Here is a 144,179-nt window from a genome sequence, read left to right on the forward strand (position 1 = left end):
CCTTTACCATCAGGATCCAACATCACTACCTTCCACCTGCCACTAGACCTAGCATCTCCTTTCTCCATCCAGAGCTCAATGTAAACCACTACATTGCATCGTGGCTCAGTGGTTAACATTGCTGCCTCAGAGCTCCAGGGACCAGTGTTTGATTCCACCCTATGGTGACTGTCTGTGTGGAGTTTGTACATTCTCCTCATGTCTGTGTGGGTTTCCTCTGGGTGCTCCAGTTTCCTCGCACAGCCCAAAGATGTGCAGGTTCGGTGGATTGGCCATTGGAAATGCAGTGTTACCGGGATGGGGTAGGTCTGGGTAGGATGTTCTTCGGAAGGACGGTGTGGACAAAATGAGCTGAATGGCCTAATTACAAACTGTAGAAATTCTATGATACATCTGGCACCCAATAAAACTGCTCCCTTCTCCCAGTTCCTCGACCCAATAGCTCCAGTCAGGCCATGACACCCAACACTGATCTACCCCACCAGATCTGATATCTCCTGGGTACACTGATCTAATTGAACCATTCCATCATTCCTTGCCATCTAACCTAACACCCTTAACCTTTTGCGTTTACTTTTTCACAAGTGCTGTCAAAGTGTTTATGATGCTAGGCATTTAACTCATAGAATATCGACTCTGACTGCTGTGAAAAAGTGGGCATAGTTTACCTTGCACTGATTAATCTACACTACAAAAGACCTGTCAGATTTAAAACATGATCAACACTTCTGATGGAGTCCCGATCAAAACCTTCCATCAGAAAATCTGGAACTCATGCCTAAACGGATAAAAAAGAGTGTAGTGACAATGTGAGTGGAATTGCCATTCCTCAGCACGTTTAGCCCAATATTTCTGAGACAGCTTTAAGTTTGTTGGCATTTAGACTGAAGCACACAGACTGAATGACACATCAGACTGCAGTTCTTCTGCTATTGTGTGAAGATTACGTTGCTTTGACTGTGCATCAACACAAGAGTGTTCAGGAAATTCCCAGCTCACGAACAAGATTTGAGAGCATTCCAGGAAAAATGTCGGTCTGAGTTTCCAAAGAGTGCAGGATAAGGCCTTCCTTAGAGAGACAGGCTCGTGAAAAATGATAGGAAAATAAAGAAAGAAAGCTTGCCTTTATATCACGCTTTTCACATTCTCAAGACATCTGCAGCTGATGTGCTTTTGAGGTTTAGTTACTGTTACAATGCAGAAATTGTGAGAGAGTTTTTGGACACAGCAGAAACATGCAAAAAAAAGTTAGCACTCACTTTTGTCAAACATAATAGTTCTAAAGGGGGTTAATGTCCATGTTGCGTTGCCTTTACCCATTCTACTGATGTCACACACAATCTGTGGGTTGAGATCAGCGGTTTTACTTAAACTTTCAGAAGGAGTAGATGTAGCTGCATCATCTCCCTAAGGTCCTGGTGAATATACATGTCCAAATGGAGTTGGGTTTATCATTCTCAAAAGGTGCACCCTCTGCAGATGCACTACAATGTCGTATCCTCGAACTTGAATCAATAGCTAGACCCAAAATCACATACAACTGGTCTGATGTTCCACACATGGTATTGTCTTCCAATTCAGGAAGGCAATGTTGGTCACCACCCTCACATTGTGCCGCCAATCAGAAAAGTAGAGGGGATGCTGTTTGTTAGAAGTTGCAAAAACCGTGAGGTGCCAGAGGTGGCCATCTGGGAAAATACTACAACACTAACCAAAAGGCCCAATTCTTAGTGATGCTGGTTGAGGCACAAATATTGGCCAGGCCAGAAACAAACACAAAGCCAGATGGATAGAGATCTGTAGAAAGATGGAAACAATAATAGAATCATTGCACACGCAAGTTCCTTTTAATGTTGCTACTACCGAATGTAATATTATTAATTACAGAAACTTGGACATGAGCTTTAGACAATTGTTTCCCATGGGTGAATTGGGAAATAAACTTCCTTAAAGCCAAGATGGGTTAATAAAGTTGCACTGTTAATTTGACATTTGAATCAAACTCATTTTCCAGAAGCGGTAATGTAAAAGTACATATGCAAGCACCTGTCTACAAATGTAAAGGAATCATTTGACTGAGTGAATTTTAGCTGCGTGATGAATGGATATCAATGACTCATTCAGTATTTGTGAAGGGCAAATGCTTTTACGGTAAAACTTACTCATAGTTTACAGGCACTGAATGAGATTCCACTTGCAACAAGAAATTCCAAATGTCCAATTTTATTTATCCTGCATTGGAATGGAAAAGAACTTTGCAAGATTTGGTCCATTAGAAACAGTGGAAACCATTTCATAGATCAAACAAAGCTTTGATTATCTTCAATCACATCTCAAAGAGAAGTGTTGAATTTTTGAGATGAATAAGAGCAGTTAAGTTGAAATGCCTTTCTCATCCATATTCATCCTGCACCCCTACAATTAAATGAAAATGATATTATATACCCTGGAAGGGTAATTGCTCTTTGAAGAATTAGTTGTTGCGATGACTGCTTAACTTTCCTGAGTAGTAAATGTGTATTAAGACCCACCCATTCCCAAGGGAGTTACTCAGCATTCACTTGCCCACTTGTTTATTGATCTGTCACTGTTTGAATGTAAACATCCTGTAGAACATAATATTATAACAAATAAGACTAGTTAACTCCAGGATCTTGACCTTTAACAATGAACAAACATAGAGTTATAAGGAAAAAATGACAAATGAAATCCAATCAAGGATGAAGTAATGTTTGAGGAAGCGTGAGTTTAATATTTTGGTTAAGCATGAGATTAGGAAATGAATTACAGGGTGGAATAAGTCCAAAAACATGAAAGTGTTGTGGAGAGCAATGCACTGCATAGCATTTTCAGGAATATAGACAGATTGTACATTAATCAGGCTGCTGATTGACTGTGGCTGAGTGACCTTTCTGCAGGAATCACAAAGCCAGAGCAGGAAGTGCCGTCCACCTGAGCAGACCACCATATCCAGAAATTGGCAGCATCATGGCACAGGGCCGCAGTTGCTCCTGAAACATCAGATCCTAAACCTTCAGATCCAAGATCACAGGCAAGAAAGGTGGGTAATGTTTGGGGGATCAGATTTTGGCAAGGTGGTGGGGGCTTGTTGGTTCCTGGAATTGCCGGTCAGAGGAGGGAGCTAAGGGGTTTAGAAGCAAGTGATATGTGTGTGACTCTCAGAAGTCACTGCCTTTCCCTAGGTCCAGGCTATCAGTCTTGCACAAATTAATGCAGACCAGAGAACTGCACTCTGACCTGGTAAGCTTGCAGCGATTAACAGTTAGGTAGGCTGACTCTTTCTGCTCTTGCCAGAACTGAAGTAATAGCAGCCCAGGCAGGACAAAGCCCTTAATTGGTTATTAATTATCCACTAACAGGCTTTAATAAGTCTGAAATGTTAACCTTTGGCCTTCCTGTCGAGAATGTAACTTCTGAGTTGGTGAAAGAGGGCAAATGAATGCACCTGATTTCCTGTCCCTCCTATTACCTTCTGTGTTGCTTCCTTTGGAGGGAAAGCCCTTGATCTGAAAATCTGGCATGGCTAACTCAATAATCTCATATCTCTCACAAGCTGTCTGTAATAGTCTAAGCAGCTTCAATGCAAGCAGAAAACTCCAAACTACTGGAAGCCATAGACCCATTAAATACATCGATAAGAAACCAAAAATATTTTCTCATTTTGGAGTGACTGACAAGAGAGCGGTGAAGCCATTTTTTTGTGCTAGGGTGTCCATAATTGTGAAATGGTTAGATAGTGAAGAGTTGGAGAATCACCTAGCTGGACTTTACCCAGGAAATCTCAAATCTCAGAGAATTCCAAGAACAATACGGCAAATCAAAATGAATTCCTGACAGCTATGAGATACTTTTATTTTGTCCCAGGAGAAACCTCCAAAATCATGTAACAAAAAGAGAACTCTTGGGTATTATCTGTTGCAATTTTTGAATTCATAATGCAAGTGTTTATGAAAAACATAATGTTAAGTTAGAGTTACTTGTTTTATTGTACTCTTGTATACCTTTTTTTGTCTAAAGTGCGAAAGATTGCTGTTTAATTCTTTTTGTAAATAGCGAAGAGTTTAAATTTCTTTCCAAAGATTGCTGCTCTTCCTTGAGGTCATAATAAAAACATTATGCACTAAGCAACTATACAGAAATAAGATTTGACTCAAGATAGTTAGGATACCAATGAATAAATAATGATAACTTTAACCCACATGTTATGTATGACCAATTTATGGCAATTTAGAAATGGAGCATACTCACAGTTTTAGAACTTAAAGAAAAATAATGGAATGATATATTATAGAAGCTATCAGCAGAAAATCTTGCAACAACAGAATTACGCAAGGGCAATAGTCAATTTATGTTGTGTGGAGTTTCAAATCTTCAATGATTCTACCAAGAGCTGATTTCAATAATAAATGAAATACACACTGTAGCTTGTCGAGAGTTAAGATCTGTAAGCTCTGTCAGTCTTCATGAGGGAAAGGATGCAAAGGAGTTTTACCAGTTTGTTGCCTGGGCTGGAGAGTTTCCAGTTACAAAGCGAGATCGGACAGACTGTGCTTGTTTTCCTTTGGAAAAGGTTTTTGGCTTGCTCAGACCCAAAGGGTCTTTATCTGTGCTGTATATCTCTATAACTGTGACTAACCTTTGCAACTTTTTATTTGAGGTATTTTTAATTGAGGCTAAATTCAAACACTTGCCATTATAATAATCAGATAGAGACCATTCAGAAGTTTAGATCTGGCATCTGCCCCATAAAACTGGTAACTCACAATCCAAGCATTTTAACTAATTTGACATTCAGCATTCCCAATCACTGTACATAACTCGAAACAAAATTCTTCAAAAATGCTAACTTCTAGAGCCAAGCGAATAGAGATAAAGTCAGAGAAAGCTGTGGTTAAGGCACATCAATCATAGCATAAGATTGATGTCCAGTTTTGGTCATTGAGAAACTGAAGAGACAGCTAAGCTCTGGAAATGACAAGGAAAAGGGAATAAAAACAGACTGTTCGCTGGTGTCAAAGGCTGAGTTCTGACAACTAGAAAAATTAACCTTCAGCTTGAATAGAGGCAACTGCGCAGTTACTTTACAGAAAAATAGTGAATAAACAGTTTAGAAAATGTAAAATCCATAACACAACAGTAAATTCAACAGTGAAAGGTGTAACTGATTCAAACAAGTAAAAGACAAAGTTTAAGCTAAATTTGGAATGAAAGAAACAACGTGAAGAAAAGAAGCAAATGTCTGTCATCCCCTTTCACAAGCCCAAGTTGTTCCAAAGTGCTTCACAGCAAATTAAGTCACTTTTGAAGTATATGTAAACAATATGTTCCCAAGATGTAAGTTCCCACAAGCAGCAATGGACAGTAAATAATTGGATAATATTTTAGTGATGTTGTGTGAAGGATAATATTTCCCAATACAATTGGACAAACTATATTACATAGAAGCAGAAGAAGGCCATTTGAGTCTGCTCCAACATTCAGTGTGATCATGGCTGATCTCATCATCCCTTCATTGGACCTGACAAGCCAGGTTCCACCCTGGGATCTGACTTGTCCAGTGCTAACATCAGCTAGAATCACCATACTTATAAAATAAAATTAAGTATCTCAGAAATAGCACAAATCACTTTGGGTTTCCTGAGAATTTTGTAATGGCGCTTCCAATTGATCATGCTCTTTCAGATTAATTCACAAGAAGAAAATCTAACTCGGTCTTTGATGGTGATTTTGAGTACTATACTTCTTTTATAATATAACTAATATTCTTAATTGCATGCTTAAACGGATAGGTTGACAATTCAGTTCTACCTCTGTCTCTCAAAGAATATTAATGTTTTTTTTAGATTACTTACAGTGTTGAAACATAGAAAAGAGCTTTCTACCATCTACCTTGATTAATGAAAGAAACCCTGACTTTATGGTATAGACTTTAACCTTTGTACTGCTGCTAAACATTTATAACACTTCCAAATATCACATAATTCAGTTGGGATAGTAAATTGGCAATGAGTTGAAACTGATATACACCAGCAATTTGTTATATCTCATTACATGTGCATTAGAATTTACCACTGAATCAGTTTCTATTTTCTATTGAGTTGGGAAGACATTATAAAAATTTTGAATTCATAAAAGCTGACATTGACAAGAAGACTGAGAAATGAGTCTCTAAGTAGAGATTTTAACTGTCACTTCACTGCAAGGACGAATATGGTGGCTTGGTGGTTAGCACTGCTGCCTCCCAGCGCCAGGAACCTGGGTTTGATTTCAGCCTTGGGTGACTGTCTGTGTGGAGTTTGCACATTCTCCCTGTGTCTGTGTGGGTTTTCTCCGGGTGCTCTGGTTTTATCCCACTATCCAAAAATGTACAGGTTTGCTGAATTGACCATGCTAAATTGCCCCCAATGTTCGGGAATGTGTACGTTAGGTGCATTAGTCGGGGGTAAATGGAGGATAATAAGGTTGGGGAATGTGTCTGGGTGGGTTACTCTTCAGAGGGTTGGTGTGGACTTGTTGGACTGAAGGCCCTCTTTCCACAATGTAGAGATTCTAAGATCAAATGTGATGAAAAATTGGATATGATTTACAATAAGTCTAATTTGAACATTGGTGTTGACTTATTTCACCATCAATAGCTGGGATTTACATATTTTTCCTCCAGCCTTTATTTAAATGAAGTGATGCACGTGATTTAGAGCATAATTTAATTAAACAAATCACAAGCATGAAACTAGATCCATATACAACCAAATTACATTTATGTAACCTTCAATTAAAAATATAAACCCACAATTATTGTTGCTGATGGAAATGAACAAATGCTTAATGCATTCATCCACCTGACTTTACAGGGTAGAATCATTTTCAGCACAGAAGGGATCCATTTTGCCAATTGAATCCACAGCAGCTCCTCACAGAGCAATCCAATCAATCCCACTCCTTTATCTCCAAGTTTAAATCTTTCAGATTTCCTTGAGAAATAGTTGTTCCTGCCTCCAGAATCTTCATGGATAGTAATTTTCAGATCATTCCCACAGACTGCACAAAAAAGTCACATCTTCCCTGCATCTCTTACCTGAAACTTTAAATTTGTGTCCCTTGGTCCTTGTACAGTTAACAAGAACAGTTTTTCTTCCTTTATCTTATTTAAACCCATCCATATCTTGTACCACTCTAACATTCCTTTGTTTCCTTTCAAAGCAGTCATCTATTGATGTCACTAGCTGTAATTTAGAACATAGAACATAGAACATAGAAGAATACAGCGCAGTACAGGCCCTTGGGCCCTCGATGTTGCGCCGATCCAAGCCCACCTAAACTACACTAACCCACTATCCTCCATATACCTATCCAATGCCCTCTTAAATGCCCATAAAGAGGGAGAGTCCACCACTGTTACTGGCAGGGCATTCCATGAACTAACGACTCGCTGAGTGAAGAACCTACCCCTAACATCAGTCCTATATCTACCCCCCCTTAATTTAAAGCTATGCCCCCTTGTAATACCCGACTCAATACGCGGGAAAAGGTTCATACTGTCGACCCTATCTAACCCCCTAATCATCTTGTACACCTCAATCAAGTCACCCCTAAACCTTCTTTTCTCTAGTGAAAACAGCCCCAAGTGCCTCAGTCTTTCCTCATACGATTTTCCTTCCATACCAGGCAACATCCTGGTAAACCTCCTCTGCACCCGTTCCAATGCCTCCACATCCTTCCTATAGTATGGCGACCAAAACTGCACACAATATTCCAGATGCGGCCGTACCAGAGTCTTATACAACTGCATCATGACCTCAGGACTCCGGAACTCAATTCCTCTACCAATAAAAGCCAGTACGCCATATGCCTTCCTCACCGCACTATTTACCTGGGTGGCAACTTTCAGAGATCTGTGTACATGGACACCAAGATCCCTCTGCTCATCCACACTACCAAGTATCCGACCATTAGCCCAGTACCCCATCTTTTTGTTATTCTTCCCAAAGTGAATCACCTCGCACTTAGCTACATTGAATTCCATCTGCCACCTTTCTGCCCAGCTCTGCAGCTTCTCTATATCCTGCTGTAACCTGCCACATGCTTCCTCACTGTCAACAACTCCTCCGACTTTCGTGTCATCCGCAAACTTGCTCACCCAACCTTCTAACCCCTCTTCCAGGTCATTTATAAAAATGACAAACAGCAATGGTCCCAAAACAGATCCTTGCGGAACACCGCTAGTGACGGCACTCCATGAAGAAACTTTGCCATCAACTACTACCCTCTGTCTTCTTCCATCCAGCCAATTCCTAATCCAAACCTCCAACTCACCCTCAATGCCATATCTCCGTATTTTCTGCAGTAGCCTACCATGGGGAACCTTATCAAACGCCTTACTAAAATCCATATATACCACATCTACCGCTTTACCCTCATCAACCTCCTTCGTCACCTTTTCAAAGAATTCAATAAGGTTTGTGAGGCACGACTTGCCCTTCACAAAACCATGCTGACTATCCTTGATCACATTATTCCTATCTAGATGTGCATAAATCCTATCCCTTACAATTCTCTCTAAGACTTTGCCCACAACAGAAGTGAGACTCACCGGCCTATAGTTACTAGGGCTATCCCTACTCCCCTTTTTGAACAAGGGAACCACATTTGCTATCCTCCAGTCTTCTGGGACTACTCCTGTAGACAAAGAGGACATAAAAATCAAGGCCAATGGCTCTGCAATCTCCTCCCTTGCTTCCCAGAGAATCCTAGGATAAATGCCATCAGGCCCAGGGGACTTATCTATTTTCACCTTTTCCAGGATTTCCAACACCTCTTCTCTACATACCTCAAAGCCATCCATTCTACTTATTTGTGCCTCAGTATTCTCATCGACAAGAATGCCCTGTTCCTGAGTGAATACTGAAGAAAAGTATTCATTCAGTGTCTCCCCAATCTCTTCCGCCTCCACACGCAACTTCCCCCTACTATCCTTGACTGGACCTATTCCTACCCTAGTCATTCTTTTATTCCTAACATACCTATAGAAAGCCTTAGGGTTTTCCCTAATCCTATCTACTAAGGACCTTTCATGTCCCCTCCTTGCTGCTTTTAGCTCTCTCTTCAGGTCCTTCCTGGCTACCCTATAACTCTCAATCGCCCCAATTGAACCTTCACGTCTCATCTTGAGATAGGCCGCCCTCTTCCATTTAACAAGGGATTCCAATTCCTTATTAAACCACGGCTCCCTCGCACGACCCTTTCCTACCTGCCTGACAGGTACATAATTATCAAGGACACTCAATAGTTGCCCCTTGAACAAGTTCCACATATCATTTACACTCTTGCCTTGGAGTCTACTTTTCCAAGCCACACATCCTAAATCATGCCTCACCGCATCATAATTTCCCTTACCCCAGCTATAATTCTTGCCCTGTAGTACACACTTATCCCTCTCCATCACGAGTGTAAAAATCACCGAATTATGGTCACTATCCCCAAAGTGCTCACCTACCTCTAATTCTAACACCTGGCCTGGTTCGTTACCCAGAACCAAATCCAGTATGGCCTCACCTCTTGTTGGCCTGTCTACATATTGTGTCAGGAAACTCTCCTGCACACATTGAACAAACACTGACCCATCTAACGAACTTGAGCTACAGCTTTCCCAATCAATATCAGGAAAGTTAAAGTCCCCCATAACAACCACCCTATTACTGTCACTCATCTCCTGAATCACCTTCCCAATCCTTTCTTCAATGATTCTAGGACTATTAGGAGGCCTGTAAAAGACTCCTAACAGGGTGACCTCACCTTTCCTATTCCTAACCTCAGCCCAAACTACCTCAGATGGCAAGTCCTCATCCATCGTCCTTTCCACCACTGTAATACTATCTTTGACAAGCAATGCCACACCTCCCCCTCTTTTACCCCCACCTCTAAACCTACTAAAACATTTAAATCCCGGAACCTGCAACAGCCAATCCTGTCCCTGTTCTAGCCATGTCTCCGTAATAGCCACAACATCGAAGTCCCAGGTACCAACCAACGCTGCAAGTTCACCTACCTTATTTCGTATACTTCTTGCATTGAAGTATACACACTTCAAGCCACTTCCCTGTTTACAGGCACCCTCCTTGGAAATTGATGCCATGTTCCTCACCTCCCTACACTCCAGGCCCTGCACCCTGAAGCTACAATCTGGGTTCCCATGCCCCTGCCGAGTTAGTTTAAACCCCCCCCAAGAGCACTAGCAAACCTCCCCCCAAGGATACTGGTTCCCCTCAGGTTCAGGTGTAGACCATCCTGTTTATAGAGGTCCCACCGTCCCCAGAAAGAACCCCAGTTATCCAAAAACTGGAACCCCTCCCTCCTGCACCATCCCTGAAGCCACGCATTTAATTGTTCTCTCTCCCTATTCCTCGAATCTCTATCACGTGGCACGGGTAACAAACCAGAGACAACAACTCTGTTTGTTCTAACTCCAAGCTTCCAACCTAGCTCCCTGAAAGCCTGTCTAACATCCTCAGCACTCCTCCTACCTATGTCGTTGGTGCCAATGTGGACCACGACTTCGGGTTGCTCCCCCTCCCCCTCCAGGACCCGGAAAACACGATCAGAGACATCACGTACCCTTGCACCTGGGAGGCAACATACCAAACGTGAGTCTCTCTCGTTCCCACAAAACCGCCTATCTGTGCCACGAACTATCGAGTCCCCAATTACTACTGCTCTGCTCTTCTTCACCCTTCCCTTCTGAGTAACGGGGACAGGCTCCGTGCCAGAGACCTGAGCCCCGTTACTTACCCCTTCTTGGCTATAAACTTTATAACAATGTTTAGGTTTTTTTTCGTAAGTTTAGTTCTATTATGATCTACATTGAATATGACATGCACATTTGTTCTAACATGACTTGCCTTCTAAGTCCACTGGAATGTTAATAAATTGAAACAATGAATTACCTCCCCTCATTGTTAACAGTTTGAACACTTGATTGCAGTTGCTTGAAGACCTATTCTTACCTCAGTTCAGTGAAATGATTAATGAAATTTATAAGTACAGAATTGTAAGAAATAGTTGACATGATTATGAACATTTAAGAAACACCTTTCCATTGGACATAATGGTGATGGTGCAAATGGCTGTGTATGATAAGCATGGACAGTGTAAATTGTAGGAATGGTATTACTTTTAAATGTCATGTGCTCATATGCAGTTGTGAACGTATGTTAAAAGATCATGTTTTTTTTGCTGTCTTTCATTGTACTCTGTTTGCAATAGAATGCAAACTGACAATCAAACAGTATCTGACTTTAGCAGTGGTGCTGTCAAATTAGATTTTTAAACTTTTTACTTATTAGAATCTGGAAGCCCGCAAAGTATTGATCTGACCATTAATCGGAAGTTTGTGTCATTGTGGTAGTTTTGAGTTCAGTCATCTTACACAAATGCTGCCAATGTCAGTATCTAAATGTAGCCATGGTATTACAAAAATTCTGATTCATCCAAAGATAAATGATCTCCTGGACATTAATGACAATGACAATTGCAACACTGCAGAAGATGTACCAGTTAATGAGACAGTCTTTTTTTAGTACCAACTCAATATGTCATCATTTTTGCAAAGTTTTGTCGTATTATTTGTTCCTTCAAATTGCGCAGAAACATGGCAATAGATTGTGACCAGCTTGACAAGCACATTAATGCCAAGTATAAAAACAGCTGCCAGTTAATGTAAAAGCCTTGTATGAATCAACATTCATTAATCCAATTTTATTAGGTCATTTTTCTGCAAGTAATGTGTCAAGATGAAAGCAAGTTTCCAAAACAAAATTATTATTGCTGTGGGAGAAAAGTTCTAGCATTGAATTTTGAAAATTACAGTCTACTTAATTCTTACAAATCATTCAGAGAGATAATTCCATCTTCTATTTGATGTGGTACAACAGGCCAGATAAGTTATCCTTCACTTTCTGTCAAAACTAACTGATCTGACCAGTAAGGATTGATAGTTCTTGACCAGTCTTAATCAATAGGGTACTTGAGCTTGATCTTTCCCAAAAGCAAGTTTATGAAACACAAACTTGAGATAAGGAATGACAAAACAAAAACACACTTTATCACAACTTCTCTTTTTTAGCAATAAACCCCTTTAAGCAGTTAAATTCCCACTTCACCAGTACAACTGTCCAAGGTTTGGGGCACCTTGCTGGATGATTAGGACGCTTTGCCAGTTGTTCATTAAACACTGTTCTGACCAAAATGGGGTAAAGTTTGTCACGACAACAACTAAAGCAATTATTTGATTAAATCTGCAGCCATTACAGAATCTGAAGCATGCATGTCGGATTAATGTGTTGTACAGTTATGAGACTGCAAAATCTGGGCCATTGATATGCTTGTAATGATGCAAGGAATTTTCAACCGTTCTAATCCAATATTTAAACAGAGGATTATAGGTTTTCTAGTTTCTGCAGATTAAACTCTTGAAGTACCTGGGACCATTGATAGGAAGGTTAGGTGGAAAAGATTGCTTACTCCTGACAGACTCTGCTCAGTGTCCCTGAACTTTCTGTGCCTCAACACTCCAATACTGTCAGGTGCAGGAATTAGAAACCATACTCCATGTTCCTTTCAATGTGTCAGAAATCAGAGTAAGAACACTGACTGTTTCTTCTTCCTTTCCTCATCTATTGACACTGGTGGACATCCCCTTCTTCTTAGTGGCAATGATAAGAAGATGAGACTGTAGATCTGACCTAAAACGGCCACTTCACCCAATTGTGTTCCAAACTGTAGTTGGCCTAGTGGTATTATTGTGAGGCCATTAATCCAGAGACTCAACTAATATTCTTGGGACTTGGGTTTAAATCCCATCATGGCAGATGGTAGAATTTAAAGTCAATGAAAAATCTGAAATTAAGAATCCAATAATGACCATAAACCTGTTATTGAATGTTGGGAAAAACACATCTGGTTCATCAATGTCTTTAATGGAAGCAAGCTCCCATCCTTACCTGGTCCAGCCTACATATGACTCCAGACCCACAGCAATGTGGTTGACTCTTAAATTTCCTGTAGGCAATAAAGGACAGGCATTAAATGCTGGTCTGGCCAGTGATGCCCACATCTCATGAATGAATTTAAAAAATACTAACTGGGGCATCAGGAAACCAAGACCTGTTTTACCTTAAGGTGCTTAACTTGTACAAAGCAGCAGGATGCCTACTTTGCTATGCCTCTGATGTTATGAATTGATTGCAATGTTGATTTGTTAGCTGTAGTGTAATACATTTGAGATATTTTATCCCCTTCCGTATTCTGAAAATTAAATCCTTGGGGAGAAATAAATATATGGGATACGTCAAGACACAGGTGCTTAATATTTAAAGTGCTAACTCTGAGATTAACTTTATAAATGCCACAAACATCTGAAACTTTCATACATATTTTTAGTGCCTATTCCAAGCTCAGTTAAAGCCAAAGAATGACCACAGACTGAGCACAATGAAGTGGGAATAAAGAGGTGAAGATAGTTATATGTTCTAAAACATGCAGGTGGTATTCGCTGCTCTGAACGTCAGAATCAGCTTTTTCCATAATTGGAAACAATAACTTTGTTTCAAGCTTTTTTTTAATGGGGAGTGGGCAAACAAAGTGGCTTTTTAGAAGTTGCTATCTAGTCTGAAAATCAGATCTGCATAGAAATGCTGACTACAACAAGCAGGTATGATGGTCAGCTAGTTGCAGAGTGGGGATCGGTGTCAAAGTGTCAGGTGACAATAAAGTGCTGAATTACATTATGCTTTTGAAGTGATCCTGTGTTTTTTTTTGTTGTTTTCATCTGTGGATTCTTATACGAGCAAACTTTCCCTTCAATGCAAAAATTTAGTTGGAGGGTCAGCACTTTTGAGGGAATTTTGACTGTAGCTGGAAGCATAAAATGGATGATCCTGAACTCACAGCCTCACTTCTCATTATGTTTTAAAAACTGAAAGAACTGCAGATGCTGTATTCAGAAACCAAAGCAAAAATTGCTGGAAAAGCTCAGAAGGTCTGGCAGCACCTGAGGAGAGAAATCAGAGCTAACGTTTCAGGTCCAAGTGATGCATACTCAGAAGAGGAAATGTCACTGGACCTGAAACATTAACTCTGATTTCTCTCCACAGATGCTGCCAGACCTGCTGACCTTTTCCAGAAATTACTGTTTTTGTGTCGCTTCTGTTTTAGATCCATTAACTTAAAATGTAAAGACAGAGTGACTCTGTTACAGTGAACTAAGTGCAATATGTCTATTGTATCATTGCTTACTGTTTGAATACATAATATAATGATGATATAATGGATAAGGAGAAGTAGCAAAATGATCTAACTAGTTTCCTGTTCTGCTGCGAAACATTGAAAACCTGCCCTGTCCAAAGGTGACAGGAAATGAAAGAAGGCATTGAATGTTGCCTTGTTTATGATACCATTCCTGGTTTCGGCAGAGGCATCAAATATTTGTGTGACATAAATGGAAAAGAAATTGCTAATTTCATTGTTGCTATACTTGCATTCCACCTTCTCTTTTAGTGACACGAACTTAATAATTTCATGAAATGGATGCATATTCTGATAAATTATTCTTTTAGTTGATGGAGCTGGTAAACAAATTGTTCCAAACTTAAATTGCATCAAAGAATTATTTTGCCTACTCTTTGAATTCAAATATTTTCAGAATACACATTGTGTCGTCCCATTCTAGCATTTATCCTGTATTCTGTGAGAAACTAAATGGTCAGACAGTGCATGTGTGCATATTATCATTATCTTTTATATTACAGCATGAGTGGACTTATCATTTATACCTTTATTCATAACAAAAGTGAATAAATTTGGCAGCATTCATCACATGTCCTAATTTTGTTGTTTAATTCACAGCAACGCGTTATTGGGCTAAATTTTACTAGAAATTAGCTAAGTGTCAGTTCTAAGAAGTATCATGGTGCTTTTCTCTCTGTAAGCTCTAGCGTGTTATCTCACATAGTTCTCTACCTGATTATGCAAGCACCAGGTCTCTACTGTACGGTCTTGCTATCCGATGCACAACAATGCCTGCCACTGCCAGTACCTCCAGGGTTTAAGACCATAAGACATAGGAGTGGAAGTAAGGCCATTCGGCCCATCGAGTCCACTCCGCCATTCAATCATGGCTGATGCGCATTTCAGCTCCACTTACCAGCGTTCTCCCCGTAGCCCTTAATTCCTCTAGACAACAAGAATCTATCAATCTCGGCCTTGAAGACATTTAGCGTCCCGGCTTCCACTGCACTCCGTGGCAATGAATTCCACAGGCCCACCACTCTCTGGCTGAAGAAATGTCTCCGCATTTCTGTTCTGAAATGACCCCCTGAAATGACCCCCTGTGTTTGGCAACACAGCACCATATTTAAAGCCCAGCCCTTCACCAAGTCAAATGCTATCAGCCAAGTATAAGGCTTCACAGTGCACCAAATGGGAGTAAAAGATAAAGTAAAGCTTCTGAGGACACATGGGTGACAGAGGAAATAGAACCTCATACTCACTAAGTTATTGCTGTCATAGCAAGGGTATCAATAAGAATAAAGCTACACAAGCTGCCTGTCCTTGGTGCCATACTGTGTTAGAACTCTGAAGTAATGCAAATCATTCATAAACATTTGATGGAGCATGACATCTTGATATCATTTGATGTGGGAGCATCATATATTGGAAAGCCTAAAAACAATTGTTGATGATAGTTTGTATCAAGCAACAGGAAAAGTGAATAAACAAGCAAAGAAAAGCTGTATAGGTCTTCTAGGGACAAACCACTTGCTTTTGAACAACAACAATATTACAGTCAATTAATGATGACTTCATCCAACTCACATCTGTTGGAATCCAGTGTCAATTGCATCCTGTTTGGCTTGTTGTACCTGACATTGCACTGCTGTATTAATCTGATGTTTCTCCTGCTTAATACCATCACCTTCTTCCTTGGAAGACTGAAGCTACTCTTTCAGCTCTTCAGTATTCATTCCATCACCTCTTTGCTACTCCAATTCTGCAGAGCAAGGCATGCAAGTATTTTGTGGCATATTCCATATCGACTGAGCTGTAAGGTATCTCTTGGACTGATCCAAGCATTGGAAGCTCATCTTCAACATTTATCATCTTCTTCACTGGTGAAAGAATGGGCTGCATTGTATCCATGTATCTTGTGTGCAGTTTTAGGCCTCATATCTCAGACCTACTGGCCTTGGATCATGTTCAGATGAGGTTCACAAGAATGTCCCAGGAATGAAAAGCTTAACATATGAGGAACATTTGAGGACACTGGGCCTGTACTTGATGGAGTTTTGAAGGATGAGGGAGGATCTAATGGAAGACTTGGACAGAGTAGATGTTGGCAAGGTGTTTCCATTGGTAGCAGAGACTAGGACCGAGAGCACAGCCTCAGAGTAAATGGAAGACCCTTGAGAACAGAGATAAGGAGAAACATCTTCAACCAGAGAGTGTGAATCTATGGAATTCTTTGCCACAGAAGGTTGTGGAGGCCAGGCCATTGACTATATTTAAGATTGAGTTAGATAAGGTCTTGAGTATCAAAGGAATCAAGGGTTATGAAGAGAAAGAGGGAGAATGGGGTTGAGAAACCTGTCAGCCATGATTGAATAGCAGAGCAGACACGATGGGCTGAATGGCCCAATTTCTGCTCCTATGTCTTATGGTCTGTCTCAGTCAGTGGCTTGTATAAAAGGGTTAGAAGCCATGATAGCAGAAGTAGCCTTAGTTTCCCAGCAGCCATCTTTTTAAGGCATCTAGCTCTTGAACTGAAGCAAGAATATAAACATTCCAAAGGATATAGCCATAATGACCACTTCAAGGATACTTGGCTCAGACATATAAGATGTGGAACTAATGATCTCAGATGGTTTGTACATTGACAGAATGAAAATCTGTTTTGGTGATGAAGTAAGCAGTGCTATGCTGCTCTTAATGCAATCTGTGACTGGTCTAAAGTACCCTGTACTGGGGGATATCAGTTTTTTAAAAAATATTAGATTCCCAACAATATGGAAACAGGCCATTTGGCCCAACAAGTCCATACCAATCCTCTGAAGAGCAACCTACCCTCACCCATCCCCCCCTGACTAAGGCACCTAAGACTTTGGACAATTTAGCATGACCAATTTACCTGACCTGCACATCTTTTGGATTGTGGGAAAAAACCTGAGCAAACCAACACTGAGAGAATGTGCAAATGCCACACGGACAGTCTCCCGAGGAGGGAATTGAACCCAGGTCCCTGGCACTGGAAGGCAATCAGTACTAACCACTGTGCTGCCCACTGCCCAAGCTATAGTACTGATCCTGTCATGGGGAAATGAGATGAAACAATGTAAACTTGTCACAAATTGCATCAGTAATGGCCTTGATACATCTGTGGGCTGAGAATGTGAGATTCTACATCCTCGGAAGCTGCCAGTTGGTTAATAATTTAGTGCAGCTGTCACCTTGAGGTCTACCAGAATATGATTGTCATCCACTTTTTAAAATCACAAGTCTTTCTCCAGAAGATGACACAAAAAACAAAGCACCATCCATAAGGTGGCTGCTGCCTTCTTGGCACCAAATTTTCCCACCATTTTCTGTGTCTGTTTTGAAGAAAATGGAGGGTCTACTCCAATCTCAATGCTAAGACTGGAGTGACTTCAGTAAATGTTAACTGAAAAATGTTTAAAGCCACGCATGCAAAAAAAACAAACTTATTGGGAATTACATGTAACTTTTTTCTCTATCGTCATGAGGCATATCACAAATCTGGACCCTTACTCTGATTCTTGTACCTGTCCCACCTAAAGTGTGACTTAGAATGGCCTGAAGCTTCCCTTTTATAACTGGGACCTAGCATCCAAAAGATTTGTCACATCTTCGTTTGCATATGATTTGAAATGTGTTTTTCTGCTGTTTAACGTTGCATGTGCCTCCCAGAATTCATCATATCAGTCTGTTACTTTCACACAAAAATAATACATCATGTTTATCCCAGGATTTGGGACAAATATTTCTTTTTGCTACAGAACGAAGTGGTCTGCCTGTAAACTTCTGTACTCAAAGTTGAAGTCATTCCCTTCACAACTTATGGCTACTTGAGCAAACTAAGTAAAAATGATCCATCCAATTGAATATATAACAATCTGCATCAAAGGTTAGATACAATTATTGTTGATGCATCTTTTTATACCACAAACAGTAACAGGAAGTAAGCCTTCCCATTGTGATTGCTGTCTTGTTGGTTCATTAGAATTCTTCTGATTCATGAAGAAAACATAGTCAGAGTCAATGGTCTGATTGGAAGGATAATCTCTGTTTTCCCAGTTCAGAGGCTTGCTTTGTTTGCAAAGTTCAGCCTGTCCTGTGCTGCATTTAGTTAAGTAAGATCAATCATTTATTGAAGATTCATGAAAGGTTATGAAAGATTTCCTGTAATAATTTCTTATGTCAAGCTGTGATTCACCTCTGTTTCCACCATATACCTGGAGTAATGTCAGATCTATATCTTGCGTGTGAACATCAAAAGGATTTATTGAACACGACATTGTACAGAGGTTAATAAGAGAAGACATCTTATCTGAAGCCTGAGAGACCCAAGCTTAAATTCACATGATTTAGCATCACTCAGGCATAGCTTCTTTCTACTTTGCTTAGTAGCTATACCAAGAGTAAAGATGGATCAGGCATACCCTAGAACTCTGTGGTGAGTGATTGCTGGGCCCCTTGCTGATGAATCATTCATAGCCACAGGTGAGGTGCAGAAGACTGGAGGTTGGCTAATGTGGTGCCACTATTTAAGAAAGGTGGTAAGGAAAAGTAGGGAACTATAGACCATTGACTTTTCATTGGCAGTAGGCAAGTTATTGGAGAGAATCCTGAAGGACAGGTTTTGCATGTATTTGGAAAGGCAAGGACTGATTAAGGATAGTCAACATGGCTTTGTGGATGGGAAATCATGTATCACTAACTTCATTGAGCTTTTTGAAGAAGTAACGAAGAGGATTAGTGAGGATAGAGCCATGGCCATGATCTATGATGGACTTCAGTAGAGCATTCAACAAGGTTCCTCATGGTAGACTGGTTAACAAGTTTAGATCATGTGGAATACAGGGAGAACTAGCCTTTTGGATACAAAACTGGCTCAAAGATAAGAAACAGAGGGTGGTGGTGGTGGAGGGTTGCTTTTCAGACTGGAGGCCTGTGACCAGTGATGTGCCACAAGGATCGGTGCTGGGCCCACTGCTTTTCATCACTTATAGAAATGATTTGGACGTGAACAGAGGAGGTAAGGTTAGTAAATTTGCAGATGACACCAAAATTGGAGGTGAAGTGGACAGTGAAGAAAGTTACCTCAGAGTATAATGGGACCTTGATTAGATGGGCCAATGGGCTGCGGTGTGGCAGATGGAGTTTGATTTAGGTAAACGTGAGGTGCTGCATTTTGGAAAGGCAAATCAGGGAAGGACTTGTACACTTAATGGTAATGTCTAAGGGAGTGTTGCTGAACAAAACGACCTTGGAGTGCAGCTTCACAATTCCTTGAAAGTGGAATCTCAGATAGATAGGATAGTGAAGAAGGCATTTGGTATGCTTTCTTTTATTGGTCAGAGCATTGAGTACAGAAGTTGGGAGGTCATATTGCAGTTGTACAGGACATTGGTTAGGCCAATTTTGTAATATTATGTGCAATTCTGGTCTCCCTACTATTGGAAGGATGTTGTGAAACTTGAAAGGGTTCAGAAAAGATTTACAAGGATGTTGGCAGAGTTAGAGGGTTTGAGCTATAGGAAGAGGTTGAATAGGCTGAGGCTATCTCACCTGAGCATCAGATGCTGAGAGGTGACCTTATAGAGGTTTATAAAATCATGAGAGGCATGAATAGGGTGAATAGACAAGGTTTTTTCCCCAGAGTAGGTATGTCCAAAACTAGAGGGCATAGGTTTAAGCTAAGATTTTAGATTAGATTACTTATAGTGTGGAAACAGGCCCTTCGGCCCAACAAGTCCACACTGACCCTCCAAAGAGCAACTCACCCAGACCCATTCCCCTCCATTTACCCCTTCATCTAACACTACAGGCAATTTAGCATGGCCAATTCACCTAACCTGCACATCTTTGGACTGTGGGAGGAAACCAGAGCACTTGTAGGAAACCCACGCAGACACAGGGAGAACGTGCAAACTCCACACAGACAGTTGCCCGAGGCGGGAATTGAACTTGGGTCTCTGGTGCTGTGAGGAGGCAGTGCTAACCACTGTGCCACCCCACTGTGCCACCACCTAAGGGCAACTTTTTCACACAGAGGGTGGTGCAGATATAGAATGGGTTGCCAGAGGAAATAATCTGGACCAATTACAACTTTAAAATACATCTGGATGGCTATAAGAATAGGAAAGGTTTAGACAGATATAGGCCATGTGCTGCAAATGGAACTAGATTAATTTGGGTTATCTGGTCAGCACGGATGAGTTGGACTGAAGGGATTGTTTCCATGCTGTCAAGCTCTATGACTCTATGACTGTATATAGTTTGTTTAATGCTTCATGTTGTCTTTGTGGCAGTCCTGTGTGGCACGACTGACCATAAGATCTGTCAGCCTCTGATTGGCCAATAGTTCTCGGCACCTGAGACATCCCCCATGGGATTCTAGTTCTAAGGGATGTCTCACTAGTGGCCTTGCCACTGTCTATTTGACATGTGGTTCTATAAGACATCCCAAAAGAGGCAGTACAAGTTTGTCCTCAGCTCTCTATTCAGCAGGCAGCTGTCACTCACTCATGCCTCAATAATACCTCACGCGAGGCCTCCCTTGAGGCAAGTGCTTAAAATCCTGTAATATGAGATTTAAAAAGCCCAAAGATGATGAAGCAAGGATTTTTTTATACCACTGAAGTCAATGCATTACAGACATGAATGTAAATTATCATTAAATATGGATGACAAATTGCCTACCTGGAATTAAAACTATGGTTTACATCTGGTTGAGGAAATCCTTTGCCTGTCAAATCTTCCTTCTCATGAAAATGCTTAGCCCAAAAGATGTTCTCCAGAAAGGGTCCATTCACTTGTCCTTGCTGCCCTGACCAGTGCCCTCCCTCAGTGTCACTATCTGCAGCTGAAGCCTTTGTTAGATTCTGTTAGCTTTCTTGATTACTATTTTAACGTGTGGACTCCTGATATCATGTGCCATTGGACATCTAAATTATTTTGCTAAATAAAACTGAAATAACTGCAGATGCTGGAAATCAGAAACAAAAACATAAATTGCTGAAAAAGTCAACGGGTCTGTCAGCATCTATGGAGAGAAATCAGATTTAACTTTTCGGGTCCAGTAACCCTTCCTCAGAACTAAATTCTTTTGCTCTTCCATAGCTCCTAGTCTTCTGATTTTATGGAAATATTTGTCTTTCATTTAGAAAAAGTAGATTGACCTCAGCCTCCCAATTATTAATTTCCATTTGCAATAGTTTTGACCACTCATTCAGTCTGCTTATGTCCTTTTGTAACTTTTTGCCCCCATCTGCACAAATTACTGTGCCTCTTAATTTATGTGGTCTTCAAACTCTCTATTACTTCTTCCAAGTCATTAAACGATTACACTCCAACACCAGAGATGATGCATGCAGACAAATTAATTACCAGTGCAGCTCTGAAATTGTGTGATATTATTCTAATGCTATCATGTCATGGTATATGGTAGTAATTTGAAATTTTTTATTCTGTTCACTTAACAGAGCAAATTTGGCACTTGTTTATCATAAACCAAGGCTTCTTCCTTTTGAACTTCTGAAGTCCGTCTGGCGTTTGTTTTCTGAGGTTTCACCAGCATCTTATTGAAACATGTTTTCCAAATTGACATTTTCTGAATTTCTTTGATGCACAAATCCATTCCAGATGCTTTTATTAATAAGAATATAAGCATTACGTCTATATCTTCTTCAGAGAATAGCACTGTGAAAGTGACTTTCATCTGGCAGCACGTTAGCTGATTTATTTTGATATAAGTCTATTATCATCACCACAAAAAGTATTTGGTTCAGTGCCAAAACAAAGACTTTATACTAGCCTTCTTCTATAGTCTAATGTTTCTATCTGAAATATGCTTTGAATTAGACGAAATTGAGTTATTCACCAATTCTGAAAAATGTGGTTGACTAGGGTTTCTCCTTAGAAAATAAAAACACTTTCTAACATTTATCTCAGAAAAATCTCATGATTAAAGTTAACAAGCTTATGAATGTTTTATTGGTATTTTGACACCTGATATTAAAACTGATACCTTGATCTATTGCTCACTCAATGGTTGTTCATGTTTAAGAAATTTTGGGTGAGGTATATGATGCTATATTCTTTTCACACTGTCATTTTGAGCAATTATTTCTTCCTCTGGTGCCTTCCTTTTTCTGAGGGTTGGATGAAGTTTTGTACCAGTCATTTTGTTGGTAAGCAATAGTATTTCAACAACTAGGTTTCATTGCTAAATATGAGATGTTGCCCCAACCTTTTCCAAAGTGATGACTGCAAGCCTGGTTGACCACACGTCTGCTCCATCAAGAGAGTACCCTGAACACATCTTGATGGCTTTTGTCTTTAAAGCCATTTTCATCTCGTGAGGAAAGTAGTACTGTCTTTTTCATCCTTCCGACTTTGTGAAATCTGAAGGGTGATGTTTCCTATCTCCACCAGATGAAGTTAATGGTACCCTCACTTAGTTTAGTTTATCAGTCTTAGATAACGTACCCCCAGTGTGATTTACCAGATACTTGTAAGATAAGCAAGAGGTACAAACACTGATAACTGGTCCCCAACATTCAAAATCAATGGAACTGGCAGCAGCACAAAGGTTCCAGCTGCATCACAGAAACTCCCTGTATATCCCAATACTTCTTACTAATTAAATAATTTGCTTTGAAGGTCTTAAAGAACCTCAATTAATGCATCTTCAACTGGAGAGTCTCAATTGTATCCCAAAGTCAGAATTTGAAAAAAACTTGTGATATGCAAGTGTAGGAATAATTGCTATGATACCTGCTGATATTGCAGGAAAGCTGGAAGTGTTTAGAAATTTTGCTTCTTTCTCCTAAGTTTGCTGATGACTCAATCACCATCCCAAAAAGCAAATGTAATCCTGAATCTTAATCTTATAATCCTCTACTCAGCTTCTTTAATCCTACAAGAACAAAGTACAATAAACCTATGGTTTTCATGAGGTGACCTTATTGAGGTTTATGAAATCTTAAGGAGCATAAATGAGGTGAATGACAAATGTCTTTTCCCCCAGGTGGGGGTGTTCAACACAAGGGTGCATACTTTTAAATGTGTAAGGAAAAGGATTCAAAAATGGCATGAGGGGCAATGGTGGGTTTTTACACAGAGAGTGGTTTGTGTGTGGAATAAACTACCAAAGAAATGCAGGTACAGTTACAACATTTAGAAGACATTTGGATAAGTTCATGAATAGGAAAGGTTTGAAGGAGTATGGGCCAAGTGAAGGCAGTTGGGAGGAATTTAGTTTAGGAATATTGTGAGTGTGGATTTGTTGTATTGAAGCTCTGTTTCTGTGCTGTATATCTCTGTGACTCAACTTTCCACTTTACCCAGCCTAGAAACCTCTTCCAAGCTTCCATCTATTTTATCCCTGAACCTGTGTCATTTTCTTTTTTTTAAAATTTCCCGTCTCATTTCCCCCTATGCATCTTTCAAATTCATCCATTAGACCCATCTATTGTACACGTGGGCGTCATTCTTCATGAACTTTTTACTGCCCAGTCTTTCTTCCAGGCCCCACCGGACCAGATATTGTAAATGGTTCTCATTTCATAGGAAGTTACCCTTGCTCTCTTAATTAATATTATGACTCCCTTCTTAAACATCGGTCTCTCCTTTTAGTAACTGCCCTACTACCAACTGCCCTTTGTTTCAAAGGTATTTGAACAGTTTTTGCTTCCTCAATCCTTACCCAACTTTTCACAGCTTTATGTTTGAATCTGTCCAATCAGGTTGCTTCCCTTGATGGAGCATGGAATCAGAGACATTTTAACAGTACAGAAAGAGGAGCTTCAACTCATCATGTCCAGGCCAGTCATCAAATATTATCTATTCTGATCCTAATTTACGACACTAGGCCCAGGGCTGTTGCATTTCATGTGCTAATCTAAATAGTTCTTCAACGTCTTGAGAATTTCCATCTCTACTACTTTTCAGCAATGATTTCAAAATATACACAAATCTATGGATGCAACATATTTTCTTCAAATCTCCTTTAACCCTCCTGCTCCTAACTCTAAGTCTGTGCCCCTTGGTTATTGGCCCCTGTCCAAAGGGGAAATGTTTCTCCCCTGCTGATCTGTCTGTGCCTCAGGAAAAAAAATCCCACATCTATCTAGTATTTTACTTATCTCAGTCTATCTAGTTTGTCTTCATGGCTGAATTGTTCATGCCAGGCAACATCCCAGTCACTTGTTTCTGTACCCTCCCCAGTGTAATCATATCCTTTCCATGGTATGCCAACCAGAACAGCATGCAGTACTTCAGCTGTGGCCTAACCAACAATATATAGAACTCCATCATAACTTCCCTGCTCTTGTTTTCAATGCCTTGACTAATAGATGCTTAGCCCATGTGTCTTCTTAGCTATCTTTACCTGTCCAACCTTCAGGGATCTGTGGACATGCACACCAAGGTCCTTCTGATCCTTTGTATTGTCCAGGGTCCCATCATTCAACATATACTGTCTTGCCTTGTTAGTTCTTCCAAAATGCATCACCTCACACTTTTCAAATTTAAATTCCAATTGCCAGTTTTCGGCCATGTGACCAATCCATCTATATCATCATGTAGTTTTAGGTTTTCTTCTTCTTTACTTACCAGACCATTATTATTTGTGTCATCTGTGAACTTACTGATCATAGCTCCTACATTCACATCTACTTCATGAATGTACACACCAAACAGGAAGGGACCCAGTACTGAATGTGCAGTATGCCACAGGAAACATTCACTCTCCTTGAGCTAGTTGAACCAGAGTGTTTGCATTCTAGGCGTCCTGTTTTAACCGTAGAGCTGAGTTTTTAACTCCATCTCCATTTCATCAAGAGCCTATTTCCATCTACGAACATCAAACGAGGAGCAAGGTTAGGCAACTCACCCCTTCAAGCATGCTCCACCATTCAATAATATTAAAGCTGAATTTAACTTCAGATCTACATTTCTGCATATCTCTGAAACATTTTCATCCCCATGGCAATCATGTATCCAACTATCTTTGCCTTAAAAACAATGAAAGATTCTCCATCCATTGGCTTTAATGAAGGCAATTCCAAAGACTCATAACCCTTTGAGAGAGAAAAAATGGAATTCTTATCTCTGTTTTAAGTGGATGACCCCTTATGTTTAAACTGTGACCCCAATTCTACACGCTCCCATCCAGAGGAAACATCTTTTAATTATCCATTCAGTCAAGTCCTCTTAGGATCTTATATGCTTCAATTAAGTCACCTCTGATTCTTCTAAACTTCAGCCAATACAGGCCTAGCTTTTCCACATAAATCAATTGCTCACGGCACGGTGGCTCAGTGGTTAGCACTGCTGCTTCACAGCACCAGGGTCCAAGGTTTGATTCCAGCCTTGGGCAACTGTCTGTGTGGAGTTTGCACATTCTCCCTGTGTCGGCGTGGGTTTCCTCCAGGTGCTCTGGTTTCCTCCCACAGTCCAAAGATGTGCAGGTTAGGTGAATTGGCCATGCTAAATTGCCCGTAGTGTTAGGTGCATTAGTCAGAGGGAAATGAGTCTGGGTGGGTTTCTCTTTGGAGGGTCGGGGTCGGGGTTGGGCTGAAGGGCCTGTTTCCACACTGTAGGGAATCTAATCTAATACCAGGTATTAGTCTCGTAAACTTTCACTGAACTGCTTTCAGTGCATTAACACCCTTCCATATGTATTGTGGCCAGTACAATACTCCAGATGTTGTCTCAACAATGTATAACTAAAGCATATCCTCCCTACTCTTATATTCATTTGCCCACACAATAAAATGTAGTAATCCTTTAGCTGTTTTGTTTGTTTGCTTTACCTGTATACTAATCTTCAGCAATCTCAGTAAAATCAGTTATCTCTGGCCTCAAGAAAAGGTTGCTTTTTGACTGTGAAATCTTTAAAACTATACTCTATCTCTTTTCTGTGGTGTGACAGGCATCCGAGCATATTGGATCATTCAGATGCAGCATCCAGGAAACCTGAAGTATGAAATCTTCATCTATACTTCCATCACTTCCGGATAACTGGTTTCCTGCTTCCTGCTTGCCCTCACATCCATGATCCTCCAGAAGCTATACCCCAATCAGAGCCATGCTTTATTCATCTTATTCCAAATCAAGTCCCACTCATATGTCACTGTGCCCAGTTACTTCACTTGCCTTTGGTTCCCCAAAGTTTTCAATTTAAAATTCTTATTCTCCTATTGAAATCCCTTTATGACCTTGTTCCTTTGGATCTGCAATTTCCCCTTCCCTAACTTGCTGAAAACTCTGTATTTCTTCAGCGAAGGATCACTTGTCCAAGATCCTACCTTCAGCTGCCTATAACTGGATTTCCCACTCCACACAAATTTCTCTATCTTCTTCTTCCATGAAAATCAACTTCAAAATCCACCTCTTTAATGAAGCTTTGTGGCACTGTGTTATCTCTTTCTTTAGGCTGCTGATCTTTGTCAAGTTTGAAGTAAATTGACATAATTCTTTATATTCTAATCCCAATAATGATATTATTAATGTTTATAGTCGCAGTAGCAATTGTAGTAACAGTAGCACAGATTCTGTTTTTTTTACCTGTAGTACATACTTGGCTGTATAAATTTATGTAATATAAACCATTATAAAGTCATTTCTCTTCTGTATTCCAACCTGAGATCACTTTTAAAGTAATAAATATCTTAGGTTTTAATTACACTAAGCAAAGATGTTGTCATTTTAGTTTGGGCACTACAATAAAGCTTTAAAAACATTTTGTCAGAACTCACTTAGGTCAGGAAAAAAGAGCAATAAATGGCTAAAACAAATGTAAATGAGAAATCAATAATTGGAAGACATGGGCATTGGAATATTTATTGCTTCATGGAACAATCTTTTTCTCAGCAAAAACTGAATTTGATTGAAAAAAATTCAAGACATTAAAGGATCACTTCTCTATAGTTTCAAAGTTACAGCTTGGTAATTAGTCTGATGTGGGATTTAGAGAAGAAACCAAAGGAGAGATTCATGTGGAGGAAGAATGATGGATCGCCATTCTGCCACATTAAATTTTGTCTAACTGCACACATTCACTTACCCACGTGATTAGTTTTTCTTTATACAGCTCACATATACCAAAAACAGTTTATTGAAAACAATTATGAAGGATTTTGCAAATTCTCTGCACTGATTTTCCTTTGACAAAACATTGACTATCTTCCTCTTAATGAGAAAATGTCCTCAAAACTTAGTCATTGCTGTATCATTCTTTTTAATCTCCTTATTTGTCAAGTTGAACAGAACATGAAAACCTCCAATTCATGACTGCATGGTAACTCTGGTCCTGTTTCAGCAAATCCTGATCTTGTGATGTTCAGTTAGCTCAATTGGTTGGACAGGTGGTTTACAGTTTAGAATAATATCCACAGCATGGGTTCAATTCTGATCTCAGCTGAAGTTGCCAGGAAGGTACCACCTTCTCAATCTCACCCCTTGCCTGAGGCATGGTGAGCCACCACCAATCATCTTTCTCTGATGGGCAAGCAGCCCAATGGCCTGTTTGGACTATGTCAACTTCGCTTTTTAATTCATATAATTCAAATCTGACACCTTGGAAAGAATATGGAACAACAAAGATATTGGCCTCAAGAAAAGCTTGATTTTTGACTGTGAAACCTTTAAAAGCTATAATCCATCTCTTTTCTGTGGTGTGACAGGCATCCGGGCATATCAGATCACTCAGATGCAGCATCCAGGAAAATTGAATGTGACAGAGCACTAATTTTAAATAATATTGACCCAATTTCCTGCTAAAAATAAAAGTTTCTCTTCACACTGTCCCAATTTCCTGCTAAATACTATTCCCATGTGACCTAATATGATGAAGCATAATAACAGGATGATGAGTCCAATTTTTTTTTATCAGCTCTTCATTATCAACAACTATCTATCAATGATCCTGTATCAGAATTTTGGCATGTGTTGTCTATCCTCCAATTACTTCCTGTTGAATTTTGGAATCAGCAATTAGCTCAATAGTTTTATGCAAAATAACCTTGGCGATATACAGAACATCTTGTCAGCTGTTATGTAGAATAAAGGAATTCTTACAATGTAGCTACCTCCTTTCTTTTCTTTCTATTCAAATGCACAATACCATTCAACATATAAAATTTACACTCTCTTGATACTGATGCCAAAAGCAAACAATATTTTAATTTTTGCTTTAAACATTTGGCTACGATTTACATATGTAGTTATAACATTTATATGTGTACATTGCTTTTGTGAGATTTGTCTTTTAAAGACTCCATGAGCTGTGTGTACAGTATGCAATGCTTTGTCTTCACCTACCTGTTTCTCACCTTTGGATTTGCAAGCTGCAGTCATAACTGGTTTTCTGTAATATCTGCTTTCTAACTTATAATGTGTTTTTCAGTTATAAATAAACCAACTCACAGAGTTAATCAATTTCTGACAAGCAATTGTCATGGTTTGCTCAACCTTTATTATTAACAATGCATGGAGAAAAGCAATGAAACATGCTCATAAAGTCTATCATGCTTAAATCATCAGCTAGCAAGTTAATTTACAGGTGAAATACATGATTTCCACTTTTAACTTATGCTCATGTGTTTGAGACAACCCTCAAAATGTTTCAGTGTTGAAAGCACAGCTTGAAGTAAAACAGATCAAATTCTCCTCAAGAACCCAGTTTAACTCACTTGAGAAATACAAGTGATCAGGCTGCTTGCAAGATTGTTAACAAGGGAAGGTGAATGAGATATTGGCAGAATTTCTTTAAAATTCCCTTGTTTAAATTGGGTTTCAGCAGGCCTCCTAAACACATTTAACATGTTTGAATAGTGTTTAGAGTGATAGTTTCTAGATTCTGGAATATCTAATGTAGAAAAACAAGCCACTAAGTCAAGATCATAAGAACATATGTTGTAAGAGAAGAAGTCCATCAAGTCTGCACCACCATTCAATGAGATCATGGCTGATCTGATAATGCTCAATTCCATTTTTCTACCTTGTCCCCATAATCCTTGACACCCTTACTGATTAAACATTTGTCTATCTCAGCCTTGAACGTATGTAACAACACAGCCCTGACAGTCCACTGTGATAAAGAATCTCACAGACTGACTGCAGTCTATGAGAAAATAAAATTGTTCTCATTCCTTATCTTTGTCTTAAATGGGTCTTACTCTGGTATAATGCCTTCTGGTCCTAGACTGTCCACAAGTGGAAACAATTTCTTTGCATCTAACCTTACAAGCACCTTAAGAATCAATGTTTCAATAAGGTCTCCTCCCATTCTTCTATGCTCCAAAGAGTACAAAAACAATTTACTTAATATCTCCTTCTAAGATAATCCTTCCCCACCAAGGATCAACCTAATGAAACATAGATTTTCTTAGCAATTTGCAATGAACGTCTGCACAGACTCAACACTTCAGAATTAACAACTGAAGAGTGAAAAATCGCTAAAAGAAACTTTTCTTACTAGATCAAATCAGAGTCAGATTAAACTTCCATGTTCATTAATTAGTGTTCATGTCATTTAGACAGTAATCTACAGAATCCATAGACAATTTATGCAGAGTTAACAAATAGAATTGTTGAATTGGAGATCATATCCAGCCCCATGCAAGCTTTCCAGAAAGGTTTACTTGAGAAACAAGACATACAGTATTGAAGTGTTACTGAAGAACAGATATAAGGACAAGGCAATCCTTGCAAAGTTCATATGTCCCAAGCACAAACTTAACAGAGACACAAAGACTAAAACATCTGACCAGAGTAGGACATATAGAAGGGTATCCTTCTGCACACAGTAAGGTAATCTCCAGTTTTCAATCAATTTTGGAAGACATGTGACAGTAAAAGCCTTTGGAAGAGGCAATGCACTAGAACAAGGCTTATGCAACTCCAAAGTTCCATGCACCAACTCAAAAAAGACCACGCATTGGTAGTATCCTCAAGCTTCAAAAAAGGTCAACTGGCACCTCCCCAGCTGTTCGGGTGCAAACAATCCACTTGAGCTTTGCAGATGTTCCACAATGTAAAAGGTAGAGTCACCAAAGTCCTGGAGGATGCAGTAGGACTACAGTCTCATTTGAGTCAGAGCTTGTGGTTTAACCTGTAACACTGCTCAACCAGCAATTGTAGCCCTGCCAGCATCCTGCGATCTACTCTGAGTCACAATCCACGGAATTAATCTGGAGTCAGACAGCAAATTAAGCTCAGAAACTTTAACTACCACTTCCATTCATGGCTTAACATTGACGTATCCAGAATAGTTTGATAGAATTGGCAGTTTCAAGAGAGCTACAATGTTGCACTTGCAGGATAAGCTACAAGTTCTGTATTGTTAATACAATGAAACATTTGCCTGATTACAGGAAGATTTGGAATAGCCCAAATATAAAAGCAATCAGGCTTAGCTGGAACAGCAGCTTAAGCTCAAAGTGATGCTAAAGAACATGACAGACTTGCAAAAATAGGTAGACCTGTACACTGTATAAAACAGAGAGTAACAAATCACTTACCAAACAATGCTTTTGGATATAAATTTCAGTAATGGTACTCTAGTGAAAGAAGTCAAAAGGAATACTGAAAAATAAGCCACAGAAGTAGCAACTGGAAGTGGTCCAGACTTCAAAGGAAATAAAAAAAGAGCTGAACACTTATTAGAGGAGGTTATGAAGGAGAGACATTTCCCAGACTAATGGAAAGCCTGAACTTTGATAGATATAGTTGAATCTAGAGTGTAAAACTACATGCTTCAACATGAACTGTAAGCTCTTAATTAACAAAATAGTGAATTTAAACCACCGTAAAACAGATTGAGGAAAGAATTCAGTCAGTGGCTCCTTTGGAGCAAATCTTGACTCTTGTGCCTCAGGAGAACTAAATTCTGAAACAGCTACTGTAGTCCATTAAAAAGAAACTTGACAACCCAAACAAGATGCCAGACAATATCATTGAAGACTGGCAATCAACAACACTGCCAGACGAAACCATTATGGCATCTGGATGCTTCAATAAATGGTACAGACTCATGCCAATCTAAATAATTAAACCTTCATTTGGAAAACAGGGTGATGTTATACATGTACCTTGCCTTTAAGAGAGTTTGCCTTCAAGGACTGCATGGGCAGAAGTGGATACTGCAGATGCTGGAGACCAGAGTCAAAATTAGAGTGCTGGAATAGCACAGCAGGTCAGGCAGCATCCGAGGAGCAGGAAAATCATCATTTCAGGTATAAAAAAAAAGCCCTTCATCAGGAATCTAGGATTGTATGCTGCTTTAAGGACTGTATGTTGAGTGAACACAAATTTTGAGATTTTTGAAATAATTCCACAGAGGTTGGTACCCCATCACCAAGTCATCTTTTATTTACACATGTGCATCCTTGACTTTAGTACTTTAGTTTCATCCAGTCCCTGTACACCTCCATCCCCCATCACGAAGGACTCAAAGCACTCCGCTTCTTCCTTTCCCGCCGTACCACCCAGTACCCTTCCACCGACACCCTCCTTCGACTGACTGAACTGGTCCTCACCCTGAACAACTTTTCTTTCCAATCCTCCCACTTTCTCCAAACAAAAGGAGTAGCCATGGGCACCCGCATGGGCCCCAGCTATGCCTGCCTCTTCGTAGGGTATGTGGAACAATCCATCTTCCGCAACTACACTGGCCCCACCCCCCATCTTTTCCTCCGCTACATTGATGACTGTATCGGCGCTACCTCGTGCTCCCACGAGGAGGTTGAACAGTTCATCCACTACACTAACACCTTCCACCCCGACCTCAAATTCACCTGGACAGTCTCGGACTCCTCCCTCCCCTTCCTAGACCTTTCTGTTTCTATCTCAGACGACCGAATCAACACGGACATCTACTACAAACCGACCGACTCCCACAGCTACCTGGACTACACCTCCTCCCACCCCGCCCCCTGTAAAAACGCCATCCCATTCTCCCAATTCCTTCGTCTCCGCCGCATCTGCTCCCAGGAGGACCAGTTCAAAATACGCACAACACAGACGGCCTCCTTCTTCAAGGACCGCAATTTCCCCCCCGACGTGATCGACGATGCCCTCCACCGCATCTCCTCCACTTCCCGCTCCTCCGCCCTTGAGCCCCGCCCCTCCAACCGCCACCAGGACAGAACCCCACTGGTCCTCACCTACCACCCCACCAATCTCCATGTACAGCGCATCATCCGCCGTCACTTCCGCCACCTCCAAACGGACCCCACCACCAAGGATATATTTCCCTCCCCTCCTCTATCAGCTTTCCGTAGAGACCACTCCCTCCGCGACTCCCTTGTCAGATCCATACCCCCCACCAACCCAACCTCCACTCCCGGCACCTTCCCTTGCAACCGCAGGAGGTGCAACACTTGCGCCCACACCTCCCCCCTCACTTCTCTCCAAGGCCCCAAAGGAAACTTCCATATCCGCCACAGATTCACCTGCACCTCCACCCACATTATCTACTGCATCCGCTGCAGCCGGTGTGGCCTCCTCTATATTGGCGAGACAGGCCGCCTACTTGCGGAGCGATTCAGAGAGCACCTCTGGGCCACCCGGACGAACCAACCCAATCACCCTGTAGCACAGCATTTCAACTCCCCCTCCCACTCCACCGAGGATATGCAGGTCATTGGACTCATCCACCGCCAAATCACAACAACGCGACGGTCGGAGGAGGAGCGTCTTATCTTCCGACTGGGAACCCTCCAACCACAGGGGATGAACTTGGACTTCACCAGTTTCTTCATCCCCCCTCCCCCCACCTTGTCTCAGCCGAATCCCTCCAGCCCGGCACCGCCTTCCTGACCTGCAGTCTTCTTCTTGACCTCTCCGCCTCCACCCTACTCCGACCTATCACCTTCACCTTGACCTCTTTCCACCTATCACATTTCCAACGCCCCTCCTCCAAGTCCCTCCTCCCTACCTTTTATCTTCTCCTGCTGAACACTCTCTGCTCATTCCTGAAGAAGGGCATGTGCCCGAAACGTCGAATCTTCTGTTCCCTAGATGCTGCCTGACCTGCTGTGCTGTTCCAGCAATAAAGTTTCAGCTTTAGTACTGCCTCACCTACCTGTCAGCCAGGGCTCCCGGATTGAATGAGGTTAACAGCCCCAATCAGGAAATTCATATTCAATGATGTCCAGCTGGCTGACCTTGGTACAATCTCTTTAGTTTTCCTTGCCAATTTGTTTGCAAATACATATAGAAATCTGTTGATTAATTGTAATGCTTTATAATGTTACAGTTATTGATTTTTGTATATTTTATAACCCTTATCCACTTTTCCACATATTCAGGTTTTGAGCTTTCCTCTGCATTTGCTCATAGAACATTTCTATTTTTAATTTTAATGAAAAATATAACAAAGTAAAGATGCAATGTGGTTGTCTGCCCCATCTGTGTTTTAAAGGGAACACAAGTGTTTTTCCTACAGGATCCATCAATAGGCAGCTGTTTTGCCTGAGATTTTAGTTAGTCAATCATCACCACTGAAAACCTATCTGTCCTACCATTGGCTACTGTTCTTAACTCTCTGTATGGTACCAGAACGTGGGCATAGGAGTAACTCATAAAAGATTAGGGACAGTCACTCCATTGAGGTTTTATATGATCCTCCATTCTAATGATAACCATATTGGAGGTGACATTACACATAAATCGTGGGTTGCTTTTAAAAAAAACTTTTCACTCTGTACTTCTTTGATGTTGTGCTGCATTAAACATTTGGAAAAGTTGATTCACAGCTGAAGGTACAAGTGAATACCGTTGCTGAATGATATACAACAAGGTAAACAAATGGGACAATCAAGCTGTGGAGTGCACAATATTAATCAGAAATGTATCAAAAATGGTTTATTGATGAGATGTAGCCTTCTATGTGAAGTAGTTGTGGTATCTCTGTTGCAGGAAACAGATATGAAGCCTTGGGTAACTATTGATTCTAATAGACCTCTTTCCATGACCTCAGATTACATTTGCTCTCCTAACATTCACCAACCTGTCTTCTTCACGTGTATCCAACAAAGTCAGGCATGCGCATGTATCATTCTGAGGTATTGACTCAAGCAGCAAAATACTCCCAATATTATCCCCCACTCTGATCTGTATTGAGCTTCTGCACATTGTATGTTACCAAAGTGGCATTTTATCGTGGGTAACTTTGACATGATGTGGCATGGAAGACCAGAATGCACGATGCACATATTCTTTCAGTTTTTGTGTGGATGTCTGCAGGAAAGAATGTAAGGCAGAATATGAGCAGGGCAAAATAGATAAAAACAGGCTTTTGAAACCAGGTCAGAAGATGATATGACAAAGGAAAGGGCGGGGATTATAGAAGATATAAGCACAGTGGGAACCACTCAAATTTGAGGAATATAGGAAAAAGTGTGTCACAAGGTGAAATGTTGGGAAGAGAATGGTTTTATTCCTGATACAGAACATTGTGCAGGAGAGAATATAAGCTCTTGCATGACGAATGAGTTAAAGTTTGTGGCAAATCAATAGCAACTTTAGAGAATCGATTCCTCAATATCTTAATAAACATTAACATTTGATTCCAAGACTCAGCAGAACATTTGGAATTTGGGAAAAATGCTTTAATGTTGTATTAATGCTGAGGCACCAAACTGTTACCCATTAGCTAATATTGACTGCAGACATTAGCTTTAGTCACAGAGTAATTTTAATCTCAACTACATTGACGTACAGATAATGGCTATTTTGTGACATTTGGTCATTTTTCCCCAAATCAAACCTTTGGCTATCTGCCCTAATATTGCCTCATATGGCTCAGTGTCAACTTTTGTTTTATAGTGTTCCTGTTCATTTGGAATATTTTATTATGTTAAAGTTGCAATATAATTATAAGTTTGCGTTGCAGCTATGAAATCATGCAGCATACTCACACTGCAAAGTTTTCCCCATTTATGAGAATTTGGAAAAGTAAACATGGTCTTTTCATCTTCCCGTGTTAAATCACAGTAATGAACAGGGAAATAAATGCACCAAGGGATCATAAAAACAGAAGAAATTAGTGCAGCAGTAGCCTTTTGAGCTTGTTTCATCATTCAATTAAATCATAAACATACACATTTACTCCATGTTCCTGCCCTACCTTGTAGTCCTTGATTCCTTTATTTCCAGCTGAAAGCAAAATACTCTTATGCCATTCAGCCCCCCAGCAGTGAGAAAGATTTAGAGACTACGGTCCACATATTGTGCCAGGCAACAAAGTAACAGCACCAATGTTAACCTCAAACAAAATTGACCAACAGAGTCTGCAGTTTTAGTAGTATGGATATCTCCATGGCCAACAGCAGTTTAAAATGGACACCAATTCAATTGGATGTTTTGGTGTGCAGCAAGAATGATACAGTATGCAGTCAACTGCATTTAAATGTTCTCATTTAAAGCAAGCTCAATATTTTAAAGTTCCGAAGAGTCATGTTTACTTGAAGCATTAACTCTATTTCTCTATCCATAGAGGCTGACAGCCCTGCTGCATTTCCTTTTTTTATTTTAGAAATTTAGAAGTATTGATTAACCTTCACCATTGAAATAAATTTTCGGTCAGCAAAGTAAATGTAAATGATTATAATCAAAGACCTAATTCTTTGTAACTTGGATTAATAAAGGACAGCCAGCATGGATTTGTGGTAAATTGTGACTGCTTAACTCAGTTGAGTCCTTTGACGAAGTAATGGATAGGGTAAATGAGAATAGTGTGGCTGATGTTCTTGTAGAATTTCACAATTTACAATGGGCACAATAGACCTGTTGGCAATGTTGAAGTTCATGAGGTTAAGGATCATTTGTAAAGTGGATGCAGAATTGGCTGACAGAGAGAAAGCAGAGAGTAATGGCTTGTGAATCAATGTATTTTGAGCTGGAGGGAAGGACAGTATTTCCTAGGTGAAGGAACTTCACAGTGGCCAGTATCCTACCACCAAACCACCCTTTAATTACACGTGGAGAGTCCTTGACATAGAACCAGCTCCCTCAGAGCCAACTCTCAGAGTAAACAGAATGTCTGATACTTTTGTTTATATCTATCAGCCAGGACTCCCTGATTGTACCAGATTAACAGCCCCAATCAGGGAACTTATATTCTATGAGGTCCACCTGACCGACCTCATTATAATCACTACACTAGGGTGTATTGCTGATCATATTAAACTCACTGCACTTATTGATATGTATTAATGACTTGAATTTGGATATGTAGAGTAGAATTTCAAAGTTTACAAATGGTCAGAAATTCAGAAACATAATAAACATGAGGGAGATTGTAACAAACTACACATAAAAACATAGATTGGATTAATTCACTTTTACTTCGCAGATAAAATTTAATGCAGTGAAGTGTAAAGTTATAGACTTTTGTCAGAAGAACTAAAAAGACCAATACTATATGAACACAATAATACAATGTTAAGGAGTGCTGGAACAGACAGATCTGGGATGTACTTACATAGATCTTTGAAGGTTCCAAGACAAGTTCAGAACACTTTTAAAACGAAACATCATATATCCTTGGCTGTATAAATGGCTGCATTTCTTTGTGGAGAAGTCAGAAAGGATGAATCAGGAAACTTACCAGTCTGATGGATGGAGTTAGGCCAGTTAGTTCCAGAGACAAGTCTGATACAATAAGAAAAGTGGGCACAAAGGCAAGCTGGCAAACCTGCCTATATTATTACATGATTGACCTAGTAATGAATGGCAGGACCTCAAACTCACATCCATCAACACCCCACCAATCAACTACCATCATATCTCAATGCCAACTCCATTCCCTCAATGTACCCCAGCTTCCTCCATGTCCTAATACATCTAGGTTACCTCAATACCACCATATTTCCATGTCCCTCATGAACCCTGTATAACCACTCTCCCAGTTTCTATGAGAAGCAGATCTCAAAATATCTTCAAATCAAGCAAGAAAAGAATAAGTTTCAAACAAATTAACTGAACTATCATAATCAAAGACACTTTATAGTGAAGCAAAGATCTCATTCATAAAACCATTCAAAAACATGTGATTCCACTTTGATGGTCCAGTTTTTTTAAAAAATCGTTTATTCACTGAAGTAATCAAGAGAGTTAATCCTTTAATAAGTTCTTACAACTGTCAATCAAGATGTTATTGTAACCCATCCTGTTGAGATGGATGGTTCTAGACCTCTTGAAACTCAACCAAACATTTATAATGTCTGTGGCTATCAAATAGAATTCTGAGAAAGGTCATATAGACTTTCTTTTCAAAATAGCAACAATTGCCAAAGCAAATTGCTAATCAATTGAATGAAATAGATTCTTGGATTATTTTAATGTTCGAAAAACAAGGAGTTTTTTTTTCAATGTTTAAGGTTATGAGACATTTAAAAGTCAGCCCAAAACATGACAGAAGAGTTTCCTCATTTTCTTTTCTACAGCTTGAAATATTTATGGTACTTTCTGTATTGGGAAAAGTACCATAATGCATGTCAACACTTCAACAGCAGTCATCAAAGTAATGATCAATTTACCTGTGCCAGACAGAGACTTATTACTATTCACTGTGGTGAAAACCCATCTAATGTACAGCTTTGAAATTTAATGAACATATTAATTATATTTCAAAGGCAGAAATAGAAGTTCTCCATGAGCAGGTGACAGCTTTTGTATTGGATCACTTTTTGGGGGTTGGGATCACCTGTGGTTATCTGAGGTACTCTGAACTATATTTCCTCTCAAAATGGGCCTGATTGCAGGAAAATAGCAAAGGTTCTGAAATGGACAAGGGTGGCATTTCTGAGAATGGATTTGCTATTTACGTCTTTACCCTTATGTCAAAAACTCCACATGTAGCAACATAGGAATTAGGAGCAGGAGTAAGCAATACAACCCTTTGGGCTCACTCCCCCATTCTACATGATCATGGTTAATGTTATCCTGGTCTCAACTCCACTTTCCCAACTGCTCCTCATCGACCTTTATTCCACTTTTCATCAGATACCTATATATTTCTTTCTTGAATCTGTTGATTGATTCTGCCTCCACTGCACTCTGGGGCAGTGAGTTCCACAGATTCACAACCCTCTGAGAGAAGTAGTTTCTCTTCATCTCAATCTGCCCCCTCTCTCTCTTTCTCTCTATTTCTAAGCTTCTTGTTTCAGACTGTCCCAAAAGGGTGAACATCTATTCGACATCCATCTTAACAATCTCCTTCAGCATTTTATATATCAAAATCAGATCCTCCCCTCTTTCTTCTCAACTCCAGCAAGTACAAGTCCAAACTACTCAACCACTCCTCAGATGACATCCATGGAATCAACTTGGTGAACTTCTTCTGAACTGTCTCCAAAGCCATCACAACCTTCCTCAAGTAAGGAGACCAACGCTGGACATAATATTCCATTTGTGTTCACACCAATGCCTTTTGCAATAAATGTCAGGATTCCATTTGCCTTTCTTATTATGTTCTGCACTTGCATATGCACACAATGAGAATGTGGCCCGAAATCGTAGAATCAGGTCCAACCTGTCAGTTTTAAAGCTTTCACTTTCATTCTGATATGGTGCAAACATGAACATCTGGGCCATCGAATACAAAACCTGGCATGAAACAAAAATGTGCAGGCCTCAGATAGAGGCACTACACTTTAGGAACAATGCTGAAAATGTGTTGCTGGAAAAGCGCAGCAGGTCAGGCAGCATCCAAGGAACAGGAGAATCGACGTTTCGGGCATAAGCCCTTCTTCAGGAATGCACCCACTTTAGGAACAATGTCAAGGCCTATAAGACATTACTGAAAAGATTTACGAGAACAGGTCCAAGGATGCAGGATTTACAGTTATGTGCTGAGTTTGGAGACACTGTAGGTTGTTTCTGTTAGATTGAGGGAGGAGAAGGGAAAGTTTAATAGCTACGTTCAAAACCGTGAAGGATGTTGATTGAGTAAATAAGGAAAAACCTTTTCCAATGGTTGGTAACAGAGTAAAATTACTCAGGAAATAACCAGAAACCAAATGCCGAGAATCACTTTTAGACCTGACCACACTGCCTGAAGGGGTGGAAGATGTACATTTAGTAATGACATTCAAAAGGGACTTGGATAATCAATTGAAAAGCTGACAGGTTAGTGGACAGGTGCATGCGCAGTGAAGCAAAACCCTTCCTCCTAGGCTGTATTATTCCATGACTCGACAGTCACAGTTCCATTGATGTTTGAACAATCCAGCTTGATTCTCATTTGACTCAGAAAATCCACTGTCTTGGCTTATTAAGAAAAAAAATGGAATTAAGGAATAAACAAAGCAACAAGACTCTTTAATTGTTCTGCCCTAGATAATTTGCTCACTTTAATCACATTAGTAATCACTTTACCCAGCATCCTGAAATAGCTTGGCACTTGAAATATATAGGCATTAAAGGTGATGAAGTTAAAGACATACTTTATCAATCTGTAAGATCATTTGTAACCTTGTTTGTTCTACTTGTGGCTTTTACGCACACATCTCAGTGTATGAATGTGTGACTCAGTGCAAACTAAACATATGTTTATCGGGCTTAAGCAAAGAGACGACTTTTATTCTATTTCTGCTATGCAGATACAACTTCATTACTAAGAAATGCACCTCAAAACATATGTGATGTATAACATTTAAGATTAAATTTGAAGCCATTTCAAAGCAATTTGGGCTGAATGAAGGACTGTGTGTGAGGCGTCAGACCCATTCCATCATGATTTAGCTTCTGTTGACTCTGCAGGTTTTGAGAATTCTCAAGCCAGCAGGCACAGTTTTAAGTTACTTTGTTGACAAAATGAAAGCAGTGGAAAAGATTGCATTTGATTAGTCTAAGTGCAGTAGCTGTGTGATACCTGTCCCTCAGTTTATTCTCAGTTACTTCATATTTTCCTTCAGCAGCAGACAAAATAAGCATTAACAACTAAACTGATGCGATTTTAACCATTCAAAGGTTAGATTAGCATTGCCTGCATTGATGGTTTTAACACTGTGCCAAAATTGCATTTTACAATTTCAGATAATTCGTGACAGGAGCTAACTTATAGAAAACAGAAAGTATACTTACCCACTCCTGAAGACCTATGTGTCTTAAAAGGATAATTGCGTTATTGTTCATAAATCTGAAAGAATTTTGTAAATCTTTGAAACTTTTCAGAATAATTGTAGTATTGTTCATAAATCTGTAAGAGTGATATATCATTATTTTCTAAGAGACTATGTAAACATAAAATACATTCGATAAACATGCTTATGTGGTATCGATATCATTTTAATGTGTTAGTTAGTCTTAATGTAAGTTATAGTATAACGTCCTCTATGGAGTTGCAAGCAACAATGCTATCAAAACAGCATTCATTTGTTTTTCAACTTGACCTTAAAAAAACATGTCAAACATTTTCAACATTCAGCTCTGACCACTCTCTGTCATAATCTTTGATGATTCTCTCACTCTTTGCGGACAATGCTGTGGTCAGTACACAAATTAGCATCTCACTATGATTCATTTTAAAGCCCAAATATGGCACCCTACATAATATTCCTCTGCATACACCTTCGTGCAGAGCACAGAAGGTCAGGCAGCATCCAAGGAGCAGGAGAATCGACATTTTGGGCCAGAGCTCTTCATCCTCATTCCTGATGAAGGGCTCTGTCCTGAAACATCGATTGTCTACTTTTTCAATCTTTTCTTCTTCCCCTACACTTCCAGCTTTTGAAAACACAATCATGCTATGAACTAAAAACCAATTCAAGGTATGGAGTGTTCAAACAGTGGTCTTGTCAATTCTCTAATCTATTCCATGTTTGTTTCCTAACTTCATCTACCTATCTTAATTACATAACTTTTTAGATCCTTGTCTAAAAATATCTAGTAATCCTAATTTTGAAAATTTCAATTGAAAGCACCACCCTTTATCAACTCTGACTCCCCAGCATCTGCTGTCCTCATTTTCTCCTATTTACTGCCACCCTCAAGCTTTTCTGGAGAAATTGCCAAATTTCCACCAGCTTTGTGTGAAATCTTGCATTCAGATGACACACCTAATGAACAAGGCTCTAAATGTTAGGTTTTGATATTTGGCTTTTTATTTTTATTTACTAGCACATTTACTTAGTATTTAGCTGCAACATTAAGAATAATTCCAATAGACATCAGCCTTCAATTTTGCACTTTTCAAAGTAAGAAATATTTGGCTGCATTTACTGAGAGGTGGCAATCTCACGCAGATATTCCTTTTATTTTTATGAAAGAGGAGAGCTGTGCATTTCTGAGAGGAGATCTACTCAGGGCTACCTCAGACATGCAGGAGCATACTTCCATTCTAACAGTTCTTCCACTGTGCGGAACTGACAGTGGAATGAAGACCATATCCCCTTCTGCAACTATCTGCTGCTGTATTCTGATTAGATTAGATTAGATTCCCTACAGCGAGGAAACAGGCCCTTCGGTCCAACAGGTCCACACCGACCTTCCAAATAGTGACCCACCCAGACCCATTTTCCTCTGACTAATGCACCTAATATTATGGGCAATTTGGCCAATTCACCTGACCTGCACATCTTTGGACTGTGGAAGGAAACCGGAGCAGCCAGAGGAAACCCACACAGACACGGGGAGAATGTGCAAACTCCACACAGACAGTTGCCCAAGGCTGGAATCGAACCTGGATCCCTGGTGCTGTGAGGCAGCAGTGCTAACTGCTGCGCCACCGTGTCGCCCCATTCTAAAATGTAAAGGTCCCGACAGCCACTTTGACAGCTACTGTCAAACAGTAAATGCATAAGATAAATGTTTGGCTACTGGGAGAGTAGTGTGCCAGATAGATAGAGGAATAGTGTGCCAGGTGAGTAGGGTGCCAGTTGGGTTGAATGCAAGCTGGGGAGGGGATATGGTGCCAGAGGTAGGGTACAGATGAATTAGGGTGCTATGTTAGTAGGATGACTGCTGGCTACGGTGCCAGTTTGCACGTTGGCAAGGTAAGTGATGGAGTGTTTATAGTAATTTGGAGTGGATGGACAAAATTTGACCCAGCAGAGTGTTCGGAATGGATCTTGGGAGCTCATGTTGAGTTGCAAGTGGAGTGATCAGGTTGGGTCTGGTTGAATTCAGCGGGGCAGGTGATTGTGTGGAAGCTGATATGAGAGGTGTAGAATGGGGGTTGGTTCTAATGGACTGGGTGGGCTGGTGGTTTAATTAGGCAGCACCATTATTTCTATGCAATGAACAAATTCAAAAAGTTAGGCATTCAGACTCACTCAATTCATTGTTAAAAGCATTGTAAGATGAGAAGTCACCTATTTTTACATTTTGGATGCCACTGTCAACTAATTCTCCTCATACAACATATTGCAATGTCTTTGTTTTTGATAGCAATTAATGAACTTTTGAATGGTTGCTTACTTAGTTAAATTTGACAGGGCTTTGTACGGTGCTGGTTAGCAATTCATTGAGATCATCTCAAACTCACCTGATGTAGAACCCTTAGAGTCAATAAATGACAAAAGCTTCACCATAACTGATAAGGTCAAATTCAGATTTCAGTCCCTGAGCTGAAAGAGCTGTCAGCTACACTGCCACATTTACCCAAAGAATGCAAGAATATCCCTTCTTTCTTTGTAATTTGGGTTTTTTTTTTTGTTGTAGCATAAATTATGCATGATTCAGCAATTAAAGATATCTGAAAGCCTTGAAGTGGACAATGATAATAGTGGCCATGCACTCATGGAAACTTAAAGAGAATGACTTCTGTGTGAACGGTAAATTTCAGATTGCTGCATTATTACATGTGCACAATTTAAAAGCAATATTGTTGGCCTTGACCCTCCAGGATCCATAATCTTTCATTCATCCAAAGTAGTGTCCTATTTCAGATGTCTCACCCATCATCCATTGGCACCCAAGGCCTTGGCACCTGCAGTTTAACATTCTCAATATTATATTCAGAAACTTTTACAGCCTTAGCTTTCCCTCTTTCTGTAACTTCCTCCAAATCAGCAATTCTTCCCACAAATCATCCACCCTTCTACTTTTGGGCTGTTGTGTATACTCCACTCCTTCTCCAACCACAAACTCTTTGCCTACCATTTATTGCTGAGCCTTCAGTGATATAGGTTCATAACTCTGCAATTAATTCTCTAAAGCCTGAGTCCTTCTCCTCCTATTAGAGTCTTCCAAAACCCACCTCTGTGGCCACATTTTTAATGTGAGTTAGGAAGCCAGAGGAAATACGGTCACAACTCACGAGTATGAATTTGGGAGACCACAGTGAATATGGGCTTAGGTTTGGAGTGATGTATGTCTGAAAGCATGAGAGAAAACTTGGGTTAAGGCAGAGAGGGAGGATCATGGGCATGTTTAAACCTGATGCCTGGGATTAAGAGACCCAGAGAAGTGTAAATTTGGTCTGGATGCCAGTCAAGAGGCCAGGCTGGGACAGACTGATTGTGCGGTTATGAATGTTGGAGCCCAAGTGTTTACTAATAGGAAGGGTGAGACGCTAAGTAAATGTTAGCAGTGGGGCCACGAGCAGGGAAATTGTAGTGTGGGAGTCAAGAACTTGTATATCACAGGGCTAAGAGAAGTAAGTCAAAAACAAATTGACAATCCCATCAAAATATCAATACGATCACAATAAAAACAAATAAAGTACTTTATAAGTCTCTCAAAGCAGGATGTAATTAAATCATAAAATGAAAACAAGCAGGAAATCTAGCAGTGATGTATGCAGCACAATCATTTCTACAGTTTTTTTTTGTGTTTAATTCTTTCATGGGATGTGGGAATTGCTAACAATGTCAGTATTGGTTTCCCATCCCTAACTGCCCTGAAACTCAGCAGCCTGCTAGCTCATTTCAGAGTGCCAGTTAATCGGCCAGTACTTCGGTGTGAACCAGAGCAGCAACTCAGTAAGTATAGAGATTGGGGGAGAGCTTGAGACTAAGGCAAATATAAAATCCTATTACTTATAATCCTTTCCAATACTTTACCCACAATTGAAGAAAGGATCACTGGTCTATAATTACCAGAGTTGTCTCTATTTCCCTTTTCAAACAAGGGGACAACATTTGATATCCTCCAGTCTTCTGGCTCTATTCCTGTAGACAATGAAGGTATAAAGATCAAAGCCATAGGCTTTGCAGTCTTCCCAGAGAACCCTAGGATAAATCCCATCTGGCACGGGTGACGTATCTATTTTCACATTTTCCAGAATTGCTAACACCTCTTCCTTATGAACGTCAATAGCCTGAATCTCAGTATTCTCCTCAACAACACTGTCTTTTTCCTGTGTGAATATTGATGAAAAATATTCATTTAGCGCCTTTTCTATCTCCTCGGACTCTACGCAAACTTCCCGCTACTGTCCTTGACTGGCCCTAATCTTCCTCTAGTCATTCTTCTATTCCTGACATAGCTATAGAAAGCTTTAGGTATTCCTTGATCATCTCTGCCAAAGACTTTTCATGTCTCCTGCTAGCTCTTCTTAGCTTTCTGTTTCGGTCCTTCCTGACTAACATGGAACTGTCAAGCACCCTAACTGAGCCTTCATCTTTACACAAGCCTTCTTCTTCCTTTTGACAAGAAATTCAACTTCTTTAGTAAACCACGGTTCCCTCACTCAACAACTTCCTTCCTGCCTGACTGGTACATACTTATCAAGGAAACACAAAAGCTGTTCCTTGAATGAGCTCCACATTTCAATTGTGTCCATCCCCTGCAGTTTCCTTCCTTATCCTATGTATCCTAAGTCTTGCCTAATTGCATCATAAGTGCCTTTCCCTCACCTATAACTCTTGCTGTTGTTGCTGTCACAGAGGTATGGTTAAAAGAGGGACAGGATTGGCAGCTTAACTTTCCAGGATATTGATGTTTCAGACAAAATGAAGGAGGAAGCAAAAGATGAAGGGGAGTTGCTTTATTAGTTAGGGACCATATCCCAGCTGTGTTAAGGGAGGACACACTGGAGGGATCTTGCAGTGAGACATTATGGGTATAGCTCAGGAATAGGGAGGGTACAATCACAATGCTGGGATTGTACTACAGACCTCCCAACTGCCAGTGGGAGTTAGAGGAAGAGATATGTAGTCAGATTCTGGAAAAATGTGAAAATAACACAGTTGTGGTGGTGATTTTAAATACCCCCATATTGACTGGGACTCCCCTAATGCTGGGGATTTGGAAGGAAGGAATTTGTTAGGTGCAATCATGAGGGTTTTTTGTACAATATGTGGATGGGTCAACATACTGGTGCCATACTGGACCTGGCATTGAGAAGTGAGTCTGGTCAAGTGATCAAAATTGCAGTGGGGGAGCATTTTGGAATCATAACCATAATTCCGTAAGGTTTTGGATACTTATGGATAAGGACAAGAGTTGGCCTTGGACGAAGGTACAAATTGTGGGGGTAGGAAGCAAAGTTATAACCAAATAAGGCAAGAATTGGAGAATGTAAACTGGGAGTGGCTATTTGAGGGTGAATCCACATCTGACAAGTGGGATTCTTTTCAAGACCAATTGATTAGTGTGGAGGGCAGGCATGTTCCTGTGAAAGTGAAAGACAGGAATGGCAGGATTGAGAAACCTTGGTTGGCAGGGGCAATTATCAGCTCAGTCGAAAACAAAAATGAAGCATATCTCAGGTCAAGACTACTAAAAAAAAAGTCCTTGAAGAATGTAGAGAAATTAAGAAGGAGCTTAAATGGGGTGGTATGAGTGCTAAAATGGGTTATGAAATATCCCCAGCCAGCAGGAGAATCCCAAGACATTTTATACATATATTAGGGTTAAAAGGGGAGCTGGGAAAAAGTAGGTACACTCAAGGATAAAGGAGGGAGGTTATTTGTGGAGCCAGAGGAAATGGGTGAGATCCTTAATGAGTACTTTACGTCAGGATTCACCAAAGAGAGCGGTGTGAGGGATGTTGAGGTTTGGAAAAGGTGTCTGAATACTCTTGGGCAAATCAACATAATGAAGGCAAAAGTGTTGGATGCCTTGAAATGCCTTAAGGTAGACAAGACCCCTAGGACCAGAAGGGATCTACCTCAGGATACTTTGGGAAGAAAGGAAGGAAATAGCTGGGGCCTTAACAGATATCTTTACATCCTCTTTTGTGTCAGGCAAGGCTCCAGTGGACTGGCAAATAGTCAGCATTCTTCTTTTGTTGAAGAAGGGAATCAGGTCATCCAAGTAATTATACGCTGGTGAGCCTGATGTCAGTGTTGGGAAAGCTGTTGAATTAGTTACTGATTTATTCATATTTGAAAGCAAATGGACTTGTTCGTGATAGGCAGCATGGTGTTGTGTGGGGAAGGTCATGTCTCACCCACTGGATTGAGTGTTTTGAGGAGGTGACAAGAATGATTGATGTGGAAGGACAGTGGATGTTGTCTACATGAACGTTAGTAAGGCATTGGACAAGGCACTTCACAGCAGGCTGGTACAAAAGGCAGAGTTTCATGGGATCTGGGGTAAGCTGGCGAGATGGATACAGAATTAGCTTGGTCATAGAAGACAGAGAGTAGTGGTGGAAGGGTACTTTTCGGAATGAAGATCAGTAACTAGTGGTGTTCCAGAGGAATCAGTGCTGGTACTTCTGTTGTTTGTAGTATATTGTATATAAATGATCTGGAGGAAAATATACTGATTAGTAAGTTTACAGGTGACACCAAAATTGGCAGAGTTGCATATCATGCAGAAGATTTCAAAGGATACAGCAGGATATAGCCAGATTTCCGATTTGGGAAGAGGGAATGGCAGATGGCTTTAATCCAGACAAATGCAAGATGGTGTATTTTAAAAGATCAAATTCTGGTATGAATTATACAACAAATGACAAAACATTTAGGAACATTGACACACAGAGGAATCAGGGTATACAGGTCCACAGATCCCGGAAAGTGGTAAACAGGTGGGTAAGCTGGTCAAGAAAGCATACAATACACTTGCCTTCTTAGGCCAGGGCACTGAATATTAAAGTTGACAAGTTACATTACAGCAGTATAAAACTTTAATTAGACCACATTTGGAATATTGCATGCAGTTCTGGTTGCTGGTTCTGGATGCTTTGCAAAGGATGCAGAGAAGGTTGACTAGGTTGTTGCCTGGTCTGAAGGATTTTAGTTATGAGGAGAGATTGGATAAATTCAGATTGTTTTCATTGGAAAACGAAGGCTGAGAGGTGACCTGGTAGAGGTCTACAAAGTTATGAAAGGCATAGATAGGGTGGATAGTCAGAGACTTTACTCAAAGTAAAAATGTCAACGACAAGAGGACAAAGTTTCAAGGTGAGAGGGGGCAAGTTTAGGAGAGAGGTCCATAGAAAGTTTTTCACACAGAGCATGGGTGCCTGGAATGCACTGCCAGTGGAGCTATTGAAAGCAGGCATGGTAGCAACGTTTATGCCATATCTTGATAGACACATGAACAGGAAATGACCAGAGGGATAGAAGCAGTGTATAGGAGCTAACTAGCAAATCTAAATAAAGAGTAGGAATCAGTGCCGGTTTGGTGGGCTGGACAGTCTGTTCTTATGCTGTATTGTGTATTGTATCGTAAACAATATTGTTGTGGGTCTGGAGTCACATGTAGGCTGGATAATGTAAGGAGAGCAGAGTTCCTTTCCAAATGAATATTAACAAACCTCGTGTGGGCTTTTTATACAATTCTTGATAGTAGTATGGTCACTATTACTGAGACTAAATTTCAGTTCCTGACTTTTATTATGATAGTGCATTTAAATTTTACTAGCTGCTGGGGAGGGCTTTAAACCAATAACTTAGAACATTAGCCTGGGCTTCGAAATGACTGGTGCAGTGAGGTTACCCCATTATAACATCGCCACTGTATCTATGGATGAATTTCAAATAGAAAGACAATTGTTAAAAAAAAAAATATTTTGCATTGATATAGCATCTTCTACAACCAACGCACATCACAAAGTGACATGCACAAAATTATATATTTTTGAGATGCAATACCTGTTTTAATATAGGGATTTGGCCTGCTTTCCTTTATTGTTCAGAGCAATTAATATAGGAGTTGAGTGGTCATATTGCAGCTGTACAGGATGTTGATTAGGCCACTTTTGGAATATTGTGCACAATTCTGCTCTCCTTCCTATCAAAAGGATGTTGTGAAACTTGAAAGGGTTCAGAAAAGATTGACAAAGATGTTGCCAGAGTTGGAGGATTTGAGGTATAGGGAGAGGTCAAATAGGCTAGCGCTGTTTTCCCTGGAGCTTTGGAAGCTGAGGGGCGACCTTATAGACGTTTATACAATCATGAGGGGCATGAATAGGGTAAATAGACAAGGACTTTTCCATGGGTTGGGGGAGTTCAGAACTAGAGGGCATAGGTTTAAGGTGGGAGTGGAAAGACTTAAAAGGGACCCAAAGGACAACTTGGGTGTGTGTATGGAATGAGCTGTCAGAGAGAGTAGTAGTGACTGATGCAATAACAACATTTAAAAGATGTCTGGATGCATATATGAATAAGAAGGTTTTAGAGGGATATGGACCAAGTACTGGCAAATGGGACTAGGGTAATTTAGGATATCTGGTCAGCATGGATGAGTTGGACCAAAGGGTCTGTTTCCATGCTATTTGATCTCATCAGTGTGAGGTCTGTTGGTCTCCCTAAATTGGAGGATCATTTATCTATTGGGTTTCCTACACTGAGGATGTATTTCCTGCTGACATTAGCAATTGCTCACTGTAAAATTTGGAGAACCTTTAATCTCATGGAAAATGCTGCCCCAAGTGTAATAAACACTTTTATTTTGCAACATTCTAGATCTCTAAGCCAACCAATTTCCTTTGAACGCCTGTTGAACTTTTGGACATTGGACATCCTTTCTCAGTGATAGCTTCCTGGGAGTTCTGTGCAGTGCATATTCAAATTGTATCAGCAGACCCCCTCTAAACATTTCAAGAAACTCGCCCACACCCTAATTTTGCTAGTTATTTTAAGCAGGCATAAGGTGGATATATCCAGGAGAGATGTAGCTCGTCAAACCACTTAGTTTTAAATAAAACATTTATTTACAAGATTACTAAATGAAACACAAACAGAAGAGAACAGAATGCTGAATAATTAAACCTATCTGAAAACCCAACAGATTATCCCAACTTAATGATGTGGTTTCAAAATTCCTGCAACAATCCGCATAAACACCCCTTGGCAAAAAAAAGTAAACTCAAACACAGGGTCATACAGGAGAGAGAGAGAGAGAGAAGGAAATGGCAGAGACACTGAGCTACATACCTTCTTGTATGTAGCTGTTTCTTGGACCAGCGGCCTCAAACTGACTGCTTGTTTTCAGTGAACAGCCTGATTGCCAAAACCAACTTAAATCATAAAAAAAGCTGAGCTGGGAGAACTGGTCACTCCCCTTTCATTGAACAAGTGTTTTTTTTTAAACTTGATAGCCTTTTCCCGGGGCAGTATCTGTTAGCTATAATCAAACTGGCACTAAAACCCATCCAAACCAGACCTTTCAGAACTGCTGCTTTTACAACTTCTCTGAAAAAAGGAACCAAGGGCAGCATAACCTTATTAAAGGCGCAGCATCATCACAGTATAATTGCTGAAGAGAGTGGGAGTGGGTGGTGGGAATGGGTGGAGGGGGTGTGCTTGAAGAAAGGACTAAACAACATGTGGAAATGGAGTCCACAGACGGTGAATAGAAGTTGGATAGAGAAAGGAATGGATAAATGGATGGTTGGAAAGAAAGAAAAGCTGCTAATGGGGGCCATTAGTAACTTAGAAAGACTCATGGGAATGCAAGGCCTGGGGTGTGCGGGTGGGGTTGGGGGAGACATGGAAGAAGGTAGAGCTGCCAGTTGCCTGCCACTTTAGCACACCATCATGTTTCTGGCCACCATCTCTGTCTCGGGCTTGCTACATAGTGCTCCAGCGAAGCTCAACGTTAGCTGGAAGAACAGCATCTCATTTTCTACTTATGGATCCTGCAGCCTTCTGGCCTTAATATCAGGTTCAATAATGTGGGACTCGAGTATCTTCTCCCATGTTCTTACCTCAAACCCCACACACCACGTCTTGTCATCACATAGGCTGCTTTCATCACAGCTACCCGATTTACCTCTACTCGTGGTCCCCATTAGCAGCTTCACTTTTCCCTAGCTCACCATTATCCAACTACTGTGCTCTGTCTCTGGGCTTCATCTCCACCAATCATATACTCTTTCCCCACCCCTTTTTACAGCAAATATACATTTCCCAGCTGCAATACGTTCTGAAGAAGGGTCCCTGGACCTGAAACAGTAACTCTGCTTTCTCTCTCCATAGATGCTGCCAGAACTGGTGAGTTTCTCCAGCAATTTCTGTCTTTGTTTCAGATATTCAGCATCCACAGTTCTTTGTTTTATTCTAGTTGCTGACTGTCTAACCTGCTTTATGGTCCCCCTGCCAGTTTAGACTATTCATGGTTCCAATCAGACTATCAACTGTTGTTTACCTCTAACATCACCACCTCTGCAACTCTCTCATCACACCTATCCCCATCTTGGTAACCCCACTGTCCACATCTTTGGTCTCCATAACATACAGGGCCTTCCTTCCTTGTTCTCCTGAAAACAATCTCAACTTATCTATCAGCCAGCTCCTGTTTGGCACTGATATAGTCCCATTAATGGTGACCTCTCCCGGTGGCACTGCTAGGACTAAGGAGCTCCAACCTGATTGGTCAAAATGCCACAGTTCACCTGTAGCCTATTAACATTCCTTCGATCATTAACTGGTTTTGGGCAGATTGACAGTACAAGGATGGCTTTCATGGCAACATTTTAATGAAAGGGAGGGAGATTTACCAACATACAAATCTGTCCCATGTGTTTGTGAGTTCCACATATGTTACAGTTGTAAGATTGGTAATAAAGAACAACTAGAGCATAAGAACAGAAGAACCAGGAACAGGAGTGGGCAATTCAGCCCCTCAAGTCTGCTCCACCAGTTAATACAATCATGGCTCATCTCACATTTATGTCTGCTCCCCTTTGCTGCCTATTTTACATAAACCTTCAACCCATTACAAATGAAACATCTGTCTACCTCATCAAGTTTACTTAATGGTTCGGCAACCATTGCAGTCTGGGGTAGTGAATTCCACAGATTCATGACACTTTGAGGGAAGTAATTTCTCCTCATCTCTGTTTTAAATCTGCTACTTCCTTATCCTATAACTATTATCTCTCAATTTATATAGCCCCACATGAGGATACATCCTTGCTTCATCAATGTATTTGCAACATTGGTGATGATTGACTTGAGAAAGACAGATAGGTTTAAGCTAGGGTAGGCCATCCTGATTGGCTAATGGATCTGTCAATCATGTTTTGTCAACCTCATTGACAATAATTGTTCTGTCTGTCTTCTATGATGTAACAATCTAACTGGCCAAATGAATAATCCACTTAGTTACTTTATGAATCCACTTAGAAACAGTCATCCATCATGACATGAAAAAGTAGCTTTGCCACTATTTAAATTATAATTAAATGCTTTGTGATAAAAAAAAAGTGGGAAAACAAAAATACAATGTCAGCATGACAACATTAATCTTTTTAATATTTGTGCTGGCCTCTGGTAAGTAACTCATTGATTGTGATTGTCTTTTATTCCATTGAACCATCTGAGATTATGGATTTCTTGTGGTTTTGTTCCTTCCAGTGACAACTTTGATTAAGATTCCTTTTGCTGTTAACCCAAATGAGTTGAGACATGATGCTTCCTTTGGGCGAGTGTTCTGTTGACACTCATACATGAAGCACTTACAATCTGATGTGACACTGAAGGCTCCTGAATGATGGAGATAATTAGGGATTCTTTCTGCCTGACGTTTCGGTCCCATGACTACCTGTAAACCTCCAAATAAATGGCAACCTTTGTGTGTATGGTCATCTTTGCGCAAATAATATTAGGTGTCATATTGATGTGGGTATTAGTATGCGTACAGTAAATAGCTTCCAGCAATATGCAGAGGAAACAGATCAAGTCAAGTGCTGATTTGACTGATGCAAACATTTCAGTGATCAATGCTATAATTTTTTTTTAAATCTTGCACAGATGAATTTGTGTCAACAGTAGGAAGGACTCCTGCAGTGCGATTTAAAGAAATCATCAACTGCTAATGGGTTAGTTTGCTAATGGTTTTCTGTTACCCTGTTTCTCCAATTGTATCTATAACTATTGCCTTCAGCAGTTGTTTCAAGTTGGAAGTGTGCGATGTGACAAGGGGTGAAGGATCTTTTGCTGACTTCAAGATTTCTGCACTCACTCAGATACGATTGCATTGAAGTACACGATTACCTGGAGAGTCAATAGATGTCATGCAGAACAGGACAAGCTGCTGGAAGAGAAAGGAGAAAGTGGGGTGAGAACAGCTCTCAGCAGCAATCCACATGTGTCCATGGTAATTAGGCACCAATGCTCCTACCCAAACCTCAATGAGGAAGAATGTATCAATCATTTGCACTTTAGAAATCAGAAACCACAACTCAGAGCCATGCATGGATGGTAGTATGATAAAGGTCACAGCATTGAGTTTTTATGCAGCTAGTTACCTCTGAACTTGACCTGGAGATATTTGCAACATTTCATATTTTGCCATCCACTGTTGTTTATGAGAAGTTACTGAGGTTTTCCATTAATTGAGAGCTAACTGCATTTCACTTTACTGCTCTAAGATCGCAGGTTTCCCTATTCTACAGAATGGCACTAACTGCACAGGAATTGGGTTATAAATGGCATATGCTAATTATACCCTATATTGATGCTGAACAATTTCACTCCTGCAAAGGTGTCTGACTATAAGAAGAGAATCAGGCAGGTCCTTGTCTGGTCACCTGGAAGTAAACATAAAGCCTACTTTCTGCAAAGGTTTAATGTGTCAGTTGCAAAATAAAGTATGGCTACTGGGTGAAAAGGACTGCCCACTCATTGTCGACAGGGCTGATCACTGGGTCACAACCAATAAGCTTTAGGGAAGAAAGCATACAATGTCAACTATGTTGCCTTATGGTTTCTGACAAAGCAGACCATTTGGTGTCATGAAATAGCATGTCTATTACTTCAAATGATCTCAAAGAGCCCAGCTATGCACAACATAACAATGTCAAGATTTGTAGTCATCTACATTATGCTCTTTACAATCTCTTAATGAATCCCTACAACATGGAAACAGGCCATTCATCCCATTGAGTCCACACTAACACCTCTAAAAGATTCCCACCCAGTTCCACCCCCGACTGTTTCCCTGTAACCCTACATTTCCCGTGGTTAATCCACCTAGCCTGCACACTACAGACAATTTATCATGAGCAATCCACCTAACCTGCATATCTTTGAACTGTGGGAGGAAACCACAGCACCGGAGGAGACCGACGCAGACACAGGGAGAATGTACAAACTCACACAGAGAGAATGTACAAAGGTGCCTGAGGGTGGAATCGAGCTCAGGTCCCTGGCACTGTGAGGCAGCACTGCTAGCCATTGAGACATCATGCCTCTTCGTGGTAAAGAGTCAGAACTTGGTATTGATTGTACAACAAGCAGCTAAGAAGCGGGAGGCCTGGAGAGGATGAGGAGGAAATGAAAGAAAATAGACAACCTAATCAACTACTTTTTTGGCCAGCTTCATCTGTGAAGACTTCATCTGCCCATGATAGCAATAATCACAATTAACATCAGCCTCAGCAGTACACCTCTGCTCTTTTTCCTGAATGGTGCTTTCAAATGCTGTTCGAGCTGCACAGATTCACATTAGCGGAGAGTATTCCATCGTGCTCCTGACTTGTCCCTTGGCAATGTTGGACAGGCTCTGGGGAAACAGTTAGTCACTGCAGAATTCCTATCCCCTAACTTGTTCTTGTGGCCATGGTATTTATATGGCTAGTCCAGTTCTGTTTCTGGTCAATGGTAACCCCCAGAATGTTGATCGTGGAGGATTCAATGATGGCAATGCCCAAGAATAGCGAGGGGATCTGGTTACATTGTCTCATAGTCGTCACTGCCTGGCATAAGTGTTATTTATCGCTAATCAGCCAAAGCTTGAATATTGCAAAGGTCTTCCTGTATACAGAATGGAAGGTTTCAGTATCTCAGTAGTCGAGAATGGCACTGATCATCTGTGACCATTCCCACCTTTGAAGTTATGATGGCGAGAAGATCATTGATGAAGCAGCTGAAGGTGGTTTAACCCTGGAAATTATGCTGAAATAATTAATGTCCAGCATCTACAACCACCTTAGACCATAAGACCATTAGATATAGGAGCAGAGTTAGGTGATTGAACCCATTGAGACTGCTCTGCCATTTTATCATGGCTGATGTGTTTCTTATCCCCATTATCCTACTTCTCCCAGTAACCTTTGATTCCTTACTAACCAAGAGCCTATCTATCGCTATCTTATATACACTCAATGATTTGGCATCCATAGCACTCTGTGGCAATGAGTTTCATTGATTCCTCCTCATCTCAGTTCTAAAGGGTCATCCTTTCACCCTGATGCTATGCCCTTGGGTCTTAATCTCTCCTACTTATGGAAATATCTTCTCAGATCTGTTCTATCCAGGCCTCTCAGTTTTCTATAAGTTTCAGTGAGATTCCCCACCCCCCACCCCCCCACCCCCATCCTTCTAAACTGCATTAAATGCAGATTCAGCTGCTCCTTATGTGACAAGCCCATCATCCCCAGGATCATTCTTGTAGATTTCTTCTTGACTCGTCTAACACCAACATATCCTTCCTTGGATACAGGGCTAAAAACTGCTCATAATATTACAAATGTAATCTAATCAGAGTTTTGTACAGTACATCTCTACTCTTTTATCCCAGCCTTTTCAAACTGAATGTAAGCATTGAATTTGTCTTCCTCACAGCCAACTGAACCAAGAATCCTGAACTAGGACTAAGTCCCTTTCTGCTTCAGATTTCCAAAGCCTTAATCCATTCAGAAAATAGTCTATACCTCTATTCTTCCAACCAAAGTGCATAACTTCATACTTTCCCACATTGTGTTCCATCTGCCACTTCTTTGCCCCCTCTCCTAGCCCATCCAACTTCTTCTACAGTCTCCCCTGTCTTCAACTCTACCTGTCCCTCTAACTGTCTTTGTGTCATCTGCAAATTTTGCAACAGTATTTGTTCCAACATGGATCCCTGTGGATCTCTACTCCTCACTGGCTGCCATCCTGAAAAGGACCCTTTTATGTCCACCCTCTGCCTTCTGTCAGTCAGCCAATCATCTATCCATGACAGTATCTTGTCCTGCATACCATAGGCTCTTATCTTATCTTATTTAGCAGCCTCCTGAGCGGCACTTGTCAAAGGCCTTCTGGAAATCCAAATTAACCATGTCTATTGGCTGCCCTTTGTCTAACTTGCTCATTACCTCCACAAAGAATTGTAACTGATTTGTTAGGCATGATCTTCCCTTGACAAAGCCATTCTAAACCAACCCTATTTTACCAAGTACAAATGTCATCCTTAATAACAAACTGTAAAATCTTACCAAAATAAACGGTAGGCTAAATAGCCTAGAGTTTTTTTGTCTTTTGCCCCCCTCCCTTCTTAAACCTGGGTAATACATGAGCCATTTTCCAGTCCTCTGAGACTCTCCCTGACTACAGTGATTCCTGAAAGATCACCATTCATCCCTCCACAATCTCCTCCTCTATCTCCTTCAGAACTCTGGGATGTAGTCCATTTGATCTGGTGATTTATCTAACTTCAGACCTTTCAGCTTCTCCAGTGCCTTCTCCTTCACGATATACTCACCTTGTCCCCTGACTGTGTTGAACTTCTGGTCTGTCGCTGGTCTCTTCCACTGTGAAAACTGATGCAAAGTATGTTTTCAGTTCCTCCACTATTTCTTTGTTCCCCATTAGTACTTCTCCAGCCTCATTTTCCAGTGGTCTAATATTCACTCTACCTCTGTCTTAGATCATAAGGATATAAGAATGTAAGAACTAGGAGCAGGAGTTGGCCATCTGCCTCTTTGAGCCTGCTCCACATTCAGTAAGATCATGGCTGATCTTTTCATGGATTGAGGTCCACTTACCCGCGCTCTCACCATATCCTTTAATTCCTTTATTGTTCAAAAAACATCTACCTTAGCTTTAAAAATGTCTACTGAAGTCAACTACTTCTCTGGGCAAGGAATTCCATAGATTCACAACCCTCTCAATTCAATCCTAATTTTGAGGCTATACCCTCTTGTCCTGGTTTCACCTGCCAGTGGAAACATCCTCTCTACTTCTATCCTATCTATTCCCTTCATAATTTTATATGTTTCTATAAGATTCCCCCTCATTCTTCTAAATTCCAATGAATATAATCCCAGTCCACTAAGTCTCTCCTCATAAGCCAACCCTCTCAAATCCAGAATCAACCTAGTACTCCAGGTGTGGCCTCGCCAGCACCTTGTACATCTGCAACATAACCTCCCTGCTTTTAAACTCACTCTCTTAAGCAACAAAGGACAAAATTCCATTTGCCTTCCTAATTACTTGTTGTTCCTGCAGACCAACCCTCTGAGATTCAATCACCCAGGTCCCTCTGCATAGCAGCATGCTGCAACTTTTTACCATTCAAATATGAATCCTTTTACTGTTACTCCTGCCAAAATGGATGACTTCACATCTATTAACGTTCCATCTGCCAAACCTTTGCCCACTCACTTAAAATATCTATCTTTCTCTGCAAAGTTTCAGTCCTCTGTACACTTTGCTCTGCCATTCATCTTAGTGTCATTAGCTTTCACGTATCTAAAAGTAAACCCTTACACTCTTTTATATTTGAAATAACTCCACACAGGTCAGTATCCCATCACCAAATCATCCTGTAATTTACACATACAGAGTCCCTGTGGATCCAATCCCCTCAGAGCCAGCTCTCAGAGTGAACAGAACCTCTGACACTCCTGTTTATACTTGTCAGCCAGGGATCCCTGATTGGGTAAGGTTAACAGCCCCAATCAGGGAACTCATATTCTATAATATCAACCTGGCTGACCTTGTTACAATCGCATCCCTCCCTTCTGAGTCTGAGGACATCAGCCCATTCATCATTTTGTAGCTCCTCCTGGGGAATTTTAGCATTGGGCATCAGGTTCCTTTAACTCTGCCTGTGATATGGGTGGCATATAATGGACCAGAGCTTGCCTTTTGCGCATGGAGCATCTCGGAAGAAACTCATTCTCTTCTTCAGGTGGCAAAGGCTTCAAGGCAAAGACAACCTGGTGTCCATTTCAGATTCCGAGATATCTTCAACTCTTGATGGACAGGGAGAACCCACTAATTCCAGAACAGTTGTAAAGGTTGGCGAGGAGCCAGGCACGTTTTGCTTCCGCATCATTTGCGAGTTTGCAGCTTTCATATGGTCTGTGTGTTTGTTCAGGACAGTTGCTCCTCCCTGATCTTTATGCATCACAGGACCTGACATTGCATCGACCATGCCTCTCTCCCATGCAGGGCCATTCCCTACACCAAACTTCATCCCCAGAAGTGAACTGTCTGCCTCGCTTAGCTGAATCTTGTGTCTGGCATTGGTGTCCCTGATGACTTTTCACTCTTCCCCCTTTCCCAGGTCTGGGAAGATCAGATTTAACCTGATGGAGGCCCTTCTTCTCATTAGTAACTCTGTTGGAGCAATTCCTGTAGTTGTATGAGGAGTGGTCCTACAGCCATATAGGAACAGGGACAGGTGGAATCTATTAAACGTATAGGCTGCTTCTTTAAGTCTGCCTTCAGTGTTTGGACTGCGCTTTCTGCCAGACCATTGGACAATGGATGGTATGGAGCAGTTGTTATATGATGGATACCATTCGACGTTTGGAAATACACAAATTCTCTGCTGGTAAACAATGGCCTGTTATCTGTGACCAAACCTTCCCGGAGTCTGTATATTGCAAAAGATGTGTGCAGTTTTTTTCTATTGTCATCCCCATATTTGATGAATGAACTCTGTGCATGTCCAGCCACTTTGAGTGGGTATCCACAATAAGCAAGAACGTTGAGCCCATGAAAGGACTTGCACAGTCAACATAAAACAGAGTCCAGAGTTTACCCAGGCATTCACATGAATTCGGGGTGGTGGGGAGCTGCTCATGGTAATTTTTGTCCTTGTTGGCGTTCTGGGCACTGTCTCACCAACATGGCTATGTCTGCATCCAATCATGGCCACGAGACATAACATCTTGCCAATATCTTCATTTTGGAAAGCCCTTGATGGCCCTAGTGGAGTTCAGCCAGTATCTGGTGGCAACCTTTGCTTGGGACAATCACTCTTGCTCCCCATAATAATATGCCATCCTTGACTGCAATCTGGTCTCTCCAGATCCAAAAAGATTTTTGTTCCGGTCGTGATGGCCCTTTGGTTTCCTCTATCACCAATAATTCAAAGTTAGTGAGAAGATTTGTAGCTCGGGTGCTTGTTGCTGTGGTTCTGTTCGCCGAGCTGGAAGTTTTTGTTGCAAACGTTTCATCCCCTGTCTAGGTGACATCCTCAGTGCTTGGGAGCCTCCTATGAAGCGCTTCTGTGGTATTTCCTCCGGTATTTATAGTGGCCTGTCCCTGCCGCTTCCGGTTGTCAGTTTCAGCTGTCCGCAGTAGTGGCCGGTATATTGGGTCCAGGTCGATGTGTTTGTTGATGGAGTTTGTGGATGAGTGCCATGCTTCTAGGAATTCCCTGGCTGTTCTTTGTTTGGCTTGCCCTATAATGGTAGTGTTGTCCCAGTCAAATTCATGTTGCTTGTCGTCTGCGTGTGTGGCTACTAAGGATAGCTGGTCGTAGCGTTTCGTGGCTAGTTGATGTTCGTGGATGCGGATCGTTAGCTGTCTTCCTGTTTGTCCTATATAGTATTTTGTGCAGTCCTTGCATGGGATTTTGTACACTACATTAGTTTTGCTCATGCTGGGTATCGGGTCCTTCGTTCTGGTGAGTTGTTGTCTGAGGGTGGCTGTTGGTTTGTGTGCTGTTATAAGTCCTAGTGGTCGCAGTAGTCTGACTGTCATTTCAGAGATGTTCTTGATATATGGTAGTGTGGCCAGTCCTTTGGGTTGCGGCATGTCCTCGTTCTGTTGTCTTCCCGGAAGTGGCAGGGACAGGCCACTATAAATGCCGGAGGAAACACCACAGAAGCGCTTCACAGGAGGCTCCCAAGCACTGAGGATGTCACCTAGACAGGGGACGAAACGTTTGCAACAAAAACTTCCAGCTCGGCGAACAGAACCACAGCATCACCAATAATAATTGCATTTTAGCAAGAACCAGATCTTTTTGTGCCCACAGTCTAATATTATTAGCTATGACTAGAAGTGTGCCCAGAAAATTTAAAACTGTTACAGAATCTTCCAATGGTGTATTTACTTGTCCTTCCAGATGGCATTCCAACTTGTACTTATACACACTTCGAGCCCACTGCTGAACTTGGCCTGAAGCTATGGGCAGCACTGCCTTATACTCTTCAAGTAGACCTAGCAGGGGTTTGTGGTCCATTATTTTCACAAATTTACATCCGGTGTTACATCTGCAGAAGCTGCAATTAACTTATTCATACAGTTCCTTTCCCATTCAAAGACCAGCCCACACGAGTTTTCTGTGTAGTTCTGAATAGAGCAAAATCTGTACCCGGTATCTTTGGTGAAGTAGACATAAAGTCAATATTTCTGGTGATTTATTGTGCTTTCTAAAATGACTTTTGATTTTATTATTTCTTGTTCAGACCTCTATTTCAAAGACATTTAAAGTTGTTTTATGTTAAAATTGAAGTCCTTCCACAAATGCAATTTCTTTAATAAACTGAGATGTTATTACATATCTCACTTAGCCAACACCACTGTGCTGATGACCTACATTGATTCATGGTCCAGCAATATCACAAACTTAAAACTGCCATGCTAAAGCTCAAATTTCCCAATTCCTATTTCCATAGACTCTTCCAGCCCTGCAATCCCCTGAGATCTCTGGTTTCATGTCTGCTATAGGAAGGATATTATGAAACTTGAAAGGGTTCAGAAAAGATTTATAAGGCTGTTGCCAGGGTTGAAGGGTTTAAGCCATAGGTACAGCTGAATAGGCTGGGGCTTTTTTCCTTGGAGAATTAGAGGTTGAGGGGTGACCTTATAAAAGTTTATAAAATCATGAGGTGCAAGGATAGGGTAAATAGACAAGGTCTTTTCCCTGGGTTGGGGGAATCCAGAACTAGGGGGTATCGGTTTAGGGTGAGAGGGGAAAGATTGTAAAGGGACCTAAGGGCATCTTTTTCATGCAGAGGGTGGTGAATGTATGGAATGTGTTGCCAGAGGAAGTGATGGAGGCTGGTACAATTACAACATTTAAGACGCATCTGGATGGGTATATGAATAGGAAGGGTTTGGAGGAATATGGGCCAAATACTGGCAAATGGGACTAGAACACTTTAGTATATCTGGTCAACATGAATGAGTTGGACTGAAGGGTCCAATTTCTATGTTGTACAGCTCTATGACTCTATGACTCTAAGTTCATTCTGCATGCGAACAATCGTCTGTGTAAAAAAGTTGTCCCTCATGTCTTTTTTAAATGTCTCTTCTCTCAACTTGAAAATGCTCCCCTCAGTCTTGAAATCTCTCAACGTTGGGAAGAAGAACTAGCATGTACTCTATTTATACCCTTCATTGTTTTATAAACCTATAAGGTCACCGCTTAACCTCTTTGCTTGAGGTATTTTTGCAAAAGACCCATAACCAATCACCTTGTTGTTTGAACAGAGGATGAACCACTAGTATGTCTTAACAAGAACAGGCACTTGTCTTATCAAAAGGTTGTTTTTTTTTGTATGATAGATATAGGTGGATGTTTTACTGGCTAGTTACAACATTACTTGTCTGGATCAGTGCATCTCCAACAACACTCAAGAAGCTGACACCATCCAGGATAAGGCAGCCACTTGATTGGCATCACAGCCACAAACCCTCACTCCCTCCACCACTGGCATTCAGTAGCAGCAGTATTTACCATCTACAAGATGCACTGCACAAATCCATGTCCACAATCATCAAGAAGGACAAGGGCAGCAGATACATAGGAACTCCTGCAATTTCTCCTCCAAGGCACACACTATCCTAACGTCAGCAAAGTGTCATTTCTTCTGCGTCATGGGTCAAAATCCTGGAACTCCCATCCTAATGGTAAATAGACAGCCATGGTTCAAAGACACAGCTCATCACCAACTTCTTAAGGGCAACTAGGGCTGGACAATAAATGCTAGCCCAGTAGATGATACCCACCTCAGTTGAATGAATAAGAAAAATAATCAGTAACAAGCGATGACACATTTGACCCCATTGAGATCTTAAGTTGAACGTCTTGATTCTCCAGTAGGACTGTATCAGATTCAGTTGAGCTTAATGCAGTTTCCAACCTTAAGTATTTGAGAAACATTAGCTTAAATTGCAATGTTTCCAAAAACACATTGTTAGGTCCATCTGAGTTAAGTTTTTACTTGGCAAAGAAATTTCACATTTGAAGCTTGAGTTGTCTTCCCTGCTGTGTTTCTCTCCGTGTTTTGTATCAAAAATAAAGCTATGATATTTGATTGTGACAGATAAAAAGTTATTGTAAATGTGTACACTGAATATTTATTAAAAATGTGGTTTAAAATTCCATGTAAAGGTTTGGAATAATATTTTAATAGTTGCATTACAAATATTTAATTGCAGAAATTCAACTCAACATAAGAATGTAAAACTATTTTTGGCAAATTATTTTGATTCAGTTTGTCTTCCACCAATCCAAGAATTTCACCACTCATAGCAAAACAGGAATCTCCTTGTTCAGATAATTAATGAACCATTTAAGCCTCAATCTGTCTCTTTCTAGGTTTATGTTTTATTGTCACATGGACTCAAGAACAGGGGTACAGGAGAGCAGTGAAAAGTCTACAAAGTCACCATTTCTGGCTCTACCTTAGATACCTAGATACAAAATCTTAGGTACAAAAATAGAAAAATAAAAAATTAAGTTAAAATGTTCCACACTACATTTCTTCATTTATCTTATTTTCATTTGGGGATAGTAAAGCCTTCAAGTCCCTACATTGTTTTCAGCCAGAAAAAAACACCCTCTGAAGTGAATTAACTAATGGAAAAATATTTCACGTAATACCTTAATTTTTCAAAATATCAGGCATACAGTTAAACTTTCCTGGGAACATTGCTATTATTTAGAGTTCTGTACAATGAACAATCTCTGTTATATTACAATAATTGCTGTGGAAAATTGGTAGGGGAAGCTAAAAGACTTTTGGGCTAATAGTTAATAGTAGTAACACATTCAAACACAAACACATCCCTTCGAGTTAGTTTGTATAAACTTCAAGACTCACATTTAAAGTAAGTGAGTGAATTATCTTAAGAATTAAACTCACTCATTCAATAATACAAACTGTAAGCTCACGTTTTGTTGACACAAGGATTGTGAGTGCAAATGAACAGAGTCCAAAATGCAAGTGCATATGTGGTTCGGAAAATACAGACTGGTGTTGATCTGATGACAGTGGTCAATGGGAGATGATTGGGAAGAACCAACATTGATCCAATGTATAATATTATTGCAACTGAATGCAATTGAGTACAATTAGTCACCAGACCAGTTACTTCTTCATTAGGTCATGTCTAAATATCTGGCTTAACAGTGAAGAATCTACTGTATGCTTTTTGCTATTTCTTTTAAACAAATGTGAGTTGTTTCCCAATGGTGTTATTTATCAGGAAAATAATTGTACCATTTTCCTGCTGCAATTCTGAGCTACTCATCAATACTAATTTTTGCTGTTTCCTTTCTCCGTTTGAAGTATGGATTAAAATACCTGTCAGTCATTGAACATCCACAGGCATTTTGAAGATAGAAATTAAATTTATTGTTTGCCAGTCATTTTTCCTTTTCAAATGAATTATTTTTTGTTAATACTAATGACTCTTGATACTTTCTCCCTTTAAGTATCTACAAAGCAGGTCTTAGGATCTTAAGGATCTTAGCATCCTTAGAGTCGATTGGTTTATCTAACATCTCCTTGAATTCTTTGTAAACTGCTGTTATACCCCTTTACATTTGTTTCACCAGTTCTATTCTTTCTGCATTAGATATACAGTGAAGTTCAAGGTCAGGGTATCTTCTCTATTCCCATCATTTCTGTCGCATCATTGTGAGGATCCACCTCTCATTGGGGCTCAGTTAGCTCTGTTGCCTGAATGGCTGGTTTTCTGATGCAGAGTAAGGCTGACAGTGTGTGTTCAATTTCCAAACTAGTGAGGTTACCATGAAGGCTCCTTCTTAACTTCACCATTGCCTGAGGCACCACCACCAGTCATCTCTTTCTAATGATAGTTTGGGACTATGGTGACTTTTTTCATTTATTTTATACGACTTTCCCCTGTGAGTAGTCTCATCTTAAGCTTCCTTTTGTTACCTATCTGCATGTAGCAGTGCTTCTCCAATGTTCTCTCACCTTTAATAACCCCTACAAAGCCCATGGGGAAATCACTCAATAATCTCTCTGTGGAGCTTGTTGAGTATGAGTTCCCTTCATATAAGGCAATGGCCTGCCCACGGGAAGTCATCACCTGAACCCTTTATAAAGCAGACCCAGACTGAGCCCTCTTGTGGCACAGTGGTAGTGTCCCTCCCACCTGCAAAAGAGGTGTGTAATTACATCTCTGAACAGGGTTGATTAGAAAAAAAAGGTTAAATGTAAAAGATAAAGCAGACCCAAGGTAGGCCTAAACAGCTGTCTCAGACTCATTATACCAACAGCAGTGGCTTTATTTTGTGTTCAAAAGTACATGACGTTCCATTTCAAAGCTTGAAAAACATGGGGACCTCTCAATGAGAATGGAGTTAGCAGTCTGTGAAAGTGGAGACCTCTTACAGAGGCTGCTCAGCTGTTATAACTTGGCTGAAGCTCCAAGACAGCCATCGTCACCTCAAGGTTGGGAACCCCAAAATGTCACTCAGGTCTCCATTTGGAATCGGGACCTCCCCATTTTGTTACAGGTCTACAGAATACCTTATCACCTTTTTTTAAATTAGCTTTGACATTTTTATTCCCTATTTTCTCCTTGCCTTACTAAGTGTCACTTGAGTGTCTTTCCTAGGTTTATCACATAACCATGCTCAGTCTGTGTTGTTTGGGTGTTCTCTGCCTTATTCCTTTAGATTCAATTTTATTTTCACTTCATTGTTTATATATGGCACTTCACCCTTGGCCAGTTCATACCAAACTTTAGTGTGCTGTGATTCTCCTGAACACTGTTGGTCTCACCCTTAGATATTGTCTGTTGTCATTCTACTGCCTTGTCAATATGTTTCTCTAGTTTTCTTCTGTAGCTCCACCTTTATTCACTCATGATTGGCTTCTTTGCAGACAATTATTTTAGCCTGTACTATCTAAATCTCTGATCGATCATTATTCTAAGCCTCATTATGTTGTGATCAATACTTCCTAAACTACTTCAAATAACTATCACCATCATTCAAAACCTCTCGCTCACTCCTGGGATTTGAACATGCGGTTTAGACTGACACTTCTCGATTTGGTTAAGTTAAAATTTTAAGCTGAGCTCCTTAAAAGTAAACATAAGGAGCGAATGACATTTTCTCAAGATGAGCAGTGGATCTCAATGCTCTGGACAATAATTATCCATCAATCTACAACATTATCAAAAACAGATTAACTGGTTCTTTATTGCATTGCTGCTATTCAGGCCTTGTTATATATAAATCAGGTAGCCTTACAGAGAACTATAAAATCATGAGAGGCATAGATAAGATAGATAGCTGACAGTATTTCCCATGGTAGAGGAGTCTAAACCTAGAAGGTGTAGGTTTCGGGTGAGAGAGGAGAGATACGAAAGAGTTCACAGGGCAATGTTTTCACAGAGGGTGGTGAGTGTATGGAACAGATTGCTAGAGGTAGTGGTAAAAGTTAGTACAATTTTAAGAAACATTTAGACAGGTACATGGATGAGATAGATAAGGAGAGATATGGTCCAAACACACACAAATGGGACTAGTTTAACTGTGTGAACTGGGTGGTATGGGGAGGTTGAGTCAAAAGGCCTGTTTCCATGCTGTAGAGCTCTATGACTGTATGCTTACCTACATTGCAATATTGAGAACTTTCAAAAAGTATGGGTGAGATACTATACAGTGCTGAATGACACAGACTGTGGTGAGATCTGTGGTAAAATTACATAAGATAAGCAAGTCTTATCTCAATGTCAGACGCAACACATTGCACCTTTAACCAGTTCTCAGACATCAAGGTGTGATTCTGGCTAGGCAGTAGCAAATTGCCTGCTGAGAGGATTATTGCTTGTTAAAGATCTTATTAATTGGTCAGTTCACTTCATTAATATGCAGCTTCCTATCCTACCACCATTCACAAGGCTCCCTGTTTATTGGACACCTCCCTGCCTCATACATCGCTGACCACTTCATTCACACCAAAATCTGCCCATGCAGAGGCTGTGGAATGAATCGTGATGTTTGCTTTTGACAGGCAATGGTGCCAACACAACTCGTTGCCTCATATACACTTTGTTCATTTTGCTTCCACACAGCTCGGCAGATTCTCAACACAGCCATTGAACCTGTCACGTTCCGAATGGGCGCAAAATTAGACATCATGCTGATGCAGTTACATTCAGGGCTACAACAAACTCAAACAAACAGGTGTGGTGCTCATTTGTACAAAATGAGATACTTTATCTACAGTGTGCTGTTCCCCTTGTCACCAAAGTGCCCTCAAAAGATTTGTTTTCTTCTTTTCCCTCCCTCGATTTCTTAGTATTGTCCAAGGTTCCCCTCCCTGGCAGTGGAGATTGTTGACTTTGGAGGTTTGAACCCCTGGGGCTGTTCGAGGTTGGACAACATGCAGCCGGTCTCTTTTGCAAAGGCAGTTGGAGTCTTCTGGGCTTGAACATACAAGGATTAAAGGGAAGAGCAGGCAGGACTGAGGTGGTGGCAGAGGATCTGGCCATCTTTAGATTAGATTCCTTACAGTGTGGAAAGAGGCCCTTCAGCCCAACCAATCCACACCGACCTTCCAAAGAGTAACCCACCCAGACCCATTTCCCTCTGACTAATGCACCGAACACAATGGGCAATTTAGCATGACCAGTTCATCTGACCTGCATATCTTTGGATGGATTGTGGGAGGAAACCGGAGCACCCGGAGGAAACCCACGCAGACACACGGAGAATGTGCAAACTCCACACAGTTATCGCCTGAGGCTGAAATTGAACCTGGGACCCTGTTGCTGCGAGGCAGCAGTGCTAACCACTGAGCCACCATGTCAACCCTTTAGAGCTTCCTGAGAGGAGATTTTGTAATTTTCTTTTTCCACCTGTGTAGGTTTTGTCCTTGTGGAACAGCCACCTTGGCATGTGCTCCAAGATCCCCACCCCTGCCCTACCATCATGATGCCTTTGGTCCTGAGGACCAATGGCTGGGGTGTGGTGTGTAGACATTTATACCTCACCAGCAGCCAAGGCTGCTAGGCTTGGCTCTGTGCCAACCTTTTCATGGGCACACCCAGAGATCACATGCTTGAAGCAGCTGGATACCCATGGTGTATCCCCCTTGGTGGAAGGTTGGTGCAGTAGCAGACAAAGAGTTAGTGTCAAGTCATTGAGAGAAGAGTGTGGTACTTAGCCTGATAGAGCAAACATCGTCACTGACCTTCTGGACCCTCTGTATCGTGGATACCGCACTGACCTGGATGGTGACCATGGACCGGCTGCCAGGTTTGGTGTGTTACCGACTCTACTGATACTCTAGGAAGAGGACACCCTCCCTCTGGACCACTCTGTACACTAGGACTTCCAGATCCCTTTCAGTGAATTATGGTGCTATCTTCCCCTTCTCTAACTTTCTCTGAATGAACGTTCATCAGCGAGCACGGCACCCTTAGAATGCAGTGCTCATCTGTACAGTGGCTTCATAAATATGGCACTAGCCCCAGGAATGATGGATATTTGACAGAAATCTGGTGAGTGATGAGTTATTTCCCAAAAAGCACATGGCACAATGGGGCTAGAATCAGAAGAATGTGATGCCACAGTGGTGAGGTAGGTTGCTAATGAGGCAATTTTGATGCAATATGGTAAGAGATCTCACTTGGCCTCAGGTAAGAAACCCTCTGAGAACCTTGACTAAAATTGACAGCCCAATAAAACACAAGATTCAGCTCTTCGTTACTTGTTGATGTGGCATGCTTTGGAATGGTGTGAGTCGAATAAAGATGCTGTAAAAACACAATTCTTTCTTTTCACTTTTCTCTCAACAAACGCTCTCAAAACTTGTCACTGAACTCAGGATGTCACACAGTTGTGTGATCCACTGCTTAAATATCATCTTCACGATTAGATTGATAATTCCTGGAAAATCTTGTCATATTGTTGTTTGTCTAAAGACTAGAGAGTAATTGAAACCAGGTATCTTTCTAGACTTGGACAATACTTTAAAGGTGATGCATAAGAACAAAAGAAATTGAAGCAAGGCATATGTTATGTAAGCCTTCAAGTCTGCAATATCTGTACAAAGTTCAATTAGAGTAATCTTTCAGAGAAGCATGTTGTCAAATCTTTTCATCCTGTACTCATTAGGACAAAATCCCAAGAATACCAAATATATATTTGGAGAATATATTCACACTGAGGGCCCTTTTGTTGTGCAAACATAAAGAACATATCCACTTATTGCTCATTTTACAGGGAAATAAATGCCTGGGAGACAACTATTTGCTTGTGGATTCCCAATGCCAATATTTTAACCAATCAAAGTCAACTCGTCTGGTTTGAATTTAAACTCTTCCTGGCTGCATTCATCATGCCAACACCTTAAGCACTCAGATTTTACTTGGCAACTAATCACATAGCATAGATTGTTGTTCCCTTTGAAATGTGATGTTCTTGCAATTCTGTTGATGTTTAGAAAGCGAAAAGGTTTGACAGTATCTTTCTCTTCTCAACAATGCTCGTATTATGCACTACTAAATGACCAAATGTTTCCTTTGTTTGAAATCTTCCCTCAGTAATTTTTTCTAAGGACCTTGCCAATGCTTTTAGAACGTTGGTGGCAGTGCAGGGGTGGTGGGGGCTTGGGGGGAGAAGAAAATGTGGAAGAGAGCATCAATAAGATACAATACATCCACAAAATACACAATGCTAGGTAGTTTAGAATTGCTTAGTGACAATTCTAGTAACGAAGACTGAACTGGAAATAATCTGTAATCTGGTCATCAGAGTTACATCTTACTACAAGAAGAATACAAGTGGAAACACAGACTAAGTAGCAGTATTTTGAAGGGGGGGGAGCACGATAGCAAGTTAAATTGACAAAACAAACTCTGAAAGTTGTTAAAAATGTGAAACCTTAACATTTTTAAAGACATGTATAGATTATGGGGTTGTAGGTGATTTGGTGGATTGAGGATTGGTTAACAGACAGGAAACAGAAAATAGTTATGAACGTGTCATTTTTGGGTTGGCACATTGTAACTAGTGAGGTACTAATGGGGATCAACGCTTGGACTCTGATTTGTCATCTCGGTCAATGAGTTAGATGAAGATATCAAGTTTACACATGCGAGATTGCTGACAGTACAAAGCCATGGGGGTAAAATTGATGGGGATGATGTAAAGTAACTGTAAGCAGATATGAATAAGTGAAGTAAATGAATGAGAATGAAAAATGGAACGTGACATGAAGAAAAGTATAGTTTGCACTTCGGTGGAAAATCTTTTATGGGTAGATTATCTTTGAAAGGAGGGGAAAACATTGGTATTCAAAGGCAATCTGGATGTCATTGTACACAAATCACTGATAGTTAAAATACAGATATATCAAGCAACTCAGAAGGGAAATGTTACAATTCTCTTTATTACAAAGGGATTGAAGTATAAAAGTAAATAAGTTTCATTGTAATTATTTGGACATGGTGAGACCATATTGGAGCACTGGGTATTTGGTTTCCTAACAGAGAGAAAATGTAACAAATTCCATTCCTGAGAAGAGACAATCTTCTCAGAGAAATTGAGTAAATGAGGACGAGAGAAAGAGTCATCTCATGGCTTGACAAAGGATCTTCCTCTGGCTGAGCAGTTTGGAACAAATTATAGAGTCGGTGTTCATCTCTTTAGAAATGAATTGGAAGAATCATAAGAACATAAGAAATAAGAACAGGAGTATGCTATTTGGCCCCTCAAACCTGCTCTACCATTTAATAGGATTGTGACTAATCCAACTTATGTCATATCCACCTGCCTGCCATTTCCCTATAAGCCTTGATTCCCCGACTTATCAAGAATCTATCTGTCTCAAACTTAAATAAAAACAAAGACTTTGCCTACACAGCTCTCTGTGGCAAAGAGTTCCAATGACTCACTATTCTCCGAGAAAAGAAATTCCTCCTCGTTTCAGTCTTAAATTGGTGACTTGTAATTCTGAGACAATGCCCTCTGGTCCTAGACTCTCCCATGATGGGAAACATCCTCTCAGCATTTACCTGTCAAGCCCTTTGAAAATCATATAGGTTTCAGCGAGATCACCTCTCATTCTTCTAAACTCCACTGAATAGAGTCCTGACCTGTTTAGCCTTTGTTCATCAGTTAATCCGTCCATACCAGGAATCATCCTAGTGAACCCTTTCTGAACTGTCTCCAATGAAATGATATTTTCCCTTAAATAAAGAGATCAAAACTGCTTACCATACTCCAGAAAAGGTCTCACCAGCACCTTTTACAGTTGCAGTGAGGCTTTCCTGTTCTTATACTTCAAACCCTTTGAAATAGGGGCCACTATCCTATTAACCTTCCTGATTACCTGCTGCACTGATGTGCTAGCTTTCTGTTTCTTGCACCATTATCTCCATGCCCCCTTGAGTTGCAGCTTTCTGGAGTTTTTTGCTATTCAAATAATACTCTTATATTTAATTCTCCCTTCCAAAATGAACTTCACATTTTCCGACATAATGTTCCATTTGCCAACATTTTGCCCATTGACTAAACATACCAATATCTCTCTGTAAATTGATTGTATCCCTCTTACACTTTGCCTTTTCACCTATAGTTGTGAAGAAACTAGTCACTCAAAGGGTTGTGAATCTTTGCAATTTTCTACCCAAGAGATCTATCAATGCTCCCTTTCTGCTATATTCAAGACAGATCAATAGATTTCTTAATACTAATTAATACTAATATGATAGCAGACTAAGAAAGCAGTTTGGAGGTAGGAAATCAGCCATGACCTTATTGATTGACAGAGCAAACTGAAAGAATTCAATGACCTATTTCCACTTCCAGTTCCTTTGTTCCTGTGTTATTATTATTGGGATGTAAAACTCCAATGATAAGATGCTATTAAAATGCAAACTTTTTCTTTCTCTTTTCACCTATTGATTCCAATCATACCAGATTAAGATGAGTGCTTTTCTTAGCTGCAACAGTATTTTGCCAGTTTGTAGAAACCTATATTTATGATTGCACTACCATTGTGTTCTCAGTATTTTGCATTGATAAAAATCATCAAGCGGTCAGAAATGAAGTGAACATAGATGCAATCAAAGCACGTAATGACCTGGAAAATATGGAAGAGGCTGTAGATGAACTCATTAACAATATTGAGGTAACGTTTTGATTTCTACTGAAACAAAGTTTCCACATATGCTAAAAATGTCATTATTTGTTTATTCACCTCCACTCTGTCTCATTTTTAGAAACCTACCAGCGAGAAACCAAATTTCCTGGACAAGTTGAAGAAACAGATAGCAAATGGTAAATATTATGCTTGCAGTTCAGAGAATACATTTTGTGATAGTAAAAATGGATTGCAGATTGGATTGTCTTTGCGGAATTGGGTACATTTTTAAGTTATCTTTTGAGTATAACTTTGCCATAGTGATTATATTGTGGCATTTTAACTTAGTATTATAATTTTACTTCTGTATGCACCATTGTAACATCATTGACAAGAATCGTTATTATGTTGTGCTATGATTATATCCTTGAGCCAAAATTCATGTACCCAGTAGAGGAAATGCTACCTTTTAATAAATCAGTAATAAATATAAAAAGGGAGAGGGATTTGAATGTGATCACTGACTATTTTAATTGAAGACAATATCATTCACAAAGTAATCAACCATTGAGAAATATCACCGGGGATACAATTCAGATATTATATTAAACCTTAAACAAAACTTTCAGTGTATCACATGCAGTAAGACAGGGAGACAATTTTTAATATGAACATATTATCAACACTTACTTGTTTTGTTTTATTTGCATAACTTTTAGAAAGGTCCTGGTGTCTGCTAAAAACAGATAGAAACTTCATGTATACGTTGGATAATGCTAATGATGCAATGATTAAATGTTGCAGTGTTAAGGGTGATTTGTAAATAAAATAGCATTCATCAACAGTATGTCATAACAGTGATAATATGTTGGTAATTTAAATGATCTGATTTTAATACCTGGGTTATGGTTAATTATTTTAAAACAGAAAAGCACAGTCTTAAAATGGCTACAGAAATTGACTTAACTGACAAAATTGTCCAAACTGATATTAACAGTTTTACAAAAATACATTAGAACTGCTACACTCCAGTCATGGATGAAGAAAGCCGTTGTCTCCTATTTTCAATTTACAGTGAAATGATTAGTTTCCTACATTGCTGAAGGAAGATATCACCTCCAATTTTCAAACTTGGAAACAATTAACTCAGACATTGAAAGATACAAACAAGATTGTATTTCAAGGAACTGTTTTGGGAGACCACAGAGGTGGATTCATGACTGCAGAACTGAAGTAAGCTTTATGTTCACATATCAAAAGAGAAAGTGACTAGTGGCAACAAAAATTGGAGAGAAACATCCGAACGTTTAGAACCTAAAGAGACTTGCAATAATCGGCATTGCTGAGGATACAAGACATCATTAATGAAAAATAATGCTATTCTGATCCTGGGCAAGATTGTAGGATCAATTGGAAACTGTTGTAATGCTGAATTTTTACTCAAGTGTCATAAAATAAAGAGGAAGCTGGATACAGGAATGAGAATTTTGGTTCTTTCAACCCCAGAATCCTCTTATGACAAGTTCCGTTCCAACTATCAAATATAAAACCCTATTAACCAGAAGGCATACAACCTAAAGACAAGGGACAGAAGACGACTTCACAAAAAAGGAAGGAACTCTTATGCATTTCCCAGAATCAGGATTGTTCACTTTTAAGATTAGGTTCTTCTAAATCACAAAGTAGAAGAATTGGGAAGACATAACAAGGCTAAAGATTTAAGGATCATCCAAAGGCTTTTGGAAGCTGACAACAGCTTGTTGCATTACTTTATGACCAGCTACCAATCCAGTGTATTTGGGGATGGTGAATAAGTGGGAAAGTTATTACCATTTTAGTGTAAATGAGTGAACCACTACGTCAGCATGGCACTGGAGAGAAAGCCAGCAAATCTTGTTTACCAGAAGGACATGTTAGTTTGTTATGAGTCAGAACTGTCTATGATTATTGCTGCAATGGATCAACTGGCTTAGGAATTGTACTTATCCAGATTTGGAAGTAAATGTTGACCAGTGTAATCAGCATCTCTTTCTTTTACTGAAACAAAGTAAAAAGGTACAGTTAATGCAATTATTGGAAAAAGGTAGTAACTGCTTTACTGCACTATTTATGATTCGTCATCATGCCACTTTTTTTGGCAATTATCTCCTCCCCTCCCCTTGCAAAGATAATTGTCTTTGAAGTTGAAGCTTACTTTTAATATATTTACGCTGAGGAAGATTCTTGTTTCCTTTATATGACCACATTAATTGTGATTGAGCTAAAAAAATCCAAAGCATGGAAGAAACTAAAACTGAATTTGCTTAATAAGGGAAACTAAATCATTTGGAAAAACATTCATTCCTTCTTCATCAGCTCTCAATAAGAAGAGAAAGACATTAGATAACAGGTGAGCTGACAACATTGATGTTACCAACTTATCCAGATCAATTGATCCTTATAATCAGCTTTTTATTGCTTTACAAGATGCCTTTGAGTTTCAAGATATTTGTTAAAACTACCAGCATTTATTTTTGAGATGCTTCCTGACTCACCTTATGTCCACACCATCTGTTAGATCAAGATCAAGATTCCGAGCCAATCTAAGGAGAGTAGCGCCTTCAGATGTGCCCAGGTTTCAACAACTGCCTAGGACTGCACCATTTTATGTTGGTCCACAATCCACTTTGCTCTGACATTAAATTTATAGGGCAGGTATGCCCACGAAGGAATTGCATGATGATATCATAGCTAGTCTTTCGCTGCCATGGGATTTAAAAGAAAATTCTCTGAAGACATGTATGAATTTGACATTTTACAAGGTGTATTGAAACTTGGGTACCTGCAAATCATTTTATGTTTGAATTCCCAAACAATTACATCCTCTGGCGAACTTATATGAATTTAAAAGTATGATCTGAGATCTCCCTCTACAGGTGGTTATTATGAAGAAAACATTGATGTGGTTTTTGAATTTTGAAACCCCAAGTACAGCTTAAATTATCCAAAGGGAATGATGAAAAATTGGGCAGTTTTCATTCATTCACAGGGCGCTGGTATTGCTAACAAGGCCAGCTTTAATTACCCATCTTTCATTGCTTGTGAGAAGGTTGGACACATATTGTACTCCTTGCCCAATTTTGTGCTCCAGTAAGCATCAGCAAGAATGAGGTTGAAAGTAAAACAGGATCAGTAAGTAAAAATATACCAAATGGTTACAAAAGAAGTATGATATAAAAACATCAAGGCTGCCTTCGATTATGGAACTATTTTCCCTAGAGAACATTGAAGGCAGGGTAATTTAACATTTTTAAGGCATTTTAAATCATATTTTGGTGGACAAGGGTGTCAAAAGATATAGGGTGTACGCAGGAATGTAGAGTTGAGATCACAATCAGACTCAAGGTGGAAAATGGCCAACTCCTACTCCTACTCCTACTCCTAAACTATGCGCTCATTGGTCTGTTCTCAATTACAAAGACAAACAGGCTGGAAACAAACATGCTTCCACAAATCAGAAGCATTGAGTACTCTGTGAAACAAAATTAAGCAATGAAGAATGATAAAAGAAACTAAATAATATTTATTCGTTCAGTTGAAAGGATATTGGAAATTAAATTCCATGGGAACTGCAGATGTAATTGTAATGAATGGTGCAAGAGGGCTCCAGGACCAAATAGCCTTTATTTTCTTATGTTATTTTGGAGAACTATCAAAGAACGCCCTGGATTTCTAAAACCCCAAGTAAAGATTATTAAAAACTCACTTGGTATCATGGAAATCTGAAATAAATGTTTTGCATTGGTCTTCACTCTTAAAAGCAATGCTCAGTTGTAAAATTAAATGGAAAAAAAAAAATGAAATTTAAAATAAAATTGATGAATATATTGTTTTCAGTGCAGTTTATAACTTGAAAATGGATAGATGATCAAAGTTTGTGAGAAGATTTGTAGCTCGGGTGCTCGTTGTTGTGGATCTGTTCGCCGAGCTGGGAATTTGTGTGGCAGACGTTTCGTCCACTGTCTAGGTGACATCCTCAGTGCTTGGGAGCCTCCTGTGAAGCGCTTCTGTGATGTTTCTGCCAGCATTTATAGTGGTTTGAATCTGCCGCTTCCGGTTGTCAGTTCCAGCTGTCCGTTGCAGAGGCCGGTATATTGGGTCAAGGTCGATGTGCTTATTGATTGAATCTGTGGATGAGTGCCATGCCTCTAGGAATTCCCTGGCTGTTCTCTGTTTGGCTTGTCCTATAATAGTAGTGTTGTCCGAGTCGAATTCATGTTGCTTGTCATCTGCGTGTGTGGCTACTAAGGACAGCTGGTCGTGTCGTTTCGTGGCTAGTTGGTGTTCATGGATGCGGACGAAACAGGGGACGAAACATCAGCAACACAAATTCCCAGCTCGATGAACAGAACCACAGCAATGGATAGATGATATCTACCTAAGGGTCCTCAGTAATTGGGTATTTTTTTTTGTGTGTTGTAAATAGGAGACACAATGTGACCGCTTTTACAAAAATGCTGAGGAATAAAATATAGATATTTTATAATTGACCTCTTCAGAGTTATTATTACAGACTTCTGGCGCAAATAGGACTAGCACCCAGGGACACTAACTCTATATCACAAGTGCCCCAGAATGCAATGTACAATTATTTGGATATATAGGGATCTATCAGCAATGTGCATCGTGGCTTCAAAAAGAGAAAGCAATGTTGATCAAATGAGTTTATATTTTGATGATGTTAGTCCAGCAGACTTTGTTGACTTCCTGAAAACTTTGTTAAAGGTGCAAACAAGGTACAAGATTAAAGCAAGATCAAGCATTTGTTACATCATGTCAATTAAAGTTCTTTTTCATCTGAGCATCAGTGCTATTAAAAACACATTATGTACACATGAATCAATGAATCTGTTTTTGCCATCCTGAACTTGGTGAAATGACAATAAATAAGACAATTGTGAGACCACTTTATTAGTACAATTAAATGGTACTGAGCCAAATAGAAAAGCAAAGGGCAGACTGGAACAATAGTTGTTGACTAATCTTAGACATGCGTGTATGGAAGAGTTTACTGATGCCGTGTAGAATTTGCCAAGTCACTTATTGTTATTTATTCTTTTTGATCTCATTCTTAATTCCCTTAAAGTGGTTCAAAAGTCTGAACTTAATGTTCTTGAATAATCCTCATTAGCAAAATGTCAAATTTGTTTCATGAAGTACTGAAGGACTGAAATAACCCTCCGTTCTGGTACAATGCAATTACAGCTTCTTACTTTTTTTTCTCCACTTTCAATGAATATACTATAGCCAAGAAAATAACTTGATAAACTTTGAAGACTTAGTGTATTATTATTAAGGTAGCATATTTCAACTGCAACCAGCATGACATGAAACACCTATTTGTATTTTCTTCATTGCATGTAATAGAATACAACAAAGTTATATAACTTAGTACTGGTCACAAAATGTGAAAAATTCACTTAACTCCAGTCTTTTCTTTTTCATAGAAATTGAAAAATGTGACTGTGGATATTTAGCCAGAAAAGAGAACCTGAAAGTTGTTATTACAGTTATGACTATTATCTTCATCCTTTTGGTAATAGCAAACGCCATAATCCTTTTCATTCTATTTTCAAAAGCAAAGAAAACATGGTAAGTAATGTTATGGATCTGTTTTATACACAAATGTCTCCACTTTCGAAAAAAGAACAACCAGGGCACAGACATTGAGGGCATTTTTCATCTTTACTTGTTGTCAGAACACCTGCAGGACTGGATCAAACACTGGTTTACATTGTGTCTGGTTAACCATGCCATTGAAGTCAATGCAAAGTTACTCTGTGCATAATGGAAAACTGACATTCTGCACAATCCAATAGATTTCCTGCTGAGCAATTTGTGTTAAAATGACTGCTAATGTTTTAATTCTACAGTTAAACTCCACTTGCCTGAATAACTTACAACTGAGTATTTCTGTTGGATGACTTGAAACTGGACTATGTTGTTTTTCTTGAGGGTAAAGGCACTCCCTATTGTGGTACAGAAGCCCACAAGATCTCTGGTTTATGGGGAAACCACAAATATGCAGTAAAACTTACCACTCTACTTGTTCCATTTGGGTGGAAGTACAATCACTGACTAATCCTGACTTGGTAAACAAGATTCTACGTTAATCATGGGACCTCGATTCTTATACTAAAAGAGCCAACACCTAATTCAGAGTCAGTTGCCCTCAGCTGTCCTGTGATTAGGTGCAGGACAGATTCACTGCAGTCGCAGCATTGGCAAGAGTGGGGCAGTAAGTCTCAACCATTTTCTGCGCAGCATCTCCTTACATTCAGCAGGCAAGAACCCTGAAAGTTTGTCCCCCAGTCTTCCCCAGACCAGGGTGCTGAGTGTGGAACATTGGTAATCTCTATGGCCCAAGTATTTGATATCAGATCGACTGTACAGTCACTCTTTTAAACTGTGTTTAAAGCAGTGATCCAAGATTAACTTTCTGTAAGTTTTGCATAACAGCCCCCTCTCTATCACCAGAGCTATAACAGGGTGGTATGCTGGCTCAGTGGTTATCAGTGCTTCCTCACAGTACCAGAGACTGGGTTTGATTCCAACCTTGGGTGACTGTCTGTGTGGAGTTTGCACATTCTCCCCGTGTCTGCATGGGTTTCTTCCGGGTGCTCCGGTTTCCTTCCTCAGTCCAAAGATGTGCAGGTTAGGTGGATTGGCCATGCTTAAATTTTCTATCATGTCCAGGGATGTGGAAGTTAAGTGGATTAGCCATGAGAAATGCAGGGTTACAGGGATAGGGTAGTGGGCTGCGTCAGGGTGAAATGCTTTTCAGAGGGGTTCTATGAAAGTTCACATTGCAGGCACAAGCACATTTATTAGCAGAGTCAGAAATGTAGTCCATTCACTAAAACTGTGCAAGCAATGTCAAACTTTTGCTGAAGCATTAGTCAAGTATCTCAGTTAATATGATTAGAAATCAAATTCGAGTATCCCATCTTCCAAAGAATATGAACATATTCAAAGAGCGCATAAAAGATAGTTCAGGACTTTAAAAGACTTGGGCTTGAAACTAGTTCATATATTTGAACTGAGTTGACAAAAAATAAATTACGAGGCAATATGTCTGGCTAAAAGATATTTGTTGTTTACATGTAAGCAGGTAGTTTAAGTTTCAAATGCTGCAGCAAAGGGTACAAATACAAACCTAACAAGGAACAGATTACCAGTTGAAGTTGTTAATGCTTTACTTTCGAAAGAGTTGGTTAACTTTATGGTTTGGACAGGAATTCAGATTTGTCAGATTGTCTACATGAGGAATTGAATACATTGGTTCTGAAAGGGTGTAATCAATACAACACCAGTACAGAAAGGCCAGGCAGTCAAGGATGGTTTTCAGAGATAACAATGCTGCCTGATTTACATTTGGGCCAATTAAAAGCTTTACACAAAACATTGTGATAATATTAATGAGAAAGATAATGCAATAGAATGGAAAGGCTCTCTTGTGGTGCAGTGGTAATGTCCCTACCTCTAGACTGAGAAGCCTGGGTTCAAATACCACCTGCTCCAGAGGTGTGTAATGGCATCTTGGAATAAAATGAATAGAAAATACACAGTAGAAGGATTACTGGACAAGATGGACTTTACTTAGTTAGGTGCTCTATGTCCTGTGTAGGATTATTGCTTTTCATGGTAGTGCTATTTAAATGAAATTAAGTCTACATGGTTTCCAGAGCATGGTGTTATGCTGCCTGTTTTACAGAGCAATAGAATGCTTTTGTTGCTTCTACAAACACAAGTGTTACTTTTATATTACTGAACCATATATAATTTCATTAGAAAAAGCATTAGTAAAGAAAAGAAAATACTGGCATTTGAAAACTTTAGAATTAACAATGTTAATGTAGTTCTTCAAGATGAATGCTATTGCATTTCAAATTATATTTTTATTGTTTACAATGAAATTATTCAATAAAGAACAAAATAAAAAAATCTACGTAAATATAAACTGGGGATATAGTCAAGAAGCTTGTGGCATTTATTTACAGATGCCAAAGGAGTCAAAAGTCAAGAGTCTCAATTCAGTCTATTACAAACAATGGATCAGCATTCAAAATTAGGGCCAGCAGTTTTGTCTTTTAAGAAGCTTTAGATTAAGCATTTAAAATCTGCAGCATTTCTCAATGAGAAACTCACTGGCTTAAAGACATTTATAGCACAGAAGGAGGCCATTCAACCCATTGTACCGGTCTAGCGAGAATCTGACTCCACTAAACCTGTTTTCCAGTTTTGCCCCTTAGCCATGGAGGCTAAGGCTTTGCAAATGAATATCTAAATACAGCTTTAACTGATTCAAGTGTGTCTGACTCAACTCACTTTTCAGGCAGTGAGATCCAGAATCCCACCACACTCTGAGAGATTAGATTACTTACAGTGTGGAAACAGGCCCTTCGGCCCAACAAGTCCACACCGACCCTCCAAAGAGCAACCCACCCATACCCCAACACCTAACACTACGGGAAATTTAGCATGGCCAATTCACCTAACCTGCACATTTTTTGGACTGTGAGAGGAAACCAGAGCACCCAGAGGAAACCCACACAGACACAGGGAGAATGTGCAAACTCCACACAGACAGTTGCCTGAGGCAGGAATTGAACCTGGGTCTCTGACGCTGTGAGGCAGCAATGCTAACCACTATGCCACTGTGCCACCGGGCCACCCACAAGAGAAAGTTCTCCTTTTAGCCTAAGTCTGTCTGATCTTGCTAATAATGGGAAAGATATCTTCCTACCTAACTTAGCTGTACTCCATATGATCATAGCTGAAATGTGTTGCTGGAAAAGCGCAGAAGGCCAGGCAGCATCCAAGGAGCAGGAGAATCGACGTTTCAGGCATGAGCCCTTCTTCAGGAGAAGAAGGTCAATGAAATTCTTGATCACGCTGCTACATTTAAGTTCAAATCATGAATGTACGATACGAGCAGAAAGGGCCCCAGTACTGAACCCTGCAGAACGCTACCTGAAATAGACCTCCATTTACTGAAACACCTTCTTGCTGCCTCACAGTCAATTTTGGAACTACCATGCTATTTTGTTTTGGCTTTTTACTTTCTTGACTAGTGTGCACAAGAAATTTTTCAAAAGCCTTGTAACATCCATGTAGACCACATCAAGTGCATTATTACATTCATCAACAAAGGAGAAATTAGTGATCTTGCAAGGAAAGCTTATTGGAAATTCTCATCAACAGTTACAGTACTGAGGGTCCATAAGAATTTATTGAACATGATTAATCAAGTTCATTTGTGAAACAGATCTATAGATTTTTTTGTTCTTCGATTTTCCTCTAATTTATCCTGACTGGCCCTTAGTCATCTCCCATATGTCCTATGTCGAAAAATATTCAAAATATTAGCTTTGTTCAATTTCTAATGGCATTAAGCCACATGATTATATGTTGAACTCAATTGTGGATTTGAATGCAGGGACTACGGTTAATTCTATACAAAGAGGCCTACCAGGGGGAGGTGATCTTATCGCTGGACTGTTAATCTATAGACCACATAATGGTCTGGGAACCAGCACTCAAATCCCACTTGAACTTGAATTCAAGAAAATGAATCTGGAGTTTAGAGTCTAATGGTGACCAATAATCATTGCTGATTGTCAGAAAAAAACCCCATCTGGTTCACTAATGCCCTTTAGAGAGAGAAATCTGCCATCTTTTCCAGGTCTGGCCGACATGTGAGTCCAGACTCATAACAATGTAGTTGACTCTTACCTGCTCTCTGGACAATAAATACTGGCCTAACCAGTGATGCCATCATCCTGTGAAAGAATAAAACAAATCTTTGCCAACTCAGTTATATCTATGAATTTATATGACATTATTTGAAGAAGAGTCAGAAATGTGTTTATTAACCTGACCAAAACTCTATTCTTGAATACCACCACCAAAATCAGATTACCCAGATGTTCTCTTATTGACTGCTAGTAAGACTTTGCTATGTGCAAGAAGTGTCAATACTACAGTGATTGTCTAATCTACTGTTACAAAACACTCTGCCAAATATTTAGGATATGATAAAGCATTGGGTATATATTCAAGTTATGCAGTTTTATGCATCCATACCTCATGTTTTCTGCCCATATTTTTAACTCACTCATGGGACATGGGAGCCACTAGCTAAGGGTAGCATTTCTTGCCCATCCTTGCTGCCTTTGCAAAGGTGATGGTGAACTGCCTTCTTGAAACCACTGCAGTCCATGTGCTGTAGCCTATCATCATCAAATATCATGCAGTGTCAGCATTTATTTATTTTATGGATATAACAATGTCCAATAGCCTATTCTAAACATATTTTGACAGAGTTGGCCTTCAAGATCACTAAATTACACGGAAAAAGAACTGAAAATGAAAGAGAATTGGATGTGATTTTTAAAACAATTAAAGTTCTTAATTTGCAGAATCCCAGTTTATTTTTTTCAAAAACTGCATGAATCCACGTGAAACTCTGTAAAACTATACAGAGGGTTTGTCAGTCTGACATAACATTGGGCACATACAGACTTCACACTTATTGTTTAAAAAGCTGAGCTAACATGAGAATGTAATTTAAAAGAATTTCTAGGATTTACATATCCAATTTTGGTAACCAGCATATCCCATGATAAAAAATGAAAGTTTTAATCTAAGATTGTTTACTGTATCATATCTCCATGACATTGAACTCCTTTGGCTATAAATTCTGTGAGCATGATCTTAACCTCCACAACCACCTGATGAAGGAGCGGTGCTCCAAAAGCTAGTGCTTCCAAATAAACCTGTTGGATTATAACCTGGTGTGTGATTTTTAACTTCGCGCACCCCAGTCCAACATTGGCACCTCCAAGTTTAAGGGTAGATGCTGAGACAATGCTTTCCTGGCTGAGGGAGTTGAGGTTCACAGAATTGGAGCAAGAGGTTATCAATTCAGAAGAGTTGAAATGAAGTTTCTTCACTCACACTGTTGTGAGTCTATGGAATTCACCACCCAGAGAGCTGTGGATGTTCAGTCATTGAGTATGCTCCAACATAAATTGTTAGTTTTTTGGTTCATAAGGGAATTAAGAAACATGATGATAATGTGGGATTGTGGAGTTGGGAGGGATCACTCAGGATCTTACTGAAGAATGGAACAAGCTTGAAGGACAGAACCGTCAATGCCTGTGCCTATTTCTTACGTTCTATGACATTGACTAATTTCCCTCCTATATTTATCATGGAAAATAAATGAATTCCAGAGTGTAATTCCCAAAGCAGCTTTAAAAATCTTGGAATCTCAATGTAATAAAAGTGGAATTTGACTTGTTCCATCACTGTAAATCAGTAACATTGTTAGAATGTCCATTGCATTCAGCATAGCTAAGTGGAAAGGGCTATTTATATAACAGTCATAATCAACTGATGTGAAAAGAGTTGGCGATCACAAAAATGAAGGACGAGGCCTCCTGTTTCTGCTTTGGACACAGTTGTCGATCTGTGTGCAACAGGCACAGGAAATTACATTCATGCCCAGAAGCTTTTTTTTTGGTAGGTTTTCAGTCAAACCCATTTGCACATCATCAAATATAGATTGGTTCTTAATAGGTAAGGGAATCAAGGATTGTGAGAGAAGGCAGGAGAACGGGATTGAGAAACAGATCAGCAATGATTGAATGGCAGAGTAGGAATGGCAGAATGGCCTAATTCTGCCCGTATAGCTTATGGTCGCGTGGCTAAATATAAATTCTGCCATAAGCCAGTAAAAATGGACAATAGGTTAGAAATTAATGATGTTTTTAAAACAATCTCTCAACTGCTTCTTGAGATAAGTGCGAACTCAGTGCAGTTTGATTAATAGAACAGAAAATGGGTTTACAATCATAAAAGACCTATTAAACATAGTGACTAGCCCATAACCTGTAAGCAACTTGATTTCATAAATCAAATTAAAAACAATGCAAACCATTTGCTAGTCACTTTGATGCGTACAATTCTGAGTTTCTCAGAAAGTTAAAATATACATAGTCGAAAGCTTCTAAAACATGCCAATAAATGTTGTGGTTCCAAAAGTAAACCTATTTTTTGAAAGGATAATTCTGGAATGTCTGTGATTAAGTCTAAGTAAGAATAGCAGAAATTCAAAATGATGAATAATTTGATCTGGGGATGTGATCAGTTTTATTGAGAGGGTCAAATTCTAACACAATGTTTTTATACAACCATAAAAGACAATTGAGAATTAAAATGTGTTAAATTTAATTTGTGCTTAGAATTACATAATTCTTTTGTATTAGCTTGGCTAATTTTAAGCAAAGATTAGTGTGGGGCTGGAAAAGCACAGCAGGTCAGGCAGCATCTGAGAAGCAGGAAAATCGACATTTCGGGAAAAGCCCTTTATCAGGAAAGCCATTCCTGATGAAGGGCTTTTGCCTGAAACATTAATTTTCCTGCTCCTCGAATGCTGCCTGACCTGCTGTGCATTTCCAGCACCACTCTAATCTTGACTCTAATCTCCAGCATCTGCAGTTACCACCTCCGCCCAATCTTAAGCAAAGGGCACTAATAAAAACGCAACCGCCATGTTGGACCGACAGGCCGACTACTTTACTTCACAGTATAATGCTGCGTAGTAATTACATTGAAAAAAAATTAGTTTGCTGAGGTGATCCTGCTGTATTAAAGCTGAGTGTGTTCCATTTGACAAAATAACTGCAGAGCAATTATGGCACAGGAAGAGCCTGGGAATGTTGGTGTTACAAACTCTAAGACACAACACATTTGCTTTGTGATTGCAACTTAGATGCCAGCAATTCTTTTCTAATAGGTTATCCATCTTTGTCCAATAAGTGGATTTTACAACTACCTACTTTATTCCTTGAATGAATGATACAGCGGATGTCCGCACAATTATTGTCTAAATTTGATTTTCTAATAGCATACGCGCAGTTTGGACTGTGTAGCATCGGGATAGTATGAAATAGATTGATAGATGTTAAAGTGGACAATCAGTGTATCACCCACTGCTTGGAACCCCACGATGCTTTTCTCTGAGTAGATTCACACAGTTACTTAGTAGGCAAGAATCTGCCTGAACAATGTTGGGCCTCTGATTGAACTAAGACACAACAGAGTGGAAATCCCCACTCTGAGAGATTCCAGGCAATCAGAGGCCGGGAATAGTGCTGAATGCAAGAATAACAGTGGAACATACCTCGAGGATTGTCAACAACTCTCCTAATACAAGTGAGTAAGGACAGGATGGGGAGGAGCTCATTGGTAAAGGGTAAGTTAACTGACATCATGGGAAGGAGTGTAAGTCCATGCAGGGTCCCTCCTTCCCTTGATCAGACAGAGTGCTTTCAAATGAGGGAAGCAAATACACCCCTCCAGAACACTAAAGTCATAACCCAGCAAGGTTTCTCCTTATCCTGCTAGTCAGCTAAAAATAGTCATGGAGGGCAAAATCAAAGGCAAGGCCTTCATCGTGCCACTAAAAATGGCGCTACACAAGCCAATTTCAATTTTGTGAGCCTCCAACATGCTCTATCTAAATCGAACAATTCAAAATTCAGGGCAATGCTGCTTTCAACTTCAAGTTCTATTGGACATTAACCTTTTACATCAATAGATATTTTATTAAACAAGAAGCTTTTACACATCTTTTTATTTTTATTAAACAATTTATATTAGGGAAATATTACAGTAGTAATTATGTCATAATTAGAACAATTTATTTGAAGATTTTAAGTACATTAGACACTGTGTGCAGAAAGAAACACAAATTATTTTCTGCCATTAGTTCTACAGTGAATCTTAATGATACTGAATAATTTGCCAGTGGAGAATTAAACATTCACATAATTTTACCATCTCAATTACATGTAAACAAAAATAAACATTTAAAGCAATAATCTATGGCTATCAAGCTTGTGAAATTATGTGATAAGTTACAGAAATGATTTCCTTATAAAATGCAAGAAAAGTGATGTCAATGGAATTCAGTAAAGCATCAGTTTGATTAATTTAGAATCTAACCTTGTTTGATAATATTAATTGCTGCTAAATGGTAACTACATGGGCTATGTCTGAAATTAGTTGAGCTGATTCAACCAAGTTTGCAGTGTCCATTGGTCTACGGTACAAAACTATCCATAACCTGACATTAAATTCACAGTAATACTGAAGAAAACATATTGGTTGGCTACTTTGGAAATTAAAACATTTATTTGTTCAAGGACAAAAACATATGAGTATAGAAAATATGATTGTACTATTCTAACTACTGGAAATGAAATCTCACAGCCTCTGGCTGTATATTTAAGACAGGGCATTCATCTTCATAATAACTGACTACAGTTATTAGAGCAGCATTCCTGCTAGATAAGTAGATGCTTTGTGACAATTTCAATTTCACTTTCCATTAGTGGAGCGAAAGTGTAAAATCTTAAGTCTACTTTCCAATCAATCTTTCAAATCCACAGAATCCACAGAAATAGTGTGTCATTTTAATAAAAATGCATGTCACTTCATAACAGAAATGAAGAGAAATTCAAGAGCAGTGATTAACTTGTGCAATCCTTGTATGTGCTGCATGCGAGTAGTTGGCACGATGGAATTTCTTTAGGGCTAAGTATAATATCAGGGAACGGTTGGGAGATGCTCAGGATCACTGGAAACAATATAACTGAGAAAAAAAACGCCCTGAACTTAATCACAATGGATCTAAAACCAATTGTCTATTCCCAGAAATGTGTCCAATTCCCCTCGAAGATATTGTATGTCCTATGTCTTTTGCAATTTTTGAATTTCCATTTTATGCATTCGATGTACTTTTTAATAAAGGAACTAAATGTAACATATCCAATTGTCAGTGTTTAAGCTGGAATTCATGCCCTTTGGTTCCAGAGCTTTTGTATGTATTTTGTCCCATTAAAAATCTGCTTCATTACCAATGCAGGTTCCCAACATGGCCACACAAGGCCAGTGCTCTTCTGTTTTTAAAAAAAGAGATATTCTTAAGAAGATTTGAGAATCTGGCAAATCTTATGTGCTGAAATTCCACACTCTGACTTCCTTTAGATGATTTGGAGGAGCCGATGTTGGAATGGAGCACGGGTTTATTTGGAAGCACTAGCTTTCAAAGCGCTACTTCTTCATCAGGTGGGTACGAAGCAGGACCATAAGACACAGAACTTATAGCAAAAGATTACAGTCTCATGCAGCTGAAAAGATTTTTTGAACAAACCTAGATCATTAAGTCTTTCATCTTTTAGAATGGGTTTGCTGGTTTTGGTTCTTCAATATGTAAATACTAGAACGTTTTTTCTAAGTTACATTCTGAAGATAACTTAAGGTTTTATAACATAAGGTGATATCTCAGCTCAGAAAATGCCTTAAAGGTGTGAGGTTAAAGTCTGTCGGTATCCCAATCCCATTCCTTCGGATGAACCATTTTAAGAGTAATATCTTGTGTCTATCATATGACAGGTTAACTTATTGACATGTCAGTTCAATATATCATAGAGATGATCCTGAGGTTCATAGTAGCAGGATTCAACTTTTCATGCCTGCTCTTCCGGGGCTAAGATGACTTGTCTGTTCCTAAACTGCATTTATCCTCCTTGATTCCATACCCCCCCAGTACTCTTAACTGAACAAAAATATCTATATTGATGACTCATTATAAAATTCCACAATTCTAGGTGGTGAAACCTATTATTGATGTACATTTTTCTTTCCCCTGGGAGTCAGGAGTTATTTTTGGGTGAACCAACTAAAATGTAGTTGAATATTTCAAATTCATTTCTCACAGATTCTGTATTTTTGATCCAGCTGAATAAGTCATTGTTTACAGGATGATTCAGTATGTGGTCGAATTTGCTATCCATACAGTTCTGGGTCAGAGGATCAGTATGCTTCTGGTCGGAAAGACTAACAAGTCAAACTGCCAGCACCTTCTCAAGAATATATCTTTTTTTTTAAATAGAACATTTGGCTTTGTCTGTACATGCTGGGAGCCTGCATTGGTAATTAAGCAGATTTTTAAGGGAACATAATTCATTTGAGATTCCCACAAACTCTGGAACCTAGGGACATGGACTCAAGTTTAAAAGCTGGAACTTGCACAAATTAAAATGAATAACTCTTTAAAGAGGTTATTAAATGGATGAAATGGTGGTCCATAGACGACATGAAGCAAAATGGCTCTAATATTTTAAAGGAGGAATTGAGAAGATACTTCTGGGACTGAGAAATTGGTTTTGGGACTAACCCGTTGAGCTATAGGGTCTTAATTTTAATTGTTTACTTTCCACTACTCCTTTATTCGTCAATCAGAAGTCAAAGAAAACCATATTATGTCTGATTAAGTACTTCAAAGTAGCAAGCAACTGCTGCTTTTCATGCCCATACAGTTAAGTTGTATGAGCATAAACGCTCCCTCTCAATTGTACACTGGTGTGGTTGCATCGTCATCCAAAAGATACTGCACAGACTGCGAACAATAACTTTTGCTTCAGATATTAGTGATTACTTTAAATGTAGAACAGACCAAAATGAAGAAGACTCAACAATAAAAAAACAATGTTTGAGGGGAACTATGCAGCCTTGATGCCTGTATTGGAGAGAATTGTGATCCCCAGAATTCACCTTCCCCAATAGCACTTAATCTCCTCAGAAAGATAACAAAATAGGTTCCAATGGAGTCTGTATCAATGAAGATGAGAAGCGGAAAATTCTTATTTTATTTTCAAACAACAAAGGTGATTCAAAGAGCTATGAACCTGCACTCCAAGGTCTCCCCTTCAGAATTTTGTCCAATACTTTCACTCATGTCAGACTACTTGGTCTGTACGCCTGGCCTAACCCTGCTGCCCTTTTTGAGCAAAGAAACAAATTGACCTGTGCTACGTTTTGACTTCTACCTCACTCACCATCTGAGTATCTTTCTTCAAGGTAATTTTTAAAATTCAGTCAAGGGATGTAGGCATCACTGGCTGGTCCAGGATTGAATACCCATCCCCAATTGTTTTTGAGAAGGTGGTGGTGAGCTGCCTTCTTGAATCATTATTCCATGTGCTGGAGGTAGACCCACAATGCTGTTGGGAGGGAGTTCCAGCATTTTGACCCAGCACCACTCTCGGAACAGTGATATATTTCAAAGCCAGGATGGTGAGTGTCTTGAAGGAGAACTTGTAAGTGGTAGAGTTCCCATGTTTACGCCACCCCTGTCTTTCTAGATGGCAGTGGTTTTGGGTTCAGAAGGTACGTCGAAGCAACCTTGATAATATTCTGCAGTTCGTCTTGTTGATATCACACACTGCTGCTTCTTAGTATTGAAGGTGGAGGCAGTGCTGATCAAGTGGCTGCTTTGATTTGGGAATCTTTTTTGGACCGTAATAAATCTGACAGAGGTTCATTAGCAGTTCCAGTAACCATTCTATGTCTTATGAATTCTGACATTAGAGATTCATAGTCATTTTCTTCTTCTAAATGTTTCGTGAAATTATATGGACTTTCCTCGAAATGATTTTTTTTTACTGTCTTGCTTGAATGAATTGCGCTGCCTACAGCTTAGATGAACAGTTTCCACTCCGAGAAAACTTATTGAATGAATCCTTCTGCTTGCAGCTTTAATCATGATTCCAGTTCCCTTTCTGGAATGAGTCCTGCCTTTTCTGAATCTATATGATGAATCCCATTCCTTCAATGGCTTTTTCTAGATTTTTTTCAGCTGTCAGCTTCTCAAAATTAAAATCACAGTTGTTCCATATTTGTTTTCCTGGATTTATCCTGCTGTGTGCAGTTCAAATACATGCTTCCTATCTTTAGCTTGATTACATTAATGGATTTTCTGCCTTTTCTACAGTCTGTGTAAACTCTTAACACTCTCTATTTGTTAGACATTGTCTGCTTTGGTTTATAATGTGACATTTTTATCATTTTACTTCAAGCTTTGTGAAATTTCTGTGTCTGCAACTTTTAAAAAAACAATTACTTCAGTAACCCTTGATCTCCTTACTGGAGCCATGTCTCGTGTAGACTATAATCACTTCAGTAGTGACAAACAACAAAAGCACTTTGACTAATTCTAGTTTTTCAAGTGTGTAAACTGCACCATTTTGTTTTTCAAGTGAAGACTACCTTAACAGAATAGACCACACTTTAACTAGTACTGGGACCGGTACATCAGGAATCAAAACCAATTTCCTTCATACAGATCTTTGAGTCATGCATACTTTCATTTTTCTAATTTTGTTCACCTGATGTCAATTTGCTTGTGGATCATGTAATAATCCACAAATTGACCACTTCCAGATTTTCCTTTTTAATTAAACCCTAGCTTCTCATCTTCTTTTGGCATAGCCTGTTTTCCTAATTTTGCCAATATTACTTGAACCTCCAAGTGGATCCATCCCCTCCACTGCAAATTCCTCTCCAGCCCAGAGCAGATGTTCTGAAGCCTGGTAGGGACATGCAATGCAGTTTTTGGCATTCTCACTCTCAGGGCAGAAAATTGTATCCCTTGCCCTGATTATACCATCCCTGATTACCATCATTCGAATCCTTTGAACCTCCCTCCCCCCCCCCCCCCCCCCCCCCCCCCACAGTATGTACAGCGGTCAGTTTGATCATCTGTCATGCAACCTCCACTTCTATCCACAAAAACTGCAAGAATCTCAAATCTGTGGTACATTTGTTAAGGTTAGGTCTCCTCCATTCATACCTTCTTGATCCCCTTACCAATCACGAAGGCACCATTGTCGAATGTCTGGCTATTGCTCCCAATGAGACCCTTTGTGAACCAAAGATTGCTCAAAGAGAAAACTCTCCTCCTGAGTCAACTGATGACTGTCGGTATTCTGGTGGATATGCTACCCGAAGGAGATACTTGGCTGCTGATAATATGCCACTGGTACTGGGAAGAGCCCTGAATAAACCATTTAAATTGCCTCTAGGCAGGTAAGCACTGTATGCCACCTTCTCCTTGGTTGGCACAATGATATGGCAGTGGGAAAGGAGCAGGTCTCATCTTCCCAAGCCATTATGTGGCATGTTCAATCTCACCATCCCGAGATAGCTGGTAAAATTCAGCCCTTTGTGTTCTAAGTGAATGTAAGGCCAATTGTCCCCAACATCTTTACCCAGATCATTAATATAGGCTGTGAAGAGCAATGGAAGACTCTCAGTATGAAAGCTGATACATGTAAGGTACAGTATTTTGTGTTTTCATTATGAGGCATTAATCAGATTATAGGTCATCCCTTCATTTGCTATTCAGCTATTGACACTTTACTCACATTGTCTGATACTTTTGGTCATCTGCAGAAATTTATTATTCAGCCAGTCGACACTCCATTCACACCATTTGTATGGTCTTTTGATCTCTCTGCCTAAAAATGCTATGCCTCTTTGTTTCTCTTCATTCCACCTGATGAAGGGGCAGCGTTCCAAAAGCTTGTGATTTCAAATAAATCTGTTGGACTATAAACTAGTGTTGTGTGACTTCTGACCTAGTCTGACCACAGATCTAAACAATGCATGTTGTGAGCAACTATGCTTAATGCCGCATTGACAAACATGCAAATTTAGTTAGGATCTATTTAATTCAAATTAGAGTCATAGAGTTATAAAGATGTACAGCATGGAAACAGACCCTTCGGTCCAACCTGTCCATGCCGACCAGATATCCCAACCCAATCTAGTCCCACCTGCCAGCCCATATCCCTCCAAACCCTTCCTATTCATATACCCAACCAAATGCCTCTTAAATGTTGCAATTGTACCAGCCTCCACCACTTCCTCTGGCAGCTCATTCCATACATGTACCACCCTCTGTGTGAAAAAGTTGCTCCTTGGGTCTCTTTTATATCTTTCCCCTCTCACCCTAAACCTATGCTCTCGAGTTCTGGACTCCCTGACCCCAGGGAAAAGACTTTGCCTATTTAAGTAAAAACAATGACTGCAGATGCTGGAAACCAGATTCTGAATTAGTGATGATGGAGGAGCACAGCGGTTCAGGCAGCATCCGAGGAGCAATAAAATCGACGTTTCGGGCAAAAGCCCTTCACTTTTATTCCTGATGAAGGGCTTTTGCCCGAAACGCGATTTTACTGCTCCTCGGATGTTGCCTGAACTGCTGTGCTCTTCCAGCACCACTAATCCAGAATCTGGTTTCCAGCATCTGCAGTCATTGTTTTTACTTAGTTGATTTTAATCCTACTGCGAATCCTCTTGCAAGGATGCCTGCCTTGAAGAAGTTTTCCTCCTCTCTCTGCTTTAATTCCTGATGAAGGGCTTTTGCCCGAAACGTCGATTTTACTGCTCCTCGGATGCTGCCTGAACTGCTGTGCTCTTCCAGCACCACTAATCCAGACTTTGCCTATTTATCCTATCCTTTCCCCTCATAATTTTATAAACCTCTATAAGGTCACCCCTCAGCCTCCGACGCTCCAGGGAAAACAGCTTTAAATTTGCACAATAACATTAAACGTTTGGAGGAGTTGAACATGAAACAGAGATTTGATGTCATTAAATAAAGCCTTTTGCTTAACAAAAACTGAGCATCATAAATCCCCTGCCTGCTTTATATCAAAAGTGACTAAAATCTGAGGGAAGCAACATTCCTGTGGTAATTATCCCCAATAGATACTTAGTGTGAGTGATGTGACTAAGGGTGCTGAGGTTACTTCCTTTTTTAAGCAAAATTATATTATTGGAAGTTATAATTGGTACCCCCATTTTTTTGCCATTATAGCTCATTTATTCCTGATACTGGTTTGTAATTTAAAACATCTTGGATGAAGACATAAGCTATGAATAGCATTTTCATGTGGAAATTATTTCTATATACCTACTTCTGATGCAAACTGTATGACAATATCGCTCACAGTCATATGCACTGCTTTGGGATGTCACGGGAGCAGAACTTCATATCCAGCAGGAGGTCTGGCATGTTTTCAGCCCAGTCCCAATCAATCATTTTACAGTTAAAAACACAAAAGGATACTGATATGGCCAGAAAGTGAACAACTGTCTCTGCTTATAAAATTTAGGAAGAAATATAATTACACAGATGGTTAGAGTTTGCCTCTAACCTCTAGTTTCTATGACATCACTGAGAGTTACCAGTCTTTCTAAATGATAGACACGGGGAGTAAAAAATCACTTGGGGATGTGCTCTGCCTCCTGCCCACCCTTATCCTTAACCAGGTCCCTTTGGAACAGGGTATATCTGGTTCCGCTATGTTTCCTGAAGTTGTCCAGTTTAATTAGCAGATGAAATGAAGGGCTTACTTGTTCAGTCTCAGCACTCAATATCCAAAAGCAAAGGGCTCCAAGGGAAGAAATGAGCTTTGCAAATGCTCGCTAAATGGCATCTAAAACAAAATTCAGAAGACATTCAGTGTAGCATCTTTTCAGGCAGCAATTATCCATTTCTCCAAAAGTCTGCATTTGCTCTTAAGGTTTGCTGTAGCAAGTTGCCATCTCCAGACTTGTGCAGCAACCCAATGTTCAAGTTTGGGTGAAGATTTGTAGCTCGGGTGCTCGTTGTTGTGGTTCTGTTCGCCGAGCTGGAAATTTTTGTTGCAAACGTTTCGTCCCCTGTCTAGGTAACATCCTCAGTGCTTGGGAGCCTCCTGTGAAGCGCTTCTATGGTGTTTCCTCCGGCATTTATTGTGGCCTGTCCCTGCCGCTTCCGGTTGTCAGTTTCAGCTATCCGCTGTAGTGGCCGGTATATTGGGTCCAGGTCGATGTGTTTGTTGATGGAGTTTGTGGATGAGTGCCATGCTTCTAGGAATTCCCTGGCTGTTCTTTGTTTGGCTTGCCCTATAATGGTAGTGTTGTCCCAGTCAAATTCATGTTGCTTGTCGTCTGCGTGTGTGGCTACTAAGGATAGCTGGTCGTGGCGTTTCGTGGCTAGTTGATGTTCATGGACACTAACAGGAATCCGATTCACGAGAGAAGAAGAAAAGGATAACCAACTCCCATTCCTAGACGTGATGGTACAGAGAACACCGAACGGAGAATTCACCACAAAGGTATACAGAAAAGCCACACACACAGACCAAGTCCTGAACTATGAAAGCAACCACCCCAACACACACAAACGAAGTTGCATCAAGACACTATTCAAAAGGGCCACAACCCACTGCAGCACACCAGAACTGCAAAAAGAGGAAGAGGAACACCTGTACAAGGTATTCGCCAAAAATGGATACCCGCGCAATTTCATCAACAGATGCCTAAGAGAAAGACAACGGAACGAGGACATGCTGCAACCCAAAGGACTAGCCACACTACCATACATCAGGAGCATTTCAGAACTGACAGCCAGACTACTGCGACCACTAGGACTTATAACAGCACACAAACCAACAGCCACCCTCAGACAACAACTCACCAGAACGAAGGACCTGATACCCAGCATGAGCAAAACTAATGTAGTGTACAAAATCCCATGCAAGGACTGCACAAAACACTATATAGGACAAACAGGAAGACAGCTAACGATCCGCATCCATGAACATCAACTAGCCACGAAACGCCACGACCAGCTATCCTTAGTAGCCACACACGCAAACGACAAGCAACATGAATTCGACTGGGACAACACGACCATTATAGGGCAAGCCAAACAAAGAACAGCCAGGGAATTCCTAGAAGCATGGCACTCATCCACAAACTCCATCAATAAACACATCGACCTGGACCCAATATACCGGCCACTACAGCGGATAGCTGAAACTGACAACCGGAAGCGGCAGGGACAGGCCACAATAAATGCCGGAGGAAACACCACAGAAGCGCTTCACAGGAGGCTCCCAAGCACTGAGGATGTCTCCTAGACAGGGGACGAAACGTTTGCAACAAAAATTTCCAGCTCGGCGAACAGAACCACAACAGCAACTCAATATGTCTCATGGAGACTAATCACTTCCCAGTGTTTAAACTGGACCAGTTTGTTGTTCAGGTGAAGACTAACTCAACAGTACAGACCCCACTTTACCCAGTACTGGGACCAGTGCATCAGGAATCAAAACCAATTTCCTTCATACAGATCTTTGAGTCATGCATTCATTTCCAAGTACAGTCCCATGTGTAAATTAACCTTGAATGGAAAACATGGAGTCAGAGGCTGACAAAAGTTTCATCTGCCTGAAGACTAACCCCTATCCCAGAAACTGAAAGTCCAGGCAACCATGTTCAAGTATCTCACTATACATGGGACTTAATTTATAATCAGTCTTAATGTTCTTTCTTGATGAAGGTAAAATAAAAATAGTACAGTTAATAGAAACATTTTGCAGTGATTGTCTTCAAATTGCTACTGCCAAGCAAAACTTACAAAATCTTTTGAAAAACAGTGAACTGGATTTAACCTCTTTACTTTCATTTTCAGGTAAAGTAAATGTGCAAAACGTTATCCAGGAGCCACATTTGAACACTGAAAACATGCAGGAATCGATATTTTTCAAAATAAACATAAATTTACATTGGTAACTATTTTTTAGTTCAATGTTCCTATTGCACAACTGCTGCGCACATATAACTAAGGAATGAAATGGACTAACCATCTTTGACTTTCCTATCTCTCACTCTGTTCCATTTTGGGTTCAGTGTGAATTTTCAGAGCTGATTTACCAAGCTTAACATTAACAGAAGGCAGCTTCCATATCTCACTGAATTGCAGCATTCAGCAAAGTATCTAACGTTTTGTTGCACTTTGATCATTTTGATTGTGAAATTATTAGCCACTAACAGTCTCTATTAACAGCTAATCACCCTCCCTACCTGATCACTATCCACTCCTTGGTCCTTCCAACTTTTCTTCTCTCTCTCTTTGGGCTCTATGCCCAGCCATCATCTACTCCTTACCTTCCCCCCCCTTCCATCACCATATCTTCTGCATAAAAACTGACATTTTCTTAGCTACCATCAGTTCTGAGGAAGGGTCACTCAACTCGAAACTTTAACTCTGATTTCTCTTCAGAGGGGCTGCCAGACCGGCTGAGCTTTTCAAGCAACTTCTGTTTGTGTTGTTAGGGAAAATTTGCTGTAAAACATTTTTATTGTTCTTTTCCAAAATCCAGGGTTCAGAGTCACAGTTAAAAATTAGGAAGGAGTAAACATCAGGGGAAGATAATTACTTTCCACTTCACAGTTTGTAGAATTCTGAACTAAATTACCATTGGAACATCCTGTATAAATTATAATAAAAAACTGCATTTCTGGAGAGAGAAAAGTTTGGAGGTATAGTAACAGATTTGAAGAATATGATGGATTCCTGAAGTAAGCTTGGGCTTAATGGCTTTTTGTCTTATTTCTATGATCAGAAGATAATGATTGATAGACCAGATGATCTCACTGAAACTGAATAAAGAGGCAACTATATATTCACTACAATTTTTGCACTAAATTGACAAGTATAAATAATCCTTATCAGAAAGTATTTTAATTTCAACATCCATGAAAAGAATGATTAGATTAAAAAGTCAAAATACCTATTTTGTTATTTCCTTTTTGCAATTTTGTAAAATGAACTTCACCATAATTGAGAGGTGAACTTTATTACACCCTTCACAGATCCAGGCTTTGGAATCTACATAAAAAGTGTTATCACATGGCCTCACTATTACACACTACCATTATTCGCCACTAATACTCCCCATTCGTAGCCATTCATTCTCCTGGGCTGACTGTTATCCACTCCTTTGTCTTTCCAACTGATCCTCTCTCTCTTTGGGCTCTACCTGCACCTATCATTTACGCCTTAGCTCCTACCTCCACCTCTACCTTCAGCATTAAAAATATTTTTTTCCTAACTACCATCAGTTCTGAAGAAGGGTCACTAGATCCAAAACATTAACTCTGCTTGCTCTCCACAGGTGCTGCCAGACCTAATGAGGTTTTCCAGCCATTTCTGCTTTCATTTCTGATTTCCAGCAATCACAGTTAGAGTCATAGAGATGCACAACATAGAAACAGACCCTTCGATCCAACTTGTTCATGTCAACCAGATATCCTAAATTAATCTAGTCCCATTTGCCAGCACTTGGCCCATGTCCCTCTAAACCCTTCCTATTCATATACCCATCCAAGTGCCTTTTAAATGCTGTAATTGTACCAGCCTCCACCACTTCCTCTGGCAGCTCATTCCATATACACACCACCCTCTGTGTGAAAACATTGCCCTTTAGGTCCCTTTTAAATTATTCCTCTCTCACCCAAAAGCTATCCCCTCAAGTCTGGACTCCCCCAACGCAGGGAATAGACCTTGCCTATTTAATCTACTCATGCCCTTCATGATTTTATAAACCTCTATAAAGTCACCCCTCAGCCTCCAAAGCTCCAGAGAAAATAGCCCCAGCCCATTCAGCCTCTCCCTGTAGCTCAAGCCCCCCAACCCTGGCAAAATCCTTGTAAATCTCTTCCGAGTCCCTTCCAGTTCTTCCAGGTCTTTTTTTTTAAAGATGCTAATGTAGGTGTGCTCTCATATAGCTCCTCTTCTAAAATGAAAAATATTGCAGCAACTGCCAACCGAACATGAACAAAGTAAGATTCAGGCAGCTCAAACTGGACGAGTCAAAAGGGAATGGTGCTTCTAGGAAATTCCAAAATCAACATTGTCAATTCATTGTGTTATTGAAGAGCACTCTACTGACATTCCCTGTCTTATGGCACACATAATGATTTAAAAATGAACTGTGTTTGTTAGATTTTTGAGACGATATGGAAAAAGGTCACGGGTCCCTTCCTTCAAAGAGCCTCAATCAACAGGAGGGGTATATGGTTGACATAATCCAGAACATGTTTCTTTGAAACTTGTTGCTTCTCCCTTGCTCATATGTTAAAGCTGAAACCAACATGACCTCACTCAGCATGAAAGTTCAGATCCATCTTCTGAATTATTGCCTAAGGGTGTCTAGACTTGAAACTGACAGACTGCCAAGGAGATGTCTAACCGAGGCAACATAATACAGGAGGTAACATTTTTCCATGGTTCAACTTTGTTAAAAAAAAGTCCATAATAAGACAAGAGATTGGAAATATGTGGAAAAACTGTTCATTCTGCAAAAACTTCCATGTAACAAAATATAAACAAATAGAGACTGGAAGATATCCGTCATTATGATGGAATTAAACCCAAAGATTTTATTCCTATTTAACAGAAAACAAAACGTAGTGAAAATTTTGTTAAAAATATTGAAGATTAAGAATCGGCTTCACAAGATTCTATTGGAGTGAAATTTGTTCCTTCAGGCAGGAGTTTAAGAATAGGATCAGGTGGATTCAATATAGAAAACAGTGGATGTGAAATTGGGTAGCAAATGCCTGGAAACGTTCAGAGCATAACAAAATAAAGGTTGGTTATATTTTTGTATGATTCAAGCAACTGCATTTGTGGCAATTTGCATCAGGTACAGTAGTGACACCCCATCCATAGTGTGAATCAGAACACGCAACAGGGCTGCTCCCTTGCTCCCTCAGTGTGCATTCACTTGGTGCCTACCATCATACCTACGGCATGTAAGTCTTAATCTGCCATGCCCTGTACTGGCAATCAGTGTTGTCACACAGCCGGGCATATGGCCATGCTGTATGACAATGTCCAGTCGAAGGCACACACAATGAGCAACATGAGTCTACTAGCATGGTAGGAGCATTTGGCTCAAACTCAGCAAGCAGTGGGAAATGCTTGAAGGTTTTCATGGACCGATTCCACTCAACTCCAAGGGAACACCCATCAGTCAGGGGTTTCCAGAATGGGCTGTCCAAGGGCAGCCTCCCAAATTCAGTTCAGACGGGCTTCCAGGCAAGGGTGGATGTACATAGTGGCTGGTATGCTCCAGGAAGCAAGTCTTGGTCAGTACTCTATCACTGTAGGTGCCAGGATAGGAGTGAGACTGTTGGGACTGTGGGGTCACCAGTCAGGGCTCTGTGTGAGGTGTCAGCTCATCAGGCCGCACAATGGCTTGTGCTGTGGTCATTCCATTATCATCATTCCTGGAAGTTAAAGAGGATGGAGGAACAGGACTTGGGGGGAGAAGGAGGTAAGGAAGGTGTAAGTGCATTTACGAGGAGAAAGTGAGGTCTGCAGATGCTGGAGATCAAAGTTGAAACTTTATTGCTGGAACAGCACAGCAGGTCAGGCAGCATCCAGGGAACAGGAGATTCGACGTTTCGGTCACAGGCCCTTCTTCAGGAATGAGCAGAGAGTGTTCAGCAGGAGAAGATAAAAGGTAGGGAGGAGGGACTTGGAGGAGGGGCGTTGGAAATGTGATAGGTGGAAAGAGGTCAAGGTGACAGTCTCGGACTCCTCCCTCCCCTTCCTTTTCACCTGGACAGTCTCGGACTCCTCCCTCCCCTTCCTAGACCTTTCTGTTTCTATCTCAGGCGACCGAATCAACACGGACATCTACTACAAACCAACCGACTCCCACAGCTACCTGGACTACACCTCCTCCCATCCTGCCCCCTGTAAAAACGCCATCCCATTCTCCCAATTCCTTCGTCTCCGCCGCATCTGCTCCCAGGAGGACCAGTTCAAAATACGTACAACACAGATGGCCTCCTTCTTCAAGGACCGCAATTTCCCCCCCGACGTGGTCGACGGTGCCCTCCACCGCATCTCCTCCACTTCCCGCTCCTCCGCCCTTGAGCCCCGCCCCTCCAACCGCCACCAGGACAGAACCCCACTGGTCCTCACCTACCACCCCACCAATCTCCATGTACAGCGCATCATCCGCCGTCACTTCCGCCACCTCCAAACAGACCCCAGCACCAAGGATATATTTCCCTCCCCTCCCCTATCAGCTTTCCGTAGAGACCACTCCCTCCGCGACTCCCTTGTCAGATCCACACCCCCCACCGACCCAACCTCCACTCCCGGCACCTTCCCTTGCAACCGCAGGAGGTGCAACACTTGCACCCACACCTCCCCCCTCACTTCTCTCCAAGGCCCCAAAGGAAACTTCCATATCCGCCACAGATTCACCTGCACCTCCACCCACATCATCTACTGCATCCGCTGCAGCCGGTGTGGCCTCCTCTATATTGGGGAGACAGGCCGCCTACTTGCGGAGCGATTCAGAGAGCACCTCTGGGCCACCCGGACGAACCAACCCAACCACCCTGTAGCACAGCATTTCAACTCCCCCTCCCACTCCACCGAGGATATGCAGGTCATTGGACTCATCCACCGCCAAACCACAACAACGCGACGGTCGGAGGAGGAGCGTCTTATCTTCCGACTGGGAACCCTCCAACCACAGGGGATGAACTTGGACTTCACCAGTTTCTTCATCCCCCCTCCCCCCACCTTGTCTCAGCCGGATCCCTCCAGCCCGGCACCGCCTTCCTGACCTGCAGTCTTCTTCTTGACCTCTCCGCCTCCATCCTACTCCGACCTATCACCCTCACCTTGACCTCTTTCCACCTATCACATTTCCAACGCCCCTCCTCCAAGTCCCTCCTCCCTACCTTTTATCTTCTCCTGCTGAACACTCTCTGCTCATTCCTGTGGGAGCATTTTAAGCATTCTGTGCCCGAAACGTCGAATCTCCTGTTCCCTGGATGCTGCCTGACCTGCTGTGCTGTTCCAGCAATAAAGTTTCAACCTAAGTGCATTTACCCAGCCCAGGGAATATCTGGAAACGTGAGGCCTGAGGGTTCTGGAATGGGCATCTCGTGGGGAGAAGGGTGATGTTCAGGGTTTCAGCGACATATTAACACTGATGTTGACAGACAGTGTCAGAGTATAGTCCATAATGTTTCCACCATGAAGCACATGGACATTGCACAATGTCCTGGAGGACAGCTGAGAATGCAATTGTAATGGGAGGAGTAAATGTGCTGGCACCTGAGGAAGAGTTCAATGGGCTTTCACCAGGGAAGAACATTGCTGTTGCACATGTGATGGTGCAACACAGGCACTCAGGCTGTGTTCTCCCTGGTCATCATGCGGAGTTAACCCTTCCTGTTCATCACCCCTCCCTGGCAATGTCACTGCTGGGGAACTGCATGAGATAGTCACTCCAATAGGCACAGTGAGTCAAAACTGGGCAGTGTTGAAGGGTAGGGGAAGCCTAACATGCCGGACTGAGCTAATATTATGGATGTGCATTGCTTAAAATGCTCCCACATTATGTCATCAATTGTCATTGTATACATTCCTGCATATCATTACCTGAGAGATCAAGGATCGATGTTACAGGGGGTAACTAGGCATCAAAACCTACACAATCACATGAACAACAAACAAACTGTGTATATAAGTGCCATCTATGGGCCGCAAATAATCTTTCTCCTCCTCTCCCTCTCACTGAGCCTCACTGAGCTCCAGATAGGATCAAGGGAACCTGATCCACAATGGAGTCTGTTGACCCTGAAGATTTAGCCAGATTATCCAGATGGGTCAGCCATGCCTGGGGCAATGTGACTCTTCCCGGTCTGAACTTCCAAGGATTGGATGGAGGCAGACAGGATGGAGATGGGGGGCCAGGTCACCTCTGCATTGTCCTGAGGGTACACTGCTGAGGAACCCGTGTGCAGCTTCTCCTCTGGTTTGGTGGCAACTGCTGCCATCCTGTCTCCATGTGAGGATGGGGCAACTGGAATGTGGCCAAGGTTTTCTGACTGCCCCTCCACCCAGACCCACCCCTTCAGTCCTGAGGACCTTTAGGCGGAGTGCAGATGTTCATCCAGCATTCCCTGAGGGTCTGAGCATGGGAGCCAGTCTGACTCTCCATTGGAGCCACCATCTGTCAATGGACTGGGACCATTGCTCCAGCTTTTCACAAGGAGAGCTATAGTGCCTACTTGCTGATCATGCTCATCTTTGACCATGTTTGAAGTTCCTCATTGCTGGAATGACTCTTCTGCCATGGGCAGGACAGGTACCCAATCACTGCCAGTCCACCATGTGCTGGATACCTGGGACATTTCTCGCTCATCCATCTGTGCAACTGTGAGTGTGAGGTGCTGATGCAGCCTCACATCCCACACTCCATTTCCCCCATCTGCTGGGGGTGCAGTGGGCAGTCTTCTCGACTGTTTCTTCATGGTCCTAAACAGTCTCTTCCTCTGAGGTTAAGGACGTCTCCTCTGAGGATATGTGTGTTGCTGGAAAAGCACAGGAGGTCAGGCAGCATCCGAGGAGCAGGAAAATCAATGCTTCAGGCTGGAGCCCTTCATCAGGAATCTGACTGATTCCTGATGAAGGCCTCCGGCCCGAAACGTCGATTTTCCTGCACCTCAGATGCTGCCTGACCTCCTGTGCTTTTCCAGCAACACACTCTCAACTCTGACCTCCAGCATCTGCAGACCTCACTATCTCCTCTAAGGATATATCTGACTGCAGCTCTACTACACAAAAAGGCAAAAGGCAGCATGGTCAGTAGTTAAAGGCAGCAGCATACTGGCAGCCTTAGTGATCATTAGCATGTCAGTGCTACTACAAGTGGTACTTACTCAGGTGCCAGGACATAGATGTCCCTGTATCCCTGTAAGACCTGTCCCTGTTCTCTCCAGTTAGAGTGAGATATCTCTCCTCATTTGGATTAAGGACACTGACATCCAGAAGGCTCCATACCCACCCTCACCAGATTGTCTTCACTCATTCACATAAAGGGAACAAATGAGTTAGACTCAAGTTAGCTCTGGTGCATGTGGGTCAAAGATGTCAAGGTGCTCCAAGGGAGTGAGGAGCTAGAATGGAGAGGTTGTAGGGTTAGTAATTTGGGAGCATAGAGGGTAAAAATAGTGAGTTAGGAAAGATACTACTTGGAGCAGAGGGGGCATCAGAGCAGAAACCTTTCTGGGAGATGAGTGCTGAGATGGAATAAATGTGAGGTAGCAGAGAACAGGGTATGGCACTTACCATGCATGGAGGAGGTTGTTGACCTTCTTTAGGTGCTGCTGTCCAATCTATGAGCTCTGAACTGATCTGGATAGTGATCTCTGACTAGACAGACATCACACAGTGGCCCAGCCTTCTCTGCCTGTCGTCTGGGAGCAGGACCACATGCTTGTGCGCCATCCCATTAGCTAGGATCTCCATGCTCCTCTCGGACAATCTCAGTGCCAGTTTACATTTGTCTGCTATCTCCATCTAATCAACAATCACGTGCAGGATAAATGCTACCGCTCGTCCAGGTGCACTCTTGGAAATGGCATAGCCACAATAAATGGATGATAGGCGAGTGGCACTTTTTACTTGGAGCAGCACTTAGAATGATGGAATGGACATATGATGCAGTACTCACCATTGGTTGGCAATGGCAACTAAATTAATGAGATTGGTAATATACAACAAGAAAGCTTGCCCACACTCATGCCAAGTTTTACTCCACCAAACTTGATGGAAGTTCTTCTTCACCAGGATTCTTCACTAAGATTGTGCCTATTAGCTTGAGACTTTCATCATGGTGGAAATCAGTGAGGAGAATTGGAACCCACCCCTGTATGATATTTCTTTATTTGGACAGCTAAAACCGATTTTAGCGGTTTTAGTTTCTTCTGTGTACTATTTTCAGAAAATTAGTTATTGCATCAGAATTCATTTCTCATCCGTTGTTATTTTAACATAACTATTAATCATTTCTTTTCAATGTCGGCAGTAAATTGGACAAGTCCAATACACAAATGAGTTCATACATTCATCAGTCCCAGGAACTTGATACCTGGCACTTCTTAAATTAAATAATTAGCATTTGTACTTAAAATACATCAGTTTGTAGGAGAAAAAGATCGTTCTTGCCATGAACTGTTATCCACAGTTTCGACTGCGTTTTTACAAAGTTATACATTGTTATAAAATTCACCGTGGTATTATAAGATAAATTAAGGGATGGGTTAGCCAGGTCAAGATGAATTCTTTTCTCATGAGTTTAATAGTCAAAACAAATTGAATGCTAGAACTATTATGACACAATCTAACAACAACATTGATTGGTCAATGATTGCATTTGCTGAGTTAGAGTGGTCCAGACTTTACTCCCAAAATAATAAGCAGAATTTTGGAACAGAATTTCAGAAAACTGCACTTGCGCCTGTTAAACACGAATATGCAGTCTGATACATGCCATACCACCATTAGATTTTCATCACATGGAAAAGCATTGAATAGCGTGAAGATGGTGTAGTTGCCTGTTATAGAGTCATAGAGTTATAGAGATGTACAGCATGGAAACAGACCCTTCGGTCCAACCCGTCCATGCCGACCAGATATCCCAACCCAATCTAGTCCCACCTGCCAGTCCATATTTCTCCAAACCCTTCCTATTCATATACCCATCCAATTGCCTTTTAAATGCTGCAATTGTACCTCTTATGCTCGCATCCAAGTCATTTATGTAAATGACAAAAAGTAGAGGATATGAACTGGGTGTTGGCAGGCGGGACTAGGTTGGGTTGGGATATCTGGTCGGCATGGACGGGCTAGATTAAAGGGTCTGTTTCCATGCTGTACATCTCTATGACTATGATTCTAAATGAGGTAACGAGAATCCAGAGAAAGTACAGTAGCGCCTCAACTTACGAACTTAATCCGTTCCGGGACCCAGTTCGCAAACCGAAAAGTTCGCGAACTGAATCAATTTTCCCATTGTTCAGATAGTCAAGGCACGCGTAGCAAAGCAGAACAATGACAATGAAACCACAGGCTTTTGGCGTTTGTACCTTTGTTCGTACCTTGAATTTCATACGTACGTTGAAGCAAAACTTTACATACAATCCTGTTTGTAAACCGATTTGTTCGTGAACGGGGTCGTTTGCATGTCGAGGTGCTACTGTATATTCCCGTTAGGGTGAAAGGAAAGGCTGGTAGGTATAGAGAATGCTGGATGACTAAAAAATTGAGGGTTTGGTTAAGAAAAAGAAGGAAGCATATGTCAGGTATAGACAGAATAGATCGAGTGAATCCTTAGAAGAACATAAAGGCAGTAGGAGTATATTTAAGAGGGAAATCAGGAGGGAAAAAGGGGACATGAAATTGCTTTGGCAAATACAATTAGGGAGAATCCAAAGAGTTTTTACAAATACATTAAGGACAAAAGAGTAACTAGGGAGAGAATAGGGCCCCTCAAAGATCAGCAAGGCGGCCTTTGTGTGAAGCCGCAGAAAATGGAAGAGATACTAAACGAGTATTTTGCATCAGTATTTACTGTGGACAAGGATATGGAAGATATAGGCCATAGGGAAATAGATGGTGACATCTTGAAAAATGTCGATAATACAGAGGAGGAAGTGCTGGGTGTCTTGAAACGCATAAAGGTGGATAAATCCCCAGGACCTGATCAGGTGTACCCGAGAACTCTGTGGGAAGCTAGAGAAGTGATTACTGGGCCTCTTGCGGAGATATTTGTGTCATCGACAGTCACAGGTGAGGTTCAGAAGACTGGAGGTTGGCTAACGTGGTGCCACTGTTTAAGAAGGGCGGTAAGGACAAGCAAGGGAACTATAGACCGGTGAGCCTGAAGTTGGTGGAGGGCAAGTTTTTGGAGGGAATCCTGAGGGACAGGATGTACATGTATTTGGAAAGGCAAGGACTGATTCGGGATAGTCAACATGGCTTTGCGCGTGGGAAATCAGGTCTATAAACTTGATTGAGTTTTTTGAAGAAGTAACGAGGAGGATTGATGAGGACAGGGTGGTAAATGAGATCCATATGGACTTCAGTAAGGCGTTCAACAAGGTTCCCCATGGGAGACTGGTTAGCAAGGTTAGATCTCACGGAATGCAGGGAGAACTAGCCGTTTGGATACAGAACTGGCTCAAAGGTAGAAGACAGAGGGTGATGGTGGAGGGTTGTTTTTCAGACTGAAGGCTTGTGACCAGTGGAGTGCCACAAGGATCGGTGCTGGGCCCTCTACTTCTTGTCAATTACATAAATGATTTGGATGCGGGCGTAAGAGGTGTAGTGGACAGTGAAAAATGTTACATCAGATTACAACAGAATCTTGATCAGATGGGCCAATGGGCTGAGAAGTGGCAGATGGATTCAGATAAATGCGAGGTGCTGCATTTTGGGAAAGCAACGCTTAGCAGGACTTATACACTTAATGTTAAGTTCCTAGGGAGTGTTGCCGAACAAAGAGACCTTGGAGTGCAGGTTCATAGCTCCTTGAAAGTGGACTCGCAGGTAGATAGGATAGTGAAGAAGGCATTTGGTATTCTTCCTTTTATTGTTCAGAGTATTGAGTACAGGAGTTGGGATGCAAAATACTTGTTTAGTATCTCCCCCATTTTCTGCGGCTCCACACAAAGGCTGACTTGCTGATATTTGAGGGGCCCTATTCTCTCCCTAGTTACTCTTTTGTCCTTAGTGTATTTGTAAAAACCCTTCCACTTTAGGTGCAAACCGTCCTTCTTGTACAGGTCATTTCTACCCCAAAAGAAATTCCAATGGTCCAAAAATGTGATTCCTTCTCCTCAGTCATGCATTCATCTGCTCTATTCTCCTATTCCTGCCCTCACTAGCTCGTAGCACTGGGAGTAATCCAGATATTACTACCCTTGAGGACCTCCTTTTTAAATTCCTGCCTAACTCTCTGTAATCTCCCTTCAGAAACCCAACCTTTTCCCTTCCTATGTCGTTGGTTCCAATGTGGATAATGACCTCTTGCTGGTCCCTCTCCCCCTTGAGAACATTTTGCACACTCTCTCAGACATCCTTGATCCTGGCACCAGGGAAGCAACACACCATTCTGATTTTTTTGCTGCTGGCCACAGAAACATCTGTCTGTACCTCGGACGAGAGAGTCCCCTAACACAATTGATCTCTTGGAACCTGACGTACCCCTCATTGCATTAGAGCCAGTCTCAATACCTAAACTTGGCTGTTCGTGCTACATTCCCCTGAGAATCCACCACCCCCTACATTTTCCAAAACAGCATACTTGTTTGAAATGGGTATAGCCACAGAAGGCTCCTATACTAGCTGCCTACCTCTCTTACCTTTTCCTAACCCATCTATGTGACTATATCTGAGACTTTCCCCCTTTCCTATAACTGCCATCCATTACATACTGTTGCTGTTGCAAATTCCTCATTGCTTCTAACTGTCTCTCCAACCGATCCATTCGATCTGATAAGATTTGCAACCAACAGCATTTATTGCAGATATAATCCGCAGTAACCCTTAAACTCTCTTTAAACTCCCACATCTGATAAGACGTGCATATCACTCTACTAAAGGCCATTTTTGCTCCTTTACAATCTACAGACCAAGAAAATTACACCATTTTATTCCTCTCCAAAGCACTGCCCCAGGTTAAATAAATAGTTATGGCTTATATTTTAAGTTTAAACAAGAGACATATCTCAAAAAACATATAATCAGGAAAGAACCCACTCTACTCACTACTGCAGACTTTCTGTAGGTCCCATTTAAAAACAATATACTTATCTGCTTCTGTGCTGTGAACTTCACACAAACAGTTCCTCCAAGATTAGTTGTGAATTTCACTGTTTGTTAATTTTCGCAGCCGCACTCTGATGTCCAGCGATACATGAATTCAGACAGCAAAGGCAGTAACTGTGCAGGTTCAATTCTGTGCTAGTTTCTTTCTCTCTCACTCTCCTGCACTGACCTCACCATGTCCTTCCTTTGTCTGTTCTTCTCCCTTTTAAAACTGCTGTTGTTTTGACTCTTTTTTTTCCAAAGTTCCAAAACAATGCAACAGCATATACCACAGTAATTGCTGCTCCTGGAATTCGAGGAAAACACCTCTCAGCACCACAATACCTCAATAAAGGAGCAGCTGTTACAGCCAGAGGTTTCTGAAGGCTTCCCATTTTCCATCCGTCCCTTTACCTGCGAACATCTGCCCCCAATCAGCTTTTGAAAGTTCATGCCTAATACTGTCAAAATTGGCCTTTCTCCAATTTAGAACTTCAACTTTTAGGTCTGGTCTATCCTTTCCATCACTATTTTAAAACGAATAGAATTATGATCGCTGGTCCAAAGATGATCCCCCGCTGACACCTCAGTCACTTGCCCTGCCTTATTTCCCAAGAGTAGATCAAGTTTTGCACCTTCTCTCATAGATATATCCACATACTGAATCAGAAAATTGTCTTGTACACACTTAACAAATTTATCTTCATTTAAACCCTTAACACAACTCTACGTTTCCACTGGTTGGAATAATTCTGGAGGAGTCCTGCAGGAACTGAATGGAATGAGTGTAAAGGTTCATTGTGGTCTGTTGCATGCTGAACAGCTTCGCCACCATAAACTGGACTATTTCTGAAAGATTTTGTGAGAAAGCATTTAGGTTCTCAGTCCTTGATTCCTGATTCTGAATTCTGGAGATTGCTGCTTCCATAGCCTTTCAATTTGCTGCCTTGAGGGCTCCTGGTGTCTCGTGGACACAAAGCCAAATCTCCTTCTTGCCATCTTCTCCTTTTTGATCTCCAGTGCAGCATCCATTAGAGCTCACTTTCTCCCATGCTATGCCATTCTTTACAGATTGCTGGGTGAAATTCATATCTATCAACATCAACTCGTCATAATTTCCCAACCCTTTTCGTGGAACATGCAAGCTTTAAGCAGAATTGAGAAGTTGCGTTTTTTTTAACCCCTATGCAAAGGGTGAACAGAGTGTTTAACACAGCGGAGACAGAACAAACATTGCAATGGGCAAATAGCATGAATCCAGCTTTGATACCTATGTTACATAGAAGGAGTAAAAGCAAAATACTGCAGAGACTGGTATTAAAGACAAACACAGAGAATGCTAGAGAAACTGAGCAGGCATCTGTGGAGAGAGAAGCAGTGCTCATACTTCATGTCTGGTATGACATTTCTTCAGATTTATCATGGCTTTATTAGAACAACAACAACCAGTTTCTCCAGCATTCTTTGGGTTTGATACATGGTAAAAGCTCCAGTCAATTGCTGCCCTCTGTCTGTTTCCGGAAACTATCCAATTTAGTTTCCATTATCTCAATGCAAGTTATTTTTGTCATTACCGAAGGTTACAGAAAGCACCCAACATGGACTAAGTTTTCATTTCATCAAATCTTATCCAGTGCAAGGTGGCTATAGTTAACTAATCTTCAAGAATATTAAAAAAGGAATATGCCCAAAGGATGTAACTGTAGAGTATGGCTATGCAAATAGTCAGCCATTTTAGGAACTGCTGCTTTAGGTTCAGTCTTTTAAATATTAACCAACGATTTAGACCACTCAATTTTTTTTAATATGAATCTTTTTTTTAACAAAGCAATGCTGAGGTTTCAGGAACAAATTTAAAGATATGTTTAATTCAAATTCTGTTTCCATTTTATAAAAAAACCAGCCTAAGTTATTGAAGTGATGGTAAGGGCAAGCAAAGTTGTTGTTGGTAAATAATTGACTAAGATTTCTCAGGGAAAATTTATGCTGTAATAAAGTCAATTGTAATTGACTTTATTGTAATTGTTGTTGTTACAATAAAGCAATATGATCGCAATAATATTTGAAAATCAGTAAGGCCATTCTTCGGGAAATTATCAAGCTCATTTTGGATTGAAGAGGTCCAAGAACCAACTCTATAATTATATTATGACTAACTTCAAGAAAAGAAAAAACAGTTGAAACAAATTGAAAACCGTCTAAATCATTCATGACATAGTTTGATGCCAAAATGAGATACCTGTAAAGTGATTCTTGGATGCATGGACTAAAATATTCTGAATGGCTTTCATAATCTACATTTAATTTGAAATGGCTTTTCTTCTAAGCCTGTTTATTGCACTATGTCAGGCTCATTTAAGTCTCTGCTTTGACTTCAATTGATATTGCTGGAAGAAAATGAGCTGTGATCAATCAATACCATCATGAGATGAAAACTCAGAGCCAATACACAATAAGTGAAATAAATATTAATTTATAATTTTCCTAAAAATGAATTAAGTGCAATTGCCATGGTCCCAGAAAGCCGTTCTCTCATTAAAGAGTGATGATTGATGGTGAGTTTAATCTGAGGGTCACCATGCATCAGGCAAGGAGTGTGGTTGGCAAGGTGGTACTTTCATGGTGGCATCAGCTAGTATAAGGATTGAACCTACACCATGGCTTTCATTCTGCATTGCAAGCAAGCTGTGCAACCAACCAAATGAACCAACCCTTTTTAAAATGAATTATAGTATCTTCAGAAGAGATCTATAAAGCAATCAAAATTAATTCAGAGGTTTGCTTCCACTCATAAACCCAAATCCAGAGTTAAATCATTTTCAGCCATTTTGTTGTGTTATTTTAAATTGAAAAGCCATTTTTATGGTTAATAAAAATCTACATATACTTGTTGCTTCTGACAACAGCCTAAATTCAAATTTTAGATCCTCACCTTCAGAAGAGAGCTATAAAACAATCAAAATTAATTCAGCGGTTTGCTTCCACTAATAAGCCCAAGTCCTCCTTTAATTAAAAAAAATGCTTTAGGAATTGAAGCATAGCAAACAGTAGGCTGCAGAATAAGCTGCTTACTAATTGCTATACACTAGCCACAACACAATAAACATTCAGATTTCTTGCACTAAACACATAAGCATTGAAAATACTTTTGTGATTCCTACATGCATTTTCCTGCTTATCCTGCAGAAATATGAAGACCCCAGGGAAACAGTGCAAGGATCTTTTGTGTTGGTTGTGCAACAGAACCTGCACAAAAATTCTTTTAATTCAGAGACAAAGAATGGGCCTCGGGTGGGGTGCTCAGAAGATATTCCAAAATTGTAGCAGGGACTGAATTCAAAGAAACTGAATTGTTCTTTGACAGAAGAGAACAGAAAGAGTTCTTAAAATTATGGTAGACCAGATCCAGGTTTAAGGAAATCCACGGGAGAAATGAGGAGAATTTCTTTTGCGAATGACTTTGTATGACCTGCAGTACACTTGCTAAAATATAGAGGAAGAGGATACAATAGTAATATTCAGAAGGGATTTTTGTTTCCATGCTTGAAATGAGAAATTTGCAGGGCTTTCAACAGAATTGGGAGCAGGAGAGCAGTGTACTACTGTTTTATCACGATCAAATGACTGGCCTAGTTGGATTGAATGGCCTCTTCTTTTGTCATGTGATAATTTGATTCTGAATACAAAACTGGACTAAAATTTATTCCAGTTGAAAAGAAAAGATTTTCATTTACGTGGTGCATTTCATGACCAGCGAACATCAACTGGAACTATAGTTCAGTACTTTAAAATTAGGCAGCACTCTTTTAAGATAGGGATGAGATTGTTTTTCTTTCAGAAAGTTATAGAACTTCAGAATTCTCTGCCTTAGATATTTTGAAGACAGAGATGGAAAACAAGGAACTGCTGATGCTGGAAATCTGAATCAAAAACAGAAATTGCTGAGGAAACTCAAAAGATCTGGCAGCATCTGCAGGGAGAGAGCAGAATTAAATTTCGAGTCTTTCTTCAAAAGTGCTGGATAGATTTTTGTTAGCCAAGGGAAACAAAGGTTATCGGAGGTAGATGGGAATGTGGAATTCAAAGCACAAACAGATCAATCACGACCTTATTCCTGAGGGTCTGAATACTGTGCACTGCATTTCGGCTCAACTTCATATGTTCACAATGTAGATAGCAGTTAATTTGTACTCAGAAAAATCTCATATACTTTACTTTGATAATGACAAGTGAATCTGCATTTTAATGAAGTTGATGGAGATATAAATATTGCCCAAGGTACCAGTGATACCTCCTGTCCTGTCCTTCAAAATACTGTCATGGGATCTTTGATATCCACTCATTAAGCACATCAGGCCTCAAAGCTAGTACTTTACAGGGCAATGTTTCTTCTAAAAGCAAATTTGAATAGATTACCAACTTTTACTTCACCAAAGCCCTTTTCAAGCTCTCAAATTTTGAAGTTCTATTGTTTTACCCTGTCACTTTGGATCAATATCTAAATGCAACGCTTTATATAACTTTGAGACTAAGCCTTCATTACCTTGTCTTTCTATAACATAACTGCAAGGGGAAATGTGTTCAATTGAGAAAGATTAACGAGTGGAATTTTCTCAGCTCCTGAACCATGTGGGCACTGATGAGGCAGTTGGGTAAAGACGGTGAGATTGGAAAGATGGAATTCTCGACATGGAGAAGAAAGACTGATTCAGCAACAAAGTTTTTAACAGGTGATGAGAATTTCACTAGTGAGTGGCAAATGGCTGTCTGCCATTAGTCTGCCATTTCATTAGTACCTTATCTCACTTCATTGATATGCATTTTCTCATTCTTGCACATGCCAACGAGAAACTAGATGGAGCTACATGGAGGTCAGAGTGGGTATCTGGCAACTCCAAATCATTGGTTTCTCCACCAGGGCTGCATCTTTGATGGCAGTCCCCAACATTTCAGGAGAGGCACTCCATACAGCGAGCACCTATATCCTTGTCCAATGAGGTTCACGTCAGACATGTGCCAGCTTCACTGAATCCTCATGACACATCTCCAACATATTTGCAGTAAAGTTCTGCACTTCGATGCTGCACTTTGGAGCACACCAGCACCATTCATTGCAATACTGCTGTCAGGAAGCTTTCTGTGCAAGGGCAGGTATTAACTTATGGATTAGACCTGGGTGAATATCAGGACTCATCACTTGTTCTTTTTATGCTGATTCTCTTTGTGCCCTTTTGGATGCTCACTGTATCTCAGCCTTCCCTTGTCTTCTGGAGCTTTATCCCCTCTGCCAGAACTGAAAGGCTCACAGTCTTTCTATTTTGCCTTGCCAGACACAAAGCCAGGCACCTTTTCATAATCGTCAGCAACAATCAGTCAAGGGGATGGGCATGTTGCTGTGCAGCACTTACGGTGCCAATTTCACATTCACAGCCTGCAGCTTATGCACTACACACACCCATGCGTGCTTCAACCAAATGGCCAAGTTTCAAAGTCTAAGGACGGGACTGCATAATGTCAAGCCTTCAGTCAGTGGGTCCTAGAACTGTAAGTCAAGGTAGCATCCGATCACAGTCCAGAGGCTTGGACACAATCATTCAGTCATATGGTTCAATAACAGTGTATCCATGTCACGACAGTCTGGCAAGTGGGCACTGAAGGCACTGCAAAACCAATCCAGTGGTCTACAATCATTCAGGAGTCTGGGTCAGCTGAATGAAAGTAAAGGGACTCATCAGGGCCAGAACTGCAGCAAAGGAGTTGGGGAAGTCAATTCTGAGGATGGGAGGCAGAATGCTGGGATGCAGAAGGACCAAAAATTGTTGTGGGGGCAGCTCAACATATAAGTGGGGGGTGGGAGGGTGGCGGTGTGAGATGGTAGTGCATTGGAGGGCAAAGGTTACTGTAGGGGGAAGGGGGACATTGAGGTTGAAACTTTATTGCTGGAACAGCACAGCAGGTCAGGCAGCATCCAGGGAACAGGAGATTCGACGTTTCGGGCACATGCCCTTCTTCAGGAAGGGGGACATTGACAATCACAATCACAAGGCTGCTTTTCTTGAGTAATGTGGAGGGGGCAGAGATAAGGTATCAGTGAGATACAGCAATTACAACCTCATTCCAGTTGACGGGCCTGTCCCCGAAATTTGATTCTCCTGCTCCTTGGATGCTGCCTGGCCTGCTGTGCTTTTTCAGCACAACACTCTTCAACTTTGATCTCCAGCATCTACACTCCTCACTTTCTCCCCATACTGCTCTGTGCAATGTTGCATGTGCAGTATTCAACAGAATCAAGTCCAATGTCAAAGTTCCGTGGAGAGGCATTCCATTGTCCTTCCTGTTGGAGTTTTCTATGTCCCACTGTATAGAATATGTTAAACAGTTATTTGCGTGTGATGTGAATGCTGACTGTTTACATTATGAAGAATCTGCTCCATTTCTGGTATTCCTTGCACAGTTTCATTGGAACTGTCACCAGTGAATCCAACTACAGCAGAGGTTACCATTGCCGGTACTGTTGTGTAACAAAGGCATAGATAGATTGAGGAGGAATGCATATGCCAGCCAAATTCAGCAAATGCCAATTAGATTCCACATGAAAACATCACAAGTTGAAGGTCTCCTGAGGATGTACAAGGTTCAGGAGGCACTATCATCCTCAATGGCATTTCTTCCAGATGAGTGAGGCTCAGGCTGAAGAGGTGGCAGGATGCTGTCACTGAACTGTTTCATCTGTTGGTGCTGGCCGGTAACCTGGAAGAGTGGGTGACCAGCTTATCCCAATGCCTGGATAGTGACAGATGTGCTAAACCTTTATGCAATTGGCTGCTTCCATGGATCCAATGGAGATCTGTATGGGATCCCTCAAACCATATATTTATCAAGGCTGTTACTGATGCAATTTGTGCCAGCTCTCACCTCTCTCATGTTCATAGAATAGATCATAGAATCCCTACAGGGGTATGGAAGTAGGCCATTCAGCCCATTAATCCACACTAACCCTCCAAAGAGTATCCCACCCAAACCCACCATCCCATCAGCCCCCTGTAACTCCCATGGCTCATCCACCTATCTGCACATCCCCAGACACTATGGACAATTTAGCATGACCAATCCACCTAACCTGCACATCTTTGGACTGTGAGAGGAAACCAGAGTACCCATAGGAAACCCACACAGACAGTCACCCAAGGTTGGAGTCAAACTAGGGTCCCTGGTGCTGTGAAGCAGCAATGCTAACCACTGAGCCATTGTGCCACCCATATTTCCCCATGACGAGGCCAATGTTGCAGTAGGCTTTACCTATACAGTTGAGGGCAATATATCATAATGCAGCTAAATTCATGAACAGAAAAAGATTGCACTCCATCAATGTACAACTTACCTGCGATCATTGGGACCACATCTTCGAAGTTTGCACAAGGTAGCCTGGAGGTGGCCATGATGCTGATACCCTTGAACTCCCATGTTCCTCTTTGTCTCAAGGATTAGATGCCTTACAAAGATGGTTCCTGGAAGACAAGGGCTACTTTGATTATGCAACCCCTGACTGAGCCCGGCCTTAAATATATTGCTGTCCATTATTCCACCAGTGTCATGGCAGGGCAGATGTTAGACATGTTGAAAATGAGATTCCCAATGTTTGGGTCAGTCTGGGGAAGCCTTGTGGTATAGTCCAGATAGATTGCCTGCAAAATCCTTGCATTCTGTACCTTGCACAACTGGAGCAGGCAAGTCGAGGATATTGTTAAATGAAAATGAGCACTTTCAAACATTTGAAAGCTTTCTGGTATGTGATGCTCTCCCTTTGAACAAAGAGATGTTGGGCTGCATTCGGCATTAGAGCGAGAATAGCAGTCTCTTAGATAGGATTCCAAGCTGAGATTATGCTAAAGAGGGGGTTAGCCTGTTTCGCTTCGAGTAAACATTTACAAAAATAAACTTCTACCTGCAATGAAGTGTCAGCCAAGTCTCTAAGTGCCCACAGAAACATTTGTTTGTTGTTCCCCTCCCATTACATGCGCAGTGAGGACAAGGCTTGGCAGGCAGCACTTGACTTGCCAAAAATGGTGCCTGTGCTAGAATTCTGGCAGTGGCACTTCCTTCACTGCTGAGCAGAAGATAGTGCACGTGGGGCACCTTAGAGGCATGGTGCCTAGCTAATGAATCAAACGGGAAAGAACAGTATAAGAAAACTCAACATACAGCATGGTGTTTATAGTCAATTATCAGATAACATTGGACACCTCTTACTATACATTGACATCTTCTGATGGACAAACAATCCCAAGCAATGCTGTCTTCTCACCATCTGTAAGCAAGCTTTTAAACAACATGGATCCTTCCGACCGAATAGTAGCCATTATTTCTCTATCCCTTAACTAATTAGTTGCCAGCAATCATGCTGCCTGGTTCATATTTCACAGACTGCCTTGTCTCTGATATTCTCTTGTAAACAAAGAGACAAGAGGGATTCCACCTCCCAGAGCTTGACTGTGGCCATGCATATTTTCCGCAAATATAATTAAAGACAACAGTGAAGAGAAAGAACTCAAAGTCTTACTATTTACATAACTATGAGTCACAGATGGTGGGAATCCTTGTCCAAGTAATGTGTGTTCCATCTGGCCTAAACTGTTCAAGCCATACAATACCAATTTAAAGTGATCACAATAAAGGCACAAACATATTATAAAGTACCATTAAAATATTAGGGGAAATCAGTGAATGAAAATCACAGGTTCACAAAGGGTAGGCTACTTTCCAATACAGCACAGGTGTTGAGGCACAAAACTTCCCCTCCAAATTTATTTTGTGATCTATTTTTTTCATTTTCCAAAAAAATCACTTGATTCTTTGAGTAATTGTTTACATCAATAAAATAGAGGTCTGATTTTCACTTTCCTATTGGTTTCTTTTTCACTCTGAGTAAAGCATTGGCAAGTGGGAAATTGCAACAAAATAAAATGTTGACCTACTGCCTGTTCTGATTATTGAGCGGACCTCATTTTAGCTAGCTGTCACTCCTGCCAAGAATGGGGCCTATTAAATATATTCAACTAAAGTTTAGACATCACTGTTAGGACCCAAACTCCACTTCCATGTAATGTAGCCAGCGCTACAAACCCAAATGTACTGACAAATTATTGACAAATTCACTTAGCAGCCATTTGCAATGCTCTGAAACCATAATCTGAGCAGGAACTATAATGGCTTCAGAGATTCAGAAATGTGGTCTCAATTTTCTCCATTCAATGAGTTTTGCATTTTTCCCAACCTTTTTGCACTTTCTTCCTCAATTCATATACTCGTTTCCTCACCAGAATTTTTACTGGTTTTACCTGTCCCTCCAAAATCTGAGGATTCTAGTTAGTGTGCCAATTGTTACTGGAGAAGTTTTTCCATTGTATCTCTCATCTCCCATCCTATGTTTTGTGTTAAAAACAAATCAACAGCTATACTTCCAAGTTCATTAATGAAGGTTTTGAATTCCTCATTCCTTTTGATAAGTGCTGACATGGAGATGTACTTTTCCATTGAGTCATTCACCTCTGCTAACCACAAAAAGGAGGATGAATTTGGAGCACATCAATTGATATACATTGACCCCCTAACGCAACAGGGTCAATTTTACTGGCTCAATTCTGAAGTAGACCATTATTGCTTGTACAAAGATTAAATTGTGCTATTGCCTCTGCTATTATACAATTTTGCTTTCCTTAAACATGTTTATTTAAAGCTAAAAGCATTTTCACTTTATTTGTGTACCAGACTCCCAAAATATCTAGTGGCTGCTTAAGTAAACATGCCATTGTCAATCACATGCTTGATTCAAGCTCTTAAAATTGAAATGGCCTCTAGTATTGGAGTGCACGCTACAATCGCACTTATACTTTGTCCTTTTTTCTGTATTAATGGAAAATAAATATGAAAACAGATAGTGAGACTAATAAATAAAGTTTTTAAATCTTGGTGCTGTCATAGCAAGCATAATGTGAATGTGATTAAATCCCTTTTTTACAAACCCTTACAGAATTATGATTAGTCAATGATAACTAAATCTAGTTCCCAGAAAACAGTTAACCATTCTCCTGTCTCTATTATTAACCTTTATTAGGAACAAGAATGGAATCTATGTATTGACTACGGATAAAATAACATAAATAACTGGAGCTGAAGCAGGCAATTGGTCACCACGAAAGACCAGTTTTTGCAAACTCATCCTTTGCCTGAAGTGTAGTAGAGCCTCAGGTTAAACTCACTAGTAGCTGTCTCTCTGTAATGATTCTCTGGCAGTATAATGACTTTCACTTTTACAACAAAAACTGCTCTGCATTCAACAAGGTAATTGCTGGTCTACTATTTCAACTCCATCTTACTGCACCACACCTATATCCCTATCACTTAAATACCTTAGTACCCAAAAATCCACCTTCTGCTCTCTTGAGTATAATTGAAGACTGGATCGAGTGAGGAGGGGAATTTCAAAGATTCACCACTCTTTGATGGGTGAAATCTCTCCTCATCTCACTCCGCAATGGTACACCCATTAACCCAAGAGTCTGAATACAAGACCTAAAGTTCCCAGCTGGAGGAATTATTTTCTCACCATTCATTCTGCCAAGTCTCATCAGGATTTGTATGGTAAGAATTTTGTGTCCACCTTCTCCATCACAGCGAGCAGGCTAGCAACACGTTTTTGCAAATTGGCTGCCATACTCTCCAACATTAAATGTTGCTGAAGTTTTCAATTCATTGTGAATCACTTAAGGATGTCCTGAGAATGTGAAATGGAGTGATGAAATTCAAGGACTTTCTTCCTTTAATCAACAAAGAATGGAATGACAAATGTCCTGTCACACCATTGGTACTTAAGCTATTATATTTTTTCTTTCATGAAGAAAGAGGGTGTGGCCAAGGTTATGCAGGAAGAATAGTACTCATGTCAATTTAATTCTCCAAAGGAGAATCATTCCACAGTCAATCTTCTCCCTGGATACTTGAAAGTTCTGTTGGCAATTAAATTTCAAAGTGCGTTCTAGCTAAAATTGCTGGATTAAATTCATCTGCATTGGACCAAATATTGAAATGGCTTTGGAAAAGACAGCAGAAAACGAAAGCATTTTGAGGTCAATCACACGGTTTGGATTAATGTAATTGTTAAATGACTGTGCAAGCTATTGGTCCACTTCCACTCTTGATAAGCCATGAGGAATTGCGTGGTATGTACTGGATCTATATCCTGCTATTTTTCTTGGGTATGTTGAATGGTAAGTTGTGGAAGGCAACAAAATTTCTGTCAAAGCAATGGAGCTTCAAAGAAAAATAAAATTAATTAGCATGCCATACACTGCTCAGTCCCACCAAACCATCTTAGAATTGGAACCAGATTTGGATTCAAATATCAGTAAAGAGGTTGCTCAATATAAAATCAATTTCTAATTTCTTTTGCTGTCTAACCCCTGAGACATCTTTTGTACGATACACTGAGGGAACAGAAATTGAAAAAGAGATGTTATTCCAATTCACACATTAACTACAGATCAGCAGTAATTGCAAACCAGCACTTTAACAGAGCATACTATCCATAGATTCTGCATGAAACTAGAATCTCTTCACACCAATGTTTGACTTAGTTTTGAAATAAGATTTGAACCTTTGAATAGGTTGTGGAAAATCAAATGAAATTGCATGTTATTTTATTTATTGTTATTCTGAGGCTGCCACTATGGTGTAGGTGATCAAATAATTAGATGCAAATGGTTCAAAAGCATCCTGATAGCAGTATTATGGGCAAAAATCAGTGTGATGGACCACATTCCTGTCAATATAATAGATCAACTGAATTTAGACTCAATCAAGAAACAAATCTTCACAACAGTTGGATCTTACAGTGATTGTCAGAAGCTCATCAGAGAGGAGTGTGAGCTAACTCAACAACTTGCAGTTAAGTACATCAACAACAACTTGTGACTATATAGAGAATTGAACATAATAACATTTCTCAAGAAATTTCACAGACACATTAGCCCAAATCTTCTGACATGGGTCAAAATCCTATTTATGAATTAGATTATACAAATAGTCGCATTTATGGCTCCTAATGAGTTTTCAGGTTTGCCTCCCAGTTGAGGATTCTTCTTCATAATTGAGTCAGTGCAGCAATTCTCATTGGGAATAGTGCAGAACAGCTTATTTGAAGTCACATAATTTTGTGTTGCACGAGTTGCAATATACTGTTAAGACAACACACTTTAAAGGTCCTAAAACCTCTTTGAGAAGCTACAGAGAAGCTACAAGTTCAGAATAAAGGTAAATCTGTAAGTGTGGCAGAGTTTAGGGTGGCAGGAAGGTGAGTGTACAGGTTAGATCTGGTGGGAATGATGTCTAGTTGGAGAGTAGGGTCTCAGTGGCTGGAGGGTTATCAGCTTGGTTTGGGCTAAGGGGATGGTCAGGTCAGGTCAGTGTTGGCTGAGTCATATCATAGGAGTAGCCATGGTGGGTCAAGGGGCTAGTGTGAAATTAATAGGTGGAGTCCTCCATTTTGGAGTTAGAACTGGTTTTAATTCTTCCAGTATTTGATGAGTAACTATCCAGATAACTGAGTCAGATCACTTCAAATTTGGAGACTTTTATCAAAGGCTTTGAGATACTGGGAAAAATGTCATGGGATACTAACTTACACCTTTCAAAGCTTGTTCAGACTCTGTCTAACGAGAGACCAGACGTTCTGGCCCATTGAAAAACAGGACAATACCAATCGACAGTGGGAGACATTACAGTTTGGTCTCCTTGACCTAAGAAAGTGTATGAACATGTTAAAAGCAATTCAGAGAAGGTCCACAGAGTTGAAATGGGGTGTGAGGGAAGTAGTCTGTCTTATGAGGAAAACTGGGGGAGTTTGAGCGTGTATACATCAGAGCTTAGAAAAATGAGAGGTGATCCCAAACATAAGAGAACTTCACGGGGTAGATGCTGAAAGATGTTTCACTTGAAAGAGAGACGAGAACGAAGAGACACAGGTGGAAAATAAGGAGGCTCCAGCTTAAGGTGGAGATGTGTTTGTTTTAATTCTGTCATGAAACATGAAACTCCCTTCCCCAGACAGTGGTGGAGTTGGGAATCAGTAAATGTTTTAAAGTAAAAACAGATACTATACAGATTAACAATGGAGTCAAAGATTATCAGAGATAAAAGCTGAAAAATGTGTTGTTAGAAAAGCGCAGCAGGTCAGGCAGCATCCAAGAAGCAGGAGAATCGACGTTTCGGGCATAAGCCCTTCTTCAGGATTCCTGAAGAAGGGCTTATGCCCGAAACATCAATTCTCCTGCTTCTTTGATGCTGCCTGACCTGCTGCGCTTTTCCAGCAACATATTCTTCAGCTCTGATCTCCAGCATCTGCAGTCCTCACTTCCGCCTATTATCAGAGATAGGCAGGATGTGAATTTGAGGCCATAATCATGCCAGGCAAGATCTTAATAAATGATAGAGCAGGTTAAAGCAGTCAAATGAACTACTCATGTTCCTAATTCACACGTTTGGGTGACAAAGAAATACTTATGGAAGCGAGTAAGTTTAGGGAGTAGTCGAAGGGAGCAAATTGAGGCCAAATCATAGAATTACAGAATGGTTACAAAAAATAATTCTACCTGTCATGCTTCCGCTGGTTCTCAGAAGGAGCAATTCACCTGGTGCCACTCCCTCACATTCCCTACATGTTCTTCCATTTCAGCTCGCAGTCTGATTCTCCTGAATGCCTCAGTTGAACCTACCTCCACCACATTCTCAAGCAGTGCAGTCCAGATCCCAACTACTCACCACCCCAAAAAAAAGCTTTCCCTCATGTCACCATTGCTTCTTATGCCTGTTACGTTAAAGCTAGGCATCGTGTCCTCAATCCTTCCACCAGTCAATCAGATACTTGTTACCTGCTCTGTCTAAACCCGTTATGATTTTAAACACCTCTATCAAATCTGCTCTCAATCGATCATTTATACACCTTAAGGATGTCATATGTTTATTAAACACTCTCTCAATCTATCCTTCCACCTTCAATTACTTAGTCACATATAGACAGAGTTTTCTGCTTCTGAAACCTTTTAAAACTGTACACTTTATTACAGTACTCTCTTCATTCTTCCTTGCAAAATGAATCACCTCACACATCTCTGCATTCATTCTGCAACTTATGCATCTATTCTACTAAGCTGGCTGCATTCCTTTGAAGCTCAACATGAACCATACCCAACATCCTAGTTCGGTAATGCCACAAATTTTGAAATTGCACCCTATGCCCAAGAGCTAGTTTATTAATATATGTCAGGAAATACTAGGACATGAACCCAAATCCTTTGGGAACTCCACTATAAAACTTTCTCCAATTTGAAGAACAAATATTCACCATGACTCTTTGTTTCCTGTCACACAGCCAATTCTTTATGCACGTTGCTGCTGTTGTCTAGTTTATTCCATTAGCTCTAACTTTGCTGACAGGCCTGCAGTCTGGTATTTTACCAAATGCTTTTCAGAAATGGAGGAGTGGTGTTCTCATAATGGTAGAAGGCAAAACCACTAATGGTGTAGTGATGAAAATCAGCAATTCTCAAGAGGTTGCAGTTAGAAGAGTGCACATATTTGATCTAAAAGAGATTACGAAGACTGGGGTAGGTTGGAGGATGAGACAGGTCATGGAGGGATTTGATAGCTATCATTATCTGTTTGGCAGCTAACTCATACTCATTTCCCAACTACTGGTTCTTAAGTCCAGGGTGCTTTTCACAAAGCTCTTAAGAAATGCATGCTTTGTTTTATATTTTGGCAGATCTTCTGCGTCCTTTCCGATCACCTGCATAATGGCGTGATGCCATCATTATTACTTATGACCTTCAATACACATTCTGTTGTTGTCTCATTCCTCTCTACCGCCCTCTAATTCTTTATCTCTCTTATGAACATTTTCTCTCCAAAGTCTTTGACTTTATTGTGCTTCTTGGTGCTTTAGCCAATTTCCCTGCTTTGGCTCAGTTCTCATTCGGAGGGCTTCAACGCTTTATTATTTTCCTTTCCTCAGTCGGCATGTTTCTCTCCTAGCTGGTTGTAGAATATTTTATTCCTCCTATCCATCTGAGAAATTTTTATTGCTTTATTATTGGGTTATATTATGCATTATGATTTCTTCAGATTATCTTCAGAACCCTATCTGATCTCAGTTGCTGTGTTTTTATTCCTTCTCTCTGTTAATCTCTTATCTCATTTTCCTCAATCTGTAGCTCTAGTAACTCTCATGTCCTCTTATTAAAATTTCTTGTTTGGTATTCTTCACCCTAATAAGATCATTCTCACTGATGGTTGGCTATAGCTTCTGAAACTGGGATAGAAGTTGCTATTGTAATCTCTTCACAAGCAATAAATCTGACAATTATAATCCATTCTGCAGTTGTGAAAATCAGTAGCTTAATTGTTTAAAAATTTTGTGCTTTTTCAGAATTATTTTGATCATGCAAATTTCTCACTTGGCTTTTCCAATCATTTGATAGAATGGTAAAATGGTGTAACGTGTATAAAATTGTACTCACATGCAAATCTCTTGCACTGTTAGTTTGCAAACTGTGGGTGATTGTGTGAAACCTACAAGGTCTGGAATGCTATGCATTGAGAAACGTTTCTTGAGAACGCTCTATTATTGCTTCAATGATCTTGTGTAGAAGATTTGCCTTAATCCTTCTCGAGTTGTCATCTATGCCAAAAATGAAGATCTTGCCCAAACACTCAACTGCTGGAGGTTGAGGAGCTGCTCCTACTTCATAAGTTCTCATGAATAAATCTACTCCCAGGCATTCACATGCCTTAATGGAAGGGTTGATTGCAAAGTCATTTTTATTGTAAGTTATTTGTTCTGATAGCGTTTTCATGAAGACTTAGATGGGGATAAAGCAAAGCAACTGAGAATCTTATGAACGGCAGACTTATAATCACAGGTCTCTTAGTCATTTGTAACAGGATTTAGCAAATTAATGTAAGTTGTAGCCAATTGCTATCATGCAATAAACTACATCTTGTTCAGATAAGAGCTTCTTCAGGTTAACATTGCCTCATGGTTGTTTCCCTACCACTGCAAATTAAGTTGGCCCTTAGACCAAGTCAAGAGACAAAATAGTAGCAAAATGCTTCTCCCTACAAATACCACAGTCTCATTTTGACAGTTCACACACAAAAGCACATTATTTCTTATATTTATGTGAAATCATTGGCCACCACACTGACTGTTACATCCTTGATGACACTTTGTAATGCCAAAATGACCTTGATGTAGTTGCTGAAATATTCTATTTCTTGGTATTGCTAATCATTTAGGAAAGACTATCAAACAATTGATAGTAGTAAGATGTCCATGCTACTCAAAATGTTGGCAGAGCATAGTACTACTGTGTGTGTGATCTAGTCACCCTTCTAAAGAGCATTTCCTTATTTGTATACATTCTTCACTATACATTTGTGCTTCCCTGATATTTTGCAAGTTTTTGTCAATAATCAGTAATTGTTTTCTGACTTAGAGTCAGAGAGTCATAGAGATGTACAGCATGAAAACAGACCCTTCGGTCCAATCTGTCCATGCCGACCAGATATCCCAACCCAATCTAGTCTCACCTGCCAGCACCCGGCCCATATCCCTCCAAAACCTTCCTATTCATATACCCATCCAGATGCCTCTTAAATGTTGCAATTGTACCAACCTCCACCACATTCTCTGGCAGCTCATTCCATACACGTACCACCCTCTGCATGAAAAAGTTGACCCTTGGGTCTCTTTTATATCTTTCCCATCTTACCCTAAACCTATGCACTCTAGTTCTGGACTCCCCAATCCCAGGGAAAAGACTTTGTCTATTTATCCTATCCATGCCCCTCATAATTTTGTGAACTTCTATAAGGTCACCCCACAGCCTCCGATGCTCCAGGGAAAACAGCCCCAGCCTGTTCAGCCTCTCCCTATAGCTCAAATCCTCCAACCATGGCAACATCCTTGTAAATCTTTTCTGAAGCCTTTCAAGTTTCACAACATCTTTCCAATAGAAAGGAGACCAGAATTGCATGCAATATTCCAACAGTGGCCTAATGTCCTGAACAGCCGCAACATGACCTCCCAACTCCTGTACTCAATGCTCTGACCAATACAAGAAAGCATACCAAACACCTTCTTCACTATTCTATCTACCTGCAACTCCACTTTCAAGGAGCTATGAACCTGCACTCCAAGGTCTCTTTGTTCAGCAAAGATCTTACCATGAACTGTATAAGTCCTGCTAAGATTTGTTTTTCCAAAATGAAGCATCTCGCATTTATCTGAATTAAACTCCATCTGCCACTTCTCACCCATGTGGTGCTGTTGTAATATGAGGTAACCCTCTTCGCTGTCCACTATACCTCCACTTTTGGTGACATCTGCAAACTTACTAACTTTACCTCTTATGCTCGCATCCAAATCATTTATGTAGATTAGATTAGATTACTTACAGTGTGGAAACAGGCCCTTCGGCCCAACAAGTCCACACTGACCTGCCGAAGCGCACCCACCAAGACCCATTCCCCTACGTTTACCCCTGCACCTAACACTACGGGCAATTTAGCATGGCCAATTCACCTAACCTGCACATCTTTGGACTGTGGGAGGAAACCGGAGCACCCGGAGGAAACCCAAGCAGACATGGGGAGAATGAGCAAACTCCACACAGTCAGTCGCATGAGGCGGGGATTGAATCCGGGTCTCTGGTGCTGTGAGGCAGCAGTGCTAACCACTGTGCCACTGTGCCGGCAAATGACAAAAAGTAGAGGGCCCAGCACTGATCCTTGTGGCACTCCACTGGTCACAGGCCTCCAATCTGAAAAACAACTCTCCACCACCACCCTCTGTCTTCTACCTTTGAGTCAGTTCTGTATCCAAATGGCTAGTTCTCCCTGTATTCCATGAGATCTAACCTTGCTAATCAGTCTCCCATGGAGAACCTTGTCGAACGCCTTACTGAAGTCCATATAGATCACATCTACTGCTCTGCCCTCATCAATCTTCTTTGTTACTTCTTCAAAAAACTCAATTAAGTTTGTGAGACATAATTTCCCATGCACAAAGCCATGTTGACTATCCCGAATCAGTCCTTGCCTTTCCAAATACATGTACATCCTGTCTCTCAGGATTGCCTCCAACAACTTGCCTACCACTGAGGTCAGGCTCACTGGTCTATAGTTCCCTGGCTTGTCCTTACCATCCTTCTTAAACAGTGGCACCACGTTTGCCAACCTCCAGTCTTCCAGCACCTCACCTATGACTATCGATGATACAAATATCTCAGCAAGAGGCCCAGCAATCACTTCTCTAGCTTCCCACAGAGTTATTGGGTATACCTGATCAGGTCCTGGGGAGTTATCCACCTTTAGCCATTTCAAGACATCCAGCACTTCCTCCTCTGTAATCTGGACATTTTGCAAGATGTCACCATCTATTTCCCTACAGTCTATATCTTCCATATCCTTTTCCACAGTAAATACTGATGCAAAATATTCATTTAGCTTCTCCACCATTTTCTGTGGCTCCACACAGAGGCCACCTTGCTGATCTTTGAGGGGCCCTATTCTCTCCCTAGTTACCCTTTTATCCTTAATATATTTGTAAAAACTCTTTGGATTCTCCTTAATTCTATTTGCCAAAGCTATCTCATGTCCCCGTTTTGCCCTCCTGATTTCCCTCTTTAGTATACTCCTACTTTCTTTATACTCTTCTAAGGATTCACTCGATCTATCCTGTCTATACCTGACATATGCCTCCTTTTTATTCTTAACCAAACCCTCAATTTCTTTAGTCATCCAGCATTCCCTATACCTACCAGCCTTCCCCTTCACCCTGACAGGAATATACTTTCTCTGGATTCTTGTTATCTCATTTCTGAAGGCTTCCCATTTTCTAGCCGTCCCTTACCTGCGAACACCTGCCTAATACTGTCAAAATTGGCCTTTCTCCAATTTAGAACTTCAATTTTTAGATCTGGTTTATCCTTTTCCATCACGATTTTAAAACGAATAGAATTATAGTTGCTGGCCCCAAAGTGCTCCCCCACTGACACCTCAGTCACCTGCCCTGCCTTATTTCGCAAGAGTAGGTCAAGTTTTGCACCTTCTCTAGTAGGTACATCCACATACTGAATCAGAAAATTGTCTTGTACGCACTTAAGAAATTCGTCTCTATCTAAACCTTTAACACTATGGCAGTCCTAGTTGATGTTTGGAAAGTTAAAATCCCCTACCATAACCACCCTATTATTCTTACTGATAGCTGAGATCTCCTTACAAGTTTGTTTCTCAATTTTCCTCTGGCTATTAGGGGGTCTGCAATACAATCCCAATAAGGTGATCATCCCTTTCTTATTTCTCAGTTCCACCCAAATAACATCCCTGGATGTATTTCCGGGAATATCCTTCCTCAGCACAGCTGTAATGCTATGCCTTATCAAAAATGCCACTCCCCCTCCTCTCTTGCCTCCCTTTCTATCCTTCCTATAGCATTTGTATCCTGACACATTAAGCTGCCAATCTGCCCATCCCTGAGCCATGTTTCTGTAATTGCTATGCTATCCCAGTTTCATGTTCCTAAGCATGCCCTGAGTTCATCTGCCTTCCCTGTTAGGCCCCTTGCTGAAATAAATGCTGTTTAATTTATTTGTCCTACCTTGTCCCTGCCTGCCCTGACTGTTTGATTCAGTTCTGTTTTCAACTCTACAAGTATCAGATTGATCTCTTTCCTCACTATCTCCCTGGGTCCCAGCCCCGTCCCCCAACCTTATTAGTTTAAGTCCTCCTAAGCAGTTCTAGCAAATTTCCCTGCCAGTATACTAGTCCCCTTCCAATTTAGGTGCAAACTCTGAAGTGTCAACATCTTCTATGAAGTCTAACCTGCAACTGGTATTCCTTACAGTGTGTCTGTTCTCATCTGGTACTTCCCTTGCATATCTTCAATTGTCTGAATTTGAATTATTGACTCTGAGATGACATCTTAGTTATTAATATTTTATTCACAAGAACGATCAACAATATGTGATCTGTTTCTATTCTAAACTGTAGGTCCAGTTGCATAAACTAATTCAATTTTCACTGGCCCGTCTTGTTGCTAACATTCCCTTTTCAAACATTGCATACCATTGTTCCATCTCAGTGAGTGATCTAGAAACATGACAGACTAGGCTACACTTGCCATCATTCTGCACCTGAGAAAAAAACAGATGGATGCAGTTCACTAGGGAGGCAATGGCCTCAGGGTAATATTGCTGGACTGTTAATCCAGAAGACCATGTAGTGTCCTGGATACCTGTGTTTGAGTTTAATTACTGCAGATGGTGGAATTTAAATTCAGTAAACATGACGATAACCATGAATTCAATTGTCAGGAAAAACCCAACTGGTTCACTAATGTTGTTTAGGGAAGGAAACTGCCATCCTCACCTTGTCTATCCTACATGTGACTCCAGACCCACAGCCATGTGGTTAACTCTTAACTGCACTCCGGGCAATTAGGGATGGGCAATAAATACTGACCTAGCCAGAGATCCTCTCGTCCTATGAATGAATCAAAAATAGCAAGGATTTCTAATGAAATTAGGAATTTGTTTGATTTTGTCAAACACTCTTTCCTGCTGGTCATTCCAAAATCATTCTTGGCCCTGTGTGGTAGCTGTCTCAAAGACTTATTTACTTTGCTGAGTTTGGCAAAAACTTGATTTATTATCCCAATTAATTTCTTTAACTTGGTGGTGATTCTTGGCATCAGAGAGTCTCTCATGGCATTGGTTTACTACCTGCTCTAGGTCGAGTAGTTTGCAACACTCCCAAATTTTTTTTTTGGGTTCTGCAAACTCACACTTTCATTCAATTATAGAACAACATTTGGAGGTAATTTCGTAACTGTTATAACTTCTTGATCATGTGTTTCTTCTGTGAATCTGTGTATTACGATGTTCTTCATGTGTTGTGTGACCCTGTCAATACTTTCCAATTTGTTTGAAGTTGATCTTTGAAAAATATTTATTGTGAGTGTTATTTTGGAGGGTGACCTGTTAAAACAAAAGCATTCAAGAGATGAAATAAGAATAGTTAGCCTTCTGAAATCTTCATCAAGAAACAGTTGCCAGAAAGCACTGTTCGCATCCAGTTTGGTACATGGGGTATTCTGAGGAGCATTTATGACATTTTCATTTGCCAAAGCAATATGTGAATCTCAAGTTCCACTTCTTTATTCAACTGAGATCAACACAGATTCTTGCTTCACCATTATGCTTGATATTGTAGTCATTCCTGAACAACATTGAGTCATAAAGTCATACAGCATGGAAACAGACCCTTCATTCCAACCAATCCATTCTGACTATATTCCCAAACTAGTCCTACCTGTCTCCACCTGACCCATATCTCTTCAAACCTGTCCTATTCATGAACTTATCCAAATATTTTTTAAGCATTATAACTATACCTACATCCATCACTTTCTCTGGCAGTTCATTCTTACGGTGGAATGAACTGTGAAAAAAATTGCTCCTCATGACCTTTTTAAAATAAGTTTCTTCTCAACTTAAAAATATCACTCTAGTTTTGAACTCTCCCACCCTAGCGAAAAGTTCTTTGTCATTTACCGTATCTACACCTCTCATGATTATATTGACCTCAATAAGGCAATCCCTCAACCATCTACACACCAGCAAAAAAATTACCAGTCTTTCCAGTCTATTTTCATATCTCAAACCCTCCATTCCAAGCAATATCCTGGTTAATCTTTTCTGAACCCTCTCCAGTTCATTTGAATAAAACCCTTCCTTTAGCAGGGAGACTACAATTGCACACAGTACTTCAAAAGTGGCCTCAACAATGTCCTGCCCAATCTCAGCATGATGTCTCAACTCCTATACTGAAACATCTTGTCAGTTCTTTAAATCATGAAATTACTCCTTGTCTGTTAAAGGGAGAAACAGACAACATTTCAAGTCCAGAGCTGAAAGAGGTTAGAAAACGTCTTAACAGAAATGGAAGAGGGTGAAAGGAACAGATGGTGCGGAGACCCATTAAAAAAGACAAAGTGTTTGTTAAGCAACGTGACAAACATTGAAACACTTTACCTATTTTCTCCTCTCTTGTCTGAACTGAAATTTGCTGCACCATTAATTGCAAAATTATAATAGTTTTGATCCCATTACCTGACAAAATAAATCACTGGATTAATATTTGTCATTTGCTGCAAAACATAAGCAAACTCACTGCTCATCCTGCAAAGAGTTGTTTATTTGTGCTATAAATTGACTTTCTTTATCTTTGGAAAATTGAACTTTTTCCAAGTCAAGTTCAACCATGGCATCAACAAGGAAAAGTTTATCACTGAAAATAGCATGGTCTGGCTCAAGGGATGCAACAATGCTGGTTGAGGTCTGCAGCCAAAGCTTTTGCTGTCAACATATTTTACATTCTCCCCAACATCTGTGAACATTGCAAATGTCAGCTCAATATAGCATTAGTTTCAACTGGTCCTGTCATAATCCTACAATGCTTTACCTCCACTTCTTCTCCAAAAGTTGAAGAAACAAAACATCAGAACACCAATTCCAGAAACTCAAATCCAAACATAAAAAGTTAGTCGTTGTAAAGTGAATTCTGAAAATAGCATGAAATTGCCATATTTATTTTCTGTAACTCTAATGCATTGTTCAATTTGAGATTTTACTGTGACTTGGCTGGAAATTCCATGAATTTTATCAGCTAGCACCAATCCTTGTTATATCTACAACAACAAGGAAGTGACTTGTATATGTTGACAGAATTTTATGCAAATAAATAGTTTCTCCCACCTAAAAATCATTCCATTCAGATAACATTCATTCTAAAATGCATTGTGTAAAGACAATGTTACAACAGAGTTTTCTTAAAACATATTGCAATTTTGCAATCGAATGGCACAATAGCAATATTCTGCTGTTAGAAACACCAAGATCTTGAGTTTATTTAAACTGGACATCTTTTGTCATCTAGTAATTACTTCATGGAAAACGGGTTGCCAAGTGAAATTGCTGTAAATTCAATGAGACTTTTTTCCAAGATAAATGAAACCAAGATCATCCCTTTTAAAAAGGGTGGGGACATTTATTTCTAATTGGTCCTTTACAGGACTAAGGAACATGAAGAGGCCATTTAGCCCCTCAACTCTGTTCTATCATTCAATGAGATCATGGATGACCAGTAAACTGCAATCATTTATTTGCCTTTGCCTGATATCATTTCATAATTTGAGCTAATGTATATCTATCAATCTCTTTCTTTCAATTTAAGCTGATCTGCTGCAAAACAACAGTTACAGAAGAATTTCAAATCCAGGTAGTTCTCCAATAATTTGCATTTATTAAGCGTGATTTAGCTGTAACACAATCAGTGAACTGTGGATCTTTTTTTTAATAAAGTGAACTCCCGTTTGCTGTTATGCAACTCCTTCCCCAGTATTTACTTGAACAGCTAAACCTGGCCTCACAATCCTCTGTCTGCATAATGCAGATTCAGTGTGTTAGCTAAAACAGCAATGCAATCAGCTCTTCAAGCCTTGAAACTGAGCTTGAAACTGGGAGGAAGGAACTTTACTTCAAACCAGAGGAGACTCTTGAGGAGGAGTGGACTTCCACATCGGCATCTCATGGTCAGTCGGCTTGCCCGCTTTCTGATGAAGAAGTTTGTGAAAGTTACAGTGCTATCGTCAGTGAATTTAGTGTTAGTGTTAAATTTACTGTATTATTTCATTAAAATATATGATTTAACAATTTACTTAGACTGTGCCATCGTTTGTGTTAGGCTAACTATTATTTTTGTTGTGATGTTTACTGATATTTCTGGTGGTTCACCCAACCCCGTTTTTCCCATAGGCTCCATTATTTGTATTGCGTGATTTTCTATGACATGGTGTTGCACAGGAATGCACCTACTGGGTTGTAGAAGAACCACCTGTATCTACCACATTTTTCCTGAAGAATAGTTTCCAAGTTTCACTCCTGAAAGCCCTGGCTCTATTTTGTTTCGATTGATTCTATGCTCCCTAATTGATTGGTCTAGTTTATCCCAATTTATCTTTAAGATTTAATGCCCCACTTAATATCTGAAAAGCATTTTATTTTCCAGAAATGCAAACCTAGTTTATTTAATTTCTCCCTGTAGCTTAACTCTTTGAGTTCAAGTCAATCTACTTGCTTGGAGGGCAGTAAACACTTCCTGAGATGCAACACTCAGAGCTGCTTACACAGCTTTGTATAGCTTTGATAGCCTTGTATTCTATTCAATTCCAAGATAAAGGCCAGAATTATATTAGTTGTTTTGATTATTTGCTTCCGTTCTCATGACATTTTAATGACTGGGACTACCAAGTCTCTTTGACCTCCTTTTTTCAGCTCGAGAAAAATACCCCGTTTCATCCTTTTTAAATTCAAAGTGGATGACACCATATTTGCCGACATTGAATCCATTTGGCGTTGTCTTGCCCATTCTCTTCATTCATCATTCTCTCCAGAAATAGGGACCATCCTAATGTTAACCAAACACATTTCCATAAAGGGTACGACTCAAATGATCACATTCTAGTGCTCACCACCTACCTTAAAATGGCTTCCAAAAGTACCTGAGGATAAGCATAATGCTACTGACCTCAGGGTTGTTTCTGATGCAGGGCGACATATTGGCCTGATGCTTGCTCTCCAGAAAGTGCCAATCTGTGTTGAAAGAGTCAGTGAAACATTGCTTCATAGCAGATCATTCAGAGTTCAACTTGGACAAGGGGGAAATGCGTGGAGAGGACTGACTAATGGACAATCTCAGGGCTCAGTATCAGCCCTAGAGCTGTTCAAAAAATACAGGCAAATGACCTGCCAACAACCACACCCAATGAGTTCATCAATGTTATTGATATCTTTTATGCCACCTAAACCCTAGTCTCCCCTATTCCTTACCAAATCCTGAACAAAGACTTTACAAAGTTGATGGACGACTGCAACATACAGCATCTCACGTTGAATTGCTATAAAATCACAGACACTACATTCGATTTCCACAATGCCAGTGTCAAAATGAAATTGCACTTCTGCATGGATGGCCAATGATGAAAGCATGATCCCAGATCAACTCTATTGAGAGCGATTATAGAAAGGCCTTCAACCTTCTGGGAACATCTGAAGCAGACAGAAGCAAAACTCAAAACCAAATCCAAGTTATTGACCAAGTGTGGAATGAAGCACGGGTCCCTAGCATTATGAGGCAGCAGTGCTAATCACTGAACCACTGTGCCACCCTCTTTACTTGATGCCAATTAACAAAATTCACAAGCTGGCTGACACCATCCATGCTGTACCTCACTTACACACTCCATGACAACTTGTTTGATCCATCTAGTGCATACATTCTATTTCAGCATCGCCATATGGAGCAACCGGCCTAGGCAAGATCCACCATCCAACCATTGGGGATCCTTTAGATCAAGGGTTTGAAACAATGGAGGTGACTAACAAGTTTCCTGTGACAAATCCCATCAATCGAATGGAAGGCTTTTACCTGCCATGGTGAGAGGCATAGTTGTGGATGGGGAATGGATAGTCTTTGAAGAATTACAACAAGGCTTACAGAAACTATACATTACTTTAAGGAGCAAAAGCTAATAAAATGTCAGCTAACTGTGGCTGACAAAGGAACTTAATGATTGCATATAAGATTAAACTAAAAAGGTTTACAAACATGCCAGAAATAGCAGCACATCTGAGATTAAGGAGACTTAGAAAACAGCAAAGATGGACCAAGAAACTGAGAAGAGAAGGAAGAACAGAATATGAATGCAGTTTAAACAAAGACATTAAAAATGGACTATTAAAGCTTCTATACTTACAGGAAAAGGAAAACCTTTACTCAGACAAATATGGACAGATTCAGGAGAATTTACAATCAGGCCTACAGAAGTGGGCAAGAGGTTAAAAGATTATATTGTCACTATTTCCCCTAAGGAAGATATAGAAAATTTCCCACAATTAGAGATCCAAGTAATTGTGGAGATTGAGGAAGTTGATGGAAATTAATATTACTAAAAAGGTTGTCCTAAAAGAATTAATGGGGCTGATGGTCTATATCTTAAAGTTCAGCTATTACAATAGTCAATGCACTGGTGATCATCTTCCAAAACTCTACTGGTTCCAGAGTGATTCCTGTGAATTGGAAACTAGTGATTGCCAGCCCATTATTTAAGAAGGCAATGAGAGAGAAAACAGGAAACTTCAGATCAGACAGCCTTGCGTCGGTAGGAGAGAAAATGCTGAATCTGTTATGGATGATACAATAAATGGATACTTGATCTGATTTGGCATATCAACATGAATTTGCAAATGGAAACGTTTGTTTGACCGGCTTGGTAGAGTTTTTTGAGGCTGGTACTAAGAAAATTGATGTTGAAGAGTCATTCAAATTAGTACACTTATATTTTCAGAAGACACTTGATAAGATTCTCCACAGGAGATTAGCAAAACAAAGTGCATCGATACATGGAAATGTAAAGACATGGATTAAGGATTAGCAAACAGGCAGAAAACAGAGAGAGTAACAAGTCATTCTTGCATTGTCAGGCAGTCATTAGTGGGGTACTGCAAGGCATGTGTGTTCACAATATATATATTAATTTTCAGTACATTTCAATAAGTTTCATCGTTTCAAATAGTACGAAGCAAAGGAATGTACGTTGTGAGGAAGACATAAAGCAGCCTGAAAAGGACACAGACAGACTTTAGTGAGTGGGCAAGAATATGGCAGATGAATATAAATTGGAAATGTGAAATTATCCACCTTTGCAGGAGGAACAGATATACAGAATATTCCTTAAAATGTCAGAGTTTGGAAAGTGTAAGCACAGAAAATTATCTAGGTGCTCTTGTCAATAAGTCACTGAAGATTAATATGCAACTGCAGCAAAATATTAGGGAGACTAATGCAGTGTTAGGCTTTACTGCAGAAGGATTTACAGACAGTAGTAGTAAAGTCTTACTTTAGTTAGACTGAATCTGGAGCACTGTGGATAGGATCCTGGTTTCAGGAAGGATATTGTTCATTTTGGAAGGGAGAACATAAGTGTAGAGGATTATTTAAATGGAGAAAAACTGCAGAAAGGGACTTAGGAATACTTGTGCATGAAATACAGAAGAGTAGCACACACATACAGCAGATTATCAGGAAAGCTAGTGGAATGGAATTATTTTGAGGGTGTTGGAGTATAAGAGAAGAGAAGAGAAGTCCCACTGCAGTGCTGGTGCTGGTGAGACCATATCTGAAGTACTGCCAGTAGTTTCTGTCCCCTCATTTGAGGAAAGGTATCATTTCATTGGAGACAGTTAAGAGAAGTTTCATTAGTTTGATCCCTGGTATAGAGGGATTGTCTCATGTGCAAAGACTAAAGAGCTTGTGACCGCACTCACTGGGGTCTCATTGATTGACATATGGGATTCTTAAAGGGCTTGACAGGGTAAATACTGAGAGGATGTCTCTCCTCATGTTAGAGTGTAGGACCAGAGGGCATAGTCTTAGAATAAAGACACCAATTTAAGACTGAGATGAGGAGGGATTTCTTCGCTCAGACGTTTCTGAGTCTTTGAAACTGCTTGCCACGGAGAGCTGTGGAGGCAGAGTCTTTGTGTACATTTAAGGCTGAGATAGATTCTTCATCAGTAGGGGAATCAATGATTATGGGGAAAACATGGGAAAATGAATATGGGGAATGTTGGATCAGCCATGATCCTATTGAATGACAGAACAAGTTCAAGGGGCCAAATGGCCTACTCCTGTTCCTATTTCTTATGTTCTGGTGGTATTATTTCCATAGCGGGAGTGCAATGAAGGTTCACTGGACTTGTTCCCAGGACTGTCCTTCGAAGAGACATTAAGCAGCATTTCCTCAAAATTTAAAGAATGAGAGATAATCTCATTAAAATCTACAAAAATAAAAGGATTGACAGGATAGATGTAGATAGGATGTTTTCACTGTCTGGGAGCATAGTACTAGGGTTCACAATTTATAAATAAGGGGGTTTGCTATTTAGGACTGAAATGAGAGAAAATGTTTCTCCTCAGAAGTTTATGATCTTTTGACTTCTCTACCCCAAGAGAGCTGCAGAATCATAGAATCCCTGTGGAAGCAGCCCATTCAGCCCATCAAGTCCACCGACCGGCTGACGAAATCCCACCCAGATCCATCCCCTCACCCCCTACCCTTTCCCTGTAGTCTTGCACTTGCCATGGCTAATCCACCTATCTTACACATCCCTGGACACTATTCCCATGACCAATCCACCTAAACTGCACATCTTTGGACTGTGGGAGGAAACCGGAGCACCCGAAGGAAACCCACACAGACATTTGGAGAATGTGCAAACTCCACACAAGTGGTCATCCAAGGGTGGAATTGAACCTGGAAACTAAGCATTGTGAGGTAGCAGTGCTAACAACTGCCAGAAGTTCAATCTTTGGATATATTTAAATTAGAGGTTGATGGATTTAAGATTAACAATGGCATAGTGATTTATGGGAATAATGTAGGTGAAAGCCTTAAAGTGTTTGATTGATCATAATCCTATTCTATGGTGGGGCCTACTTGACAGCTAAATGGTCTAATCCAGTTCCAAAATCTCACAACCTTCTGAGGGGAGAAATTCCTCCTCATCTCAGTCTTAAATCAGTGCCCACTTTAACCTGAGAATCTTCCTTTCAATCCCAGACTCTACCATGAGGGGAAACATTCAACATTTACTGTGTCAAGCCTCTTAAGAATTTCATGTTTTTATGAGATCACCTCTCATTCTTCTATGCTGCAGAGAGTAGAGTCCCAACTCATTTAGCCATTGTTCATAAGACAATCCCTCCATATTACAGATCATCCTCATCAGCTTTCCCAGAACTGGCTGCAATGAAATGATATAGAGTCATAGAGATGTACAGCATGGAAACAGACCCTTCAGTCCAACCTGTCCATGCTGACCAGATATCCCAACCCAATCTAGTCTCACCTGCCAGCACCCAGCCCATATCCCTCCAAACCCTTCCTATTCATATACCCATCCAAATACCTCTTAAATGTTACAATTGTACCAGCCTCCACCACTTCCTCTGGCAGCTCATTCCATACACGTACCACCTTCTGCGTGAAAAAGTTGCCCCTTGGGTCTCTTTTATATCTTACCCCTCTCACCCTAAACTATGCCCTCTAGTTCTGTACTCCCCGACCCCAAGGAAAAGACTTTGTCTATTTATCATACCCATGCCCCTCAAAATTTTGTAAACCTCTATCAGGTCATCCCTCAGCCTCCGACACTCCTGGGAAAGCAGCCCCAGCCTGTTCAGCCTCTCCCTATAGCTCAAATCCTCCAACCCTGGCAACTTGTAAATCTTTTCTGAACCCTTTCAAGTTACACACATCTTTCTGATAGGAATGAGACCAGATTTGCATGCAATATTCCAACAGTGGCCTAACCAATGACCTGTAGAGCCGCAACATGACCTCCCAACTCCTGTACTCAATGCTCTGACCAATAAAGGAAAGCATACCAAATGCCTTCTTCACTATGCTATCTACCTGCAACTCCACTTTCAAGGAGCTATGAACCTGCACTCCAAGGTCTCTTTGTTCAGCAACACTCCCTAGGACCTTACCATTAAGTGTATAAATCCTGCTAAGATTTGCTTTCCCAAAATGCAGCACCTCGCATTTATCTGAATTAAACTCCATCTGTCACTTCTCAGCCCATTGGCCCATCTGGTCCAGATCCTGTTGTAATCTGAGGTAATCCTCTTTGCTGTCCACTATTTTTCCATCAACAAAAGGACCAAAACTTCTCACAGTATACCTGATGTGGTTTCACCAGCACCTTGCACAGTTGCAGTAAGACTTCCCTACTCTTATACTCCAACCTTGAAATACACTGCCTTCTGTCTAAAAACAGGACTTGGCCCCACAAATTATATATAATTAAACATATTTAGAATGCTCTATTTTAGCAATTGTACAATTCTATGACTGAATTGGATAGGAAATTATTAAACTTAATAATGCCTTGTTCATTATGAATGATCAAATATCATGCAATTAAAATTTTAACTGTTTCATCCTTTACAGATGTGACATTATTCATGTTTCCAACAATTTCTGTGTTTATTTCGCATTTCTGCCACCCACAATATACATTTGTTAACTCTGATTTGAAAATCTGTTTCCAGGTGATCTTTTGAGTAAAATCATGTTGAAATTGATTATCATTCAAGAATTCTATGGTAAGTTTCTAAGAAACTTATAACTGTTTATGAACATCATTTCTGAGTGTATTTCATTGCTGTTCAATACTCACACTAGACAACCAACCACTTCAGAAAAGCAACTGCACATACATAATGTCAAGTGGATGAAATGAGTTTCAAGAATTTTATAGTAAACATACTTAGCACTGTATCAAAGAAAATAAATGGCTGATTATATCTGAGATACTTATGAGAGTGCTATTCTTTGAATCAATGCAAATCTCTGCTTACTTAATAGTGGCCAGCAGCATAAGACATCGATGACTGTATCGGCCTCCCACGAGGAGGTTGAACAGTTCATCACATCGATGATTGTATTGGCTCCTGCCTCGTGCTCCAACGAGGAGGTTGAACAGTTCATCCACTTTACCAACACCTTCCACCCCGACCTCATATTCACCTGGACCGTCTCAGACTCCTCCCTCCCCTTCCTAGACCTCTCCATTTCTATCTCAGGTGACCGAATCGACACGGACATTTACTATAAACCGACCGACTCCCACAGTTACCTAGACTACACCTCCTCCCACCCTGCCCCCTGTAAAAATGCCATCCCATATTCCCAATTCCTTCGTCTCCGCCGCATCTGCTCCCAGGAGGACCAGTTCCAAAACCGTACAACCCAGATGGCCTCCTTCTTCAAGGACCGCAATTTCCCGCCAGACGTGGTCGACGATGCCCTCCACCGCATCTCTTCCACTTCCCGTTCCTCTGCCCTTGAGCCCCGCCCCTCCAAGCGCCACCAAGACAGAACCCCACTGGTCCTCACCTACCACCCCACCAACCTCCATGTACAACGTATCATCTGCTGCCATTTCCGCCACCTCCAAATGGACCCCACCACCAGTGATATATTTCCCTCCCCTCCCCTATCAACGTTCCGAAAAGACCACTCCCTCCGTGACTCCCTCGTCAGGTCCACACCCCCCACCAACCCAACCTCCACTCCCGGCACCTTCCCCTGCAACCGCAAGAAATGCAAAACTTGCGCCCACACCTCCCCCATTACTTCCGTCCAAGGCCCCAAGGGACACTTCCATATCTGCCAAAAATTCACCTGCACCTCCACACACATCATTTACTGCATCCGCTGCACCCAATGTAGCCTCCTCTATATTGGGGAGACAGGCCGCCTACTTGCAGAACGTTTCAGAGAACACCTCTGGGACACCCGGACCAACCAACCCAACCACCCCGTAGCCCAACACTTTAACTCCCCCTCCCACTCCACCAAGGACATGCAGGGTCCTTGGACTCCTCCATCGCCAGACCATGGCAACACGACGGTTGGAGGAAGAGCACCTCATCTTCTGCCTGGGAACCCTCCAACCACAAGGGATGAACTCGGATTTCTCCAGTTTCCTCATTTCCCCTCCCCCCACCTTGTCTCAGTCAAATCCCTCGAACTCAGCACCGCCTTCCTAACCTGCAGTCATCTTCCTGACCTCTCCGCCCCCACCCCACTGCGGCCTATCACCCTCACCTTGACCTCCCTCCACCTATCGCATTTCCAAAGCCCCTCCCCCAAGTCCCTCCTCCCTACTTTTTATCCTAGCCTGCTGGACACACTTTCCTCATTCCTGAAGAAGGGCTTATGCCCGAAACGTCGATTGTCCTGTTCCTTGGATGCTGCCTGACCTGCTGTGCTTTTCCAGCAACACATTTTCAGCAGCGTAAGACAGCAAAGCTAAATATCTGGAAGCAGCTACAAGTCTAGTTTTCTTGTTGGATGAGAAAGTAATCATCTACAAATTATATCCACTGCTTGTATGATTTTAGGGAGACAAACCTGACAGTTGTTTGTCATTGCAGCAAAGATTGACCATGGTCAATCACACTTCTTTTCACGCCTGAATGTATTATGATGAAACAAGAGCTGCTGTTATGTTTGATTCCATTAACTTGTCTTAGCTATGTACTCTGTCACCTATGGGATCATGCTGTACTCATATTTTATTTTTCATTGCTATGCATGGGCATGGTTTTTGCCAGTTATTGAAAAGTAGGTTTTACCAACTTCTGTAAAGTGAGTTCTTGCCATCTTTTCCCTAGGGTGAGGATTTCAAAACTAGGGAGTATATTTTTAAGGTGAAAGGAGAAAGACTTTAAAAAGACACCAGGTTCAACCGTTTTATGTGGAGAATTGTTCATGTGTGGAATGAATTTCTGAAAGAAGTGGTGTATGTGGGTACAGTAACAACATTTAAAAGACATTTAGGTAAGTACATGAATAAGAAATGTTTGGAGAGATATGGGCCAAAGACACATCGGTGGGACTGGTTTAATTTGGGATTGTGATCGGCATGCACTACTCGAACCGAAGGATCTATTTCTGTGCTGTATGATTCTATGACTCTATTAAACAGCAGCCAGAAAAGTTTTTCACATAAATTTACATTGAGCTATTTGCTTGTTTTTAATTTGAAACTCTAATGCTCTGTGCGGCCCCTGGTCATTCTGCCAGTCATGTTGAACTGGAAACACTCCTGAAATCTGCAACTTGGCAACAATTGCTTTGTGCAGAGAATTGAAGTCAGCAGTTGCCATACCTCTCCCTGTGGACTTTCACAACTTGAAACAACTATGGAAAGCTCAAAATGTTTGTACAATCATAGGAACAACCAAAAACAAACACCTATTGCTAACGTGTCAGTATTTCATAATTTCTTATAAAACTGCTAGTGGGGGAGTACTTCCTGCTGTTTCATGTGTGTTCTGTTATGTAAAGTTAAGAGAAAACATCCACTAGAGGTTTGAACTTCCAAATGCCATCAAATTAGCATTACACATTGATTGATGTCACAATCTGCCTGTGCTGAATATTTTCAACGAATGTTAATTTTATATCCTAACACTTTTATCAAATAAAGTGTCCATTCTGATGAGCGACAAGATGATCACCAAATACGCCCGCTGTGACCAAAATAATGGGTGCTCAATTGTGAACCCTGACTCAGTTATTAGATTAGATTACTTACAGTGTGGAAACAGGCCCTTCGGCCCAACAAGTCCTCACCGACCCTCTGAAGAGCAACCCACCCAGACCCATTCCCCTACATTTACCCCTTCACCTAACACTACGGGCAATTTAGCATGGCCAATTCACCTGACCTGCACATCTTTAGACTATGGGAGGAAACCGGAGCACCCAGAGGAAACTCACGCAGACACAGGGAGAATGTGCAAACTCCACACAGACAGTTGCCCGAGGTGGGATTTGAACCCAGGTCTCTGGCGCTGTAAGGCAACAGTGCTAACCACTGTGCCACCGTGTATAGTAGATTAGATTAGATTCCCTACAGTGTGGAAACAGGCCCTTCGGCCCAAAAAGTCCACAACGACCCTCCGAACAGCAACCCACCCAGACTCATTGCCCTACACTCACCCCTGACTAATGGACCTAACACTATAGGCAATTTAGCATGATCAATTCACTTGATCTGCACATCTTTGAACTGTGGGAGGAAACTGGAGCACCCGGAGGAAACCCACACAGACACAGGGAGAATATGCAAACTCCACACAGACAGTTGCCCGAGGCGGGAATTGAAACTGGGTCCCTGGTGCTGTGACTATTCAGAAAGATTCCATCCAATGTCCACTATTCAAACATGCCTAAATATCTGTTTTTTGACCTCAAATGCAACATATCAAGATTTAAACAAGCAAACTTTCAAATCAGTTCTGACTCACAGAATTGTTCTATCAGCAATGAATCACTTTACAGTATTGACTGAGTCAAAGAGTAGAGAATTAAATACTGTCTTTGGAAATGCCTTTGACAATTACCATTTGAAGGATGAACCACAATAATAGTTTCTGTATGAACCAAAAAGTTTATTGCCTGTAAAACAAAACAGAAACTGCAGGAAAAAAATTCAGCATGTCTGACAGCAGTTTTTAGAAAGCAAGAAGGGACACTAAATCTGAAACATTAACTCTGCTTTTGTCCATAGATGCTGCCACACCTGCTGAGCTTTTCCTGCAATCTCTGTTTTTGTTTCTGATTTCCAGCATCCGTAGGCTTTTCGGTTTTTTGAGTTTAATGTCTAGATTGCCTTCAACTTTCAAAGGAAAAGGTGCACCCATCAAAGGTGGTCCTGAGTTTGCTTTCAGTGGCAAAGCAACAATTCCCAATCCTCACCTTGAAGAAACATAGGAACTGGGAGCAGGAGTAGTCCATTCAGCCCTTCGAGCCCTTCGACAGCATATTCCCACTTTCTCTCCATAATATTTGATGCCTTTAACATCTTGAAAAAAAAGCTGCCCACAAAGATCTAGTGATCTATGTAAAATCATTTTCTCTTTCCCAGCAACAGTTCCAACCTGACACCAAGCTTAGGAGATCTCTCAATCAGTAGCAGCAGTGATGTTGTCAAGCTGATAAGCTAGTAAGCAATCAAACACATTGAAGAATTCCTATGCTTTCAGCAAACCAGGGAATGAAAAACGGTTTTTATCCTTTACTTTCTAGAAGAACCTTCAGGTTAGATTAGATTACTTACAGTGTGGAAACAGGTCCTTCGGCCCAACAGGTCCACACCGATCCCTTCGAAGTGCAACCTACCCTGACCCATTCCCCTACATTTACCCCTTCGCCTAATCCTACGGGCAATTTAACATGGCCAATTCACCTAACCTGCACATTTTTGGACTGTGGGAGGAAACTGGAGCACCCAGAGGAAATCCACACAGACACAGGGAGAATTTGCAAACTCCACACAGTCAGTTGCCTGAGGCGGGAATTGAACCCAGGTCTCTGGTGCTATGAGGCAGCAGTGCTAACCACCGTGCCACTGTGCCACTCACTGTGGTTCAGCACCATTTGCAACTCCTCATATATTGAAGCAATCTATGTTTAACTTCAACAAGATCTAGGCTTAGACTGACATGTGGCAAGATAAATTCACACCATGTCAGTGCATCACAATAACCACCTCATTTAAGAATAATTGAATGACAGCCCTTGACATTCAATATTGTTACCATCACTGAATCCCCCACTATCAACATCCTGGGGTTACTGTTGACCAGACACTCAACTGGATTTGTCATATAAATATAATGGCTACAAGAGCAGGTCAGAGGCTAGGAACACTGCAGTGATTAACTCACGACCTGACTCCCCAAAAAGCTATCAACGAGGCACAGGCTAGGTGTGTGAAGGAATACTCCCCACTTGCCTGCATGTGCAGCTCCAACAATACTCAAGAAGCTTGACACCATCCAGGAAAAAGCAGCCCACTTGATTGGCACTACTTCCATAAACATCCACTCCCTCTATCACCAGCTGTCAGTATGTTTCATGATTCATGTCAGAAAGATACTGACTCAGCACCTTCCAAACCCACAACAACGTCCATCTCGAAGGACAAGGGTAGCAGATAAAAGTGAACAGTACCACCTTCATGTTCCCCTTCCAAGCCACTACCATCCTGGCTTGGAAAGTATCACCATTCCTCCAATTTAACTGTGTCAAAATCCTGGAATTCCGTCTTAGGGGGATTGTGTGTCTACATACAGCACATGGACTGCAATGGTTCAAAAAAGCAGCTCACCACCACCTTCTGAAGAACAACTAGGGAGGAGTAATAAATGCTGGCCAAAGCCCACAATTGAAGAGAAAAAATGTGATTAGATTCAGTTAATGTAGAAACTGAAATAAAGGTAAGTATTTCAAAAAATGGATTATTAAAAATGAATTTGAGAAATTTGTCATCATTATAGAGAAATAAATAGAACATTTATGGGAGACATGTAGGCAAGACAGAGTGGTAGCAGGAAGGATGAAGTAAGAATACTATTAAGAATCTACCTGCACCTTATTTAACAAGACCTTTCAGTGTTTTTACATGTGATTAACTGCATAGAGTAAAAAATCTCATCAGTTCATCAGAGTTCCATTGATTGCACTTGGAGTGCCTCAACAATGCGCCCACTTGAGGAACAAAACATCAGTATTGATTGTAGTCCTGGTCCTGTTGGCAAGGGAAGCTGAGCTTGCCACAGAGGGAGGCTAGCAGAGGTTGCTGAGACTGATTCCTGAGATAGTGAATCTGTCCTGAAAAGAGGGATTGAGGAGACTGGCCCTGTAGTCTCTGGAGGTCAGAAGAGTGAGATTTGATCTTACAGAAACTTACAAAATTGTTAAAGGGATAGTTAGAGAAGCTGCAGAAAAGATGTTTTCCCTGGACATGGAGTCTGGATCAGGGGACATTGTCTTGGACTAAAATCCAAATCATTTAGGATTGAAATAGGGGAGGAATCTTTGGAATTCAGTATTCCAGAGGTTATATAAACTCAGTCATTAAGCAAGTTAAAGACAGACCATGATGGATTTCCAGTTCCAGATTCATAGTCATAGAGCCATTCAACATGGGAAAAGACTCTTCTGTCCAACTTGTCTATACCTACCAGGTTTTCCAAACTAAACTAATCCCATTTGCCTGCATATCTCTACAAACTTTCCTTTCATATATCAGTCCAAATACCTTTAAATATAATAACTGCACTTGCATCTATTACTTCCTCTAGCAGTTCATTCCATAAATGAACCACTCTCTGTGAAAAAGTGAAAATGTTATGAATGTTATCAAAGGAAATAGGCATAGTGCAGGAATATGGCATTGAAATGAATGATCAGCTATGATCGAGAATGATGGAGAAGGCTCAAGTAGGTGAATAGCTTGGTCCTGCTCCTATTTCTATGACTTTCCTTTTTATGAGATCCCAGACAGCAATTTACAAATGTATAGAAATTACCCTGAAATTACAATTAGTTTCAATGGATAATGGCAGTGGACACTGACAGTTTCGCTATTATTAGCACTGCAAAATTCAAGGCATTATATCCCATTGTTCCATTTTGCTCTTTGCAATCTTGCCTTGCAAGACCTATTGCATCTGTTGTCCATGAACTTTACACAGTGTCATATATACATTATGGCAATGACCCAATTTTCCAAATCTAATAAGGGTTCTTTAATGCACAACATACCCATTTGACATTCCAAGCATCAGCTGGAAAACATACAGTGTTCAGACAAAATGAGGATTATCTATATTTTATAATGGAAATGCTTAAATTTGCATGCCGTGGAGGTGAGAAGATCTGTCTTCCATAAATTCCACTCAACTGGAAATGGTTGTAAACCTGTAACAAAATACTCACTTTGTGCTTTTTTTAATTGTCTCTCAGGCTGTTTTGGTTTGGACAGTGAGCTGATTTGATGGGTGGAACAGGCCCCCCCCCCCCCCCACCCCCGAAGGCACTTAGAGGATTGAAGTATGAGGCACATATTGTTGCTGGTGGTAGCAGGTTGTAATGTGGGATACTTAATCTTTGGTGCAAGCAGAGGACAGGAGCATGCAGCTGCCAACGGTCGATGATAGCGATGGTTTCAATAACAATAACAGTGG

At 40.6% G+C, this 144,179-nt stretch overlaps 1 long non-coding RNA gene across 1 annotated transcript; it reads left to right on the forward strand.

The window, feature by feature from the left end:
* Nucleotides 1-2,941: 2,941 nt before the first annotated feature.
* Nucleotides 2,942-94,491, forward strand: LOC148146126 (uncharacterized). The gene is made up of 5 exons (XR_015760781.1): nucleotides 2,942-3,061; nucleotides 70,899-71,020; nucleotides 71,112-71,169; nucleotides 76,459-76,603; nucleotides 94,392-94,491. It is a non-coding gene; the product is annotated as an uncharacterized LOC148146126 (long non-coding RNA).
* Nucleotides 94,492-144,179: the final 49,688 nt, after the last annotated feature.

The sequence above is a fragment of the Chiloscyllium plagiosum genome, unplaced genomic scaffold (genome assembly GCF_037043375.1).
Source record: "Chiloscyllium plagiosum isolate Xiang-an unplaced genomic scaffold, Cpla_swu_hap1 HiC_scaffold_21, whole genome shotgun sequence".
Lineage (NCBI taxonomy): Eukaryota > Metazoa > Chordata > Chondrichthyes > Orectolobiformes > Hemiscylliidae > Chiloscyllium > Chiloscyllium plagiosum.